At 45.7% G+C, this 140994-nt stretch overlaps 10 protein-coding genes across 13 annotated transcripts; 7 read left to right on the plus strand and 3 right to left on the minus strand.

The window, feature by feature from the left end:
* Positions 1-8334: 8334 nt before the first annotated feature.
* Positions 8335-13616, plus strand: LOC117847015 (nuclear transcription factor Y subunit A-10). 2 transcript variants are annotated; one of them, XM_034728147.2, is made up of 6 exons: positions 8335-8477; positions 9075-9535; positions 11446-11546; positions 11694-11762; positions 12281-12424; positions 12707-13616. In XM_034728147.2, exons 2-6 carry the CDS (start codon positions 9238-9240, stop codon positions 13097-13099), a joined length of 1005 nt encoding a protein of 334 aa, XP_034584038.1. In that variant the 5' UTR covers positions 8335-8477; positions 9075-9237; the 3' UTR covers positions 13100-13616. The 2 variants fall into 2 exon arrangements, with proteins under 2 accessions (XP_034584038.1, XP_034584039.1); XM_034728148.2 differs by lacking the exon at positions 8335-8477 and adding an exon at positions 8508-8688.
* A 2369-nt stretch (positions 13617-15985) lies between these two features.
* LOC117847016 (uncharacterized) lies at positions 15986-22920 on the plus strand. The gene is made up of 7 exons (XM_072292909.1): positions 15986-16720; positions 17010-17955; positions 18040-18130; positions 19675-19727; positions 20834-20931; positions 21684-21830; positions 21945-22920. The coding sequence occupies exons 5-7, from the start codon at positions 20839-20841 to the stop codon at positions 22572-22574; spliced, it is 870 nt and encodes a 289-aa protein (XP_072149010.1). The 5' UTR covers positions 15986-16720; positions 17010-17955; positions 18040-18130; positions 19675-19727; positions 20834-20838; the 3' UTR covers positions 22575-22920.
* A 378-nt stretch (positions 22921-23298) lies between these two features.
* On the plus strand, positions 23299-27173 carry LOC117847014 (GTPase LSG1-2). Its single transcript, XM_034728146.2, has 7 exons — positions 23299-23684; positions 23804-23893; positions 23986-24072; positions 24413-24506; positions 24813-24869; positions 25442-25521; positions 25639-27173. Exons 1-7 carry the CDS (start codon positions 23437-23439, stop codon positions 26771-26773), a joined length of 1791 nt encoding a protein of 596 aa, XP_034584037.1. The 5' UTR covers positions 23299-23436; the 3' UTR covers positions 26774-27173.
* Positions 27174-32065: 4892 nt separating this feature from the next.
* Positions 32066-41340, plus strand: LOC117851034 (serine/threonine-protein phosphatase BSL2 homolog). The gene is made up of 21 exons (XM_034732933.2): positions 32066-32835; positions 33813-33873; positions 34059-34137; positions 34237-34316; positions 34393-34487; positions 34594-34693; positions 35111-35180; positions 35798-35899; positions 36006-36087; positions 36494-36673; positions 37758-38025; positions 38116-38359; positions 38516-38686; positions 38860-39098; positions 39282-39366; positions 39467-39565; positions 39662-39861; positions 39965-40040; positions 40119-40254; positions 40342-40481; positions 40575-41340. The coding sequence occupies exons 1-21, from the start codon at positions 32430-32432 to the stop codon at positions 40659-40661; spliced, it is 3000 nt and encodes a 999-aa protein (XP_034588824.1). The 5' UTR covers positions 32066-32429; the 3' UTR covers positions 40662-41340.
* An 894-nt stretch (positions 41341-42234) lies between these two features.
* On the plus strand, positions 42235-47380 carry LOC117851035 (K(+) efflux antiporter 3, chloroplastic). Its single transcript, XM_034732934.2, has 17 exons — positions 42235-42663; positions 42766-42867; positions 42965-43045; positions 43192-43293; positions 43404-43481; positions 43768-43836; positions 43952-44002; positions 44351-44464; positions 44546-44647; positions 44743-44877; positions 45093-45410; positions 45492-45563; positions 45630-45731; positions 45850-46011; positions 46138-46227; positions 46317-46478; positions 46554-47380. Exons 1-17 carry the CDS (start codon positions 42313-42315, stop codon positions 46827-46829), a joined length of 2367 nt encoding a protein of 788 aa, XP_034588825.1. The 5' UTR covers positions 42235-42312; the 3' UTR covers positions 46830-47380.
* Positions 47381-47621: 241 nt separating this feature from the next.
* LOC117851037 (putative cyclic nucleotide-gated ion channel 7) lies at positions 47622-50009 on the minus strand. The gene has a single exon (XM_034732935.2). The coding sequence runs from the start codon at positions 49894-49896 to the stop codon at positions 47641-47643; it is 2256 nt and encodes a 751-aa protein (XP_034588826.1). The 5' UTR covers positions 49897-50009; the 3' UTR covers positions 47622-47640.
* A 31621-nt stretch (positions 50010-81630) lies between these two features.
* On the minus strand, positions 81631-84152 carry LOC117847658 (9-cis-epoxycarotenoid dioxygenase NCED3, chloroplastic). Its single transcript, XM_034728904.2, has one exon. It carries the CDS (start codon positions 84035-84037, stop codon positions 82229-82231), a length of 1809 nt encoding a protein of 602 aa, XP_034584795.1. The 5' UTR covers positions 84038-84152; the 3' UTR covers positions 81631-82228.
* A 22762-nt stretch (positions 84153-106914) lies between these two features.
* On the plus strand, positions 106915-113103 carry LOC117850245 (translation initiation factor eIF2B subunit delta). Of its 3 annotated transcripts, none has more exons than XM_034732057.2 (8): positions 106915-107374; positions 108085-108225; positions 108481-108842; positions 109128-109872; positions 109964-110060; positions 110144-110198; positions 111125-111220; positions 112359-113103. In XM_034732057.2, exons 1-7 carry the CDS (start codon positions 107026-107028, stop codon positions 111185-111187), a joined length of 1812 nt encoding a protein of 603 aa, XP_034587948.1. In that variant the 5' UTR covers positions 106915-107025; the 3' UTR covers positions 111188-111220; positions 112359-113103. The 3 variants fall into 3 exon arrangements, with proteins under 3 accessions (XP_034587948.1, XP_034587947.1, XP_034587946.1); XM_034732056.2 differs by having other exon boundaries at positions 112403-113103; XM_034732055.2 differs by lacking the exon at positions 112359-113103 and having other exon boundaries at positions 106916-107374; positions 111125-111440.
* Positions 113104-122629: 9526 nt separating this feature from the next.
* LOC117849562 (pyruvate dehydrogenase E1 component subunit beta-3, chloroplastic) lies at positions 122630-126107 on the minus strand. The gene is made up of 4 exons (XM_034731146.2): positions 125845-126107; positions 125612-125703; positions 125478-125524; positions 122630-123744 (listed from the first exon to the last, which is right to left on the minus strand). The coding sequence occupies exons 1-4, from the start codon at positions 125918-125920 to the stop codon at positions 122772-122774; spliced, it is 1188 nt and encodes a 395-aa protein (XP_034587037.1). The 5' UTR covers positions 125921-126107; the 3' UTR covers positions 122630-122771.
* Positions 126108-133146: 7039 nt separating this feature from the next.
* On the plus strand, positions 133147-134996 carry LOC117847394 (uncharacterized). Its single transcript, XM_034728600.2, has one exon. The coding sequence runs from the start codon at positions 133177-133179 to the stop codon at positions 134341-134343; it is 1167 nt and encodes a 388-aa protein (XP_034584491.1). The 5' UTR covers positions 133147-133176; the 3' UTR covers positions 134344-134996.
* The last annotated feature ends 5998 nt before the right edge of the window (positions 134997-140994 follow it).

Below are 140994 nucleotides of genomic sequence, written 5' to 3' on the forward strand. Positions count from 1 at the left end.
TGGGGGAACCAAACTAGGTTCAAGTGCACGAAATGATGCCGGATGGACTAGGACGACCCCCTCCCCGCTACGGATCCCTCCCCGCTACCGATCACGCCCTTGGTATGTACCGCAGACTTTTGAGTTCCAGTATCTGAACACTTCAACTAGTGCAGATGTGCCAGAATTAGGTAGGTATGAGTATGACAGAATCAGTCATGCAAAACCTGCGGCAAAGCTCTTGCCGCCGTTTAAAGAAACATCTGAACCTAAGTATTTTGTGGAAAGATTTATGTGTTGCATGGTGTGAAAAATCGTAAATTGTGGTCTCACCTCATGCTGTTCATGTTTTGCCAGAGGATTTTGAATCAAGTGTTGTCAAATTTGCCAGGGAATCTTTTTTTAAAGGGCTGGTATCTTGACAGGTGTATGGTACAGATATGTTGCAAGACTGGCAGACGATGAACAGTGGTTGGTGCAGTGGATAATACGGTGAACGTTCACACTGCTCTATCCCAGAAGAAGAAAAAGATAAAAAGGTCCGGCTAAAAAAAAGTGAAAAAGGAACTTATTCTTTGCTTCATGTTTTAGTTCACACTTTTATTTTGTTTTGCGAGACTTTGGCTAATGTCGCCGAACAAAAAGAGGACATGACGAACAACACCGAAAGGCCACTCCTTATATATTCTGCAAGAGATAATAATATTTAGTAAGTTGAACCATTATTTATGTATATGCAAATAAAAACAATAGAATGATGCCACTAGAGTGTGCTTTCAAAACAGTCTGGTGGCCTGTCTGCCTCAAACACTTCAATTATACCGGAAATTCGGCACGATTTTGTATTGAAAACCACTCGATGTTGATGTCCGATCGAAACTCAACGAGCGAAGTGAAACATGGGCCACCCACCACCAAACCACTTTGGTCGTTGAATGCAAACTAATTTTTGAGATCTAACGGCCCATATGCGTTGATCTCCATACAACGGGCTCAGAGAGATTGGATATCCGGCCCATTTAAAGCCTACATGAAATCCACTGGGCGCTGGAGAACCCTGCTGAGCTTTAGATGTGTGAGCAAAAAGAATGCTTCCATGAATCTTCCTCGCAAAGAATGCTTCCATGAAATCCATCCAAAATTTTCAGTGCCTGTCAGAGGCAATCCAATGTTAACATAAGGCACTGCAAAGCAGTAGTAGAGAGTTCAAGAAACAGGAAGGAGGTACCTTTTTTTTTGTTTGAATCTTTCATCGTTTGAAATGAAACTTTTATTTTTCAACTGCGCTCTTAAAATGGAATTTCGTCCAAGGTGAGGCATTGCACTGTTCTACCTGGCCATCTCTAAATGGTCACTTCTCTTTCAAAACCAGTCTGATCTGTGCGAATCTTTCTAGCTGCAATTTGTTCACTACTATATGTTGTTGACATGTTAATGACCAAACACTAGGAATAGTCAGGCAAGTTAGATCATAATGTGCAGCTAGCCAGATACAAGAGCGAAGAAGTAGTTGACTTTGTTGGCAAATAAAAATTTGTTCTTTTGCTGTCTCCATTCCAGCAACAACCATGTTGCATTTGGTTGCGTAAACAAATTGGGATATGACCGACGACTTGAATCTTCCCATCTTGGAATTAGAATATACATGAATCTTAGACATTGACTTGCTATTTTCCTTGTGTTGGATCCATGTGCCTGTTGCTTTAGTTGAATCTTCTTGTTACTAGTTTGCACTTTCATCCTGTTGTTCATCATCCTTTTTTACATTCGATCAACCATTAAGAGTAGGATTAGCATTTCTACAGATTTGCAAAATCTCTTAGTTGCGCAAAATGCAGGAGACAGGCTAAGGTGTCGCAGGCTGAACCTGAACCTCAATCTGAAGGATGAAGTTTCAGAGTTTGGAGCTTATCATACATGTTGCTGAAGTTGTACGTGGGAGCAAAAAAATGCTTGTATGAAATGGATCCAACTTTTCAGTGCCCTCTGAAAAGGCAATCCGGTGTTATCAAAAGGCACTGGAAAGAAGCAACTCAACAAAGAGCGTTAAAAGAAACAGGGAGGAGATAAAGGGTTTTTTCAGAAAGAGGGAGAAGATAAGAACAAGTTGGAGGTATAGAAAAAAGAAGTAGAGGAGAAAGAGGGCAGGCACTACACTGCACACTGAAAGCACACTAACTTCACATGCTTCATTCTTCAATGATACAACAGCCCTCATGCTTTTTTTTAAACAAAAATTACAATTGCATTTTGAACTATAAGAACAATATAAAATCCCATGAACAATAGTTGTTTTTTTAAAATAATCAACAGTTACTCATAAGTTGAAGAAAAAAACCATGAAGCATGTGCGCAATGTGGATTAGACGTTTACCTTCCAGACAATAATTATGTTGCTAAAATTAGTTGAGGTATTTCAAAATAATCATGTTGATAATATTCGAATGGCTCTCCTTATTTTCTCTCCTAATGTTTGACGAAAGTTGGTTGGAGCTCTCCAATCAATTAAGGAGGAAAAGAGGTTTTAGACAATGTCGAAGAGAACACAGACGACTCCAAAAGCAAAATGGAAATGAACGAGGCACGGAGATTAACGTAAGAGCTTATGTATGCAGAAGCATAATGTAATGGGCCAAGTGGCCATCCAGCAACTTTTGAAGCAAAGAACTCATAGCCCTCCACTAAGCATAATCTACAGAGAACTCATAGTTTGAGGCTGAAAGTTTAAACAAGTCAAAAGATTGCTTACAAGATGCATTGGGGCAAAAGACCACCCCTACTTGTCAAGACATTACTGGGTCATACTCCTTTGTTCCCTGAAGATGACAATAAGAAATTTGCTATACTCTTCCTAGAAAGGCTAGGCAGAACTGGATTCGATCGGCTGCAAATGTGGTAGATGTGTTCCCGTACCAGTCTGGCTGCTAGTTGCCTCTCCACTAATGAACTGGCTTTTCAGATCACCTTTTTTTGGTGGTGATCTCTCCTGGTATTTTTAAACACTTTGTTTGTTTTTCCTTTTGTATTGAAAAGTAAGTTAGGTTTATGGATAGGGTCCTCTGAAAAACCAATTTAGGCATTCGGTGATCTGATTTTTAGGGCCTGCAAAAGGCATGTAACCTGAAATCATTGAAAAATTAAAGATAGATGACTCAAATCAAAGCTGAAGTTCTTTGTGGTTCATGCGTCCTTAGGGGTTCATTTACAGAGATGATTAACATTATATGCCTTTTCAAAACTAAAATAATTCTCTAAGACCGATCTACATGGATAATGTAAAACCACAGTGAACGCAGATATGCGTATCACTATTAAGATATTCTTAGGGGTGAAAATTGAGTCCATCTCCAATGACATGGTACACAACATTCTCCATGACCATCGTTTAAAAAAACATTCTCCATGACCATGACCGTCTCGAAACTCAAATCAAAGATGAAAGCTCCAATGCTTAACAGTATTTCTCTTTTTCCTTAACAAAATCATTGCTTATTACTGAGATTGACGAATACATATATGTTCTTTTTCGTCAACTCAATTATCAAAGGAGAATTCAAAACATTGCACATACGAGCTGATGTCACCGTACTTGCTCATTATCAGAGGGAAACTTCTCATTACCTTTTTGCAAGGATGTGAAATTCACATGTAGCTAACAAGCCAGCTCAAAGTGATGTGGACTCCAACACAACATCACCACTATAGAACCCTAAATTGCCTCATTAGTCATCTCTAATTCATTTTTTATCCGGTAAACTTTACTTATCTTTCATTCTGATTTCACTAGCTCATTTCATTGTTTAATTATTCTTTCTAATCACATCCTAAAATTCAAAAATTTTAGGGTGTGACAATGCACTAACTCTCGGTGAGCAATCCTACTCCTGAAGCACTAACCTTGATATAATTATGCTAATGACTCATGCCTTTTACGATAACAATGGAGTAACGAATGGCTCGCCTATTTTGTTTGTTACTACGTGCTGACGCAGGTTAGTCCAAACAGTTGGAGATAAGAAACCATTTCACAATGTTAGTCCACTGGAGATATATAAGCAGTGATAAAAATTTTGGCCCAAGTTTCGCGAATTTCACAAAATTTCGGTTTTTCGGTGGTGACCACCACCGAAAGTACTGTTCACCGAAATGTCACATTTTCAACCTGAATTTCGACCAAAATTTTGCTAATTTCATTCGGTGATCTCGATGAGGACCGAAAAAGGTGGAAACAAAATGGAGAACCCTGAATATAAAAAATGTAATCATAGAAATACTTTTATCCAGCTCCACTGTCTTTTTTACTGTATACATTGTTGAAAGAAGAAGAAGAAAAAATGGCCGTACCATTTCGCACTTACTTTTTGCATGGAACTAGCATTTCCTCGATAAACAGGGGTAGCCATTTTATGCCGTTGATGAACAGATAGCCGTTTCGTTTTCAAAAGCTGCCGGGACTAGAAATTCTTTTTTCAACCAGTAATAAAAGCGAGTGTAGTTTCCCATGCAGAGACTTGACGGCGCGCCGTTAATGCACACGCATGCATGCATGGGTAACAATGAATACCGGTACACTACTGGCCAGCAGCTTTAGGGGTGTATTCCTACGGGCATTGCTAAAAACTACTAGTAGTGTACTGTACGAGTGTACGTACACGTACAAGCGTGTGAAAGGAACGTACACGCACGCGATACGTGTATACGACTGCACGTACACGAGGCATAAATGTATGTTACCCAAGAATGGCCGGCCGTACGTGCATGTACGCGTCGATCCGTACGATACGAGACCACAGATCGGTAGCGTATAAAGACTCGGCAGCGGCCAAGGTGGAAAAGTGAGTGGGGACTGGGGAGCCTGCCTGAGGCTGACTGGCTTCGCCTGAGAGGCACGTGCTTGAGCAGTCAAGTCAACCGGTTCCTGTACAAGCACAGACTTGACACATGCATTTGCTACTACTCTACGCTCTACTGGGCAGTAAAAAATTCGATCTACAGGAGATGAGGCTACTCTACTCATGCAGCTAGCATGTATAGCGTTGGAATGCGTCAAAGCTCCGTGGCCATGCAGCGCCACGTGTGCCGGTGAGCTCCGGTCGATCGACGTACTAGAGCCAGCCATGTCCTCCACCTTGGCAACTTGCGGCTGGCCACTCTACTGGACTAGTACTCCTACTACTTGCGCAGAGCTCAGTGATGACGCCCCGTCACTCGCCCACTGTCTGTGCCCTACAAAATCTGCGCCCTTACCCATCTTAGTATACTGTATACTGCACAGCGTACTTTCATGTCATTTGGCACCAAGCACCATGATTAGAGCCGCTTTAATCCCCCACCACTTGCTTCTGCTTCTGCGCCTGCGCACTGGAGGTAATTATACTACTCCATCGCAGCGAAGGCCGACATCTTCCTCGCTGGCCCATCCCAATGGCCAAATTCCTCCTCCCGCTGGTCTCCCGCTGGTCAAACTTAGGTAACCTAACATGCCTTCCCATCTGCCTTGCCAAGCGTGGATCCCACATCAGCCACATCATCTTTCCCTTTCTCATGCACCGCGTCCTCTCGGAAGCCGTCGCTGCACCACCGTCGATCGGTCGAGGCGGAGCAAAGGGAGCTTGGGGAGGAGCCGGCGGGGAGGACGGGGCGGCACAGCAAAGGCCGCATGAGGAGGAGCTAGCTGGCGGCCTCCATCCACCGCAGGGATGCCACACCGTGGTGCTCTAGGTCGAGTGCCTCCTGGATCCGGGCGGCAAGCTCCCCACCGAGCGCTATTGTCCTCCCCACGTCACATTGGCGGCGGCGGCGGCTCTCCCATCAGCGTCGGACCGGCGGGGCCCGCGGGCCACCGCTTCCTGGCGGAGTTCCAACGCCAGCAGCTCCATGACCTAGGTGCAAGAGGGGGATGGGAGAGGGGTGCAAGTGGTGTGACGGCGGAGGCATGAGGAGGATGGGGAGGGGGATGGGAAGAAGAGGAAAAGAAGGAGGGAGGAAAGGGATGACATGCAGGACCAACACATCAGTTGTGGAGGGGGAGAGTTAAAGGTAGCCGCTGGTATTCAGAGAGTGAGGAACGGATAGTCTATTGGAATGAGCAACTTAGGCCCTATTTGGTTTGCCTCTGACTAAAATTTAGTCCCTTTTAGTCCCTAAATTGCCAAACAGGATGACTAAAAAGTTGCTAAACTTTACCTAAAGTTTAGCCCTTTAGGCTCTGTTTGGTTCCTTTAGAGATTAAACTAAACTTTAGTCCCACTTACAGGGACTAAAGTTTAGCCCCTCTATTTGGTTCTAGTGACTAAAGGGCATTAAAGCAGTTGAACAATGACCAATCTGTCCCTAACCACTGCCTGCCCTGCCCTTTTTCTTTCTCTGCCTCCCCATGCAGGCACGCACAACACACGTGAGAGCGGCGGCGCAGGGGTACGGAGGCGACGAAGGGGCAGGGCGACGGCGCAGGTACGGGGGTGGCACGCGACGGTAGCCCGGTCAACGTTTCTAGAAACAACTAGCCACAGCTAGCAAAATGCATCGATCCAAGTCCAGAAGCGTTTCCATGGAGAAAAAGCAGATGAAGGCGGGAGCGGCCGGCGGGCCGGAGCGGCGGGCGAGGGCCGGCGGTGGGGTGAGCAGGGGCTGGCAGTGGGGCGGGTGCCGAGAGGCCGGGGGCTGGCGACGGGATGGGTGGGGTGGGGGGAGGGAGGCACGAGGCATTAATGGGGGGTACAGGGTGTCCAGAGTACCTTTAGTCCCTGTAAGCAACCCCTTAAGGACTAAAGGGCTAAACTTTAGTAGTTTAGCAACTTTTAGTCACCCTGTTTGGCAATTTAGGGACTAAGAGAGACTAAAGTAGTTTAGTAACGGCAAAACAAACAGGGCCTTAGTCCTCAAGGGGTTGCTTATAGTGACTAGAAGGTACCCTGAACACCCTGCGCTCCTCATTATTGCCTGTGCCTCCCTCTCCCCACCCCACCCCACCCGTCCTGCTGCCCCCGACCACCTGCCGCCGGCCCCCGCGCGCCGCTCCTGGCCCGTCGGCTACTCCCGCACGCCCGCTGCCGCTCCCGCCCGCCGGGAGGGGCCTCGCGAGGTTGCGAGCATAGGCTTAGGGACGCGCCGCGGCCGCCGCGGAGGTCCTCGGTGAAGGTGGTGCACGACAGGAGGAGTAAGAGTTGGAGCAGGAGTGTGCTGTGTGACGGGAGGAGGAGGGGGAGCAGCTGCCATGGATTTGGGGCTCGGGCGTGTGCTGTGCGTGCCTGCGTGGGAGGCAGAGAAGGAAAAAAAAAAGGAAGAGGCAACAATGATGAGGGGTAACTTAGGGGGCATTTGGATACCGGGGGCTAAACTTTAGCCCTGTCACATCGGATGTTTGGATACTAATTAGGAGGACTAAACATAAGCTAATTACAAAACTAATTGCAGAACCCCTAGGCTAAATTGCGAGACGAATCTATTAAGCCTAATTAATCCATCATTAGTGAATAGTTACTGTAGCACCATATTGTCAAATCATGAACTAATTATGCTTAATAGATTCGTCTCACGATTTAGCCTAGAGGTTGTGTAATTAGTTTTGTAATTAGTCTAGATTTAATACTCATAATTAGTGTCCAAATATTCGATGTGGCGGGGGCTAACCAAACACCCATTAGGTCCCGTTTTCTTCCACTGACTTATTTTTAGCACCCGTCACATCGAATGTTTAGATACTAATTAGGAGTATTAAACGTAGACTGTTTACAAAACCCATTACATAAGACGAATCTAAACGGCGAGACGAATCTATTAAGCCTAATTAGTCCATGATTTGACAATGTGTTGCTACAGTAAATATTTGCTAATGATGGATTAATTAGGCTTAATTAGGCTTAATAGATTCGTCTCGCCGTTTAGATTCCACTTATGTAATTGGTTTTGTAAATAGTCTACATTTACTACTTCTAATTAGTATCTAAATATTCAATGTGACACGTGCTAAAAATAAGACACGGGAAGAAAACGCCCCCTTAGTCGTTGATCAACTCATATAATGTTTTCTAGTCACTGCAACTAAATAGGGGTAAATCTCAATTTGAGAGTAAAAAATGTAAAGTACTGATGCTTAGAAAACCACCACCACCTCCCTGCCCTCTTCTGCTTTGCTCGCATCGCATCGGGGAGTGAGTGGCGCCCGTGCCAATCCCCTGGCCGACGTGGCGCCCAACTTGCAGCCTGCCTCTGTTGCCTTGGTTTTTCTCGGTGTCAGTGAGAGACGCCCATTTATACGCGCCTCCCCCAACGTCCCGTCTCCTCCTCTTCCCTCCCCCCCCCCCCCCCCCCCCCCCCCCCCCCCCCCCCCCCCCCCCCCCCCCCCCCCCCCCGCGCTCTCTCTCTCTCCCCCTCCCCCCTCCGCCTCGTCTCTCTCTCTCCCACCACTCCATCTCTGCTGCAGTGTTCTTGTCGTCCTCTTCCGGCCCCATCCTCGTCTGGCTGTGCCTCCTCCTCCCTGCCCCTGCTGCTGAAATGTGAGTGGGTCTCCTCTCCTTGCTCATCCCGCGCCTGCGCTGCGCTCTGTTCATCCCGGATCCTTCCGGTTTGGTGCCTTCTTGCGCCCACGGAGATTCTTGCTTCCTCTGCTGCTGCCGCTGCTGTTCATGCATGGCCTCTTCTTCTTCTTCTTGATAGCTTCTTCAGCCCCCCGGTTTTGTGCCTGTGGTGGAATCTGCATTTGGGGCGGTACAATCTTGCGTTTTCCCCCTATTCACGTGATTTTCCCTTTGAGTTCTATGATGATTCTGCTCTCTCTTCTTTTCAGCTTTGTTTTCTGAAAAATATAATCTTTTTTTCTCGATTCTTGATTTGGTTCTTGGAAGAGTTGCTCTCCTCGGTTCTGCTCTGCTTCATCTCCCCTGTTGCTCTGCATTTTCCCCATCCATTTCTCTACGTTTTTGTTGCTGAAGACTCTTCCTCCTCACTTGTTTACCCTTTTACTGACCACCTGCCCTTCAATTTCTTTTTACAGTCAATTTCATTCACCTCTCTTCCCTGCATCTTACCACCACCACCACCACCTGATCTGTTGCTCAAGCGCTCCACTTGTTTTTTGCTGCTCATGATTGCAGTCGGTGGTTCGGTTAGGTGCTTAACTACATCCACCCCGGCGAGCATCGGACGCAGCATCTGAGGTGGTTGCCTTGCCGCCCTTCCAAGCCCAGCCAAGCTCTCGGCTGCTCCGGCCTCTGACTTTCTTGGGAGGAGGAGGAGGAGGTGCGGCGGCGCGGCAGGATGATGAGCTTCAGGAGCCACGAGGGGTTCGGGCAGGTCCCCGCCGGCGCCATCTCCAACGGAGGGGCTTCGCTGCCGTGGTGGGCCCCGGCGCCGCAGCTGCTGCTGTACGGCGAGGCGCTGGGCCAGGGGAAGGTGGCGCCGGAGGCGACGGCGACGGCGGCGTGCCGGGAGCCGCGGTTCCAGGTCGTGCCGGGAGCGCAGGCGCTGCTGGATCCTCCGGTGCCGCCGGCGCCGAAGGCTTCCGCCGCAGAGAGGGGCAGCCTCCCTGAAGTCCTCAAGTTCTCCGTGGCGCAAGGTGAGGATGCTTCTGTGCTTGTGCTTGTTTGTCAGTATAAGATGATGCGAGGGACGTGACTGGGAGTAGTGGCTAGTTTAATCTGCACAAAAGATTTGGGAGGGATGCGGCACATGTGTAGGATTAAGATTGCAATAATCTAGGTTCGATCGCAAATCTGGCAGCATTTGTTTGCATTCCTTATTCACAGTTAGGGATAGTCCATCATAGAACTCAAGTGTTTGTAGAATTGGTTACCCTTCTAATGGATTTTTGAATGCCATGTACCATGGAACTCTTTCTTCACACTGGTACAACAATCAATGAAGCATAATATACAAGGGCAATATAGTGTTAATATTTACTACAGATTATCTGTACTCCACTCCACTGAAAGCAGGCTCTTTTAGGAGTGTGGCAAAATTTCTTCTAGGAGTAGGAGGCTAGGACAAAAGGGAGTCAGTAGCAAATAGAAAGTTTCCATGATTTCATCTATTTATGGTACCTGGTACACATGTACTTCCTGTTTGTTACTAAATTTGACCTGTCCCTATATGGCTATATCCTCGGATAGCATTTGCTGGGATTCGAAAAGTATCCCTATTAGTCATAATATATGTTTAGATTTTCTCCACTAATGTAAGTTTGTTGGTACCTTCTTCATAAACACCTGGAGTGGTTATTTGACAGGCACCTGATATAAGATCCAAGTCTTTAATATGTGCCAGAGAAATATAGCTTTTTTTCCTGATGATAAGTATTTCTCTCTCTCTCTAGAGATGGCAACGGGTAAAATCCGCGCGGATACAAGCTCCAGATATCCATGCCCGTGAGCAAAAAACCGCGCCCGACACGGGCAGAAAACCGTGCCCGTGCCCGCTATCCGTGGATAGCGCATGCCTGCGGGCATGCTCGTGTGCCCGTATAGCAACATCGGTCGGCAAGGGATGGTGGCAAGGGGCAGCGCTGGCGGGTGGTGGCACTCGGTTGGGAGTCGGGACGGGGGGAGATGGGGGCGGATCCGGGCCTCCGAGGGCGGCCGGTGGCGGGAAGGGGCGGCGGGCGGCGGCCTGGCGGGCGGCGGGACGGGGGGAGATAGGGGCGGATTCGGGCCTCCGGGGGTGGCCGGCGGCGGGAAGGGGCGGCGGCTGGCGGGCGGTGGCCTGGGTCGGGAGTCGGGACGGGGCCATAGGGGAGATGGGGGAAGGGGGGAGGCCGGGAGGGAGTGAGGGACCGAGTGACTGTGGCGGCAGGAGCTAGGAGGGAGAAAATGAAACCCTAATATGAGTTTATATACATGGTATTGGGGTTGGGGCAACATGTCAGACATTGGAGCGGGTCTGGCAGGTTTGCGGGTGCGGATATCATTTTTTCACGCCGTGAGCAAATATCCGTTGGGTCTAGGGTCACACCCACTCCCGTGCCAGCGGGCACAGACTTAGACCCATATCCGTGCCCATCGGGTTTCATATCCATGGGCACGCGGATATTTTCTACCCGTTGCCATCTTTATCTCTCTCTCTCTCTCTCATCCAGAGCTACCGTGAACTTGTAGAAACAACCATAACCTGCTGAATTATGCATTTGCTATGTAATCAAACAAGGATTTCCACAAAAAAAAAGATACTGCTAGTTGCTGCATAAACCTGATCCCTTTTATACTTGCATGTCTAGTGTTTCCAGTCAAACACCGTAAATTATAATGTCATGAGTACAGGGACTCATGAATGATGTTCTTCTCATATGCGCTGTCATTTAATTATGCTGTTTTATTTCTTTTCATAGGATCCACAATTTTAGTTATCTGTGAACAGATTCTTGGCTCTAGCAACTTTAGTGTTGGATCGATGACAGCTTTACTTTCATTTTGAGATAGAAGAAGCCAAGGACCATTCTTGAGAGCTTCTGTCTTTTGTGGCATTCGGTTTCAGGTAAAGGGGAGAAAGGTGCAGAGTACTCTGCCACTGTTGCTTTGCCATCACCGTTCGCAATCTACAATGGTCGTTTTGAGCTGGGCCTTGGTCAATCAATGGTATGATTGACTATTTACATTGTGCATGCATATGTATGGAGACAACTTTTTTGTAATTACAATTGTAGTGCATTTTGCCTGACATCACAATTTAAAATGCATCTTCATTCTCTACTGCTGACTGGTGACTATTTTTTGTTGTATTAGGTTTCTGCTAATAATCCTTATGCTGACCAACACTATGGCCTGCTTTCTCCTTATCCAGTGGGAGCAACGGTAGGTTCTATCAGTTTCGGGCCAGACATCTATGGAATTTCTGACTGAATTTGTAGTTGTGGTAACATATTGCAAAACCAATACATATATGAACAATAACTTATTTTAGTGGTAAACTAAATTCCACATTTTCAGCACAGCAATTTATGCATTAGTTCCTTTCAGACTTTTTTTATCTGTGCCTCAACAAGTCAACATGTTAACTGTCAATCCTATTCAATAGATAAAGGCAGATTGGTTAATATAACATTGAAGCATGAAAAAAATAAAAGAAAGACAAAGTAATCCCAGGGGATAAATGTTCTGGCGATGGACGAGCAGGTGTATTAGCTATAGTATGGTGGTATTTTCTTTTATAAATGTTGGGCTGAAGCCAAATCTTTTCTTTGGAATTGGCATTCTAATGAGAATACGGAAAGAAAATATCTTTATTGGATGCTGTTGTTTGTCAAGTAGGAAATCTGTAGAATATTTATGATTTGCTCTTAATTTTCATCCATTTATATCTGTGGATGCAGAATGGAGGATGCACGCGTATACCACTGAATATGCCAACAGAAGCACCAATTTATGTGAATGCTAAGCAATATGAAGGCATCATTCGTCGACGCCGTGCCCGTGCCAAAGCAGAGAGGGAAAATAGGCTGGTGAAAGCCAGAAAGGTATCTCGCACATCTCAAATTATTAATTGAACTCCTTAATTGTTACCTTTGAATGATTCTATATCCCTGCCCCCATGCAACATATCTTCTGCTGTCTTCAACCATTGATGCCAGGGCATTTGATGATGCAGCCATATCTGCATGAATCTCACACTCACATCTTAAACTATTAAGTGAACTCCTTAAGTGCCACCTTTGACTGATTGATGCTATATCACCATGGCATGCAACATATCTTCTGTTGTCTGCTACCATTAATGTCAAGTATCTTTGTTGGTGCAGCCATATCTCCACGAGTCACGCCATCTGCATGCACTGCGTCGTGCAAGGGGCTCTGGTGGACGTTTCCTGAACACAAAGAAAGAGTCCAATGGGAAGGATGCTGGTGGCGACGGCAAGGCAATGATCAGCAAGCCGCTTATGCGCCAGGTGGCATCTCCAAGTTCAGAGATCCAGCAGTCAGACCTGGGCAACCCGAGCAGCGTGTCCAGTCTGTCGGGCTCGGAGGTGTCAAGCATATACGATCATGAAGATGTGGATCACTACCACAGCTTTGATCACCTCCGCACTCCGTTTTTCACCCCGCTCCCGAGCATCATGGACGGTGAGCATGGCGGTAACCCCTTCAAGTGGCCAACAGCTTCTGAGGGCTGTTGTGACCTCCTCAGAGCATGACTAGAGGGGTTACCGGACAGCCGAATGCTAGGAACTGGCGACAACCGGCAGAAGCTGCCGGGCGTTATCAGCTCCGGGTCAGGGATCGTCCCTCCCATCATTTGGCTGTCGGTAGGCAATTCATTCTTGGCTGAAGGCATGGTGATTGTTTCCACTCGTCGCCTAATTCTCCTAGAAACTCAATTTCTGGGATCTTGTGGTGAGTGGAACACCCCTTGCCCCCCGAAAAAAATTGTTGGTGGTACTAGCTACCAACACCAAACTCCTAGCAGGTTTCGATGTAGTTTTCTGAATAAAGCCTGAAACTTCGGACTCGTCTGAAGCTTCAGAGGTACTGGAAGTGGACTAGTGGAGTATGTTTGGAGTCTGATTGAGTGTGAAGACTATGGATTTGTGTGTGATTGTATTGTGGTGCGCTTGAAGCTTTGTGTGGACCTTGTAACATGCGGTGTGTTGAAAGCTTGAACTTGGTAATGTAATAATGTGTTGACTACTGAGACTTTGGGCTTGGTTTGTATTTTGCTGTGTTGCACTGCATGTCTCTTGCAAAGCAGGGGCAAAGAATGGATGCTGCTTGAAGCTATATGCTTGGATATGCCGAATCTGCAAAAAAAAAAAGGCATTGTGTATGTGGAAATCCTATCAGGCTCCTGCATCTAATTTGTGTCTGATGTGAATGTGCAGATTAAATTTTCATTAATCCAGACCGTTGAGCCAAATTGACTGGAAACTCAAACTAAACCTTTCGGGTTTTCAGGCTTGATTTGCAATGGAAATCAAGCCATTTCAGGCTTTATGGGCCAAGAAAATCCAGATAGGACGCTACTTTCTTGGTGCTGAGTGCCGGGCACGAGCAGTTGTAGAGGATCATCATGCCGTCTCGCCGGCGCGGGAGCCAATAAGCGTGCGACCACCACGCAGCGAAGGCGCCACGACGGTACCGGAGAAGATGACGACGATTCGATGCTCGTGCAGAGCTACTCCAGTGGCGCGGCCTGCCGCGCGGGGCGGACAGGGCGGGCGACGGCGGCGGCCATCTCCGTCGGTCCCCACGCAGCGCCGCCGGTAGCGACGGCTTCGGTCCGCGGTTGCGAGCCCGTCCTCGACGACGAGCCGCCGCCGCCGGACGACGACGGGCGGGAGCCAGGGGAGTCGCCCAACGGAGGGACTGATCTGTAAATATTTGGATCGCGATTAATAGTCGCGATCCAAATGAGGGGGTTAAGTGAAAATATTCGGATCGCAATTAATAGTCACGATCCAAATTAGGGGTTTAAGTGAAAATATTCGGATCGTGATCCAAACCAGGGACTTATATATATAAATACGAGGGTACTATTTTGCAAATACTTGGATCGCGATGAATAGTCGCGATCCGATTTAGGGTCCATTTTGCAAAATTACTATTGCCGCCGCCTGCCGCCTCCGGCCTCGCCTTGGTCCCGCCGTTGGCTCGCTCAGCCGCGCCGCCTCGCCGTCTCCACCCACCTCCCCGCGAGACCCGAGGGCTTCACGCTTCGCCTCCGCGCCAATGCTGGCGCCATGGCCTTCCGCACCCGCGCTTGTGGCGGCGGCAGGAGGCGAGGAATGGTGCGCGTGGACGGGCCGCGCGCTGGTCAGGCGGCGGAAGGAGCATGGCATGCCGCCGCTGATCAGAAGCGCGGGGGGGGGGGGGGGGGGGGGGGGGGGGCGTGCGCTGGTCACCTTCCCGCCGCCGCTATTTGGCTCTTGAGGAGACGGCGTCGTAAGCATCCCGCTTCTCTGGTGGACGAGGAGGAGGGAGGGAGGCGGCTGGAGGCCGCGAGTCGACCGGCATCCATGGTAGTGAGCAGTTCACTTGCGATCGTCTGTTTTGCCTGTATGCCATCTTTCATTACATTTGGCAACTGCCTAGGATAGAAAGTTTCCATGATTTCATCTATTCTTGGTACCTGGTACACATGTACTTCATGTTTGCTTCTAAATTTGACCTGTCCCTATATCCTCGGATAGCATTTTCTAGGATTCCAAAGGTCATGATGTGCTCTTCTTCATTGGTCATAGTATAGCACATTTACATTTTCTCCACGGTTTGATTCAATGAAGTAGTATAGCTACTGTAAGATTGTTGGTACCTTCTTCATACACACCTGGAGTAGAGTAGTTGCTTTCTCTTATTTGACAGGCACCTGATATAAGATCCAAGCCTTTAATATGTGCCAGAGAATATTGATTTTTTATGATAAGTATTTTTTCCCCTCTCATTCCGAGCTGGTCTGAACCCCCAGAAACAACCATAACCTTCTGAATTATGCATTTGCTACGCAATCAAACAATGATTTCCAAAAATAAGATACTGTTAGTTGCTTAATAAACTTGATCCTTTTTATACTTGCACCCGTGTAGTGTTTCCAATCAAACACCGTAAATTACAATGTCATGGGTACAGGGACTCATGAATGATGTTCTTCTCATATGCACTACCATTTACTTGTGTTGATTCGTTTCTTTTCTTAGTATCCAATATTTTAGTTATCCGTAAACAGATTCTTGGCTCTAGCAACTTGAATGTTGGATCTATGGCAGTTTTACTTTTATTTTGGGATAGAAAGAGCCAAAGGACCATTCCTGAGAGCTTCTGTGTTTTGTTTCATTTGGTTTCAGGTAAAGGGGAGAAAGGTTCAGAACACTCTGCCACTGTTGCTTTGCAACCACCGTTCGCAGTCTACAATGGTCGTTTTGAGCCGGGCCTTGGTCAATCAATGTTATGACTGTCCATTTACTTTGTGTATGCATATGTATGGAGACAACTTCTTTGCGATTAAAATTTACTTTGCCTGACATAACAATTCAAAATGCTTCTTCATTCCGTGCTGCTGACTGGTGACTGATTTTTGTGGTGTTAGGTTTCTGCTAATAATCCTTATGCTGGGCAACACTATGGCCTGCTTTCTCCGCTTCCCATGGGAGCAACGGTAGGTTGTATTAGTTTCAGACCAGACATCTATGGAATTTCTGACTGAATTTGTAGTTGTGGTAACATATCACAAAACCAATACATATATGTAAAAACGAAAACTTATTTTAGTGATCGACTAAATTCCACATTTTTGGAAATTCATGCATTAGTTATTTTCAGATTTTCCCTGTTTTTCAAACTGTTTTTAACTGTTTATGAACATGAAATTCACCTGTGCCCCATCCTTTAAGTGCTTATATGTTTTCATCAATAAATAAAAGGAGATTGGCCACTATAATATTGAACCATGAAAAAAATAGAACAAAGACAAGGTAATCCAGGAGATAAGTGTACTGGCGATGGATGAGCAGGTGTATTAGCTATAGTATCGTGATATTTTCTTTTATAAATGTGGGGCTGGAAGCCAAATCTTTTCTGTGGAATTGGTATCCTAATGAGAATACAGAAAGGAAATATCTTTATTTGATGCTGCCATTTGTCAAGTAGGAAATCTGTAGAATATTCGTGAGTTGCTCTTGTTTTCCCCATTTATATTTGTGGATGCAACCTGGAGGGTGTATGCGGATACCACTGAACATGCGAAGCAATTTGAAGGCATCTTTCGTTGGCGCCGTGCCCGTGCCAAAACAGAGAGGGTAAATAGGCTGGTGAAAGCCAGAAAGGTATCTCACACGTCTCAACCTATTAATTGAACTCCTTAATTGTTACCTTTGAATGATTCTATATTTCTATATCACCATGCCATGCAACAAATCTTCTGTTGTCTTCTAAAATTGATGCTAGTACATTTAATTATGCAGCCATATCTGCATGACTGAATGAGTCACATCTCAAACTATTAATCGAACTCCTTAACTGCCACCTTTGACTGATTGATCCTATATCACCATGCCATGCAACATATCTTCTGTTGTTTGCTGCCATTCATGTCAAATATCTTTGTTGATGCAGCCATATCTCCAGGAGTCGCGCCATCTGCATGCATTGTGTCGTGCAAGAGGCTCTGGTGGACGTTTTCTGAACACAAAGAGTCCAACGGCAAGGACCCTGGCAATGGCAAAGCAATGGTCAGCTATCCGCTTATGTGCCAGGTGTCATCTCCAAGTTCAGAGATCCAGCAGTCAGATCTGGGCAACCTGAGCAGCGTCTCAAGTCTGTCGGGCTCGGAGGTGTCAAGCATATACGATCATGAAGATGTGGACCACTACCACAGCTTTCATCACCTCTGCATTCCGTTTTTCACCCGCTCTCGAGCATCATGGACGATGACTTGGTGAGCATGGCGGTAACCCCTTCAAGTGGCCAGCAGCCTCTGAGGGCTGCTGTGACCTCCTCAGAGCTTGACTAGAGGGGTTACCGGACAGCCAAATGCTAGGAACTGGCCACAACCGGCAAAAGCTGCCAGGCATTACCAATTCTGGGTCAGGGATCGTCCCTCCCTCCCACCATTTGGCTGTTGGTAGGCAATTCATTTTCATTCTTTGCTGAAGGCACTGTGGTTGTTTTCACTCACCGCCTAATTCTCCTGGAAACATTAGTTCTGGGATCTTGCCGGAAAAATATTGTTGATAGTACTAGCTGGGGCCAGGGCCAAATGCTGGATCTTGCCGGAAAAAAATTGCCTCCGCGCTAATGCTGGGGCCAGAGCCTTCCACACCCCGCGCTGGTGGCAGCGGCGGCGGCCGGAGGCAAGGAATGGTGTGCGCGGATGGGCCGCGCTCTGGTCAGGCGGCGGAAGGAGCATGGCGTGCTGTCGCCGATCCGGAGAGGGCGCTTGCGCTGCTCACCTTCCCGCCGGTGGCGGCATAAGCACCCCGCCTCTTCGGGAATTGGGATCGGATTTGCTGGGCACTGGGAAGGGAGGCGGCATGAGGCCGCCGGTTGACCGGCATCCATGGTAGTGGCAGTTCAGTTGTGATCGTCTGTTTCTGAATGGTTTCACATTGTTGGATGATAGAATTTTCGGGGTTGTTGCTTGCAGGCTGCCTGCTATGGAACACCTGGATGAGCTCAGAGGAGATTGGCACTGCCAAATGGCAATCTTACGTAGATTAACGGAGCATGTTTACGAGGTTAGCAGGGAACTGAGATTTTCATTGCATCATTTCGGCATTTCCATGGTACTGGTTTCTTTGTAACTTTGAGAACTGAAAAAGGACGTGCGATAAGTTGTAGTAACCGGTCGATAGTTTTAGAAATGCAATATGATGGGACCAGAGTAATTTTCCAAGTTGTCAACAAAGAGCAATAATAAGAGACTTGAAAGTGTAGAAGAAGGATTGATAATAGATATTCATGCATTTTGAATTGCAAAAATGGACTTCAATTGCGTCATGATTAAGTGAGAGTAGATAATTCGTTATGAAAGGTTTCTTGCAAGTTTACAAATAAGCGGGAATTGGTCATTTCACTGAACCTCAAACACAAAATGACCAAACAATAATTGTGTCATGTTGCATGGTCATCCAAGGTCAAAGAAACGACTTGCATTTGTAATTAATGATAGTACAATCCAGCTCACAATGTGATGGTATGACATCTTGTTTACACAGCAAGCGTATCTGGAGTTTGTGGACTTTTGCTGAATTAACTAGGCATGGAGCCTACAAATGCTTGTTTACAAATTTACATGAAACACAACAGTAACATTGAGTTCCATTGTAATATTACCTGCAGGGATACAACATACTCACATTCACATAGCACCAAGGACCTAAAGCTAAAGTTAATTATGAACGATGCCATTAGACGATAGCTAAAACTTAATGATAGCGCATCACTATTCAATAGAGCATCTACATTGTAATATCTACTCGTACATATGGCAATCTAAAAGTTTACTTAAGAATATTAGACAAGTCAACTGGAAACGTTATCAGTCAGTATGTCCCATCTTCTGGCTCGTTAAAATAGGAAACTCTTATTTCGGGTTTTTGAAATTAAACCTAGCGTATCCAGTTCGGTTCGGTTTTATATTGTTGGATACAATAAATAGACAATAGCTATCTAGATTGTAGACGCCATTATCATTCTTGTTTTGAATATTTTCCATTTGTCGTATGTGTATCTTCTATCTATAGCATTTAATCAGTCACGCAGAAGGTTCTCTTGCCAGTGTCGTTCTACCCATCGCATATATATACTAACGACATTTTGGTGTTCTAAATAGATATGATATTGTTATTGAGAATTAAGGAGCGGATCTGCAATAGATTGTTGTGGATCTTATTTGAGAAGGCGAACATTACCACTCCTAGGCCATCACTGGCTATATATACGCATCCACCAGCGTCCTCTCTGTCTCGCTTGCCCCAAAATCTGTGTTGCCTCCTTACCAGTAGTGGTACTTGCTTTCTTAACCTTCTTTTGCACGTCTTGGATATCTTCTGTTACGATGTTGGGGTTATCATGCCTAGCTTGGCCGTATTTTACACTATATGTTTCCAAACTCCATCTGATCCTTTTTGTGCGATGACAACTCCCAAATTTCAACATTCTATGCAGTATCCGGAGTTTTTTTAATGCATCTCTTTTTTCATACCGCTTCTCTGTTCATACTTTTTTCATTATTTTACTATATGATTTTTTTTTGCATTCTCGTGGTTATGCAACTCAGATGGTGAGCTTCGCGGACTGGATTTGAAGCTGTTACTCTATCATTGTCTCGAGGTGAGGAGCCTGTAATCTCTATCTTTAATACATATTTGTACTTTTATACGTAGACCATGGATGATGGGTACAGTTAGGTAGTTGGAATTAGGAGCGAAAAAAAGAGAAGAACGATTTATGTCTGACCCAATAGTAGAAATGGGAAAAATCTGCATAGGATGTGTTTTCTAAACAATGATTAGTGTGTTGTATGTCGTGTATTCATCTATGGAATTTTATGGGATTTGGTTCAAGATACGGGTGAGCAATATCTACTCTATTTGTATTCAGTAGCCAATAAATTTAAAAGTTGGATATTTTATAAAAGGTGATTCATCTGTGAAATGTTAATATCCTTTACTATGGATTTTGATCATTGACTCACTGTAATGTGAACTCGTGAAGTATGACACATGCGATTTATTTTTTTTGTGTTAATTATCATCAATCCAGTACATTATAAAATTGTCACTTTCATTCTTTATGCATTCGATTCATTAGTTGATCTATGGCTGCTTCGGATCAGACCTATATCCACTCTGTTCCATGTCTGAACTGACCTGTAGTCACACTCGTGGTAGGAATTAATGTATTTAACTGTTTGTCAAGAATTTCCTGCACTTCAAATAGGCCCTGATCTGATATCATAGATCGTATTCACCATTGAATTTATCTGTTGTACAGTTTTCCCAATGATGATGACTTTTGTAACCAAGAAAATAAAAGGAGATAATCCAGAACCTTCATCCAAGTACTGATGGTCAGCATAGATTTGACTAGCTAGACTATAATGAATCTAGGCGCATGCACAAGCACAAGATAATACTAGTGATGGTCAGCTAGATACTAAAATCATGAATTTCCATTAATTGTCTCAGTATATTTTGTAGGAAACAATCTCTACATAAAGCATCAAATTGATTCATATAATCGGCTTGATCAGAGTTTTTGGAAAGCTTTCTTTTTCATGGTGATTATTGAGATTTTTGTCATGCATGGACGGATTTTTTTTATCTCTATCTACTTAATTATTCTTTGATGTAGTTCACCTCTTTTTCAGTAATGACCCTTGATGGATTTTTTGGATACTGAAATGTAACAGTAGCTGCTCTGGCATTTTGATCCAGGGAACATGGCAAAGGCATCTGAGTGCTCTGCTCCTGCAATACCAAATATGTCTGCGGAGTATAATGGTTCGTCTGAGATGGGTGCTTGTCAGCCAATGGTAAGTTATTCCGTCGACCTTGTTTTCTTGAATAGACAAAGTCAACTACATTTGGACTGCAGGCATAATGCAATTCTTTTCTGAACGTCCGTTTTTTACTGAATTATTGGTTCATGGTTCTAACAACTATCCTAATTCTGATAAGCAATATGGCCTACTTTCTCATTAAATGAGATGATTATTAAGTTCCTTTTAATGAACGTTTATTTTAAGTTAATTAAGATGTAATCACCTTAAATGAGTATGTGACAGGCTTGATTCTCGACTTGTGTGCAATAGTAGCATGTAGAATACATTAAAAGTAAGATCACTGAATTTTCCTTAAATTCAACTTATGCGAGCTTCTTTCAACATTAGATGTATGCAAACACTGTCGTGATAGAAGGATGTATATATGTAAGCTTACTTTAGCACAAACTCAAATTTTAAAATGCAGACATTTCATACTGATTCATCCAAATTATTTCAAACTTAGAAACTTGTTTCAGTGTTGATACATGTCTATGTGTAGTTAGGTTCATTGATAGTTTTATTCTTCCTTTAGGTCACCCTTCTCTTTTAGCAGTGTCATGACTTGCCAATAACATGAGAAGGTAAAGGGATGACCTCCAGTAATATCCTGCCATGAGTACTTTCAAATTTTAATATCATGAGAGTAGAGGAGTATAAGTTGGAGGTGCTATCTGTCAAAGCGATGTTTGGATCGCTAATAATCCTTCGATGTTTGTTGATTTCTCTTTTTTGAAATGTAGGCTGTTGGCCGGAAGCTGCTCCCACCTGTTACAGCAGGTGATGCACCAGCTTTTGTCAGTGAAAGGCAGTATGATGCTATCATTCGGCTGCGTGAACGTCGCCGTCGTATCAAAGAAGCAAGGGAGAGAAGGGGGCTCAAAGTTAAGGTACGTCCCATGTAACTCTGGGCAGCGTCCTGATTTGCCCATAGTGAAGTATCAATATTGCTCCCACCTTTGTTTTCTTTCTATCGTTTCTATAACTACTATCTGTTGATGCAGAAGCACATTCCAAGAGATCCTAAAGGGCGCTTTGTCAAGACCACGGGCAACCAAGAAGGTACCAATGGAGGCATCATGGTTCCATTCAGCGCCCCGCTAAGAGGCTTCATCACAGCCAATGGCTACCAGGATGTGACCACTGTTGGCAGCGAGCTGCAAAGCAGCACTCCTGCAATGGGCTTCTATTGGCCCTCTATTGCAACCAATGAAGGCGGGGAAAACATTGGTAAGGTCATGTTTCGGCCCTTCACCGCAACCAGTGGATACGATGAGGCCACCTCTGGCAGCAAGGTTCCTGTCAGCAACACCGCAGGAGACTTCTATTGGCCCATCGTGGCTACCAACGACGAGGAGGAAAACATGGGCGAGTTCGCCTACAGCAGCATCCTGAACCTGGAATCGCCTGATCCCACCACGCTCCTCAAGATCATGATGGGGAACAGGTACAGCACCGACCCAGTCTCGGAGCAGTTTCAAAACGTGGCGCGCCTCCAGGCTCCTGACTTCTCCACCCTTCTGACCGTCATGAACAACGCTGGCTATGATGAGGCCGCGGACGACGGCCACTATGATGTGAACAAAGTAATGGCGAAGTTACAAGGGTGGGAACCAGCGGCAGGTCCCTCTTAGGCCTGCCCCTGCCATCGTTTTGCAGCCTTATAATGTAGGCTTGCTTATCAGTTCTCTCGTTGATGGCTATCTATCTGTTCTCTTTTGCTTGTGTCCTGACTCCAGTTTCTCAGATTTTCTGAAGTTTCTGAACCTGTTTGGTTAATAAGGCTATGTGCTGAGCCCAGCTCCCAGGTTGGAGTTCACCTGGACTCGGACCTATTTCTTCTTATTTACAATGCTACCTAGTTCCTTGGATTTTGGTGGAATTTTCTTAATAAGGCTGTATGCCGGACCGGAGTATGCCTAAACTGAATGGCTGTATGGACCTGGTTTATGAATGGCATCAAATCTTGGATTTTGTTAATTTGGTTGGCATGCGCGTTTGATATGCGTGAAAAGTTTTGCCTGTACGGAAGTGCCAGTATGCCCAATATTTTTGCCGAATTCGAAGTTTCTGTTGCAGGGACACCGAGCGTTGCAGCCCAGACCTGCATATCATTCTTGTGAGATTGCCCGATCCAGTTGAATTTGAATGGATTCATTTTTAGCTGAATTTGAATGGATTCTGACTGAATTTGAATGAATCATGAGCCCTGCAAAATGTCCATCCAATTCCATCCATTTGTACGGGGAAATGGGAACAGAGAGGCAGGCGGGCCACGTCACCGCGTACGCCATCCAGACAGGTGGGTCCCGCGCGCCAGCGACTGAATCTGTGGAGAAAACGAACTCCTCCGAGTCCCCCGCACCCACTCGTCGCGGCGTCTCCTTTCTCCGCCTCGCCGCCAAAACCCTAGCCACCGCTCCCTCCGCCTCCAGGTTCTCCCTCCGAGGCATCAAGGGCTAGGGGTTTTTGGTGCCGCGCCGCGGGCTCGAGGCGATGGCGGGTGGCGGGAAGAAGGAGAATGGGGAGGGCCTGGGCCGGGCGCTGATCCGGCAGCGGAACAAGGCGGCGGCGGCCGCCAAGGAGCGCGGCGAGGCGCTGGCCTTCGGGCGCCGCCGCGCGATGCCGCTCGAGTCCGTCATCGACGTCAGCGACATCGACGCCGTGCTGCAGCGGGCCGCGGAGGCCGACCAGCTCGCCGAGGCCGCGTCCGTCTCCTCCGACTCCGACCTCGTCATCGACCTGTGAGTGGGCCGCCCGCCGCCTCCCACCTCCGTGGGGGGAAATGAAATCCGGCGCCTCGTTCTGTTGGTGTTGCGAAATTCGCGTGCTCGCCTAATGGGATTGGGTTTGTTGGGCGCAGGGATGCGACGGGGGAGACCGACGAGGAGAGGCGGCGGCTGCGGAAAGAGCAGGAGGCCCTGCACGCTAGCAGCCTCAGTGTCCCGCGGCGGTGAGCAGCTTTTATCATCGATGCTGTTGCTGTTATGTCTGGTTTTAGGATTGTTCCTTTTCTGATTGTGAGACCTGTTTGTGTTATTGCAGTCCGCCATGGCATAATCAGATGACTGTAGAGGAGCTTGATGCAAACGAGAGGCGGGCGTTCCTTGTGTGGCGCAGGAATCTTGCGAGGTTTGTTCCGAGTTGGACTGTTACTTTACTCTGTTGATGATGCTTAGAACTGTTTAGTGGGACGATATTTTCTTGTATGTAAGATTACACATTTGGGGAGTGCACTATGACTACTGAATTATGTATTATCGTCAAGTGCATAAGTAAGCATGTGAGCGTGATGCACCTTTACTTCTGATATTGCTACTATGTTAGTTTTTAGACCATTTCTGCCATACTTAATATCATCTGAAGATGCTAATTGTAAAACTTGACCTGGAGTTTCTTTATGCATCATCAAGCATCAATTTTCAATTAAATGCATTGAGTAGGTAGGTGATGAGAACAATCTTCTCTGCAGATTGGAAGAGAATGACAAACTTGTGCTGACACCCTTTGAGAAGAATATTGACATCTGGAGACAGCTCTGGAGAGTGCTTGAACGCAGTGATTTGGTGAGTTATCCTCAATGGTCAAATGTGGTTGATTGCTTTTACTAATCTTTCTGTCCGAGTCAGTCCTCATACTGAACTATTTGTTAACCTACTCTAGCATCTAGGAAAGTAACATACTCTAACTGACACAGAATTTAGGGGTCCCTTGGTGCTGATTTTGTGTTCTCCTGCACTATTGTATGATTTACTTGAAATATGCTGCTCTGCTGTCCTAGATCATGTTCATGCTATATTGGTCGAAGAGTAATATCCTGTGATGTTGGTTTGCTATGCAAATTACTGACTGTTTTCTTTTCTTCCATGAAGCTGGTTATGGTGGTTGATGCTCGAGATCCCTTGTTCTACCGCTGCCCTGATCTTGAGGTACTGCTTATCGTTTTCTTAGTTTAGCCATTTTAACTCCCATTGGAGTAGCTCGTAAGCCAACCAAAATGGTGGTGGCTAGTCCATTTGTCCCTGCTTAAAGTTTGTTCAATTTTACAGTGTGCACAACTGCATAGTATTAGTAAAATTGCTCTACAAGACCTGTCCATGAGTTTTTTTAAGAGATCCTATATTCATTAGTGTCCGTGCTTTTCCAATTTCTATCCAACTGGAGGGCTATGTTTTACCTGTATTTATGGGAGAAGCAAACCAGTATTTTGGTCATGAGAAAATAAGTCGAGCTAAACCTTCGCGGCAAATGAAAGCCATGTTCCCCGTCAAATTTACTCTTTTAAGCTAGCATGTCTATATCGGGTTTTTTCCCCTTGTTCTACATTAGAACAGACTTGCCATGACTTCTGTTTTCTAGAAATGTAAATTATTTGTATATGGAACATTGTTTTGCTTTCTTGAAAGATTTGTTTTCAGTTCCAAAGTTTCACACCCTGTATGCTTCGTTGGTGATTGTGCTGCATCACTTTTGACTTATAACATGGCTTTCTCTGTTCTAGGCATACGCAAAGGAAATTGATGAACACAAGAGAACAATGCTTCTAGTTAACAAGGCTGATCTGCTGCCGTTAAATGTCAGGTTAGCACCTTCTCCGTACGACTTGATTTTGATTGTATGCTACCTTTTTTTTTTTAGCGAAAGTATGCTACCTTTATTGCCTTAGAACTGACATCATTATGCGTTTGTTGAATGCAGGAAGAGATGGGCTGAGTATTTTAAGGCACATGATATTCTCTATGTTTTCTGGTCAGCTAAAGCCGCTACTGCCACACTTGAAGGCAAAAAGTTAAGTGGATACTCTGAAGAAGAATCTGCTTCACTTGATTTGGATACCAAGGTATATGGCAGGGATGAACTCTTGATGAGGTTGCAAGCTGAAGCAGAATCTATTGTAGCACAAAGGAAGACCTTAACTGCTGAAGTGGATCATGATGTCAGTTCTTCAGATTCTGTTTCGTCAGTGGCTAAGCATGTAGTTGTTGGGTTTGTTGGTTATCCAAATGTTGGAAAGAGTTCCACCATAAATGCTTTGGTTGGTGAGAAGAGGACTGGTGTTACTCACACACCTGGCAAGACTAAACATTTCCAGACACTGATAATCTCTGAAGAGCTCACTCTGTGTGATTGCCCTGGTCTGGTCTTCCCTTCTTTCTCAAGCTCAAGGCATGAGATGGTGGCATGTGGTGTCTTGCCGATTGATAGGATGACAAAGCATCGGGAAGCTATTCAGGTGGTAGCAGATCGTGTCCCAAGAAATATTCTTGAGCAGATTTACAAAATCACCTTGCCAAAGCCGAAGCCGTACGAGTCGCAGTCTCGGCCACCAACTGCAGCGGAGCTGTTGCGGGCCTACTGTTCATCCAGAGGGCATGTCAGCCATGCTGGGCTGCCTGATGAGACCAGGGCTGCTCGACAGATACTGAAGGATTACATTGATGGCAAAATCCCGCACTTTGAACTCCCTCCTGGTGTAACAGACATCGAAACAGAATGTGAAGTAATCGCCATATCAGAAGGTCCAACTACATCAGCAGCAAATGAATCAGATGCTGATGATTTGGATGAAGAGGATGAGGACACAGCTGATCCAGCAGAACCGGACATGAGAGACGTCCTGGATGACCTTGAATCTTTTGACCTGGCAAATGAAGGATCTAAAACCGCCACAAAGAAGAAAGAGACGTCCCACAAGCACCACAAGAAGCCCCAGCGGAAGAAGGATCGGTCCTGGAGGGTCGGCAATGATGGCGGCGATGGAACAGCAGTCGTAAGGGTGTTCCAGAAGCCCGCTGTTAATTTGCCAGCTGTCAATGCAAGCGGCAGGGTCTAGTGCCTCAACTTACTGCTTTGCACAACCACACGACACATGGGCAGGGCATTGAGTCTCTTTACTGCACGCCGACGGCTGAGGCTTCTTCAGTGGAAGGGACAAGAGTAACACTGCGGTGGTTTTGCATGACAGCTTGTAAAACCTTACACAAACCTGATAGTCGTTTCCAGAACTTTGTGTTACGCCTTGCAGCCTTCCATATGCTGTGAGTTGTAGCGCGATAGATACATACGGTGGTGGTGTGTATCGTTTGTTTTTCCATGTCTCTCATAGCAGCAGATATAACTACATATTGTGATTGATGGTTGATGCTTGCAATGGTCGGACTGTGTTCCAAACCCTTTCCTTTGATGTATTGATCTACATTCTTAATACAAATGCCAAAAAAGATAGCATGCAACTGCCAGAAGCTGTGTAAGGAGCAATCTTGTGTAGGAGTGTGCAAGTTTATACCGCTGGTTACCATAGTTACATGTGTATGTGCAACTTTATTGCACTGGCCATCATGTTCACAGAGTGATCCATGAATCAATAGAATCATCAGTAGACTATCTACATTCGCAGCCGAAGCTAACTGGTGGTGCCCCAGACCGGTTGCAGCAACAGGCGACGAGGAAGATCCTCTCTTCCAGGAGTCAATGCTGGCGGCGGTGTGTGGGGCTGAAGCCAGATAGGAGCCATGGCTTTGAGGCCCATCAAGCCCATGCACTGGCTCTCTTCTTCTTCCTCCCGCCGGCGAGCGCGCCGCCGCGCCGCCTATCCACAAACCACCGCCGCGCCGCCCTTCCTAATCCGGCGGGGCTCTTTCTCGCCCCGGCCCCCAACCACTGCCCACCGGATGTCTGATCCCGCCCGGCCGAGCGCCGCCTCGCCTCCGCCGTCGGTCAACCTGCCACCTCCGCCGGGCTTCTGCCGCTGCCGCCGCCCTCCTTCTCTAAGACCGGCGGCCGTTGGAGCCCCCAAAACCCGAATCCCTAACCCTAACCCTAACTACCGCCGGCCTCGTCCACCACCCCGGCCGGCGGCGACCTCGTCCCCCCACCTCCCGCCCGCTCCTCCGGACTCGACCGAGGCAGCGACGGCGTCGGGAGAGAAGAAGAGCAGGGGAAGAGGAGAAGAGGGTTGGACGGTCTCTGGTGCCCGCACGAATCTTAAAGCAGTAGAAGCCAAATAGCTTCCTAGCTTCCGGAAGCCACATAGGAGTACCGGCGGTGTCGTCCTCCTCGTCGTCGGCGGCGGCGGTTCGCTGCCTGCTCTGACAGCCCATGTCATCCCCGCTCGCTGGCCCATAGCACCTGCCAGCCCAAACCAACCGGACTTGGACACAAATTTAAGGGCCAAACCAATGGACCTTTTTTACGTTCAGCCCGCAAAATGCTCATCCACTATTTTGGGCGAACCAAGCTCTCCTCCCGCAAAATGCTCATCCATTATCCAGATCATCAAGCACCTAGCACTGGAATCGCTCACCCCGATCGTACGGACGAACCAAGCTCTCCTCCCACAACGCGGCGGCGAAGAATCTCTGGTCAGACCGCTTCAGCTTGGAACGCAGCGAGTACACCGTCTCCACCGTCCGCCGCACCGGGTCGTAGTACCCCAGCGACCTCCCGGTGTCGAGCAAGATCCGGCCGCCGTCCTTGGGCTCGATGGCCATGGGGATCACCGGCTCTATCCGCCGTCTTGGGCGAGAACTCCGGCCACCGCTGCAGCTGCATCACGTGCTCCTTGGTCCATTCTCCATCCCCGGCCGCGGACGGCGACCATATCGTCACCGTCGCCGTGCTCGGGCACGACTGCACGACGCGGAGCGCCCCTCCGTGCTTCCGTCGTCGACTCCGCCGCCGCTCGAGCCCGGAGGCGGCGCCGGCACGATGTCGAAGGCCTCGGCGAGTATGCCGAACGCCAGGATCGCGCGCGGCGAGCGGCACATCCAGTATATCCTGCCGCCGCCACCGTCGTCGTCTATGTAGACGGGAGGCACGTCGACGTCCGCGAGGACCGGCGGCGCCGGCACCGACCTCGCCGTGGGATCGTCTCTCAGCCTCCACACCTTGCACTCCATACGCAGGCGCGGGGCGGCAGCGCCGTGGACGCGAACGTCTCGTCTCCGGGAGAGAAGGACAAGACGGAGTCCGCTCTGGGGGGCCACTCGTCGTACGCCGTCGCCTTGGCAGCGGCGGCGAGCCAGTACACGTGGCCCTGCGCGAAGACGCCGGCCGTGTCGAGCACGCCGGCGACGACAAAGCAGGGCGGCTTCGCGCCGCCGACGTCGTAGACCTCGCACCCGGCGCCGCCTCCGCCGCCGCCGCCGTGGTAGTAGACGTGCACCGCCTTGTGGCGGCCGGCGCGCGCGTCGTAGCCGAGGCCGAAGCACGCGTAGTCGTGGTCGATCCAGTCGCCCGTCGCCGTCGCCGTGCCGTCGGGGAGCGAGGCGACCTGCCCCGTGGACGGGTTGCAGACTTAGACGACCCCCGCGGAGACGCTTCTCAGGAGGCCGAGGCCGCGGCACGAGAAGCGCGTGAGCGGCTCGGCGTCGGGGTGCTCCCGCGACCACGCCGACAGGGCCGCGGGGAAGGAGAGGCGGTTGTTAGCGGCGGCGGCGAGGTGGCGGCTGAGGGCTGATGAAGCCGCGGGAGGAGAGCACGGCGGCCCAGGATCGGGACAGGCAGCGGCAGCGGGCGGCGGACCTGGCTGGTAACCGTATGAAGATGTCCTCGATCACCTCATCTGGGAGAAGCTGTTGTAACTGCTGGCATGCCGGCGGCGGCGTCTCCTCCCTCGTCTTCTTGCTCGGCGGGGCACGAAGATGTGCTCCTCGGTGTAGTCCGAACTAGAAACGTGACAAAAAGAAAAGAGAGGGAGATCCAAGTCCTGTCAACGTCTGGCAACAATGTTTATGATTACAATGATCTGCTAAACGAGTGAAGCAGACAAAATGAGGCAGACATAATTTGTAATTGTTAAGTGTGAATTAAACTGGTAACAACAGTCACCAAAGTCTGCAATTCCTATCGTATGGACGGAACAAGCTGTCCTCGCACACGGCCGCGATGAAGAACATATGGTCAACACGGTAGTGATCACCGAGCAGCATCTTGGATCGGAGCGAGTACACCGTCTCCAAACTCCCGGTGCACGCGTCGTAGTACCCAAGCGCCTTGCCGGTGTCCAGTAGGACCCGGCGACCATCTCCAGGGTCGACGGCGACAGGGACCACGAGCTCCGCCGACCGCGGCGAGAACTCTGGCCATTGTTCAAGCTGCATCGCATGTTGCGTCATCCATCCTCCGCCATCGTTCCTGATCCATACAGTCACCGTCTCCGTGGATATGTCGAACGCCAAGATACCGGCGGCATCGGCCCCGAACCGTGGCTCTCCGGGCCAGTACATCTTGCCGCCGACGTGCACCGGCGGCACGTCGACCGCCGCGGGGATCGGTAGCCGGGACGCGAGCGTTCTCGGGTGCAGGTCTCGCAGCGGCCACACTTGGCACCAGCGGCGGAGCCAAGAATTTTAGAGAGTCTGGACTTTTGCTCTATACTTAGTCTTTGGGTCTAAAGCAGCGGCGGCGCCCCTCAGCACTGGCCTTTTGCTTTATACTTGGCCTTTGGACCTAAAGCGCAAGTAGCCGGGGAGCTCGGGCAATGGCCCAGGGTGGCCGGGTCTTGGCGCCGCCACTGCTTGGCACTCCATGGCGTACTCGCGGGGGTCTTTGTATAAAAATATATTGTGCATGCATATATTTACGTGGATGAGTGCACACACGTCCGATGTTTTGATAAAAAGAAGATAGACCCTAAGTTTTTTTAAAAGGTGCAGTTTCATGAGCAAAACAAGTAAGAGGTTACCTACATGCAACATATATAATTGTTTCTTACTTATGAACATAGCCGCCATCCTATTTCTTGAGAACATACCAGACAACAAATTACTTATAGTGCATATGCACTTTAGATCTGTCATTTTCTATGGATTTTTTAAATTACTTTGAATACTAATAACTTTAGAGAGAAAATATATGATTTTTGAAGAATCTAAACCATTCTCATACGTGTGAGGAGGCCATCATCGTATCACCTCACCTCTTCTCACAGTGCTCATGTGGGATTGAGTGCAAAGTTCTTTGACACTAGAGGATGCCTATATACTCTAATCCTTTTTTTAAACTTGTCTATCCTATTTGATGGATATAGGTAATACTTTCATTTTTTTTGACAATGTGCTTACTCCATTCTAAGTGAGGTGTTCTAGTTTTGTTCTAAGCCAACGTTTATAAATTTGATCAGGTTTATAGAAAAATATATTAACATCTACGAAAATAAAATGCACTACTAACTTAGTGTAACTATAGGGAGGATCTAACGAAACTAACATGATGTTATAGATGTTGATGCATTTTCCGGTAACCGTGGTCAAAGGTAGAACACAAAACATACTCTCTCTGACTTGAAAAATATAAGATATTTTAGAGATTTCAGGACAGATTAATGGTGAAGATAAAAGGTGCACATACCATTGAGTCATCACGTGGGTGTTGGCTAGTTGTTTAAATGACAATTACATAACAAGGAGCCCACTTCAGCCAAACTAATTCTATCAATTTGCCAAAAAAAATTAAATGAGTAATTTTCCAAATACATCTTGAGTGCTTTATATTTGATGATGAAATTTTGAATATTTGTATCACATATATTTCAGGACGGAGGTTGGTATCGTCTACACCAATGTTACCTAAACGCTAAACAGTCGGTCACCTACCGTTTAGCTCTTTATTCAAACTAAATAACCAATTAAACGGGTTAAACAACTATTAAACGAGCTAAATGATTGATTAAATGGACACAACTAGGCACTGTGTAACATGTAAACGGCGTGTAAACGTGCTAAACGGCTGTGTACGCGCACACTGGTTTACATAGAGAAAGTTATATTATAAAACATTTACACTAGTAATATGTTAATATCAACTGCGTGCTGTTAATACATGTAGAATTTTATATATATGGATTTATCAAGTTTAAGAAGTTGGATTGACCATCACATTGGAAATCAGAAGGATTTTATGTTTTTATTAAAAATAAATATTTTCTTTAAATAATTCAAGGGCCAAAATGAAACATCCGACCAGACAAAAACCCATCCGTAGTACAAAAGTTGTTTCACACTGCACGCCGCCTTCTCCGTCCGTCGTCTCCGCCTCCTCTTCCCCCGCGCTCCTTTTCCACTCGACTCCCCGACCTCCCCCACATTCCCACTCCCATTTCCAGCCTCCCCCACTCCCCAGTCCCCACACCCCAGTCACCTCACCACCACTCGCCCGCGCAATTCTCAAGTCTCCCAGGGGCCTCTCCGCTTACCTCCCCTCCTCGCGATCCCATCGCCCCTCGCCTCGACCCGACCCAAGTCGCGACTCGTCGCGGAGCGCCACCACCACCACCACCACCACCACGCCTCGCCGCCGCCGGCGAGCGGGGAAGCCTAGGGTTAGCTCGGGGTGATGGCGGCCGCGCCGCCCGCCGCCAGCTCGACCGTCTCCTAGTGCAGCGGCTATCCGAGGCTGAGCTCGTGCGCGCGCGTGGGGGATCCCCGTGCTCAGCTCGCGAAACCCTAGGGGGGGCAGCAGGAGGCGAGGCTTGGCGGGGGCTGGCGGCGATGGAAGTGGACGCGCGCATGGCGACGGAGTCGGACTCCGACTCCGACGCGCGGAGCGGCGGCGGGGGCGGCGGCGGCGGCGGGTCGGGGTCCGGGAGCGAGACCCCCTCGGCGCCCCCTTCGGCGCCCGGGACGCCCACGGCCGCGGCCGCGGCCGCGGCCACGTCCCCGGGGCCGGTGGCGGGGCCCAGGCCGGCGCCGGGGTACACGGTGGTGGACGCGGCGATGGACAAGAAGGAAGACGGGCCCGGGTGCCGGTGCGGGCACACGCTCACGGCGGTGCCGGCCGTCGGGGAGGAGGGCTCGCCGGGGTACGTGGGCCCGCGGCTCATACTCTTCGGCGGCGCCACCGCGCTCGAGGGCAACTCCGCCACGCCGCCCTCGTCGGCTGGGAGCGCCGGGATCCGTACGCCCCCCTTCAACCTGAACTTGTATTGTTTCAGATGATTTCATGGATTGTTTAGGGTGCTACTTTGTAGTTTCTTCAGAGCTAGAGTTTGAAGCAGATAGAAAGGGAGCACTAGGGAACGACTTTGATTGTTAATCTTGCTTTGGAGTAGGAGCAGAGGAAACTGATTTCGGGATAAATTGTTTTAGTGCAGATACTAGAGCAGGTTGTGTCTATAGTGTTTCAGTTTCTCATTCTAAGGTGGGATCCAGTGTATTGGCTATTGGGTGGGCTTGCACATTTTGGCGGGATTAGGTTAAAAACAAAAAACTGACTGGGAATTGAACTGCTACCTGATTTGGAGAGTAATCATTAGTGGGATGTCTAGATGCTATATTGTTACGTAACTTACGTGTGCAGGCTGTTACATGGGGGCCACGTATGGTGCTTTTCTATGATTTTAAGTGCCAAACTTAGTTCATGAACAATAACACTCTAGTACTTTCTTGTTGCAGTTTCGTATCAAAATAGAAATTTATTACAGTTGTAGGACATTCTTGTGTTTAGAATAAGTATGACGTTAGTTGTTCCCTTTAATGCCCTATTTTGTTGCCAGTTTTTTTGCTTTAGCATGATGATTGTGTGCTAAAAGCAATATTCAATGCTCCATAGTGGAATGCTTATATGAAATTATGATGTGGTCAGACATTACGGTGGTCTATTAAACACCCTAGGATAGGTTTGAAGCAGTTATTAACTAGATGAACTGTACTGCTTTGAAAGGTTAACCTGAAATGAAATCAGATGTCTTCAAGGTTCTCTGAGGCGTAACGTTAGGGTTACACCTTTTGTTGTACCAAGCACCATTTATTTCACTCAAAAGCCAAATTGGAAATTGTGCAGGACCTTAGCTAGTATCGAAATAGAATTTTAACTCCTTTTGATGCGAAAGTTGAGAAAGTCTTACCAGTTACCATAACCTTCCTTGATCACAGGTCTTGCTGGTGCCACTGCAGACGTCCACTGTTATGACGTGTTATCAAATAAGTGGACCAGGTATAGTGTTTCAGGCTTTCAGCAATTGTCTTAATTCCATGCAATGTGGTGCTTATATGCGATTTTTTTGTCATTTTCTTTTCCCAATTTTGTTAGATCCTATGCCCATTTCTGTTTCTGGATAGCATGATGTTCATCTTAGTAGCACTTATTAGTTCTATTTGACCAAAATGTAATGTTGCCAGGCTTACACCACTTGGTGAACCTCCTTCACCAAGGGCTGCGCATGTAGCCACTGCTGTTGGAACCATGGTGGTCATTCAGGTACCTAGCTTAGCTGTGTCCATTTTGTTGTCAGACGACAGATGAGTGCTGATACAACAATGATGATAATCTACTCCTTGGTGTTTTGTTCTCATTTAGGGTGGAATAGGCCCAGCTGGCTTATCTGCTGAGGACCTTCATGTTCTGGATCTAACACAACAACGACCGCGATGGCATAGGTGGTTGCTATTCTACTGTTTATTTTGGAATTTTAATTTCACTGTCTGCTGAGGAGATTCTATGTCTTGTGTGCAGAGTGGTGGTTCAAGGCCCTGGTCCTGGTCCACGGTATGGACATGTGATGGCCTTGGTTGGGCAGCGATTCTTATTGACAATTGGTGGCAATGACGGTAGGCAATTGCTTATGTGTTTCAGTGTTTGTCATGGCTAGATTATAGCTACCTGCAGATCGTTCCAGATAACCGATGTTGATAGCAAGACTGCCCGATGTTTCAGGAAAGCGCCCCCTGGCAGATGTATGGGCCCTTGATACTGCGGCTAAGCCATATGAATGGAGAAAACTTGAGCCGGAAGGTGAAGGGCCACCACCGTGCATGTAAGTGCCCCAAAAATAATGAGGAAACATTCGTCCTTTTGGATTCTAGTTAAATCAATGAGCTTGAAACACTTTTACATTGACTTAAAAGTTCAAACCTTGCAATGCTTTCTTGGCATGATGCTGCCATGTACACTAATGAGCTGCTTTTTATTCATGCTAACTTGCTTCATAATTTGTAGTAAAGCTCTCAGTGATTTACTTTCCCTTTTTATTCTATCATTCTATGTCACATGCACTAGCCAGTTCTGGCACAATTAGGCCTAGTTTAGTAATTAATACTCCACATCTAGTTGTTTGCTGTATTGAGATAATGTGCTTATCTGCTTGAATTATACCTTTTTTGTAAGTTGCTGAACATAAATATGTCTTTTACCTATGTATTCTCCATTAACTGTATTACGTGGTGATGCTCAGGTATGCAACTGCAAGTGCCCGTTCTGATGGCCTCCTTTTGCTTTGCGGTGGAAGGGATGCCAATAGTGTGGTAAGTGCCAGTTATTTGTTGGAGTAGCATCTCCTAGAGTCTGCAGCAAAATTTATGATTTGGTGATTAGGGATATTTTTTTTGCTTGACCATTTATAATTTTATTCTACTAGGAACATAGAATTAATTTGCCTGCCTTGTTTGGTGTTTAAGGCACCTTAAGTTGCACGAGGGTTCAAGTGGCATTTTTGGTAATTAGATGAATAATGTTAGAAGCATTGTATGTTATTTCTGTACTGCATCTTTTCCATTTAGTCTTGTTACATCCTTGTCTTTGTGACATTGGATGAGTGCTTTTTTCATGATCTTTAAGTTAAGGATTCCATAATGGTATGCTTGAGCCAACTCACTTGCAAAATAGTATCCTATAATGAACTTTGGATCAGTCCAAAAAATCCAGTTCACCTGGCCTGGACACTGAATCTGGATCCACTTGATTATCATGCTACTGGTGAATTGAAATTAAGGTATCTAAGATGGGCCTTTTTGTAATTGCACTGGATTTTGGAGCCACAGTGGCCCCTGTGTCTAATTTCCTTTATAATATCACTCCAAGCATACTTAGTCACAGATATAATATTCTTGACCTTTTCTTTTCTCTTGACTCTGATTATCAGCCTCTATCAAGTGCATATGGGCTTGCAAAACATAGAGATGGGCGCTGGGAGTGGGCAATTGCCCCTGGCGTGTCTCCATCACCGAGATATCAACACGCTGCTGTAAGTTGTCAACACATCTATCCCCTAAGTTTTACTTTATTTATTTAATGTTGAGATTGATCCAGTTATATTGTCCGTGTAACACTATTTCCTTCTGTTTTGTTAGGTTTTTGTCAATGCACGCCTACATGTCTCAGGAGGGGCTCTTGGAGGTGGTCGCATGGTAGAAGATTCCTCAAGTGTTGCAGGTTCCGTCTCTTAAAACTTTCTTTGATCAGCTCATTTTTGTGGTGTTTAATAGAAAATTGTACCACTTCTACGACAAGCAAACATATAGATCTCAGTTGCTTTGAAGGTTTCTAGCAGAAGAGTATTTAGAAATAATTGCAACCTTTTACTAAGCTCAACAAGTCAACGTTGGATTCTTTGTTTTTGGTAAATTGCTCAATTATTGATAAATTGATTTGTAAATAGCTGTGTGTGTCATTACTGCTTACTTGTAATGCACATGTTAAATTATATGGTTTGTAAGACCAGAACATGGTCAGTGCTTTCAGCATTGGTAACTCAATCTTTCATGTTATTATGTAAGAGCATATTTCTATTTCAATCTTTGCCTACTTTCTTAGTTTCTGTTCCATTCTGCTTTTTCAGTATTGGACACTGCTGCTGGAGTTTGGTGCGATACCAAATCAGTAGTTACAACTCCAAGGACAGGAAGATATAGTGCAGATGCAGCGGGTGGTGATGCTTCTGTAGAGCTTACACGGAGGTGCAGGCATGCAGCTGCAGCAGTTGGTGATTTGATATTTGTTTATGGAGGATTACGGGGAGGTAACACACTCCAGTCTCTTAGCTCATCTAATCTCTACTATAAACTATCATACACCTTTCTCCCCCTTTTGCCATGTGGGTCTTGTTTTCTTTTACTGACCTGTCCTATTTTTGTTAAGAAAAAAATAGTTTTCTCATTTGCATTGCATTGATTACTGAATTGATCAATCAAATTAACCTAGAGCAAATATGTTGAAGAAACAATATTTGTTATCGATTCAAAGCAGATAAATAAATTAAGGATAATCATCTGGAACTGCCCTTGCATTATATATTTTTAAATTTCTGCGGAATGGCCATTGTGGTACAGACTACACATATAGACATTTAGTCTATTTGAATGCTATCTGCTTCTTGTTTGATGCGCATATCTTCATTAGTAATTTTGAGCTAACTTAAGTTATTCACTAATGTTATATATGAGATATTGGTCATTTACAGTGCCAGATATTTAGTTACTGAATTGTTTTTGTTACTTACCAAATTTGATACTACTAAGATTTAAGAGAACTGAAGGTTAACTTTGCACTTAATTGTCTGCAATTTTCTTCCAAGTTTGGATTGTTGAGTAACCATTACTCTCATGTATTGATTATTTTGCTGACATGGATCCTCGGCAGTAATAGTAGTAATTATCAACCCATGCTTAACATTGATTCCACCGTTCAATGTTATATGTTTTGTATAGTTTGTTTTCCTCTGTGGCTTGATTTATTTTGATCACGTAAGTGATGTTGTGCATGAAGCTTAAGAAATTGCCATGTTCCTGGGAGGCTTCAAACACATGTACTTCCTTTAAATGTTACTCACTGAGACATCTTTACTTGGTATGCTGGTTGGATGCGCGTTCCTTATAATGTTTTTCTTCTTTGCGTAGAGATTAGGAATTTAGGATAACAAGTGATTAGCACAAACATAATTACAATTTGACTATGCTTGTCACTGTGCAAACTCCTCAGAGTTAGACTGCTGAATTGTGGTTTTGTACTCTTATGGAACTGCCTTTCTGACATTTCTTTAGTCTCAGATACATAGGTTGTTATCTTTGTCTATTGATGCCAAATTTAACATAATTGCTCCACAGGTGTGCTGCTGGATGACCTCCTAGTTGCTGAAGATCTTGCTGCTGCTGAAACAACCAGCGCTGCTAATCATGCAGCTGCTGTTGCTGCATCAGCAAACGTACAAAGAGAACCTGGTAGATATGCCTACAACGATGAACAGTCAGGACAAACAGTTACAGTTTCAAGTCCTGATGGAGCTGTTGTTCTTGGAACTCCAGTTGCTCCCCCGGTCAATGGGGACATGTATACTGATATTAGTCCCGAGAATGCTATTATCCAGGGGCAGAGGTTTGGATCATTTATCTCCTAGACCTGAACTGAGTTCTCTTCATAGCTGCTATGCATTGAGATGTGTGTTTCAAACTTATTTTTGCGCAGGAGATTGAGCAAAGGTGTTGATTATTTGGTTGAAGCTTCAGCTGCAGAAGCTGAGGCAATCAGTGCTACTTTAGCTGCTGTAAAGGCTAGGCAAGTCAATGGTGAGATGGAACATTCACCTGACAGGGAGCAGTCTCCAGATGCTGCATCAAGTGGCAAGCAAACTTCAAGCCTCATAAAACCAGATCCCGCCCTTTTGAACAATTCAACACCACCTCCTGGGGTTCGGTTGCACCATAGAGCAGTGAGTTGCAAATGCAGTTACTTTTGCTGTTTGTTATTTTAATTTAATGATTCTATTCTCGTTAAGACATTCAATTTGATATGTTTATCTTAGAGTCCATATTGCGAAATAGCTCTATTTGTTTTTACAGTAGCTGAACATCTTTTGGTCTTGTAGGTTGTGGTAGCAGCAGAAACTGGAGGTGCCTTAGGTGGCATGGTTAGGCAACTCTCAATTGACCAGTTTGAGAATGAAGGAAGAAGGGTCATTTATGGCACCCCTGAGAATGCAACTGCAGCAAGGAAATTACTAGATCGTCAAATGTCTATTAATAGTGTGCCCAAAAAGGTATTCTGCTATGCATAAGTAAGGCTATCTGTCAAAATCATTACATGCTAGAAATACTTGTACCTGAAAGAGCTGCTGAAAAACAAGCGGTTCACATGATGATGTTTCTTTAAGATGAAAATATTCCTTTGCTGATTACTCACATTATTGTTTTTTGTGGCCCAATCATCCAGGTAATTGCATCTCTGCTGAAACCTCGTGGTTGGAAGCCCCCTGTGCGAAGGCAGTTCTTTCTTGACTGCAATGAGATTGCAGATCTATGCGATAGCGCTGAAAGAATATTTTCAAGTGAACCAAGTGTCCTACAGCTTAAAGCTCCCATTAAGATATTTGGTGATCTGCACGGTCAATTTGGTGATCTCATGCGCTTATTTGATGAGTACGGTGCTCCTTCAACAGCTGGAGACATTGCGTGAGTATCTTTGTGATTTTGGATTGCTCTGATTTGTTTTTTTTTGTTCTTTCCTATTTCATGGATTTCACTGATATTATTTTGGATTCCAATACTCCCTGAACGCGTAATCATTAAAAATATTAATATTTATGTAGCTGGCCTTCCTGACTTTGTATGTACTTTCTTTAAATAAAAATGCAGGTACATTGATTATCTCTTTTTAGGAGATTATGTGGACCGTGGTCAGCATAGTCTGGAGACAATCACTCTTCTTCTTGCACTGAAGGTAGTATTACTAGACTGCGAATATGCATTGAAGCAGCACTTTTTCATCAGGCATTATTTCTTTCTTAAAAAACTGAAACCATTTCCACTGTATAATTCAGGTTGAATATCCTCACAATGTACATTTAATTCGAGGGAATCATGAAGCAGCAGATATCAATGCTCTGTTTGGGTTCCGAATAGAGTGCATAGAGCGAATGGTAATGACTTAGTGGTTCAATCTTGCTTTCCTCCACATGCCTGTGCCTTATCTTTTGCTTACATGTCATATCTGTTATGTTATTTGCAACTAACAGGGTGAGCGGGATGGAATCTGGACCTGGCACCGTGTGAACAGGTTATTTAATTGGCTTCCTCTGGCTGCACTAATAGAAAAGAAAATAATTTGTATGCATGGTGGTATTGGTCGGTCCATCAACCACGTAGAGCAAATTGAGAATCTTCAAAGGCCAATTACAATGGAAGCAGGCTCGGTTGTTCTGATGGATCTTCTATGGTCAGCATTTCAACAGCTAGTGTTGTCAGACTATTGTTGTTAGATCCTTGTTTATCATTTGTTGATGACAGGAATTCATGATTTATCTGTTTGATGCTTCTAGGTCCGATCCAACTGAGAATGATAGTGTAGAAGGACTCAGACCAAATGCACGGGGCCCTGGTCTTGTTACCTTTGGGGTCAGTATTATTTGTTCTTCAGCCCTTTTTTCTTGCTGGTTTCCATGGTTATGAGATTAACTTGCATTGTCACCACAGCCTGATAGAGTTATGGAGTTCTGCAACAACAATGACCTGCAGTTGATCGTGCGAGCACATGAGTGTGTGATGGATGGCTTTGAGCGTTTCGCTCAAGGTCACCTGATCACTCTTTTCTCAGCTACAAATTACTGCGGTATGGATACGCTTTCAGATGTCTGACCCATTTCTGGTCTTCTGGTGCACCTGGATTGTTCAGTTATTTAGCATGGTATGCATACAGGAACGGCAAACAACGCAGGTGCAATCTTAGTTCTCGGAAGGGATCTGGTGGTTGTTCCAAAGCTCATCCATCCTTTGCCGCCAGCCATTACATCACCTGAGACCTCTCCAGAGCATCATATTGAGGACACATGGATGCAGGTAATGTTGGGTTTGGTATTAGATATGGGTGCATTCGTATTAGCTGTTACTGCTTTCTGTCCCCTTCTAACACCATCTTTGATTAAAATTCAGGAGTTGAATGCCAACAGACCGCCAACGCCAACCAGGGGCCGCCCTCAAGCGCCCAATAATGACCGAGGCTCCCTTGCCTGGATATAGCAGCCTGGCCATATTCTGAACAACCCATTTCTAGTCTCCCTAGTGGCTCGAGGCTATATATCCATCCAGTCTGCACACAGGCAGGTGGCCTGTGTTGAAAGCACATGCTAACCCAAAACATCGGCGAAAGGAAAACCGTTCAGGGAGCGAAACCAAGCGCTCAGAAGACGAAGGCCAGAGAAGATTCACCAGTCACCACCAACAGCGCTCTCCAAATCCTTTCCCAAACATGAGAAGTAGAAGAACAGAACCGGGTGTTCATTAACCGGAGGGTCTTGCCTGCGATCGCGCCTGTACATACTCAGATGCCAGCAGATAAGCGGGGTTCCTGTATGTGTTTGTTTTTTGGTCGAGCATCGAAAGGGATAGTGTGTCCATTGTACTAGGTATATTCTTTTTTCGCTGTAGATTATTCTCATGTTGCAGAGTTTGGAGTGGGAAAAGCGGTAAGATTATGTGGCGGTGGTCCGTCGTCTGTCAGGTCTTGTATAATAGTATTCGTCGCCTGTTGATCCTAGCAGTCAGTCAGCACACCTCACACCTCCCTCCTGTTGTAATTTCCGTCACCGGTGCTGATGTGTACAATATATTTCTCATTCTTGTCTTGGTTTTGGGTTGTGAACGGGTTGGTGATTTGATTTATTGGAGCTGGATTATAAGGGTTCGATTTTGAGATTTATATGTTCTCGTTTTTTGCTATTTGGAAACGTGACAGAATGTGCGCCACAAAACTTATTTGTATTCTGTCATGCGTATCAGCGAAAATCAAGATTTGGATATATATTGCTCTTGCCATCTCTTACGATTTACTACTTGATGGTGCACCGTCCATGCTGTATATTGCTACCCCAAGTATGAAAAACAATTCAAATATCACCGGAATACAGGGTTGAGTAACAATTATCACTTCAACGTAGTGCTACCTCTACCTCTTCGGTTCTAAAATGTAAAGTTGCAAAATGTAAGACGTTTTAGTTTTATCAGAAGTTAAAATTTCTATTATCAATTAAGTTTGTAGATTTTATTCAAGTTTCGTAGATGGTGGTGTACTTTTAATGAACTTATCAAAGTTCGAAATTTTTTGACTTGCAACAAAGCCAAAACGTGTTTAATTTTAAAACGAATGGAGTGGAATAATATGGCTGGGAAGCCCTATTGTACTGGGGCAAGGAGCAAGCAAGAGAAGTGGTGGTGAGGGTGAATTGGGGACTTGGGCCGTTTGGCGGTGACGGCGAAGTCGGCGGCAGCGCGGGGGACAGCGAGAGGCGGATGAACGCCCGCCCCGCCTCAACATCTTATCTCCGAGCACCCTGCGTCCCCCAGCCAGATAAAAACCACGAGCGGGGAGCAAGCAAGAGAAGTGGTGGTGAGGGTGAGTTGGGGACTTTGGCCGTTGGCGGTGACGGCGACGTCGGCGGCAGCGCTGGGGACAGCGAGAGGCGGACGAACGCCCGCGCGGCGCCCCGCCCGCCCCGCCTCAACATCTTATCTCCGAGCACGCTGCGTCCCCCAGCCAGATAAAAAAACCACGCGCGGCGCGTCGACGCGACGCGGCCCCGCCCACCTCCTCTCCCGCCGGTCCTCGTACGCGCCCCGACGACCCGCGCTCTCCTCAGGTAGCTTCGGCACGCGCGTCGCCCACCTTGGCGCCATGGCGGCTGCCGCTCCGGCGGCGGCGCTGGCGCGGCACCACGTCCTCCTCCCCCCCGCGCCGCCTTCCTCCTCCTGCGCCCGGAACGGCGCCGCGCCCGCGTCCGTGTCCGTCTGCTGCGTCCTGCTCCCTCGCCGGCGCCGCGCGGCGCCCGCGCGGCTCGTGGCGTCGAAGAGAGGAGGAGGCTGGGCCAGCTCCCGCTCCCGGTTCCGGGCGCCGCGCGCGGGGATGGACATGGACCTCGCCAGCGGCGCCGTGGAGGTGATCAACGACCTGGGCTTCGACACGCTCACCTTCCTCGGCGTCACGGTCATCGTCGTCCCCGCCTTCCGCGTCGTCCGGGCCAGCCCAGTGAAGTATCTCTCCCCCGTCCACCCCTCGCCTCCTCGCCGCATCCCCTCGCTCTCCCCGTGCTCACGCGTCGAATTCCAAATGCTGCTGCTGCTGCTGCAGATTCTCGGCTTCTTCTGCGCCGGCGTCGTGCTCAACCAGTTCGGACTCATCAGGAACCTCACCGACGTCAAGCTCCTGTCCGAGTGGGGGATTCTCTTCCTGGTAAAATTCCATGTTCCCGTTTCACGATCGTAGTTTGGAGGATTTCACTGAACTGAGACACTGAGTGGTTCGATGGCTTCTCTCCCCACCATTGCAGCTGTTTGAGATGGGGCTTGAGCTCTCCCTGTCTCGTCTCAAGGCTCTTGCGAGGTTCGCCTTCGGGATGGGCTTGCCTCAGGTACGCGCTTATGCATCCTTGTGCTACATATATGCATGCCTGTTGGTTTGTGATAACGGATTCTGACGCTTGTGATGCCAAGAACCTAGTTCAATTCATATGGAATTTTGGAAAGGTGATTTACAGCACCTTTCAATGCCATGAAGGTTCTTCTGTCAACCCTCGCTTTCACGGCGTTCGAGCTCCCTCCTAACGGTGCCATAGGAACAAAGATCTTGCAGTTCCTATTTAATTCAAGGCCTGATCTGGTAAGTTGTACTGTGAACTGAAAAATGAAGCATATTGTCTTCTGTAGTACATTCCGATGTTTAATGTTCCATTGTCAGTGTTGATTCAGTTGCTCGAATTTGATCTGTAGGTGAACATCAGAAGTATTGACGAAGCAATAGTAATTGGAGCTGCACTCTCACTATCTTCATCTGCTTTTGTTCTTCAGGTGTGCATTCTGTTTAGGAACTACTGAAAGTTTCAAAGTGTTCTAAAATTTCTATTTCAGCAAACATTCTTTAATGTATCAAGTTTCTCCATGCTTTTCATATTTGTAGCTAGTATATTTTGGGTAATGGCTTAGCTCATGACATGCACACTAACAACTATGCATACAGTGGCATTTCAGTTACACAAATTGATCAAGCAACTTGTCATGCTTTACAATCGTTATCTTTTTTTTTTACTTTTGGCACATGAGACTGATGTGAAGTGCCTGTGAATGTCGCCTGCAGCTTCTTGCTGAGAAAGGTGAACTTCCAACACGATTTGGTTCAGCTACACTGGGAATCCTCCTCCTGCAGGTGTTTGATTGAGGCTCTACATCCTTTCTCTGTCTCTCATATTGCCCTTATTCGTGAATCTTCCAAGGAGTGTAAGGTGTACTAATTCCAGGATATATTCTGCTGATACTCACAGGACATTGCAGTTGTCCCCCTGTTGGTCATACTCCCTGTGCTAGAGAGTCAGGTATGCAAAAGGTTAGAACTTAGATTTATCAAACTACATGAAAGCTCTTCTGCAAGATATGAACCTAATATACCTTTTCATTATGCTACAATACGCCTTTAAGGATTAGCACTACGCCCTAAATGATTTGTAGTTCTAAAATTTAGTGAGGTAAAAGGTCGACACTAATGAGCTAATAATATTTGCAAATTTAGTGTAAAAAGGTTGACACGTAAACATACAAATAATCACTAACATATTACTGCATCCTACTTATTCAGCTATTGCACAGGTTGCTAAGCATTAGCGTGCAGCACTGCCTTCACATTGCATTGACTCATACGGTGACATTTATTTGCTTTATTATAGAATATCGTGGAGCAAAGTGTTTGGCCAATTTTACTAGCTGAAAGCTTAAAGGCACTGGGAGGACTTGGGTTACTTTCCCTTGGTGGGAAATACCTCATGAGACGTGTCTTTGAGGTTTGTTACTTTCTACTTTACATTTGATTTAATAAACTCTTGGTTTAGTATGGAAAAGAAACTGAATTACTCTTCGGGCAGTTTGTTGCAGAGTCAAGGAGTTCAGAGGCATTTGTTGCACTCTGTCTTCTAACAGTTGCAGGGACGTCACTTATCACCCAACAGTTGGGATTTAGTGATACAGTATGTCCTCTTTGAAAATTAATTCAAAATTCAGATTATGCTCTTCCAGTTTTCATGTTTGCTAATTGTTTACTTTCTCATATCATCCTATGTAGTTAGGTGCATTTCTGGCTGGAGCCATTCTTGCAGAAACAAATTTCCGCACACAAATTGAAGCTGACATAAGGCCATTCAGAGGCTTGTTGCTTGGATTGTTCTTTGTGACTACAGGAACTTCCATCGACATGCAGGTACTGACTGTTTGTGTTTTCTAAATGAGGTTGGATGACTGAGTCACACTCTGTAATCGTGAACATTAATCCATATCTTTCCCTTCATTTCCATTTTCCACTCACTGGGCAGTTGCTAAGTAATATTTGAAGTGGTGGTGTTGTGTTTTTTTGTTCGTTAAGAAAACACCATTTAGATCCTTACTGATCCATCATGACCTTTTTCATGATTGTAGCTTCTCATCCGGGAGTGGCCTAATGTTCTATCACTGTTGGGAGGTCTTATTGCAATCAAGACATTGATAATTACCGCAATTGGGCCAAGAGTTGGATTGACTCTTCAAGAAAGTGTAAGGATAGGATTGCTACTTTCTCAAGGAGGCGAATTTGGGTTTGTGGTGTTTTCTTTGGCAAACAGGCTTGGTGTCCTACCACTTGAGTTAAACAAACTGCTCATAATTGTTGTTGTGCTGTCAATGGCATTAACTCCGCTACTCAATGAAGTTGGAAGAAGAGTAGCAGGGATCATTGATGAAAATGCTGAAGAAAAAGAAGTATGTAGCTGCAATAATTTTTACATTCATGTTGAGCATCAGTATAGTTCTTCTCTGAACTCTTAAGATTCTCTTTTGTAGAAACCTGCCGAGATGGTGAATTATGGTGCCACTGAACCTATTGTAATTCTTGGTTTTGGAGAGATGGGACAGGTATCTTGCATGATATTTTTCTTACTTCATTGCGAGTACAGATTATATATTACCATATTTGTGCAGGTCCTTGCAAATTTTTTATCTGCACCACTATCATTTGGGCTTGACCAAGACGCAGAAGGATGGCCATATGTTGCATTTGATTTAAATCCTGCTGTTGTAAAGGTTTGGAATAAGAAAGCATTTTGGTAGTATAACGATTGATGTGTCTTCCCTTCTTTCTGAAAAAGTGGATTGATGTGTCTTATGTGTTTAACTAAGGTTATTTGTTCTTTCCAACCAGTCAGCTAGAAAATCAGGATTTCCTGTGCTATACGGAGATGGTTCACGCCCTGGGGTTCTGCAATCTGCCGGCATAACATTTCCAAAAGCTATCATGGTTATGTACACCGGGAAGGAAAAAACTATTGAGTCTGTAAACAGACTGCGGCAAGCTTTCACTGCGGTGAGAATCTCCAATATGAAACAAACACTGTCCGTTAGAGTTAGGATGGAGACCCCCTGATTTCTGATATAGAAACTGAAAGAGACTTGGAGAGAAGACTGTTGACATTATCTTTTGTTTTTACAGGTTCCGATATATGCTAGGGCTCAAGACCTCTCACATTTGTTAGATCTTAAGAAAGCAGGGGCAACAGATGTTGTCCTAGAAAATGCTGAGGTAATTTTTGAAACAGGTTTTGTGTTTACCGAGCAGCACAGAAGAATTCGTTTGGTCAATTTTTTTTTCCTGCCAATCTTTCCCTGCAGACTAGCTTGCAGTTAGGTTCGTTACTTTTAAGAGGATTGGGCGTCATGTCTGATGATGTATCCTTCTTGAGTAAGCTTGTGAGAAATTCAATGGAGGTACAAGCTCAAGAAGCACTAAAAGACGTTGGGGACAAGGAACTTGATATCATGATGCCTCTTCAGGTTCTTGAAATCTTGGAATCAATATCAAAATCATAGAATCTTCATTTCCCATATGAATTAATTATTTTCTAGCAGGTAAGAGTATCAGACTTAGTGGAGAGCGATGGGAACGGTTCAAGAATGATAGCCCAGGAGCAGTCACTAAGCTTAAGTAGCCGCCCAAATTTAAACATAATAAAACCACCTGTGGGGAGTCGGATACCTGATATGAAGGTGGAAAAGGACCAGCCAGGATATGACTTTGATGGGATAGATTCTGCAGATGGTGTGAGATATTGTCTATTGGAAGCTGATGACGAAACTGATGAAGCCTCCGGTGCAAGCAAGGAAATGATTGATCAATCTGCGTAATGGCAAGGAACATGTCGGAATGAAGATAGGAAGCTAGTCAATTTGAACTGCTAGGATCAAGTTCATAGGTAACTCCTAGGCCGATCAGAAGCAGCACTTTTATCGTGCAGCTCCTGTGGCTTCCATGCATCAGAACCGAAGACTTAAGAGTTTGTGATTTATGGATCTCCATTCATTAACACAGTCGCAGATGGGGATCACTTCTTAAGACCGAAGTATCTGAATTTATGCCGTGACAAATGGATTACCAATCATAAACCCATTACAGATGAAGAAATTTATATCCGACAAATTGACGCTGGGAAGCATGCAACTTGCTAATGCAGCTGAGCGCACGCACTCGGCAAATGTCAGATCGGGTTATTGATGTTTCATAATTCATAATAGCATTTTCCATAGGACAATTTGTGCATGTACATGTATCATACATTATGATTGACAGAAACATTCTTGTACCATATCTGCACCACATTACTTGTGTATAATAGACCTTACATTCCAGTAGCAAAATTTATATACATGAAAAAGAAAAACTATATATTATCTCTGCACATCATTCAGCAGTCTCTGAATCGTGCCAGGTGAGGCTATTTTTACAGTGTAATCTAGGAGTCGTTGAAGTCATGATTGAGTTTTAACATTGTTGATTTCATGATTTTATCTATGAATCTTTGTTTATTATCTCTGCACATCATTCAGCAGTTGCTGAATCGTGCCAGGTCAGGGGATGTCTCTACTCTCTCTCTCTACTGTATAAATGTTTGGTTTCAGTGGAATAAAACTTACAGCAGGTAATTCGACGATGGAGCAGCTAGTAATCCATGGAGGCGAAGTCCGGCTCTGGCGGCTTTGGCAGCATGATGAGGGTGTCCTCCCTGACGGACCTCTGCCGCTGCACTCCCCGCATGGCGTTCTTGGCGAACCTGGACACGAGCATCGTGGTCCTGATCCTGCTGGTGGACGCCCCCGCCGCGTCGGCCTCGTCGGCGGCGGCCTCCTCCTCCCTCCTCCTCTGCTCCGCCGCCCTCCTCTTGAGGTGCCTCCTCCACGCGGCCTGTATGAAGCACGACGCCCACGTCCTCCACTGCTGCGAGTAGAACCTGAACGTCTGCTGCAGCTGCTTGCTGTGCAGCCGCCGGAACTGCCCTGCGACGAACTTGAGCTCCTCCGCCCGCAGCGCGAACGCCTCCACCTCCGAGATCGCCCTCACCGTCCTCGTCGACAGCGGGAAGTTCGCCGCCGCCTTCGGATCCAGCGCCCACGTCAGCAGCTCCTCCCCGCAGAAGTCCCCTTCCTTGAGCAACCCCCGGTTGTAGAACCCCGTCCGGCCGCCGTCGGTGGTGGAGCTCTCGAGCCGTCCCCGGATGATGAAGAGCATCTCGTCGACGGGGTCCCCCTCGCGCACGATGAAGGTGGACTCCGTGCAGAGGCTGGGCTTGAGCCGCTCGCAGATGGCGTCGAGGAGGCGCTCGTCCATGTTGGCGAAGAGCGGGACGCGGCGGACTAGGCGGAGGCAGAGGTGGCGCTTCACGTCGCGGCGGAGGTCCTTGGGGAGGCCCCGGACCAGGGCGTCCTCGTCGACGCCGCGGGTCTCGAGCCACCGGTACTGGTTGTGGCGCCACACCCGGTCCCGGAGGTCGTCGGGCAGCACGCGGTGGCGCATCCACTGCTCCGAGTCCCGGCGCTTGAGCCGCATCTCCTCGAGCCGGAGCGTCATAGACTGGAGGTAGGTCTGCATGTTGCCGATGAGGAGTGCCATGAGGATGAGCCCGACGAGGGCGAGCGTGATGGAGAAGAGCTGCTCCCCCTTGTAGTGCGTCGTCTCAAGCCCCTGCCCCACCGTGCTCAGGTTCTGCAGGCCCCACCACAGGCAGAAGAGGATCTTGGCGGTGAGGTTCTCGGTGGAGTAGACGCCGGACTGGATCGCTGTCGTGTAGATACCGTAGGGGAACCCGGTGCCGGAGTTGTCGACGGGTGCGCACTCCTGCTGGAGGACCTGGCGGATCATGGTGCGCCACTCGAGGAACCCCGACTGGCCCTGGCTGCCGCCGCCGCAGTACATGTAGGTCCGGCACTGGTGGAAGTTGAGCTTGGTGCACTTGTCCCGCCAGCAGTCGTCGAGCCGCTCGATGGCGAGGAGGTACCAGAACGCGCCCACCATGTGGCTGGCGAGCATGTAGAGGAGGAGGTAGAAGGCGGCGCCGCCGAAGGCCGTCTCGGCGAAGACGCCGGTGGTGCGCTTGAGCTCGGAGGTGATGGGGTAAAACCGCACCAGGCGGGGAACGTACTGCGCGAGCACCGTGAAGAGGAGCGCGTTCTTGGTGGGGAGCAGGTCGGCGCCCTTGGGCCGGTTGAGGAAGTTCCAGATGGAGACCTGCGGGAGGGGCAGGACGGCGAGGAGGTCGACGGCGAAGAAGCGGCGGAGGTAGCGGCGTGCGATGGCGGCGGAGTCGATGACGAGCTCGCCGCGCCCGAACACGCGGGAGGACGGCGCGATGTAGGCGGTGCGGAACTGGAGCGCGATGCGGGAGAGGTAGAAGGCGTCGACGGCGGTGCGGACGACGGTGGCGACGGTGGCGAGGTTGCGGTCGAAGCCGATGCAGGTGTTCTTGTCGGTGTACTTGACGGCGAGGAGGTAGAGGAAGAGCGGGTCGATGGCGACGGAGACGATGCACGCGAAGACGAAGGCACGGTTCATGCGCGCCAGGAACGCGTCCTGCGGGTCGAACACCTTCTGGGACATCTTCCGGAAGTCCTCCTGGAAGACGAGCCCGATGCTCTTGAGCCGCTCGGAGCGGTTCATCACGCCGGTGGCCACGCGCACCGACCGCGCGCGGAACTTGGCCGCGGCCGCGGATGGGTTGCCGGAGAAGTAGCTGTCCATGTGGAACCCGCCGCCGTGGCCGTGGCCGTGGCCGCCGTGGTGGTGGTCCATGGCGCCGGATGCCGAGAAGGACACACGCGGGGAGCACACCGCCGACGACGACGACGCCGCGTCGTCGAGCCTCACGAACTTGTCCCTGCGCCCGTTGATGAACTGCGTCCGGTAGCCGCCGCAGCCGAACATCGTCGTGATCCCGGGCTACGGGACATCATCGTCAACCACCATTCGAGGATCCACGCGCCCGCGAGTGCTGTTCCAACACAGATCAATCGCCCGGCCGATCAGCTAGTGCTATCCTCCGGAGATGCCTACGCGTGAAAGGAGGCGAAGGCCGTGAGCGGGGAAGAGGAAGCTAGCTACACGTGGAGCCTGTTTGCCACAATTTCTCTTTCCTACCTAGAAAATGGTTTGTGGCTTATTTTAGGTTATGGGTCTTAATTTTAGTAATTGGACTCAGCTGCAAGACGTGGAACACACAAAAAGTGGCCGGCAATTTTGTTTATGCACATTGATTAATGGAATTTCTATAATAATGTTAGCTCAATATATAAAAGTATTTTTTTTGTTAGATTCCACTATCTAGTTAGGTTCTGATGCAAATATGTGTACGAAATATAGATGAGATAAGAGCATTTTGAAAATGTTGTTCGCTCAGCTATAATTTGCTAAAGTATCATGTCACAGCTATGTGCGTAACACTTGGGTTAATAGCCAACATCGAAAAGGTCGGACCAACATAATAATGAATTAATGATAGTAGGAGAGCACAATTTAATTGGTATAGCTTGTTTTATGTAGTCTTGTAGGTGCATGCATAAAACCTACATGTATAGGATATGTGTGAACTTTTGAATTAAAATTTCAAACATGTGCTTAATATTTCATATTAGAAGGGGAAAACAAATTATTTTTAATTTTATTATCCTTTGAAGAAATTAAGAAGCTAAAATAAAATATGCGAATTATCTTTGAATAAAATAAGGAAAAGTACTGGATTTTTCCAAAAATCTCATCAAAATATTTTTTAAAAAATCAAAATAGGTTTAGTTGCCTAAATTTAAGGTATGAACATTTTTTTATTTAGCTATTATTATTAAAAACATAACAATATGCGAAGGACGATGAAGAAAGAGAATAATGGTAAAAGAGTTAGCAACTCGCTGCAAATGGCTCCTATCTAGCTTGTGGAAATCAGATAGGAGGTATGGTGAAGCCCATCTCACCTCCTCCTCCTCCTTTCCCGACGGACCTCCACCCCTACCCAAGTGAATGAAGAAGATATAATCAAGACATTCATATCATTCAAAAAGCGGCGGGTAAACAAAGAAGACAAATAATATTATAAGTTTCTTTTATGCTATATTTCGAACTATTTATATTGTGATTTGTTATCAAACTATTTATATTGTGATTTGTTATTGTTTCTAGCTTAACCTTTGAATTTATCAAATTGTAAATGGTTTTATCGAATTGCATAAGATTGTTTTTTCTCCTAGATCCGCCACTGATTCAAGGTACATACTCCAATCATTTTACTCTCTCCCTGTGGCGAGTCCAAGGCTAGTTCTGGTGCACTGATCTCCCTCTGTCTGTCAGTACTGATGATAAGCTGAAATTATGTACCAGACTAGCAGACTGAATTGAATTGGTATGTGGTAAAATTCGCGTGCAAGGCTTGCTTTTTTTAGATTCGTGCAAAAATGGAGATAATGTATAAACCCTTTGAATTGAAGTATAAGTTCGTGTGATGAAATTGTTTGCTCGACTACTCGTCATGATTAGCAAAGAATTTTTGTCAGGTCTTTCTTTTTGCTGTTGCTGTTATAGTTGGACAATTTTCTTTGTATCATTTTGTTAGTCTGATACAATTTTCTCAATTTACCATTGAAGGATCAGGTGAACGAAGTGAACTAAATCAGAGATGAGTTTGCCAAGGTTGAGCCGTCAGTCTCTGCATCTGGTGCTACGCGCTGGTCGTGACCTACACGCACTGACCAGCATGGACATCTCGAGGCTGTTCTACCCATCACGGGAAGAAGCCAAGGCAGCAGAGACAAAATCTAAGGAGGATAGCAGCTTGCGAGTAGGGAAAGGGAGCTTACCTGTGCCAAGCATATACTACTCACCACTCAGGTCACCTGTATCTGAGCTTGCTTCTGACAGATTGAAGGACGCATTTGCACTCTTCGGCAAGAGCAAGGTCCTCTGCTCCGATGCCGGCGGCTTCGCTACCATGTACAACGCCGAGTCACACTCCTTCCTGAGCGTGCCTGAACTGAACTCGCCCAAGGGAGCCAGGTACATTGCCATCTCCATCCCCCGTACGCTGCCCACGCCATGGCTGACTTCGAGATCCACCCAGATGTGGACTCTGCCATGTTTGGTGACAAGCTGCGTGGTAACCATACCGACAGCCTCTACATGATGGCCATGGTTCCTGGTGAGTTGTGCAGCTTTGAGATGCTCGCGTACTACCCCAAGAGTCGCTGGCGTTGGCGTCCTCTCCCACCGCCACCATTCCACAGCGACCCCAAGTACAGGACCCCGGACAGCATCCCCTTCGCCTTGGTTGGTGGCACCAGGATCTTGGTATCATCTGACAGAGCAACCTACTCCTTCGACACGGTGGCCATGGAGTGGAGCAAGGCAGGCGATTGGGTGCTTCCCTTCCTCTCCAAACTGGAGTATGACACTGAGCTTAAAATGTGGTTTGGCATCTCAACTCGCAGCCCCTGCGGCGAGCTGTGTGCTGTAGACCTCTCTGCTGTTGCCTTGGGCTCTTGCGACGAACTTCCGGTAGTGCAGCATGTTGGGTTGGATGTTGATCTGCCACAGAAGTACTGGAAGCTGATGGATGCGGCCGTGGTGAACTTGGGTTCAGGCAGGTTTTGCATCGCCAGGTTCTTCGTTGTTGTTGATGACCACGACGAGTATCAATCTCATGCGGTTGTCTTCACCGGTGTGGAGGTGGCGCCATCACATGAAGAGGAAGGGGTACTCAGCATGGTTAATCACAAGTCTGAATGTCTCGTCACAGATGAAATTGAGCAGGTGCTCTGAACTGAAGAGATCATCAATAATTTTCACCTTTGGTCAACCTTGAGGTGGCCGGGTGTTGCTTTATCGTTTTCCCTGTTCTTGTTTAATCTTCTGGAGAAGTATATTCTTAAGAGACAGGATGTTTGGTTAATCCTGCAGACTTGTTTAATCCTCCTGGAGTAATACTAGACTAGTGTCTGTGAGATGTATTGTGAGTTGTGACAGGTGGTTGTGGGCCTTGTGGCCATGGTTTTGAAAGAAATTATTTAGCTCACATCCAGCAGCCATCAAATCTGGATTAATCGCCTACAAATCTGGCAATTTATAACACAAGCATTCTGCGCTGGCCACGTCACCCGTTACCGGTTCGATGGTCGCTCGCCTTCGCCGCCCACTGCACAGTTGACAATCCTATCTCTCCATCACCACGCCTACTCCGCCTTGTTACTATGCCTCCTCGTAGGCAAAGATGGCTATGGAACGCGATCTGATACCCGATGGGTATTTACTCTAATAGGATTTGAATATGGATTAAACACACTACCTACAGGTACATAAATGGACCAAATCCTTCACTAATCGGTACGCAGGTATGGGTATGTTCCAGCAGTCCCATACCCGTTGACCCGTGGGTGAAAAATACCCGACCCAAAAGTAAAGAAACCCACCAGGTACCAGCCCATAAGGTGAAACCCTAAGTATATAATCCTCTCCCCCACCCCTCCCAACCCCACATTCCCATCCCTGCTCGTCGTAAAAAGCCAACATGCTACAAGAACAGCCGAACAGACCCCGCTCCCCTCGCTCCATTCCAAATCCAAGCGACCAGAAATCGTCACATCCGACGCCATGTCGGCGACCGAGCACGATAGCGCCAACGGATGGTAACAATCTTGCTTCCCTTTCATATGCTTTGCAGCTCCTTCACTCCGCACTAACCAGCTCCTTCACTCTGTCAAGGGACATCATGGAGGAGGAGGAGGACGCTGACCACCTACTGAAGTTGCCAAATCCCGAGCTCGTTGACGCCGTGAACACTCTGAAGCTGCAAGATCCGGAGGCCCAAGCTGAAGACGTCGTCGCCGGCGCTCCTGCATTGGATCCGAAGAATGAGTTGTGTGATGGTGTTATGTGACTGGTGGTTGCGGTAGAGATTATTATATGCTATTATTTGTCTAATTTTATGTGTTCTGGGACTAGTGGTTGCTGCTGAAGTGCTGATTTTCATGTGTTTAAATAAACTATTGGCGGGTACGGGTGACCCGTCGGGTATGATTTACCCTACCGGGTATGAGTCTGGGGAAATTCCCCACCCACAGCCGGGTATGGAAATTCTGATGGTCTTATAAAAATGGGGATAGGTTTAGGGTAGCCATGGGAATTTACCCATTGCCATCTTTACTCGTAGGCGTTCAATGAAATGCCCCAACATGCTTGTTTGTTTGCGAGTTTATGCGGTGTCTCATCAATCGCATCTCATGAAGGTAACAGTAACCGCTGCAAATTCTTACGATTGAGGTAGGGCCCCTGCCACAAAATACACCCGAGAAAAATTACTGCGGGAACATAAAACCCAATCAGACAAGTCCATCATTTCCTATGTTCTGCAAACTAGAGCATGGGGGCCCACCATACAACAGGCGTGAAAGCTCCTAATGTTGCAATTACGTCTATTCATTCACTTAGCCGTGGATACACAACACAACTATATAGCTAAACATCCATCTTGCTAGAAGCCTCAAATGACTCGTTGCCAAGAAGAATCACGTAACCACGTTATCACTTGCTCTTTCTCTTCTTTTTCGTTCCATTCACTGATTCAAAACATGAAGGGTGAAAGAAGAAATTTGACTGTTGCCTAAACAGCAATGTACGAAATAGCGGGGCTATAGCGGTTGGGAGACGGTGCCGCTAGGATAAGGCACTTTGCAGAGCTATTACAGCTACTAGAGCGCCTCCGGCTTGCCACTCCATTCCAGTTTTGAGCAAATAGACATACTGAACTTTGATCCTTTGTAGTATTTCATTGCATGACAATTAACTTTGAGTTAAGTTACAAGGACTGAAGTTGATTTCTAAAGCCAGTCTCAATGAGAGTTTCATAGAGAATCTCCCATAGAGAGTTTCATCAGCATTAATTTCTATGCCACATCAACAATTTTGCTGACTTGGCATATGAGGAGAGAGAGGATGGAGTTTCATGAAATGAGAGAGGAGTTTCATCCCCATGAAACTAAGTAGGCACAGTTACCAAGTTTGCAGTCTTGATAACAGTGCAATGAAATTATGCATTGAGACTTGCCTAATCTCTAAACCTGGTGGCACAAATAGCAAGATGGAGTATTAAATAGGGAAACCCAATGTACCTTCAATTTATTTTAGTACAGCAAAATCTTGTGAAAAGAACAAAAAACTCCGTATCAGGTATGTATTTCACAACTAAAGTGGGACTCACAGCAGTTAACATTACCTACTTTAAGTTTCAATCATCTCAAAGCACACGGGCATGAGTATAATTCAAAATCATTGGCAGTTTGATGCAAAACAAAAGAGTAAATTTCCTTATCCACTTGAGTCAAATCGATCTAACGTAAGTACTCCCTCAGTAATACTCCATCTTTGATAAGTTTTGTATCTAGAAAAGCCAAAACGAATAGTAATTTGGGACGAAGGAAGTATAAAATTATTGAGACAAGCAAACAAATGAAACTGTGGATACAATTGACCTACAATTAATGGCAACGAAGTTCAGAATTATGTTACCTAAGCATCACTGTAGTAACAGAGTTACAATTATTTTACCTAAAAAGGAATCAATAATAGATATTGTTGTGGACAACAAAAAAACATGTCTAAATTTCCCAGAATCCGTCTAATCATCTGAATGTATTGCTGTTTCTTTTTGACAAATCAGCAAACAAATGCATGTACATAACATCATTGGTGTAAGAACCAAATTACATTCATTAATCTAAAATATAGTGCCAATTTTATGACAGTGACCAAAGCTTTGTCTCCACTAACAACAGCTGCCAAAGCCACTGGACAGGCAATGCAGTTCTCACCGCAGGATCAATACACCCAAAATGCAGTTCACTCAACCTCTCTCCATACAGCTTAATGAATGTCTTGTACATTACCATCAGCTACACATTTCCAGACAATCTACATGCTCCTCAGTTCAGAACCTTGATCGTGGCCTTCTTATAGAACATTTGGAAGGATATAAATGACATGGTCTTTAATGCCGCCCACAGGTCACCAGCGCAGGTGTTACACTCCATCGACATATGGGCAGATCGCATCCGCAAGCCAGTAGCTAGAACTTTTACTCATTCTTGGAGTGCAAGACTACAGGATGTATGTAGCATAGTGTTGACGACCAAAAGTGGCAGCAAGCCGATCAGGCTGAGACCAGCCAGGGTCTGACATGGCCAACCGGTCTGACCGATGGGCTTGACCGGTCAGATCAAAGTGCTCAAAATGCAAGTTGGACTTCACCATTGCGTAGACCTCATCGAGACGATCGAAATGCATATGTGGAATGCCTAATTTGGAGTGTAGATGAGAGAGTTATGGCTTCGACAAGATTCAGCCCTGGGCTGATCGGTCAGACCGGTTGGGATGGGCGGTTTGACCACTCTACCCAGTCTAATCCGAGTTAGGAGATGTATTTTGATACGGGATTTATGTAACCTTCAACTCCTACTAGGACAAGACCTCCCCACCCTATAAATATAAAGGGCCACGGCCGATTGAGGGCATCCCAATCGAATCAATCTACAATTAACTTTTATCTTTTCAACCCTAGTACTTTTTCAATCTCCCTGCTGTTCATCTACTGTTCTCCACGACCATAAATGGCGTTCTAGGCTTGCTAGTCAACCTAGGGCACGCCGGCGACGTCCACGCCCTGACGGGGTCCCTCCTGGACGAGAGTTTCGACGGCCTTTGCTAGTTTGCTCGTAAACTAGTCGTTCTTCGCCACGTAAGTGCGTCGGTTTTCCCTTTGCTACTTTGCTTGTAAACCTAGCCATCCCCCACCACGTAAGTGTGGTAGTTACCCCCTTGAGTGACCGACTCGAGCCAAATCCTAGGAAACTGGTCTGACTGGGTTGATGGACCGGTCTGATCGGCTTGTGCAGCATCTGTGCTATTCGATCTGATCGTGACCCGCGCGATCTAGCGCACTCGTGTGTTGGCCAGAAAAGGCGCCAACACATTTTGGCGACTCCGCTTGGGAAGAAAGATCTAGTTGCTCAAACCGTTCTATCAAACCCTAGCCAAATATCTAATTGATCCACTATTTCAATTCGCCGCTGTAGTTGCATCTGGTATTTTTGGACTGATTGCATTTATACTTGTGACTTTGTATCAGGCTGCTCAAGTCGATTGCATTGTGTTTTGCTTGCTGCTACAAATTGAAGATCAAAAGAGAAGCAAAGTATTGGTCATTGGTGGCTTGGATTACCAACAATATCTGGATTTATTTACCACAAGATCAGAAGCATCAAGACCTATTATGGTGGGCTATCCTTATGTTCCACAACAATACTACTACAATGAGCCCAAGGTACAAATTGCAAATACATTACATAATAATAATAGTAATTATGCAAGTACCATGATGATTCCTCATGTTGATGTTGCTAGATATGATACTAGTAGTCATATTGCATCGGCTAGCATTTGTTCAGATAGAGTTACTTATGCAAATTATAATTTTGAATGTTATATGCAAAAGCCATTGCTCAATAATATGCATGCTTTAAATTTTAAACCCCCACACATCGGCTGTACAACAAGTTCAAAAGCCGGTGGGAAATTATCAAGGCCAAACTAACATGGTAAGTTCAGCCGCCAACCTCTATGAGACATCCTATGCTAGTAATTTCAATAATATTCAGTAAGGTGTTTCAACTGGTTATTCATCGGTTGCAAATTCACAATATGTGATCACACCACAAAACACGTCGGTGAATAAGAAGATTGGCCATGCTGATTCTAGCTATTTGGCCAGTTATTCTCAAGCATTATGTACGATCTCTATAACATTTAGCAAGGTGAAGATGAATCGGTCTCTAATTATATAAGATGATTCGAAGAAACTAAGGACCGTTGCTCTAACTTGTCGATTTCTGATAAGGATCTTGCTAATATTGCTTTCAAGGGCTTAAGATCATCTATTAGAGATGGAATGGATGGTTGTAATTTTCCTTCGGTTGCTCTAGTGGAAATAGGAGCTTTATTACAACAGTCCAGAATGAGAATAGAGGAGTTGAAATCAGTTTTGAGCAATAGTTCAGTTATTACAACAACCGAACCAAATAATGCATATTCTAAATCCGTTATGCCAAAAGTGTCAAGTCTAGCTGTACAAGAGTGTGTTAAGCAAAAGAAAACAGCCATGCTTGATTTTTCTAAAGCCGAAGGTGTCGTGCATTTTGATAGTGATTATCGCATCATTAAACGACAAGTTATGGCTGAGAACAGTTTGGAACATCAGACTATTGAGGAACGTAACAATGGAGGCATTAAGAAAATAGTGGCATCTTAACGCTCGGTGATTTCCAGCAATCCTAGAAGCACCGGTCTAACCAGTTCCATGGCAGTGGGCTGCCATCAAGAGGAGAAGCATGATATCATCCACATCAAGGTTTCTCACCTCTCCAACATATTTGATAAGGTATACTTCGCAAGTAATTCCCAATCAGATCCTATATCTTTATTAATTCATCCATTAGTGATTTTGTCACATAATTCCAAGAGATCAATTGAGGATGGTAATTTACTTGCTAGTAGTAGTATGCCTTCAGATAGTATCAGCCAATGCATTGTAAAAATTAGAAAGGCTGATCATAGTAATACTTTGGCATTTAAAATCTCTTCATCATCATTGCCAAAGTTTTTATCTACATGGCTTACTCATGGTTGTTCTGGAGTTAAAAGCAAAAGATCAAGATCAAGAGCCATTGTGAAATCCGATGCTAATATAGCTGTAAGCTCTAAAGTATCGAATATGAGAAGCACAAGGAAAGGTATAGCTGAATGGGTCGGTGAGAAATCTGAACCATTTGCTTGCTTGGCCTTGAAGCCTTCTCCACAAAAGCATCGGTTGGAAAAAATAAAGTATACCTTTGATTTAACTTTGTGTGATGATCTATTTGATATGTTGCTGGAGAATGATTTTATTAGATTATTTGATCACAAAGTTATTCCATCACCTCTTGAATTAGGAAACCAAAAGTATTGCAAGTGGCATAATTCATTGATCATAATACTAGTGATTGCAATATATTTCGTCAACTTAGACAATCAACCATTAATACCGGATGATTGAGATTTTCTCAAACAAAAGAGGATGACCAGTTGGTTGCAATTGGTTGTGATGGCAAAGGATCATTAAATCGGTTAGAGTCAGTTGATTCATTTAAAGGTCTAAGATTAATTGCCAAAGAGGAAGATTCGAAGCTCCCAAGTGATGAGAATGACATCGTCCATGAATTGCAAGATCATGCAACAATTGAGGATGATGAGCCTATCAAAATCCCAGAAGTTACTGGGGGCAAACGGACTTTTCTCCATCAAATCAAGAACCTGTTACTCCTGTTGTGCTGGGCGAACAAGTCAGACTGGTTGGGCGGACAGGTCTGACTGATTTGGACCAATAGGTCAGACCGGTCTCCCAAACCGGTCAGATCGGTTCAGGTCTAAAAATTTCAGAAGTGTTGAGGCCTGAGCATCCTGTAGTGAATGGAGGTAAAGATCGTGTTAAGCACAATGGTAAAAAGCCAAAGCTCACTTTCGATGAACTTCTGACTAAATATCAAAGGGATAATGAGGCAAAGCGTGCTAATCGGTCAAAAGATGTTGAATTATCAAGATTGCCTCCTAAGCATAATTCTGGGAATTGGAATTGGCAAGGAGAAAAGTTTCATTCAGCAGCATCCTGTCCTCCTTTTGGGCCATCAATGCCAGTCCCATATGCTCCACATCCCAGTAGTTTTCATCCTTACTCATCATGGGGGTGGAATGATCCATGGGCACATACTCCTTCACATTTTAGACCATATCATGTAGAGTATGCAGCACCTAGAGAACCATCATGTGCAAGGCAACCATATGTTGAAAATGATCATTTTAAGCAAAAGGATCGGTCTAATGTTCAAAAGAAGAAAAAGGTTGTCAAGCAAGTTTATCGAGTGAAAAGAGATGGTCGCAAAGATAAGAGTTCAGATCTAAATCCAATTAGTGAAAAGCCGATTAACATATTAAGGCCCCGTTTGGTAGAGCTTCGGCTTCTCATAAAATGGCTTTGGCTTCGGCTTCTTCGGTGGAGTGGCTTTTTTAGTGAAGCTGAAGCCGTTTTGCAAAACGTTTGGTAAAACGGCTTCTCAATGGCAATATATGTAATTTTATGATCACTTAATGCTTGGAGAAAGAGGAGAAGCCGGTGAAGCTACTTTTTTCGGCTTCTTCTCTCTAGTGTAAGCCGTTTTGTGGCTTCTCCCCAGCTTTGGTGGTGAAGCCGTTTTGAAATTGACCCTTTGGTAGGGCTTCACCAAAAGCCGGTGGAGAAGCACTTTGAGAAGCCCTACCAAACAGGGCCTAAGTACTTCGGCTAGTAATGGCAAAGATGAGGAAAAATCAGCCATTGATCCTCCAAGTGCCAAATCTGAACAAAAGAAGTTGAAGAAGGCAGAAAACAAGAAAAGAGCACTGTTGTCTAAAACTGAAGCAAAGCCAAGCTATCCACTTGGTTTATCAAATTGGCAGAAGAAGAAGTTGCAAAGGCTTAGTGCTCAAGAACTGAAAAAGAAGGGCATGGCATGGGTTCCTAAAAGAAACATTCAATCTCAAAGCAAGGATGATGACCAAGCAAAGGGTGCAACACAAATGAAGGAGAAGACGAAGTTTTAGAGACGATCTCCAAAACTGAGGTTTGCACCGAATCATCAAAATTATTGGTCATTACCTCATCCATTTGCTTTACCAGTGCCATATGTGCCTATATCTTGGAATTCATCCTTGGATATGTTTGGTTATCCCTCACACTCTTATTTTGATCCTTGGGTTCCACATGGATATTTATATCATGGAGGGTTATCACCAAGTTGCTATGCACGTTGATTAGATTGCAATAGGTGTTGCTATTGATTTTTCAGAAGTCAAAATATTTAGTTCTTAGAGATGGTGTTAATTACTAAATTTATATATCTCTGTATACTTTTATTTCGGCTGTGCATATTCATATGGATGGATTCATCATGGATGATATTGAATTATCGTCCTTGGCAATATATATGGCCAATGAATCTCTTTGATCATCGTCCTAAAGTAATAGCTTCCCGATGAGAGATCATTTATGACCTTATTGGTGCCTTAAGTACTCGGGGGGCAAGATTTTAGCAAAATGAGTAATTTACCACCATGGAGTTTGTATTTACTAAATCGGCTTGCAAAGTGTTTTCAGAATATTGGTGTTGTCTTTATTTCACCAAATGGTGTTGTTTTGTGACCTTTAGTCAGTTGGAGTATTTAACATCAGTAATCAAGCTGAATATGAAATTTCTCTTTTTAGATTAGAGATTTTGGAATCCATGGTTGGAAAGCATGCTGAAGTATCTAATGACTTGTTGCTGAAGGTGTGGCAAATATTTATGCTTAAATGAGTCATTAGATGTTTTTCTTAGTAGATATCTAGAGGATCATTTTAATTATATTATGTGTCATGTCTCTAGGCATTAGAAATTCGGGATCGTTACTCTGGAACAATAAACATCAGGTCGCAGAGTCCAAAAGGACATTCTCATGAGAGAAGACCGATCTTTAGCAATATCAGAGAGTACATCCTAGGCAACCAGTCTGACCGTCATCTGAGGCCGTTCTGACCAGTATGGCTGATTTACCTCATGAAGATTATGATCGATCGGCTTTCAAAGGGTTTCTTCACACATTAGTGATATCTTTATTTCATCACATGATGTTATTTTGATCTTTAGTCGGTTAAAAGCTTTAATATTAGGAATTAAGCCGAATCTGAATTTTTCGGTTCGAGCTAGAAAGTTTGCAATCCATGAGCGTAAATCATGCAGAGGTTTGGTGATTCATTGCTAGTAGTGCAGAAGATATCCATGTGTAAATGGATCGTTGAATGTCTATTTTAGTAAAAGCCTAGAGATCATATTTGATAAGTACAATCCTGTACCTGGGCGTAAGAATCAGAAGTTAACACTCTGGCGTAACAAACATCAGACTATAACATCCATGGGGACCCTTTTATATTTAAAGGTCGATGTTAGGCAATGTTAGAGAGCACATCCTAGGCAGACCGGTTTGACCGCCATTGAGACCGGTCTAACCGGTATGTCTACCACTTTGGCTAATAAAGTTTCGAAACTTGCTGGAGCCAAAGTTAGTAGTTGGGGAAAGTTTGTTGTCGTTTATTTGCATAATATAAGATGCATTGAAAGATGAGGCAAGAGTGAACAAAAGGGGTTCAAGAGTAATTTGGCCATCATCAATTCCAAGGTAATTGTGTCATATTCACCTTTTGGGTTGATTACTCACCTTACTTTGTTTATGGTCGAAATGACTTGTGGGTGCAATGTTGAATCATTTTATCTTTCTTCATTCTCAATTTGAGAAGTATTGTAAAGACCAATTGACATTATAGCAATTTGGTCGCTTTATGTATCCACGATAACTTGCGAGTGTGAGAATGACTTTGAATTAGTATTTCAAGAATCCATAGCCGAGGCAGTATGTACTCAGGCTTATCTCACTCGCACAAGATGTATAAACATCAACAACAAGATGATTTCTTCATATTGGGCAGAATCAAGTAATATGGCCGATAGACACTATCGTCCTTAAAACTGAAACATGGTTAATGCACTTGTACTCTACATTGTTTCTGTGCAGATCAGGTTCTGATAAATATTTCTTGGTACACAACTTTACCCGATCAGGCTGAGACCAGCCGGGGTTTGACACGGCCCGGTCAGACCGGTTAGATCAAAGTACTCAAAATGCAAGTTGTACTTCACAATTACGTAGATCTCGTCGAGACAATCGAAATGCATATGTGGAAGGCCTAATTTGGAGTCCGGATGAGAGAGTTATAGCTTCGACAAGATTCAGTCCTAAGCTAACCGGTCAGATCGGTTGGGATGGGCGGTCTAACTGGTCTACCCAACCTAATCTGAGTTAGGAGTTGTATTTTGATACGGGATTTATGTAACCTTCAATTCCTACCGGGGCAAGACCTCCCCACCCTATAAATATAAAGGGCCACGGCTGATTGAGGGCATCCCAATCGAATCAATCTACAACTTACTTTTATCTTTTCAACCCTAGTACTTTTCCAACCTCCCTGTTGTTCATCTACTGTTCTCCACGGCCATAGGTGACGTTCTAGGCTTGCTAGTCAACCTAGGGCACGCCGGCGACGTCCACGCCCTGATGGGATCCCTCCCAGGCGAGAGCTTCGACAACCTTTGCTAGTTTGCTCGTAAACTAGTCGTTCTTCGCCACGTAAGTGCGTCAGTTATTCCTTTGCTGGTTTGCTCGTAAACCTAGCCATCCCCACCACGTAAGTGTGGTAGTTACCCCCTCGAGCGACCGACTCGAGCCAAATTCAGGAAACCAGTCTGACCGGGTTGTTGGACCGGTCTGACCGACCTGTGCAGCATATTTGCTATTTGGTCTGTTCGCGACCCGCGCAATTTAGCGCACTCGTGTTAGCGAGAAAAGGCGCCAACACATAACACATAGCATAGCTAGCTGTGTATACTCTCCTCTCCACCCTAACCTCACAATGCACTGAACGCTTTACCTGCGTTCTACATCCGTTCAATGAAAGTTGAGGCGAGCAATTGCTTGTCGTAGTTCCGTATAAAAACAGAATGTTCAGCTGTAGCTCACTTGAACCAACAGCCATTTAAGTGAATGAGTTCAAAGCCTCAGAAAGGCCAACGCACAACAAATTATCTATTCGTTGTTCCTTTTCTGTATCAACGAAAGCAATACCATCAGTGAACAATGAAGCATAGCACACATAAAAACAAAGTTTCAGAAACTCAATTCGGTGTGCACACATAAAAGCAATACAAATGATCTATTCGGTGTTCCTTTTTGAAACACTAGTATCAATGAGATAATCTTCAGTTTAGAGCACGCAAACGATGGAATCTGAAGCGAGACATTCAGACTTGTGCTTGGTAATGCCGAATGCCCCTTCACCTTTATGGTCATCAGGGTCTAGCTCCACACCAGTCAAGACTACCACCTGAGGGTTGTCATGGTCATGGATACGATCGAAGAACTTGGCAATGCAAAACCTGCCTGAGCCCATGTTCACCAGAGCAGCATTTTTCAGTGAGCAGTCCCCTGGCAGGTCAACATCTTGCCCAACATACTGTGCCGGTGGCTGTGTGTCACAAGAGCCTATGGTGACACCAGAGAGATTCACGGAACAGAGGTTGTAGGGTTTGTGAGCAGACAAGCCAAGCCACAGGCCAAACTCAGGGATATACTCAGCTTTGGCACGAAAGGGCAGCACACAATCACCTGCTTTGCTCCATTCAAAGGCCACCGTGTCAAAGTAGCAGGTGGCAGTTTCAGATGATATACAGATTTTAGTGCCATCAACCACCGCAGGGCACATTGTCACAAGCCCTGTAGTTAGCGTCGCCAAAGGATGCTGGTGGTGGGAGCTGGCGCCAACGCAAGCGTCTGATAGGGTAGTACATGAGCGCCTCGAAGCTGCATTGGCTGTAAGGGTCCATGTCCATGATGTAGAGGTTGTACATGTGGTTGCTGTCGCGTCTATTAGTGAAGATATCCAAATCCAGATTGGGGTGACCTCGTAGTCGGACCTGACGTGGGCTTCAGTGCGTGGGATGCAGATAGTGATATGTTTGGGTCCCTTTGGTAAGTCCAACCTCGGCAAGCCCAGAAAGCATTGTGGCTCTGGCTCAGTGTTGTAGATGCTGCTATGGCCAACTGAGTCGGAGCAGAAGAAGTTGCTCTTGCCGAAGAGTGCGAAGACACCACTCGATCTGTCAGGATAAGATATAGCTGCAGTGAATGGTTCATAGTGGATAGTAGGCTCCGGCAACCTCCCAGCGCTCCCAATCCCTCCTAGCATATTGCTGCCATTCTTCTTGTCTTCTGCATGTGCTGCTTTGGCTTCTTCCTTCGATGGGTAGAACAACCTCGAAACGTCCACGTGGCTGAGAGCATACAAGCCACGCCCGGCACTTAACACCATATGCAGATACTGACGGCTGAACTTCTGGCAACTCATCTTCACTTCTTCAGTCAGCTCTCGCTTCCTTCACCCGATTCTTCCATGAAGGAAAGAAAGTTGTTTGCCAAACTCGAAATAATGCAAGAAATGAGCGGCTTAAATTAATTTGCTCATACTTGGTACTCTGACTGAATTAAAAAATGGAAGAGACAGTAAAAAAAATAAAGTAGACAACAATTTCATGACACAAACTTATCCTTCAATTGAAAGGGTCTATACAATGTCTCCATTTTCGCACAAATCTAAAATTCAGTATCAACAATCAAGTATCAACTTATTCAGTCAACTAGTATGTCACAGAAATTTCAGCGTATCATTAGATCAACAGAGGGAAATCAATGCAGCTAGCCTTGGACTTGCAACAGGGAGTACCGTGAATGCAGGGGCTGATCGACGAAGTGAACGGGGGCGGGGAGCTAGCCGGAGTTGAGCCGGGCGGCGGCGGCGCGACGTCGCTCTGGACGGTGGTGGCGACGAGTAAGGCAAAGAGGGAGGGCGCCGACACGTCGTTCCGGGTGCTAAAGTGAGAGCGGCGAGGCGGCGGCGGCGGCGGCTACGTACGGCAAGGAAGGTTGTGGAGATGAGAATTCAGCAGCTAAAAATCAGCCCACGTAACTATTTTGACTAAATAATTAGAGCCGAAAATACTTGGGCCGACCGCACCCGCCACATGCCCACATGGGCCTCCCAAGTCCGATGTTCATGGGTCAACATCAAGCTCAAATTAACATTCAGCCCACAACGTCTAACTTCACTGTTGCTGTTTTCTGCGCCTCTTGTGCATGTCTGCATAGCATGGACTTAGGAGGTGTTCGGATCCTAGAGCTTCCGTATCGTATCGAATATTCGGAGACTAATTAGGAGAACTATGAATTAATTATAAAACTAATTACACAAATGAAGACTAAACGGTTAGACAAATCTATTAAGTTTAATTAATCTATCATTAGCAAATGGTTATTGGAGCAGCACATTGTCAAATCATGAACTAATTAGGCTTAATAGATTCGTCTCGCCATTTAGCCTCCATCTATGCAATAAGTTTTGTAAATAATCTATATTTATTACCTAACCATTCAATGTCGCGGGAGCTAAAGTTTAACCCTGCAACCACACGGCCCCTTATCCACGCTCTATGATGAGACAATGACCAATTTTGATCAGTCGGTTACAGCACTGTCAGAAGTCATACTGATTGCCACTTCACGTACGTTCAACAATCAGAAAACACGATAACCTAGATTATTAGGAATGAAGCAGGTCTACCATGCTAGACTACAGTAAAAAAATTCTGACCTAGTAGGGCCTATATCTCCATCACATCAGACGCCAGCAGCCATGCATTTAGCTGAAGGAAAAAAAAGTGCAACTTCTCAGCTCCCCTAGAACATTCTGGCCACAAAGCTCGATCTGGTGAATCGCAAAATTTCCCAATCCGACGCTTTTGCACTCGCTCAACTTTTGCGTAATCTTGTGGCATCACAACAGTCATTCAGCTGATGGGAATCAAGTGCACTTTTCGTCTCAGCTATCACAGAACACATGCAGCTGCCGAATTGGCCAGGGAGAGACGACCTTTCCTGGGCCACACAATGCAAGCTCCATATATAGGGTGAATGGTAATATCAGCAAGATCGACGAAGCTTTTGCATGATCGATCGATCGCATGTTCATTCATGGCCACAAGATCGATCGAGGAGCATCACGGGTGGTTGCATCCGATCCAACTGACGCGACGAGGCGAGCTCAAAGCTCATCGATCAGTTTATTAGTGGCTCTTGTGACCTCTGCAATCTATGCTAGGTCCATGAGAAAGGGATCCTGCCGCAAGGTAGCAATCCACGTGCTGCTCACACACACCACTAGCTCAGCTCTGAACTGACCTAACGCCCATGGAAATGTCAAATGCGAGAGCAGATCGATAACAAATGAAACACAACAAAAGCAATGCATTATTCTCTTGGCTGGTATTGATTCCGAGGATACTGCTGCCTGTAGGATAGAACTAGAGATGTATGGAACGATGGAGACGGATAGGAGGGTTTCTGTTGCATTCATTCATCAGAGCAAAGCAGTTTCAGCTTCAAACTGGTGGCTGCCAACACTGAAGAAGACAGGGCATGTAGCAAAAGAGCATGAGTTGCATAAAAAACGTGTGTTGCTCTCACATCACATGCAGGAAGGCCGGCCGGTCACATTTTCGCTGCTAGCTGTTGGGACTTTTCCTGCAGAACTATAGGTCTATAGCCATGCGATCATCCATGTTTAGTCAAGAAGTACTTCTCAGCCACACACAGAGTGTTTTTGCATGTGTGTATAATCAATTCGGGCATGGGGTTTTGCTTGGACAGAAGCTGCACACGGGCAGCAGAATCACCAAAGGATCCATGATAAGAGTTAACAAGAGACACGATGGAACGAGAGGCTGGGCAAGCCTAGTAGCAGTAGCCGTATGCCCGTATGCAGCTAGCTCTTGCTGTTGCTCTTTTTTTTGAAAAAAAAAAGAAAAAGGTGCTGCTGCTCTTGACTACACTGCTAACTGCATGCCATGGACAGATACAGAATTCGTGGCCATTCGCGACAAGAACAGAGTTACTCGATTCCTACGCAAAAGGGCAGCCCTGTTGGGAGACTCGCATCTATCTCCTGCATGCATCTCACCTGCATGCTACACCTGTCGCTTAGCCGCCTGTGACGCGTGTGTGGTTGGGACTGGATGCTAGCCCCTCTTGCATTGCGTTTTCGCGCTGTTCTTGTAAAAAGGCAACGAGTTCAGAGTGGTGGATGGATGGATGGATGGCCTTATTGTTTTATCAGACTGCTTAGTGCTCCTGGTACATGCTGATTCTGGTATGTGATGGTTTATTTGCTTTATATAAACAAAGTTAACAATCGATATGATGGTATTAAGTTATTCTCCTCTCTGCGTGATGGCATCACTGCATACGCATACACACATCCTGAGCAGAGAGCATGCAGCTGAGCAGTTGCTACTTTTTGTTGCTCTTGTTACCCTTTTTTTTCCTTTTCATTTTTGCTTTTTAAGCAATGTTAGTTGCTAGCTCTTGATGAACATAGCTGGTTACGGATACAGAGTTCTTTTCATTCTAGCATATCGTCTCTTTCTTTTTCGTTAGTGTCACATGCTTAGAAAAGTTCAATTATTTATGTTCTCACATAGCGTAGATTAGCCTTTTTAATGCAGCTAGTTAGTGATCTAGGTACCAAGACACATGCATGCAGTGGCAGCTCTTCATTTGTAGCCAGGCCCTTTAGATTTTGGTCATTGCTTAGTGGGGGTGCAGTGGAGAAGGACAAGTGTAGATGTCCTATTGTTTCGTTAAAAATGCCTTGATGCTTTATTTGATCCGTCAACTCTTTTTCGTTCACCTTAACAAGTTGACATGCGCATGGTCAATGTCACCCACTAAGATTACAGGTCAGTCTTGGGATTAAGGTGGCCTGTTAAGGTTGAACAAAAGATTGTTAATCTTATCCCAGGGGTTATAGTGGGACACTAATCTTTCTACTTTCTAGCTAGTGATGTGCGTATATGACAATGTATATATAAGTATGTAGCTGCATGAGTGGTGTGCATGCATTTTTGTATGTAACTAACTGTATATCACCGATGGAAGTGCAGTGGACTCAACAAGATTGGCCATTTGGTTGCTAGTGATCCTTTTTGAAGATTCCCTTGACAGAAGCAGAAAAGATTAGACACGGTGATATAGAAAAGGCTAACATGCTATTGTTTTGCCTGAGTAGCTTAATAAACAATAGTCGACATTTCGGCCAGAGCTTTTCCATTCTATCCATCCTTCTCATTTAAGTTAACATTTTGATTAGCACTTTAGGTAGGTAATAATGTAAAGCAAAGTTGAGTAATTAAGAAAAATGGTGGCAAATTGTATATGGTTCCCATATGTTCAAATCTAATTTGTTCATTAGGAGGTACAAGGATTCGGATATTTTTTTAGAGTGAATTTTACAAATTACACTACATTTGAAAAAAAAACTACTGCAGAATTACACATTTTAGAACCTTTTCTGAAAACTAACTTCAAGTGTCACTTCATCAAGAACTACAAATCTATTACCGTACCAAGGCTTTAAATCGTTTTATTTTGTGATCAAAACAACAGCGTATATTTTTACAATATGCTACAACACTAGAAGTGCTGCTTAATTTGGGCTACTAATTTTTAAAACCGCAATCTGAAGTTACCCCAAAAAAAAATCAGTTGTGGGACTTGAATTATCCATGGTGACAATAACATACTATACATACCGATGCCATACCGTGTGCACTGACCATCAGTTGACCCATGCATGCGCGCGCACAATTATTGGCTTGTGTACAGTGAATTCTGTTTAGATCGTTGGGTATCCGGTAGCTGCTAGTTGGCCAAGTTTCTGGAGACTACGTGTACGTACATCAGAAGGCCTCCAGCTAGGGAGCCATAGCTAGCTAGGCATGTGCATCTTGGGATGGAGGTCTCTTGCGTGTGTATGGATTGACCAGCCAAACCCACATTATTCCACTTCCACATATTTGGTTGCTATCACCATTTTTAATTTTACTGCTGGCGTTCTTTTTACCTGCAGTACGTATATAGTTTAATTTCTTTTTTTTCCCCTAGTGATCAGCATTATACCATTGTTTGTTTCACCGATAATTAGCTGTAAACATGTTGCTCGCATGGACAGTGCATGTATGATCTAACTAACTAGAGCTAGAGTTGAAGCATGCATTTTGGTACTACATATATCTTCAAAAAATAGCTGGTGGTGGCTTCTGTATAGTAGTTCTGTAGGACTCTTTTCTGACCCATGCATCCACAGTTAGCGTCAACGTCACCCCTACTCCGCCGCCTCTGGCATGAGTGTACACTGGCCCCGTGTATACTGACAAACTGAAGAATCTTCTGTCCTATCCCCTGCTGCTAGCTCTAATAATCGGTCGTCATCAACGTCTACATATCTTACCTAGGCAGACAGTGGCACAGACTACGTTCTATAAACAAACAAGCTTCAACTGTATACGCAGAGACCTCCAGACAGCAATGATCGACGACACTTGCAGCTAGCTGCTGGGATTGCATTGCATTCCTTGCTCAGATAGCTAGTGACCATACGGTCCAAGGTCCATGCATGCATGGCGATTGGCGACTCGCCATGCATAAACTATGCCCTAGCGACATGTTACATCTATGAGCTCATGACGCCATTGGTCCATGTCAAGCGTGGGTCCCGCACAGGGCCACGTGGCTGCATGCCCCATGCAAGAACGTGCAGGCGGAATCATGAGCTTCGAAATGACGCATTCGGTGATGCCACGGGCGTGTGCGCGCGCGCGAAAACGGCAGCTGTCTCGAGTGCCGCTGGGGCGCGGACACGTGGTACGTGCATGTGCGTGCATGGAGCGCGGGAAACATTTCATTACGACGTGGATCCTGTGGGCCGTGCATGCATGTACACATATACTCTGTATATTGCGGTAGCTTGTTTGATGAACACGTAAGTGCAGGCCGTATTGGTTAATCAATTAGGATTTGTTTGGTACTCGCTAAATGCAGGATGTATTGATTTAGATTTTGCTATATATCTAAATATAATCATATGTTTATAAGGTGTGCATAGCAAGATCTACGTACCTAGAAACTAAAACGAACTACATTTTGAATGGAGGAAGTAGAAAGGAATTGGACGGAACGAAGGGATTGAGTCTAAAATAAATTAATTTTTCCTCCAATCCCTCCTATTTTATTTTAATCCACTGCTATTCGAACAAGATTTTAATGAGCATATGATGACCAGGCCCCGTTTGGCACGGCTTTGGCTCGTGAAAAAACAGCTCTGGCTCATATGGGAAAGCAACTTTTTCTGACTCTGGCTTATTTTGTACGAAAACGTTTGGCAAAACGGCTTCTCCTAATTTTTTAGAATGTATAGAAGATGTCAATTGTCCATTGTACCCTTATCTTTCTTTTTTCATCTTTCATTTTTTTTCTTTTTTCATCATCTTTTCTTTTTTTCTCCTATTTTTCTTTTCTTCTTCTTTCCTTTCTTATTTCTATTTCCTTCTCCCCTTCTTTTCTTTTTTTTCCCTCCTTTCTTTCTCTCTCTCCGGTTTCTTTCATCGGCAGTGCTGTAGTGCTGGAGAGGACTACGTCCTTTGTTTTCTCTCTCCGATTTCTCCCTAGCATTGTGTCTAGGACTATGTCCTTCGTTTTTTCTCTCCGATTTCTCCCTAGCGTTGTGTCTAACCCGGCCCATGGGCACATGCGTCTTTACGCGAAGTAAGGCAAGCTAGGATGAGCCGCAAGAAGCTACGAAAACTGGCTCACCCCTATAGTACAAGCCGGTGTCCATATTTTGCGGGGCTTATGCCTGGAAGCCGAGTTGAGCGACACCCTTTGGCACGGCTTGCTCATAAGCTGCTCCTGAAGCTGGTACATAAGTCGTGCCAAAGGGCACCTAAAACAGCCAACTGCCGCTCTCTCGTTGCTTTGGGCAGGTTCACAGCATGCATGTGAATCACGATACCCATGCGTGGTCGGATTCGCGTCGAGGACTATAGGCGCCGTCAAGCCGGCTTGCCCCTCCGACCATTTGAGGAGTTGTGCTGCAGAGACTACTGACCCATGCATGCTTGCTCACAAACAACTTGTAGTCTTGACCGCTTGTACATGGCATACAGCTCGATCAATTCATAGATAACTAGTGGATCTATTCTGCCTGTTTTGTCTTAGGTCGTATGAACCTAGAATCTATTTGACGCCGCAGGATCGATATACTATATGTATAATAAACTCTGTCCTCAGATGTTTAGATTATTGTCGAAGAACTGTGTGTGATGCATGATTGCATGTTGTGTAAAAATCTTGAGCGTAAGAATTCCTTGAGTGACTTGTTTTTTTTGGATGGAGGGAGTAGCTGCAAAGATTGCATATTTAGCAATATAATTTCATGCAAACCTTGATTCGGTGTAGTTACTCGTTGAAAACAACTTAGGATAAGTGCTAGTAGTACCATCAGTTTCTTAGATTAGCATAAAAGGAAAAAAAATGCAAGGCTAGCTCCAAAATATTGGGAGAACAGAACATGCAGTGACATGCGGCAAGTTATTTAAATCGAACACCACCGGACCTCATACGAGAGCCAAAGTCTCTTCCTAAAATCCCAAGGGATATGGATACGTACGCATGCATCCACCAAATTCAATTCCAATTCTTGCTTGGATTCTTCTGTCACCAACAAATTCATCTCGAGTGTTTTCTTAATCCGGGGAAAAGCTTCCTCGAACGAGGCAAAGATTCGACACGTTGCCCCCCTACAGCTTGCGACGGATGGAGATGTCTCCAGAGAGAAGCTGACGATAAAATAATGCGTTAAGGGTGACACATAATCGGTAGCCTAGTCTAGCTCTTGTTAGTTGCTACGTGTGCTTTACTTAAAACCAGGGCATGCAGCTAGCAGCTAGCACGGCATCTCCTTAGCTTGTACGTGGCCAGAGGTTATCGTCCTTGCAAGTGTTAGATTAGTCATTTTATGACAGTTTTTACATTGGTCTCAAGCAGATCATGAAGATTGTTTATGTTGGGTTTGTACTACTGCTACTATTGCTTTTTGCAATGTTATATGCATTCGTACCACCAGCACTATTGCTTTTTTCCCTCGAAAGTAGAAAACCATTGCAAGATATTTCTAGGTAACTAGCTAGGTATTCTTAGATGCATGGTAGCATATTCTATGTCTCAACAAGAAGGTAAACTTTACTCACTCATCAAGGGGACACACCACATTACCTTATCATCGGACGTGGCAGCAAGGACACGACAGTTTACCTTTTTTTCAGATTTAAATTTGACACACGATGCAACAACAAACTGGTCTCTCTAGCTAGTACACATACAAAACTCTGACGGGATCAAGCTAAGTGTACGTACGCCCATGCATCTGGTTTCTTTATCTATCGGTACCAATTTTTTAAAAGGAGCAATTCAATATAAACTTGTGTGCAGATCATCATCTTGTTCATCTAATTTTAATCGATCGATCGATCGTATAGCCAACAATTCCATGGCGCCACCTTGCTACTGATGATTTGATTTTTTTTTCCCGCTGCTTCATGGCATCACTGCATGCGTCATTTCACGATTTGTATATACATATAAATATATGATGATGTCTCGCGTTATACGTAGGTACAGAAAACAAGTCGCCATGCCTGCCACGCTTCGCCGGACTAAACTAAGAAAACCTCTCCATGTTTGTGGGGGGTTTCTCGATCGATCCCCACTGAAAAACTCGCAAGCAACCACAGTGTACTTGTTTATCTTGATCAGATCGTTTGGTGGCCTGATCATATTGGCTAACTGGTTTATCTTATAGTAATCTGCAGAGATGGAGAATCTAGTGTGTGTTCATGTGGTCCTGCTAATCATTCCACAATGGGTGACGTCCACGTCGGGTCAACTCTCTCTCTCTCTCTCTCAGTATTGTTCCTCCTGGTACAAAAGAAAAAAAAAAGTGACACTAATATATGAATACACGCGTGTAATCTCTCTCTCTCTCCAGATTAATGAAGTTTACCATCGATGCCTCGGTGTCGACGAGTATGTCATCTATCACTGAAAAAATAACGTCGGTTAAACTTTAAAATAAATTTAGAAAAATACGAGCACCTATGCCGCTGTAATTCCAGTAGTGTGTGCCGAGTTGAGAACACGAACTCGACGGTGATAGATTAACCTTATCAGCGTAATTTGAAATCAAAATTTTGACTGCATGCGACCCAAAGCACCACTCGCTCGCGACCAGAAAGAGCACTAGTTAACAAATTCGTTATCATTAATTAGACACGCGCGCGGCACATAACAGCTAATCATTTTACCTGTTCCTGTCGCTGTCGAGCGGCCGGGGAGAAAGCGACGCGTCGTCGCCACTGCTCCAGCAGTAGCAGCCGATCGATGGCTGGCTGGATGGTTCGATGCTCTGCATGGAGCTATATATAGCAGCAACCTGTCGCCGTCGCCGTCGCCGGCGCTCACTGTCAGTGTCAGCTGCTTGCTCGCAACTTGCCGCCGGCGAGCGTGTACGTGGCACGCGGCCACAGCTGATTCCGGTAGCTTCTCAGTTCTCACTGGCTGGCTCTACTGGGGACAGAGGACTGTGTGCACGACGTTGCGGTGTACTATAGTGCCGTGGGCGCCAGGTCATAGACCGTATGCCACGCGTTCCAGAGATCGAGATACATGGCACGACCACCTACACACATACTACGCTGTGACGTGTACGTGTGTGTACGTACGTGTACGTGGTCGAGCAAATTGTTGATGGCTATATATGGCTATGTTGTTCTGCACACGTATTGCCGATGTGCATGCTGACGTATACGTACACTCGATCACTGATCGAGTGCTCATGCATCTCTAGTGCCAACAAGGCAGCGACCTAGCTAGCTACGGAAATCTTTGAACATGGTTAAAGTTTATTTACTGACTACCTTAGCATCAAAAATTTGAGTGAGGGTTTTTGCTCTCGCTCGCGTCTACGTAGGTCCGCCCTAGCAACCAGCACATATACTACTCCTTCCGTTTCAAATTGTAGGTCGCTTTGACTTTTCAAGGCTAGACATACACTATATCTAGCCGCGTAGCAAAAACTATGCATCTAGAAAAGCTAAAATGACCTATAATTTGGGACGGAAGGAGTAGCTAGGAGGATTACGCTGCTTGTTTTTTTAACTTTTTTGTTCTTTTGGAGGTCTGTGTGGATGTTACGTTATGTTAGCGCACATTTGACATATTGTGCTTTTTTTGAATCCTCAAGTTGCATGGGAAAAGTTTGTGCCCCTTTATTTGTTTGCACTCATCAGCTAGCCGGCGCGTGATCGGCACCGAATTTATTTGCTACCACGCATTATCCTTTCCTGCATTGGCCACAGGGTCGTCATCGCTAGCTGCAACCTTCGCTTGGAAAAGATGGGCGATGTCTCAAGTGTAGTTTATGCGTCTAGTGTGTGTCTCGCTGCGTACGTGGACTCCACCTTAATGCATCTGCTGTGTGTATTGTATGTTATCAACTTTGTGCATGCTTATCGAGCTCGGTGATTTGATTAGATTAGTTAGCGATATGATATACATTTCTGCACAACCTCTGCAAATGCACGATTCTTTGAAACCTATATTGGCAATTATAAGTTCAAATACGAGCAAAGATGAGAATTTAACTGAGCTTCTTGAAGATCGGAGTTGAGTGAATCTTATCTTAATTAACCAATGACTCGCAGATCTCCTACGTGTTCTCGAAAAAGAGAAGAAAAAAAAGCATGGAAGCCTGGTCTTCCTTGACCAGGAGATAAGGCATGCAATTCTATATGTCCGTGGGCACTGTGCGTCGGCAAAAAAGTTCTGTGCTTTGTTAGTTGTTAGTGGCGCTCATTAGAAGTGCTATCAGATCCCAAATTTGTTTAGTCGTCAACCAGTCTGCCAGGAGTTGGCTGCTGCAGCTTTTGGCAGCAAATGTGTAATGTCAAAGGTCTCTGCTGTGCATTTGGATAGTGGAAACGGGCGTGGCCTAGCTGGTAGTGTTCATGCACGGTGGGTTGACATTTTCCCGGCGGTCACTGTCGTTATCCACTGACACGAGTGTGCTTTATATTAGGAGCTAGCCGGCGGGGTCAACACACGATCAGCTCTCAGTGTAATGCTAGTCCACCTCAGCTCACTCGTGTTCCGGTCAATGCAATGTGCAGCATCTGCTTGGTTTCTTTTCTGGCCGGTCACACCTCCTGCATGCGATATTGGTTTTGTTTGTTCGAGCTCAGTGGAGTTGTTGCATTGCTTCCTTTTTCATCTTATTCTTTGGATTTCCGGCGCCCTGATTTTTAATTTGGAGAATATGATGTGCTTTGAGATACTTGATCCGTCCAATACCTTGGTTTGGTGAAATTACTCCAGCAAGCTAGGGTTAGAGAGTTAGGGGTCGTTTGGGAGGGCTTCTCCGAAATGGCTTTACCGGTGAAGCAAAAAAAAAATAGCTTCAACCAGCTTTCAACTCATTTTTTCTCGATTTGTAAAATGGTTTTTCATGCTACGGTGTCTCAATTTGCAAAAAAGCAAGTGAAGCTAGAGTCGACAAAAGCCCTCCCAAATGGAGCCTCGGGGCTTTGAACCAAGATTCCTTAGGGCCTTAGGCTTGATAGAGTAGCGAGGTAGCATCAGGGCTTTCACTGGCTAGTCCTGAGATATAGAGAAACAATAGTGTCAATATTTTATATCCGGGACAACTAACCAAACTATAGTAATCGACCTATAACCCTGCCCCCGGATAGTGCCCAGGGTTTAAGGAGGGGATTGGAACTAATTAACCGATGAGCCACTAAAAATAGGTTATTCGAGCAAGTCTAGTCACAAGAGCCAATAGAGACAAGGAAAGGGGCGATATTGATAAGAAATTAGACAGAGTTGAGGAAGGCGATAGAGGGACATGGCGAGGTCTCATATGCGATGACGACAAGGAAGGAGATTGTAGAAAGTTGGTATAAAAATCATGATGGCGGGTGATGGGGCTAGGATGTGTGGGGTGATAGTAGGAGTGACAAAGGCAAAAAAAAAGTATTGTCAGAAGAAATTCAGGCTTGGGGATCCCACATCACTCAAGTGATATATGTAGATTGACCCATACTTAATTTATCTTCTAATATGAAGAGAGTAGGAGCAATACATACCTAGATATATCAATCCTACCTTTTATTTATTAGTTCAATAACTTTAGTTAGCACCATGTCATATTGGTGCACGGGAGCACAACCCGCGCCCATGGGTCAACCCAGCGCACAAGCATAGGCTATATCAACTCTTGTTTTTTGAGAGGATCAACTCTTGTTTTGACGTGAGCTGAGATAGGAACAACATAATACATATTAGAAGAAGTAATAAGCCTAGAGTACGATGCACGACATCACAAAATTCTTGCCATCTAATTTACATTAACGTTCGCTACTCCCGTATCTAATTATTTCTATTTTTAATTCCATATGTACAATTTTTATCCTTAGGGGTGAGTTACAAAACACAACACATTGCATATGTTTTGAATTTAATACTATGTAATGAAAAGTGTGTGCAATGGTGCTTGAAACTTATGTGTAAACTTGCTAACATTTTTTTACATAGGTTGTTAACAGGCATGCAACATAATAAGATGCTACAAAATCTTTATGTGAATTGTTTTCTTACATACAACATCATAAGATGGGGGCATTTATTGCCTTATCTTCTCTTTCCTCTCTCCTGCCTATTTACTTATAATATCCTGAAGGTTGAAGAGGTTGAGCATGGTGGCAAAGGATCCTTGGCAGATGTTGTGGTTTTTGGCTAAGCATGATGGCAAGGAGCCTAGACATCCTACACATGCTAAGTCACTACCTATCAATGCACAAGTCGTTCAAACGTACAAAAAAAAGTTGATATTTTTCTCCGCACAAGTTGCTACTTAGACATACAACATAAGTTACTATGCACTCAATACATAAAACTTGCTACTATATATACAATATAAGTTGCACCTTACATACCAAACATATGCAATGTAGGTCTTATTTTGTAAATCATATTTTAAAGATCGCAACAATGTAAATGGATTAAAAAATAAAAATTTGATGATAGAGCTATGATCATTCAACAAAACATCATGATCACATCATCCTGATAACGACATTTCGCTGGACCCCTTCTTATTTGGATGCATGCATGAATTTTTTTTTCTGGTCTGCATGTCTTTTTTATTAATGAATGATCTAATGTTGCATGCATGCACATTTTTATCTCACCTGATTGTCCTTTTATGATTAAGTGAGGAGCAAGGATCACGCAACGGGTCACGGCTTATCCCGGTCCTTATCAGTTGCAAGCGATAGGGATTGGTCATACATGTGTGATCGACTGAATTACTCAGCTGACGGAATTGATGCAGTGAACGGGATGGTGCGATGGACGTGATTCTGGCGGTGGAATCTGATAGTGACCATCCGATGGATTGTCACTTTGCATCCAGTCGAGAACATAGGCATCCAATTCTCGGCATGCAACGTGCTAGCTGGCATGTTTACGTCCTGTTGGGTTGATCCGGAGCTCGGGTTCCCTAGCCGGCAAGGTGGATGTCAACCTCTCGGCGTCGCAACTTGAGCAACGTTACAGCATGTGAGTGAGCCCTTTATTTCAATTGAGTGTCTCAGAGTGTCTGAGAAACAATCGTTTTGGATATGTCTCCATGTGGTTGTGGGTCCTGCTCCTTCGTCTCCATGGCCAAACAAGTATTAATGTGTGAACTAAGTTTGAAGATGTATCCATGTTCGAAAAAGACACTCTTTTTGTGGTCGGAACGAGATATATTATTTCTAAATAAATTATTATAAAATTGTCACTGTCTAAACAAAGCAAATATATACATAGGCAGTCAGAGACTCAGATGCCTAGCTGTTTAACCTTTCTGTAAGAAGTCACTGGTAATGAGTAAATGCCAAGATTATTCCACAGAAGCATGTATGATAAACTAGTACTGATATGAATTTATTGCTTGTAAACAGAGCCAGTACATATACACAGGAGCCTTTTGGCTATAGGAAAGTTGTAATGGCAAGATCACTGCATAGAAAAGGACGGGAATAAGCCCAAAAATGGAATTGTCAGGGTGGCCCCGCCCATTACCAATGGTCGACGATCGGATGACCAAGCTATGTACGTGACAGTTATCTGTGGGGGCAACAGGACAAGGAGGTAGCCAGCAGGACCTGTACAGGTGGCATCGCCCCACGCCCTGACCTCGTGCGCGACACGGTGAGCTCAACGGAACGGGCTCGTGCTGCGCTGTGGGCTCGACATGGTGTCCGCACGGGGAAGAAGAATAAAAGCATTTGTTTACTGATGACGCATACTTGAGGCCAAAAACAAATCGGCCGTGACGTGACATGCATGGTCTTCTTTGCTTGGGATAAAGGAATGAACCTCACCAAGTCACCATTTCAGAGTTCAATCCTTCACCATGATATGAGACGCACAAAAACCAGTGAAGCATGTGCTCCCTTCAGTCGCATATACATACACACTATTTTATTTTAAAAAGAAATAAAAATAATACTATTCTTTAAAGCGCGTAATGTTATGGGTATAAATGTTTTCTGAAATGTTTAGTAGGCCTGTCATTGTTGGTGAACAGGATGGTTCTTCCAATCCTAAACTGTTAGCTCCAGTGCCAGTGACAGTGACGCAGCGCGCTGTGCTACTGCATGCACACGCATGTGTCCCAATTTTTTATACATTATTGACCGCAGTTTCCATCTGGATATAGTACAAGCTAAGCTAGTGCGCATTCTCCTTTTTCGTCCATTTTTTGGTGGAAAAAAAACTTTTTTTTGCACATGACAAATGTGCACCCATGTTTTTTGTCGGTAGAAGAAGATATTTTTGCGCACAGACACAGCCTTCGTCCTCCTCCGTTCCAGATCAAAAGGGGAAAGAAAAAGCACGCAGATACTACCCTAGATTTTCTTCTTTTTTCCTGTCGCTGTTTGGATTCATCCATTCCATTCCACTCCACGACGACCCACGAAAGAAGAAGGTCAGCAGCAACGACAAATCCAGGTGAAGCAAATTCCGTCACATTGTTCACACGTCCGACGATCTCCATGATCTCTGATCTCCATGTCTCAAACACACAGCTCCATCATGCATGCGGCATCCAAAAGAGAAACACATAAAAAGGCAGGCGCCAACGCCACTGGGAGGGAGAGGCTGCTAGCTGCCACCACTTGTCGAGAAGCATCCATGAACTTGGTCACCGATTGACTTTGCAGCAAACCATGCACTGAGAGAAGCTGCAGCGTATAGTATACGGTGGCGCGTATAGCACACGTACACAACATGTCAGCCTCGTGAGCCTCTCATTCATGGCTTCCAATTGGGTCGTCGTCTTCTTCCTCTTCCATGGCTTCCGATTTGCTGGAGAAGATTCTGGATGGAGCTGAGACGAAGGAAGTTGACGTGGGAGAAAAAGCTGTGCCCTGGATCTACCTCTGCCGCCAACCATGTCTCCCTCCCCGTTCATCTGAAGTTGAAGTGTGCAAGATCGTTTGTCCTATACCCTGACAAACCACGGTTACAATGTAAGCCACTGACACTCTGACAGAGAATGAGCCTGGAATTAAGAAATCAGCTTCTTTGGCAGCTTGCTTGACGGCGTCCGGGACCTTCCGGCCTCCACACATTCTCTGCCCATGCCCTAGCTCGCATTGAACAGGTCTCTGAACCTTCTTCCACGACGGCCACATTATCAATTCTGACTTCATTCACGGCTGTTGTGTTGTGTTCCGTCAGAGCCAATGTCTTTCTCTGTCCTTTCTCGTGCTCTTGGTCTAGTGTTATCTTGGAACAATCCTTTCGAGAGCAAATACGTAGTGAGTAGGAGTAATTACTAACAGAAGAGGAACTCAAGTTCTCATGTTCTTGTTTGCTTGCTTGGGCACCAAGCAGGAAGGAGCTGAACAAGGAAGGTGCATGGTTTGTGTAGTACCCCAGAGGCTGCTTCTTTCTTTCTGTTGCTTCTTCCCAGATGTTTCCAGTTTCCACAAGGACACAATAACCTGTGTGAAAGCGTTGCATTTTGGAGGGGAAAAAAAAATTAACGTCCAATACAATGCAGCAGCGTCACCGATGGAGCCGGCCATGACTGGAATTCGTCGAGGATGCTGCAGAGATCGATGGCCTGTGACGGCAGCGAGATTATCAGAGGGGTATTATATTGTCGCTTTAGGCTTGCAGAATTAGGCAGGGACGCCAGCTAGAGAAAAGGCAGTGACGGCTGCTCATCATCAGTGCTCTTCCCACCAGCCACCGTTCGTTCCTTGATTGGATGCCATCAGTTCAAGTTCATGATGAAACTAGTTAAATTTTTTTTTACTGAAGGTCATTTTAAATTTGGTCTGTTACTACTAGTAGTTACATAGTAGTAGCATGAAAATAGGTGTCTTGTTGTATAAAGTAAAAAAAAAATAATGTAGAGATTTAGTACTACATTTCCATCCATCAAATTCAGCTCATTTCACACTGATTTCTCCACCTGAAAATAAACTTACCCCTAAAGAATGGAGCTACCTATAGCTGCAGGGCTCCTCAGATCAGTTCACCTGAAATTAGAGCCAAATGACTCACAAGCACAAGCACATCTGAATGAACTGAAGAACCGGTAGAAGAGCATCCCCCACCGATGGGGGCAATGATCGGATTGGGGAAAGCCAAAGCCTTTCTTTTCTATAAACTAATGTGGCACCAACATCTCCTCCACAGAATAATGCAGCAGGAACAGCAGTCCAACACAAGTCCCACAAGAGGACACTCACATTCAGGCATGTAGCATGTACAAACAAAAAGAACCAGGCAGCCTTCATTATTGTTACCACCACACTATAGCATCTGAAGACCAGATGATGATAACACCACACTCATGGAGAAGAAGAAGAAAGGGTAAGCATACTATACACAGTGAGAGATTCAGTTAAATACATGAGAGAACAATAGCACCTCAGTTGCAGCAACTGGGTGGGTCCAATTCATCTGCTTGCTAGCAATAAGCAAGCAGTGTAATCTGTAACACACAAACAAACTGAACAGCGTAGCTGCTAAGACCTATACCACTAATATCTACCAGACTAGTTACTAGTTACTAATTACTAATTACTACCACCTCCAGCACAGAAGTCACTGGGAGGAGGTGAAAACAGAGACCAGCAGCTGAGCTCAGCTGACCAGCAAGCTGCAGCCTGTGGCCCTCTTCTCTCTCTAATGACTGTCATCACTAGCGTGATTAAGACTAAACCATGTAAAAAAAACATGGCAAAAAGAAAAACAAGAAGTAACTGTGTGCAGTGGAAGAAGGGGGGACATGACTCCGGGGACCTCCTATGTACGGCTCAGGCTCCCTCTGGTAAAGCCATTTCCCTCCAGTTCCTCCCCTGCTTCTCCCCTGCTTCTTCTTCCAGCTCCAAGAAGCCGGGAAAAGAGAGCAGAGGAGGAGCAGCCATGGATCGGCGCCGCCGGCCGGTGTGATAAAGAACCAAGGAATCGATCAAGGAACCATGGTCATCGTTCTCGTCTTCAGTCAGGCTTGGGCTTCCAGCTCCTTGGCGCCGATGAAGGTGCCATGGAAGCCGTAGGGGACGCGGGAGGGGAGCTGGACGGTGGCCTCGAGCCGCATGTCTGCGGCGTTCACCACCAGGAGCTCCGACGTCCCTGCGCGCTCGTCGCGGACCAGGGAGAGGATGTAGCCGTCGTCCTCGCCGCGCGCCGGCGCGCCCTCGGTCGGCACGAAGCAGGGCTCGCCGCCGAACCGCCCCTCGCCGTACTCGAACCTGGTGAGCTCGCCGGTGGCGAGGTCGACCTTGGCGAACCCGGACACCTTGGGCCACGGCTCCGCCACGGCGAGGTACGCGTACCGCGTCTTCCTCCCCAGCATGTTCCGGTTCACCATGCCCACCTCCAGGTTCACCTGGCTCGCCGGCGGCAGCACGGCGCGGCGCGTGGAGGCGCCGGTGCGGGTGTTGAGGCGGATCTCAGTGAGCACGCTCTCGAGGCGGTCGTCGCCGGAGTCGTTGAAGATGGAGTCGGCGGGGGTCATGCAGGAGCCGATGACGACGACCTCGTCGGACTCCGGCTCCTCCCACGCGTTCCAGAGGTGGAAGCAGAAGCAGTCCGGCACGTCCACCCACACCATCTCCGACGCGTCGCCGGCGTACTTGGGCAGCACGCCGAAGCGGGAGGTCTTCTCGCCGTCGAGGACCACGGGTGAACCGCCGCGGAACATCTCGCCGAGCTTGAACACCACCTGGTGGTCGGGGACCACGACGAAGTTCTCGGTGATGGCGAAGTCGTGGATCATGGTCGGCTGGTCGAGCGGGATCTCGACGTCGTCGGACTTGGTGCCGTCGGGGCGGAAGTAGAAGTACTTGAGGTAGGGGCGCTTGATCACGTCGTAGCTGAGCGCAAAGAGCTCGCCGGAGGCCGGGTCGAGCTTGGGGTGCGCGATCATGGCGCACCCGAGCTGGCCGTCGAAGTCGTACCGCCCGACCGTCTCGAGGTCGCCGTCGCCGGTGACGCGGACCTGGTACGGGAGGTCGTCCTCGGACATGGCGAGGAGGCGGCCGTTGAAGTAGACGAGGCCGGCGTTGGCGACGCCGGTGCCGTGGGAGGGGTCGACGAGGCCGCAGAGGCCGCGCGCGTAGAAGAGGGCGAGGCGGGCGATCCCGGAGTGGCCGTGGAGCTCGCCGATGGCCTTGGGGAACACCGCCCGCCCCAGCGCGCGCTCCTGCCGGAGCCTCGCCGTCTCCGTGAACCGGCAAGCGTACGACTCCGCGGCGCCGTTCCGGATGCGGACGGCGTGCACCATGCCGTCGCCGTCGAAGAGGTGGTGCCCGGCGGTGGGTTCGAAGCACGGGTTGGCGCCGTTGCGCGCGTACACGCCGTTGATGAAGGGCGGGATGCGTCCGGAGACCGGGAGCGCACGCACGGGCGGCTGCTCCCCGACCGGCGCGAAGTTGCCGGCGATCTGCACGGCGGGGTCCGCCGCCCGCGGCAGCGCGCGCGGCCTCTCGAGGAGGTTGGTGATGACGCCGGCCTCGAACGCGTCCAGCGCCGCCGCCGCCGCGCGCTGCAGGAAGTTGAAGCCTTTCTCGTCGCCCGCCCTGTGGTGGTTCGCGTCGCCGCGGCGCGCCGGCGCGGGGGCGGCGGCATTGGGTACGGGCTTCGGAGGCGGAACGTAGCGCACGGCGGGCGGCGCGCTGAGGACCGAGTTCGTGGCCGCGGCCGCCGCGGCCCGGGGCGCGAACCGCGCCGAGCTGCGCGGAGTCCTCGACCCGCCGCCGCGGTGTATGGAGGAGGTAGAAGCAGGGGAGCTTGCTGTGAGAGTCTGCATCGCTACTGGTCGGTCGCTGATTGGGATCAGGTGATGGCAATCCGACGGTTCAGGTGGCGAATTGCGGCGAGGTGGGAGGTGGCGGTGGCCGTTGGGGGGGGAGTGGGAGAGGGGAGGGAGGAGGGGAGGGGATGATGGTGAGGAGGGGGAGAGGAAGGGTATATATAGAGTTTGGGAGGGGAGACCAGCAGAAGCAGGGGAGGAGAGAGAGTGGGAGGGAGGGAGGGAGAAACAACATAGTGAGGAGGAGAGAGAAAGGGGAGACCACGTGGTGGATTCCGGTAGGGGAGAGAGAGGCCAGGTGACAGAGCACTGCAGATTGGACTGTGACCGGTTCTTCTTCATTTCCCCCCTTTTGCTTCCCAACCAAATCTTCCTTCTTTTTTTTCTCTTCCCGTTTTGTGCCCATTTTGCTCGAGCTTCCAGACATCAGGTGAAAGTCCGAAAGTTAAACAAACAGCAAACTTCACATATAATTTTCGAAAAGTTAAAAGTTCAGAAAAATTAAGTTTATATAAAAAACTGAAAAGTTAGATTTTACTTCCTTTATCCTAATTTGTAGATCGTTTTAACTTTTTTTAGATGTATATGTAAATGCTATGAATCTAGAAGAGTCAAAATGACCTATAATTTAAAACGGGGGGAGTAAAAGGTATTGTTATCTTTTTAGCACCAAAAGCCAACAGCTTTTCAGAAAAAACTCCAAAAACCGTGGCTCAAACAAACAAACAAACAAGATCTAAGTATGCAAACGGATCACAGTAATGTGCTGATTCAGTGGTACCAATTGCGGATGTTTTTTCCTTGATACATTTCCGGAAACTTTTGAAATAAAATTTCCTGTCAGCTTTGAATTGAAGGTCATAAGTTACCATGCATAGTGCTCGAGAAACAACAGCGAGTTCATCAAGACCGAAAACTCTTGCATGGCAATAGAGCGTGATTAGTTTGCTTCCCATTTTTGCCCAACCAAAATGAATGGTATGCTAAAATCAGGGCTTGTCAAAATTAAGGCATGCCAAAATTAGGATAAGAAATTTAGGAACTCACTCTGTTTAGTGTCAAGATATGACAACCTATACTTTTTCCTTTAAAAAGTTTATAATATCTTGCTATGGATTTGGCTAAAAATATTGGCATTGTCAAATTCTTGGTAATGAACCAATTGAGGCTAGACTCAGTGCACAATTTCATTGCACTGTTACCAAGATTGGGTACTTGGTAACCGAGCCAGATAGGTTTCATGGGAATGAAACTTCCCTCTCATCTGATGAAACTTCCCTATAGAATTTAATGCTCATGAAACTCCCCACTAAGACTAGCTAGTTGGACAAATATTGGAATCAGAAAATCAGGCTCGTAGTCACAAGTCCCAGCGAGTACTTCATGTGAACCACCGCTGTGAACTCTTGTTGGTAGTGTAGACTGTAGAACGGACCAGGTATCGGCGGCGGCGGCGTAGGCCGCTGGTCCAGCTCCAGCAGCGCGCCGGCCGGGACGGCCCACTGGCGCGGAGGCAGCGCGAGATGGCGGGTGGGCTCTCAGTCTCAGCTCCGATCCGCGCGCGGCTGCTGGTCGCTCGGGTCGGCGCGGCCGCGGCTGTTGGTCGGTTGGGTCGTGATCGGGGGCTCGGGGCCCCGTGATGCCGTCCCGTCAGCAGCGAGCGCGTGCCCGCCCCGCGCCGCGTTCTCGGCTCCGACCTCCGGGTGGCCGCCGGGCCGCCGGGAAGGGAGCATTGCAAAAACCGGCGGCGCACTCCCGCTCCTGCCGGTGCGCCGCCGTCGTCGCCCGAAACCCGGTCCTCCGCTTTCACAACCTGCTGTGTTGCGTTGCGAATTGAACGTGCCATGCCACCGCCTTACTCAACCAAACGCTTAGCCATTTGACTTGAAAGTGACGCATGTGTACAAAATCGCGCCCACATGCTGCCTTTCTGCGCTCGTCGCGCGGGTGTGGCGCGGTGGCGGCACGCGTACGCCGCTGCCGGCCGTCGAGCCGCGCGCGCGTCGCCGTCGGCCGGGACGGGACGAGACGAGCCTCATGAGCGCCTCGGACGGCAGAGATTCGGAGACGGGTCACATCGCCGGAGCCCGTGGTTCGTTGCAACGGAGTCTCGCGTTGATTGCTACTCCAGCGTACAAAACGTTGCATGGAGGAGCTCCAGGAGCGAGCAAACCCATACACTGCACGCACTGCAGCGGCATCGTGTTGAGCTGATGACGCCAACTGTGGGCATGCCATTGCCAACCGCAGCAGCTATACCTCGCTCATGGACAGGTCCCATCAGGTGGTTTATCCTCGCCTTCACCTGGATCCTTTTTAAAGAGTTGCCGTTCATTCAACTTGCACCCAACAAAAAAGCACGGAGAGGCTGTACATTTGGAGTGCAGTTCGACACTTTTCATACATATTAATTCCAACCCTTTTCATATATACATCTCTCATGTTTTAAACAAGCCATTTAACAATATGATGGCCCGTTAATTATCTTACTATTACTAATTGGAGGCTCCTTTTTTAAGTCTCCAGGTGAAGCTACCTAGAATTCCTAGGTGGATATTCTAGAAAAAGAGAGAAATTCTAGAAATTCTCACAAAAAAAGTAAAACATTCGATCATCAATCGATAGATTCAAATCATCATAGCCATTGGATCTATTATGTTTTCTAAAAGTTTACTTACCTATGCCATTATGAAAATAGCCTAAAGTAACCCCTAAATCTACATATAAATTACTCACCTCTGTCATTATATAAAATAAACTAAAGTAACCCCCTAATCTTCATCCAAATTACCCACTTATGCTATTATAAACAATATTTAAAATAACCCCCTAATTTGCAATTGAATTACCTACCACTATTACTTAAAAAACTTAAACTTAAAATAACTCCTTAAATTTGCATTTATATTGCCCACACATGCCATTATTAAAAATAACATGAGGTAACCCTACGTTTGAATCAAATAACCTTAATTAAAAATATACAGCAATATATGATTCTAAATCATCTATATCTTTCACTATTGGTATACGATATAATAATTAAGGTCTATACGCATGATGTGTGTCACTATTTATAAGGATATAAAGTGATGAGAATATAGATTTCTATGCTAAAATTGTATCTCAAACTAGGGTTCATTAAACAAATTCAAGCACATACATGCGATGCAAAGTGAAAAGTTAAAGATTATAAATGTGGATGAAAATATTATAGAGTAATTATTAACTAAAATCTAACACAATTGGATGAAGATATTAAGTATATATCTACATAAGTATTGTGTTCAACAAACGAGAGGTAGCTTATGGTAATAGTTTTGTAGTAATGTAGTCTCTTTTTTTCCTTTGGAGACTCCGCATTAGTTCCCACGAGACAAGCTAGAAAAAAGAGACAAATTCTCATAAAAATTAAAAACATCAAACACCAATCCTGTAAACTCTAAGAATCATAGCCATTGATCTATTATATTTTCTAAAAAGTTATCCTCCATTGTCATTGTGAAAATATTCAAAAATGAACTCTAAACCTATATCTAAATTACTGAGCTCAGCTATTATAAAAAAATAATCTAAGTACCCCCATAATCTTCATCCAATTTACTAATACACATCATTATAAAGCATAACTTAAAATATCGTTCTAAAATTTTTATCTATTTACCCATGTGTGTCGTTATTAAAAATAACCTAAAGTAAACACCTAAATATTAATCTAATTATCTTCGTGTGCATCATACAGAAATGTTAAAAAGTAAGCTAATATATGATTCTAAATTACCTATTTATGTCATTGTTAATATAAAAATACTAAGTTAAAGTATATACACATGCATTTAGACCATTTATACATGTATGTGAGGAATCGATGAAAAATATTGATTTGTATGCTAAACATAATGTATGGAGGATTGGAGGTGTGATACAAAATGGAAAAAGTACGAATATGGATGAAAACGTGCATAGAGTAATTATTAATTAAAAATCAATCACAACTGGATAAAGATAGGTACATATCTATATAAGTAATATGTTGAAGTATTGAAAAATAAGAGAGTAGTAGGTTAACAATTTTAATTATTAGATAGGAGTTTAATTTCTAAATAATTTTTAAATACAATAGCTTCTAAAAATATTAGCTCGTGTACCCGTGTTCGTTGAAGCTAGCTAGGCGCAGTATCAGAACATCAGATCGACCAGCACATTATATTACTGCATTGGTGCCAAGAATGGATCGGTGCCCTATTCTGCAAGAACACTCCTGATGATAAGCACCAACTAACCAATGAGCGAGCAAGCTCGCTACGTACGTACGTAGTAACCGCCTCTCTGTACGTCTCTCGTCGTCGATCGATCGTGTCAGTGAGGAGATCGACCGGTCGGTCGTCAATGAGCTTGTCGTACGTGTTGTTCTGAAGCATTTTAGCTAATGGCGCTGCTGAACATTCGTTGCCTGGCGATCGATAAAGTCCCCTCTAAACAAAGAAAATAATCCGTTTCTGCAAGGAACAAAGACGGCTCTCCAAAACCTTTTCGATCATGTGGTGGTCGGCCTCAAGAATTTCTTCCTTTTTTAAAATGAAAACTTTTCATGTGCTCGCGACTAACCAAACACTTTTATGTATTGCAATACAAAGGCGGGCCGAATAAACGTTTAGTTTTACAAGCAGCCATAATTGCCATGAAATTCCATGTGTTCCGAACACAAAACGCCTCAAAATAGAAGGAAAAAAAAATAGTGATCCTGACTGACTCCCATGCGCAATGTCTCTGCAACATTTCCTGGAGAAGATGCATTATTGCCGAGTGACGATTGTTGCTAACTTTTTTCCCTAGCAATGCCTTGTCATCGCACCGCCTAATTCCACCCTGAAATGCATGCCTCGGGATCGAGTGACAGCAGCTAGATGTAGTCGGTCAGACGTGCAAGTAAGGAATTAACCATCAGTCAAGCTAGCACAAATCTTTGTCAAAGCCATATCTCTCAAGCTATAAAACTAATAACCAAATAATACACGTCCGGACTTCTCACTTCCTCAGAAAAATCCGAGCCATCGAAATATTTTTTTTCCCTTGTTCCTAATTTTGGTAAAGGGTAGTTATCAGTGCCCAAAAATTTAATGACCCGAGCTTAGATCTTTGCATTGCCTTGATCTTGTGGATGCAGGCATGCATATAACAAGGCGACTAAACTATGTCTCCCCCCTGAAAAAAAGGTGATTAAACTATGAAGCGTGGAAAATGACGTGGACTGCCACCTAAGTTACTTTGCCTGGGGGAGCAAGGGGGCACGTGTCCGGCGCCTATTCGGGGACTGTTTCTTTTATGCTCCAAGTGGCCGGTTCTGCCGGGACACGCGTCCGATGGCCAGTGTCCTTGCTTTCCCACTAGATTGATGTGGAAGTTCAAAACTTAAAAAAATGGTCAGTGACAGACACAGGTGAATCTAACCAGCCTAACACATAGCTGATGACGCATTTTTTTTAGAGACCATTATTCCTAATCATATCAGAGATGGCTGGAGATCATGCATTAACCCAAAAAAAAATTTACCTGATGAGCTAGCTTGTGCTAACCATGCAGCCTGCTCAAATCTTCTAGAACTACCATATGGAAACCATATGTTTGAACAACTTTGGACACATAGGAGGACAAGGGGGATTCACTTAGTCCCAGGTGTCAGTAACTAGAAGGTAACCGGAGATTACAGTCCTAATTGCGTACGTATTAGCTAGTGCTAACACGTCTCACGCCACCTTTTGGTCCTCGTTGCAGACTTAATTAGTTAATTGCTTGCCTTTAAACGAGCAAGAGAGAGAGGGAGAGAGACTTTTGGTCGGCGTCACTTTTTTCCATCCTTTTTGCATGCCCGGACGTCTCTATGGAGTGATCATTTTTCCACGAATGCACTGTCACGGGCAGCAACAGATCCGCTTAGCATATGAGCGTATCTTCCATGGAGAGGGTTGTAAAAAGTAGGGAAAACGTGTGATGATACGTATGACAAGACGTCTGCATGCGTCGTGCTTTTGGAAAGGAGTTCCTTGCATAATTCCATCTGCAAACATATATAAGATAACGTATTTGAAAACCCGTTGCGAACAGTCACTGACGAGTAGGCCCTCCTAACATCATGCGATCGATATCGGATGGTAACACTTATCGGTCGATATAGCTAGCATTTTTATATATATATACACACGCACACCATGATAGGGTCGAATAAATAAAAGCTACTTTACCCCGCACGCAGGGATTAGTTAATAATCGGAGAGTGAAGTTTTCTGTTTCCTGATTAAGCAGCTAATATATGGGTTACCTGCGTGTAGCTACCTCTACCTGCTGTCCGTGATATGCTGCCACGGCACCATTTCCGGTACAACATCCATGCAGGTTGCAGCAAGAAGTTTTCCACAGGAAAGTCAAGGAACGGAGTCTGAGCTCAGTCGATGGAGAGGCATGTAAAACTGCCAAAATTTGAGAGCTCAGGTTTTACGTATTTTTTTACGCTCACACTTGAAACCATTTTTATCGCATCAGTGAGTGGGAAAACTTAATTACCGCGCGCGCGGTGGTGCGTGGTATGCTTCATTTTCACCTCCACACAAGATTAACAGATGAGATTAGGAACAAAGCTAGTAGCTTTGGGTAACGAAACGCAGTGAGGCCCCGCGTATATTGGTTGGCTGGGTCGTATCCTCTGGAGTTTGGAACCCCTTCTGCCCCATGCATCTTTTGGTCACACAGCTAGGTTCGCTGCTCATCCTGCCTGCACTTTATTTTGGTCATCATAATAATCCAGGTGCTGAATATATACTTCTAGTTTTTGATAATTTCTGTGGGCCACTGTGAGCAATCCTTTCGGCCTAGAATGGGCCCCAGGACTGTGGGTAGGTGCCAAATCATTGTGAATGGCCCAGCATCACCTGGAGTGAGTTGCAACCTATAATTATAGTTAGCAACTTAGCATATCAGATATTCCATGTTGATTCGATCAAAAGCAAGCACGTATATTTTCTATGATGTCGGTTGTTCAGAACGCTTTAATTTCTACCGTAATCTTGTAAAAACAATTGGTAACTTTCTTTAATTTTTTCCCTTTTTCTTTTTTTTTTTGTGTATACTACCACCATGCTCAGCTCTCATGCGTACTGCTTTCTTTTTCAAGCGAAACCGGAGAGGAGGCCCCTAGCTATCTGATTTTTTTATTATTATTAAAAAGAAAATGTATATATACACTAGCAAAACAATTGAAAGAATGTGATTTAGCAGGCAGCTTGTCAATAATTATTACCTAGAGGGGAACAGGCATGATAACATCTCGCGAAAAGAAACATGATAATGTATACGAGCTAGGAAGAGAAAGTGGAAGCAGTTGACGAGCAAGGCAAATAAAATTGTGAAGAGTACTCCTCCATTATTGTGACCTATCCATGGTTGAATTAATCCTGGCGCGAACCGATTGGATCGCCATGGCGTGCAGCACATCCAACAAACGTGCGCCCAACATTTGTTCCACAAGAGAAACAAAAAGCAAACGCTTTGTCCGTTGACATGTTGTCGCAAAGTGTGAAAAGAGACGCTTGGAATGAAAAAAGTCACTCATTCTTGCCACTTTTTGGAGCTGACCGATCCAAGGTTACATTGCAAAAGCAAGGGGAATTCAGCAGTGGTTAGAGCACTTTACGTAACGAGTATGATGAGCATCACTTATCAACAAAAGTGTGCTAGAGCTCGGCTAGCTTGAGCACCAGCCATCTTGCCACGTAGTACAAGGTCAGTTGATGAGCCGCAACTAGCTCTTTCTTTCTGAAATTTTCTCGCTTTTCTTCACGGCAAAACAAGCACAGGTGTGGTGTCCTGCCAATGTATGCAAAATATGTGTGTGGTAGTACTCGTTTCACTTTCATGTACTGCATGCATTATCATCTCCACCACTCGTGCACCACTGAAAAAATGATGGCGAAAATGATAATCCCATGGAGGCCTCGACACGTGCAAACCACCTCTCGATTGCCGGTAACAGACGAGTTAGCTCTCAGTGATTGTTGGATAAACGGCAATATCATTGGCAGGAGGATGATCCAGCACAATATTAATGCCTATGTATAGACCCTGTCGGCAAGTGTCGATCGATAAGAACTTAGTAAATTCAAGGCAAATGTTGATGAGAACTTAAATTCAACTCAAATGCCTAAAAGCTGATAGGAAAGACGAGCAGTTGACTCATATATACTTCAAATTACTACTGGAATTTGCATCCAACTGGCCAATTCTTATTTTAGCAATGTCACATTAATTGTTCGAGCAAGTGTATACACTCTCTTGACAAGACAATAATGTACTCCTCTCTAGCAAGTATTAGTACTCCTTCCGTTTCAAATTGCAGATCGTTTTAATTTTTTATTTTATAGATATTACTATGCATCTAGATATATAATAATATATATGAATTAAAAAAATCAAAACGATCTACAATATGGAACGCAATCGCTAACTGCCCGTCTTGTGAGGGCCTTGTTAGCGGATACTCAATCGTTATTAGGGTTTGGTCAGTGATTGATTAGTGAGCAGGAGTACATTAATCAAACAAACGCATAACCTAATTTTTGCATGGTCGGACTCCTTTTGGTCGGAATGAACCACTAACGGTCAGTTTGGCCGCCGCCCGGAGCAGATCGATCGGTCGATCAGTTTGGCTGCAGTCTGCCGGCGCTACCGGACGTCGTACGTGACTGGATTCGGTCAGTTTTATATCTACTACCACTGGTGTATATTCTCTGTTACACTATAATTGCTCGCTAATTTGAGGCCTCCAAAGCCCAAGATTATGGTGTGGAACCGACACCTTGTCCTGTACTATATATGAAATATGTGTGTGTCCAGGCATGTCGTTTTTATTTGGTCGATCTTTATTTGTTCGTCCATTTGACAAGCAGTATTTTTCTTCAATCGCACAGTATGGACGCAGATGCTCACATACACGCACGCACACTCACCCCTACAAACACACGCACGCAACTAACCTTACTCCTAGCACCTCCGAAAGACTGAGCCGGCAAATCCTCGAGATTGACGAAGTCATCATTGGCGCTCGCTGTGACGGGCACGTCACCTACCACTGAAAAAATAGCGCCGGTTAAATTATGGAATAAATTCAGAAAAATGCAAGCACATGTGCTGAGTTGAGGACTCGAATCCTGGGATCATGTTCCACCAGAAGGAGCCTTATCAGCTGAGCTAGCTCAGTTCGCAACAATCAATATATTTGTCATTGCAAACAGAGCTACGGGCAGTTGGTTAAGTTTCTTGCAGTGGATTCAAGTCTTTCGTGCATTGAACATAATATTTCGTGCACCTGTTCATCTATGCGCGGCGAACCCAGTAATTAAGCTAGGCAGTGTAGCCGGCGGGAGCGACCTCTAATAATCCTCTATATTCTCGTGCTTTCCGATCCGTGGACTATTCAGGCTGGTCCCTAGGAGAAGATCACACTCACGCAGGTGTATCTGTCGTGGCGCCGTACGTGCATGCAGTCTGGGCATTTGTTATTGTCTACGCCGGCCGGGGGACCGTGGGCCGCTGCGGCGGCCGGCCGGCCAACCGACGGCACGCACATGGCTGCACATGCATCACCACCCTGCAATCGCAAACTCCTCTCCGTGCACGCAAGATTTTGCTAACCTCCTGCAGATCGATCGATCTCATTATTCTACGACGACTCACTGGCCGGAAGATCGGTCACTCCCTGGCAGTCTTCAGTGCTCGATCTCGATCAGTACCACTGCATGCATGCATGCATGGCAGTGGCTGCAATTTCTGTGCTGCAGAAGATTTTGATCTTATTCCCCTGACCATCTATCTAATGATCATCATGCATAGGCTGGTCGGATCATGATGCATGCATGGCACCACCGCACCAGATTCCTCGGCATGTCGTCGTCGCGTCCGCCGTCTGATCGCCCCCACTTGAACTCAAGCTACTTTCTCCTTTTCTGAGGAATCCACATGGATCATCAATTATTCTAGTCCAAAAGCCAATGCTAAAGCAGGTTGATAAGCTAGATGCCTGTGTGTGTATTGTTTATTGATCACCTCTTTAAGTATGTTTCCATGTATTAGTATAGCAAACTAACTAGTTAAGCTGATCATCATGCATGTGGCCGTTGCAGCTGACATGGGCATTTGGTTCTTCTTCTTCTCTCTCTCCTCTTTCTCTCTCTGCACATTGGCATATATCTGGCCCTACGGAGATCGAGGTTTTTGGAATCTTGCGATCTCATCCTTTCCAATCATCATCTGATCGACTCCTCTGATCATCCGCTTCCCGGCCGGGCCCACGCGCGCATGCATGCACGAAGATCATCGCCATCGCCACCAGAAAAACCTGCCAACTGCCGGCCGGTCGCCGGTACCTACCGGTCCGATCCATCCATCTCTTCTCTCAACTGCTTTCTTTAATACTAGTATATTATACTAGGATCATCACTTGACCAACAATGGCACAGCACACGAACCCTGCATTATGAATGGAAACTGTTGCATCTGAATATCTGATCGATGTTCACATTTTTTAATTAAGAAACATATGCGGTCTTGAACATTCACATGTGAATATGTGAATGTCTATGACTATAAAGTAACTAATTTTGCCACGTAACCAGAAGATACACGAGTAATTAGATTTGAAGCCTCAATCCGAGGAGGACAGAAAATAAGAAAGAAATAAACTAAGAAAGGAAGCTAGAAAGACTGAGCTTCAAACTTCTTTTATGTCTTTGCTTTGATCGTTGTGCAACAACAAACACCTCACTTCGATGTTTACATGTGACGAGAAGATCGATCCATCGATTTCCATTGACAGGTACAGAGAGAATAATCAGAGATCGATCATCATCCCAGTGCATGGAAGCCGTTGAATTTTATTTATTCATTTGGTCATAGACTCATAGTTAATTGAGCAAAAGTGCTTGCAGTATGTGTAGCTATATTGACAATTATTGGCATCTGTTCATGTTGTCAATCCTGGCGACTCTATCTAGCTTAATTTGCCGTTGAGAAAGAGCTATAGAGTAGTAGTCCACGCCGGCCTGCAGCAGGAAGGTAGGCAGCTACGGTGACAAAAGTTGACTGGCCTACTAGCTGATGGCCAATGACCAGTAGTAGTACTGGCCACCGATGATTGGTCAGCAGGGAAGAAATATGAGAGAGGAACATGCAATGTATGGACGACAGAGATGACTGAGCAAGCTAGGAGATCACAAATGCAAGTTGCGTAGGGCAGTGCAATGCAAGTTGCATACATGCACATTTCTGTTTACTTAACTTGTCAATGAAGAAATAACATGTTCTCTCTTAGGTCTTAGCTTGTGCAGGTCAGATGAAACATGTCAACCGAGGAAATTGGCTTTCGTGTGGTTTTGTGGTAACATTCCCATCGTCCCACGCATCCAACAACCTAACCCACTACCACACAGACACACTTGTAGCTCGCTAAAAATCGAGCATGCAATGGCCTGCTCCTTGAATTTTATTTATTCATTTATTTGGTCATAGTTAATCAATTACTAGTAATAAAGTACAGTAGCTATGGTTACATTAGCAAGTGGTGTTCATGTTGTCAATCATGGTGACTCTTTGCCGTTGAAGAAGAGCTATATAGCAGCCATGCCTGCAAGAAGGTAGATATGCTGCAGCCTGCAGGTGGCTGCTAGTAGGTTTAGTGACAAAAGTTGACTGGCTTGCTGATGGCCAATGACCAGTATAGTAGTACTGACCACCGATGATTGGTCAGCAGGGAGAAATGAGAGAGGAACATGGACACACATGCATGTCTGCATACATGGACAGAGATGACTGATAATGCAAGTTGCATACATGATACATGCACATTTCTGTTTATTTAACTTGTCAATCAAAGCAACATATGTTCTCTCTTAGGTCTTAGCTTGTGCAGGTCAGATGAAACATGTCGACGAGAAAATTGGCTTTCGTGTGGTTTAGTGGTAACAATGACATGCCCGTCGTCCCAGCATTCAACAACCTAACCCACTACCACACAGTATTACCTTGCTAATATAAATCGAGCATGCAATGGCCCTGCCCGGTAGCTGACATGGTGGGCCAGAGCCTGCGTGGGCCCACGTGTCATATGTACCAATGGAGGGCACACGATATCGATCGACGTCCATGCATGAACAGATCACATGGCGATGCGCCGCGATGCCCAAATGCATTTGCATGTGTACATGTGGTTGAGCTTGTGCATTGCCTGCGATTGACTGGTTTATTTCAGTTACACATGCATATGCCCGAATGATGCATGATTAGAGATAGTAATCAGCAAGTGTGTGCACGCAGGACTAATCATGGATTCGTTAATTGTGGGTGCAACTTGCACTTGGATCATCACAATATAATGTGTGGGGATATTTTTAAATGGTGCAATAAAGAGAAAAAAAAATATGCATGCTTTGCATCCGAGATGACAATCCGCGTGGATAGACACACGTGTTGTGTCAAGGGAGGGATGGGAGCGGGATTTTGATGCCGCTCTTGACTGACCATAGCTTCTGTGGTGGCGTGAGGATGTTCAATCGATCCCTACATGTTTCTATAGTTGTCAACAAAGAAAGCACTAATTAAATACTCCATCCATCCATTCCAAAATGTAGGTCGTTTTGGTTTTTCTAGATACATACATTTTGCTATGTATCTAGACATAACCTTATATTTAGGTGCATAGCAAAATCTATGTATCTGGAAAACCCAAAACGACCTACATTATTTTGGAACGGAGGGAGTAGATGATAAAAGAAGAGTTGCCAAATTAGCAATAATCCACTTGTTTTGTAACCATATCCCTAGTAGATGATTGGCATTGTCCGGTTAGTCGTTTGGTTAGAACGATGGGTCATGCATTCCTCTTCATCTTAATTACAAGACTATGCATGTAAGTTGTCCTAAGTCAAATATATTTTTTCCGAGTATCTAAGATTCTAGTACAAAGATTGACAAGATATTGCTAGTTAAAGTTTTTAAAAAATTAACTTAGGACAAACCTAATTGTACTTATAATTGTGATTAAGAGCAAGTACTATCTCACTGGGTGTGAGCCTCTTTCTTGTGATTCTTTTCTAGAGAAACAAAAGGTTGTTAGTTTGTGATTCATTAGCGGTTTAGTTAGTTTGTGGCTTCTTATTGTTGTCCCAAAGGGCAAGTACTGATCATGATTATAATGTGAACACGGATGTGGGCCCTGAGGCAACCTTTGTTAGCTCAATCGATCGATTGATCGATCGGCCATTTTATTTTCTTGACTAACTTTGTGCCGTTATATCATTGCTAACGATGATCGATAATGATTGGATTAGTTGCTAAACAAAGGATAACAATGCCGAACTGAAATACTTGTAGAGAAACTAAAGATTGGAATATTGTACCTACCAGCTTATATCTTTTGAAAAGAATATGCAAGACTGCCAAATCCTGTTAACTATAGAAATTGCCATCGCTTGCTTAATCGACCGACCCATCGATTGATCAGATTAAATGAGAATATTTTTGTTGAGATCAATAATTTATACAAGCTAGATACGTACTTACGCGTGTTTATCCATGCATGCATGCCGAATTTACGTAGCGTGGTTGCCATGGTGAGATTCTCCTGCAGGCCAATAACTCATGCTTTGCCGACATGCTTCTTACACCAAACCCAGCCGGCCGGTGATCTTGATCGTTCTTAATTACATGCATGATCGACGCTGATAGCTGACGCAAGACGTCAGTCACACAAAGCTCCTCGAGGCGTCGTACGTAGTAGGCTTAACTTGCCCATGTCTGTGTAGTGGTTGCCTTTTTGACTCTTACCCAAATCTGTCTGTCCTAACACTGTCCAGGCACAGTCCTCAAAAAAGGGGGGAAAAAACACACACACGCTGTCCATGCACACATGTAACTCATGCGTGCTCTTGCGGCAACGACAAGGTGCATAGCAATAACCGATCGACATCATTGCCTTGAGCTTTTGACCTGCTGGTCGCCATGCATGCAAATGATGAAAATCTGCTGGCCCTCGATCTCGATCGGTGAATCTGTATTGCGTTGACTGTGAGCGACGGCGAAAAGATTCGATCGATAGACCCGAGACCTTGTTCTTCGTTCCAATTATTCGATCGTGTTCGGTATGAGCTCGTCGATCGTAAGCGTGTGCGTCACGACTCACGAGCATTGGACGCATGCATGTGTAATGTGTTGCTTAGGGCCGTGTTGATGCCAAATCTGGACCTCAAGCTTCTGTGTTGAACACACGGAGGATCTGAGAGATTTGCTTAACTTCAGTGCAAGCTCCAAATCAGCTCGCGAGTGGTGCAAGGCGTGTCAGTCAATTTGACTTGAAAATTGACAATGTAAACATTAAATTCTTGAGCCGATCGGCGGCGAAGCCTCTCAAACTCATGGGTAGACATTATTGTAATAAACATAACAACAGATAGATATTTAATGTAAGCATGCGATGTAAATAAATGAAACATTAATGGCATGTGCCATAAGGCTATATCAGCCGACGGGCTAAGATAAAGCATTGTATCACAACATCCATAAAATGGAGTGCTCATTGACCACACACTTATCACATAAGCTAACAGATCTAGCCAATGTCTTGATAAGTGTATTGAACTCAGACAAGAAAATACGAATGAGAGGGCTTTGGCATGAATCTACCAACTTAAAAGATAAGAACATAGCAACAAGGACCAGCCGATGCTGACTGTACATAAGCCACATACATTAACAGATCATAATTAATGTCTTGATAAATGTATTGAAATTAGACAAGATAACACGAATGAGAGGGCATTAACCTTAATCTGACAATATAAAAGACTAGAGCACAATCACCAAAGACCTCTTGCTTACCGCTTGCAAGCTCATTAAGGTAACAAAGTCTAATCAATGTCATGACCATGTAATTGAACTTAGACAAGGTAACTCACTGAGAAGGCATTAACTTCGACCCGTTAATCTTTACAGACAAGCTCGCAGAGGCAAGGCCTCGCATGTGCCCCTATCGGCTCAATGATGTCATCATGCTTCCATGAGATACGAATAAGACCCGACCAAACCATCGGCTCTCAATGATAGCACGCTGACGTCAGAGGCCTGACGGTTAGCAATACGAGGTGCGGGGGTAAAGATTTATCGGACCTAGCATATATAAAGTAGTAAAAGCATGCAGAGTCTACCAGCCGATACGATCTGATAATTGTGAACGTTTAAACAAGGCAAGGGAGCCGATGAAGACAACCTAATCAGATCTAAACTATTCGATAACTTGAGCAACATCGAAAACAAGTAGAATGTTGGACAAAGCCTAGAAAGTTCTATTTGCAATCTAAGATAACTCGATAACTAGCCACACGACAATATCAGAATATAAGACTTAACTTAGAAAGTTCTGATAGAGGTCATAATGACCACGTGACGGTACTTACAAGCTCGCCCGAGATCAAAGCTGATGCAGCCTTACGTGCTAGAAAAAAATCATCAAATCTACTCTACTCCTACTCCTAGGGTTTTGGGGGTGACCCCGAAAGGTTGTATTGATTGATTGATGATTAATCATTACAAGGCTCATGGGTTTATATTTATACCCTGAAGCAAGCTAAAATCCTAGTCGATTATGACATGAACTATTATAGGTAGTTCTAAAAATTATTAAAGATAAATCTCCACGCTTTTCCTTATTTGGTGGAGTTGATTTCGCTTCGGACTGGGCCCGCCTGGTCTTTAATCGGCTTCTGAAACCCTGATCAATTGCGACTAACCTTGGTCAACGCAACACAAACTTCAGGCTCTTTTATCTCTCTTTCATCGGCTGTCAGAATTTTAACAGACAAGCTCGCAGCAGCAAGGCCTCGCATGTGCCCCTATCGGCTCAATGACGTCATCATGCTTTCATGAGACATGGATAAGACCCGACCGAAGCATCGGCTCTCAATGGTAGCACGCTGACGTAAGAGGCCTGACGGTTAGCAATACGAGGGGTGGGGGTAAAGATTTATCGGACCTAGCATATATAAAGCAGTAAAAGCATGCAGAGTCTACCAACCCAATACGATCTGATAATTGTGAACGTTTAAATAAGGCAAGGGAGCCGATGAAGACAACCTAACTAGATATAAGCCGTTGAGCAACATTGAAAACAAGCAGAATATTGGATAAAGCCTAGAAAGTTCTACTTGCAATCTAAGATAATTCGATAACTAGCCACACGACAATATCAGAAATAAGACTTAACTTAGAAAGTTCTGATAGAAGTTGTAATGATTGGGTGACAGTAAGCTCGCTCAAGATCGAAGCTGATACAACATTGCGCACTAGAAGAAAATCGTCGAATCTACTCTATTCCTACTCCTAGGATTTTGGGGGTGACGCCAAAAGGTTGTATTGATTGATTGATGATTAATCATTACAAGGCTCACGGATTTATATTTATACCCTAAAGCAAGCTAAAATCCTAATCGATTACGACATGAACTATTACAGGTACTTCTAAAAACTATTAAAAATAAATCTCCACGCTTTTCCTTTTTTGGTGGTGTCGATTTCGCACTGGGCCCGCCTGGTCTTCAATCGGCTTCTAGAACCCTAGTCAACTGCGGCTAGTCTTGGTCAACACGGTACAAACTTCAGGCTCTTTTCTCCCTCTTTCATCGGTTGTCAGAACCTTATCCACAGTGGTTGACTCTGATAAAAACTGGTGTCAACGGGCCGGAGCTGGAAGATTGTTGCATTGCACTGGTCGGCGGCGGCGGCGTGCATGGTCGGAGTCGGAGCACATTCTTCAGGCGACCAACTTAACCAACGTGTGATCGCCGATGCATCGCCGTCGCGGATGGCTACCTGGTGGTGCAAGTGCATGCATGGGGGGCGGCTCTGTCGTTTCTTGCTTGGAGAGCTAGCGAGCGAGCCAGCAACTCAGGATCTATCGAAAATATGGATGATGCTGGCCTGTTGACGACCGTTCCTGACCGGAGCGTAGACCACGTCGATCGACTCGATCTCTCGCGGTCCGCTACGTTATTGGACGCAGCAGATAGCCCTGCAGGTAGAGTAGACAAGTCAAACCCTAGTAAAAAAAAACTAAACGGGTCAACATGATGGACGCATCACTTACTGGGAAGGACAAGCCAAACCCTAGGCTGACTAAACGGGTCAACGCGACGCAGGAAGGTAAAACGTATACGAGCAAACAAGGGGAACATACGAGCACGCACGTAATGCATGCGCTCAGCAATCCCGACCTGCCCACTCGTTGGAAACGTGCCATGATGCTATTTTCTGCCGCTCCGGATATCTTCTTCAGGTATATTATATTATTATTATTATTCGTGCACCGTGCACGCATGACGCATCATGGTGATCCGGACGTGTCGTCATGTATTTTTTCTTTTCCGTTCATGCATGCACCTGCGGCGTCTGCATGCATGTTTAACTCGCGTGGGGTGGGCCCAGATGCCTCCCATTCGACGGAACGGGAAGTTCACTCGGCCCGGCCGGCCCACGACCTCCCGCTTTCGATCCCTTCTTCTGCTAGCTAGATAGGCCCACACGACGGCAGCGACGCCTGCAACCGACGACGCCGCTGGCCCCCGGCCCCACGCGGCGCCGCACGCACGTACGGCCGGCATGGTCGGTGATGCCCGGGGCGGCGTCTCAGCAGACTCCTGCGGCCGGCCGCGCCGCCACCAAATAACTCGATATACACGGACGAACGAACCAACGGAACGCGCCGAGCGCCGACCTTGAAATTTTTGGCACCAAGTACGAACGAGTACAAGAACACTACATATGTTAGTATCATCAGTCGATTTAATTGGATGCGAACTTTTGACGAATTGAATATATGGGATATATTTGTGCATGTACGGACGGGTGCACTTGTTTCATGTGGGAATATATACATGGCGCACATTATTATCACGTTGTCAATATGCTTTTTGAGTGAGCTGTTGGTGGAGTGTCCATCTCGCTCTTGGAGAGAGAGAGAGAGAGATTGGCAAAGCTAGCGGGCCTGCTGGGCCAACGCTATAGCTTCTGTTTGGATGTCGATATTGGAGGGCATGGAATTGAATTGGATTCAATACCAAATCAGCCATGGTATTGAAATGTAATGCAATTCAAATTCTGTTGTTTGGATGTCATCGAATTGGCTGTTGGAATCTTAAGAAGCATCGCAATTCAATTCATGTTTGGATGTACAACGACCACTACTCCAAGTGCAAACTGTGCAAGTACGGCGACCCCTCGCTATTGCCGCCGTGCATGGGGTTCTCCTCCTGCCCACCGCTCACCTCGTCGCCCAGCTGGTGGAGCCTATTGAGGAACAACTCGTGAAGCAGCATGGAGGGGAGCTGAGCTCCACGGCTTTGACACCTAGATTCGCCGGCCATGGAGCTAGAGGCTTCCATGGCCACCACCACCAAGAACCGTCGCCCATGGATACGAGGAGAGCGGTGCTGCCCCTGCCAAATCCGCGTGAGAGAGAAGATAAGGGGGGCCGCTGCCAGCGAGGGAGATGAGATCAGAAGGGGGTCGCCGCCAGTAAGGGGGAAGAGAAAGGAGGCGCCAACGAGGAAGAAGAGAACGGGGTCGCCGTCGGCGGTGGCGAGGAAGAAGATAAGGGGCGCCGCTGCCGGCGAGGGAGAAGAGAAGGGGGCCACTGCCGCTGGTGAGAGAAGAGAACGAGGCGCCGTCGCCGGCGAGGGTGTCGGTGTTTTATACCCGGCAACCTACCGAGGGGTATCCCGAGGTAGTAGATTGGTTGGTGGGGGATTGCCAAACCTGGAACTTGAAGGTAAAAGCGAGGACACAAGACGCGGATTTATACAGGTTTGGACCACCAGAGTAGCGTAATACCCTACGTCCTGTTTGGGATGTTGTATATTGCGCCCTGCGATTGGGTGTTGTTTGGTGTTGAGGATTTGGTCCTCTGTTGTGGTTCTACCGATCTAGGTACCCCTACTCTCCTCTATATACTTCAGGGGGCGAGATTACTAGTCAGTTACAAGGAGGAGTCCTAGTAGGATTACATGGTATGAGTTATAGTAGGATTACATGGTATAAGTCCAAGTAAGAGGAATCCTAGTAGCTTAGCTTGATTCATGGACAATTGTCGATGAAGCCGTGACGGTTGTTGATGAAGCCGCGACGGTTGTTGTTGAAGCCGACTAGTCGGAGTCGATATCGACTAGTTGTCGACGGTGTGAAGTCTGCCTCGACTAGTTTTCTAGTTGAGACGAGTAGTCGAGGTTGTTGCTGGCGTGTCGGCTTGCCGATTGTAGGGGTTGTCGTGCGAGATGTTTCATCTTCTTTGGTACGATATTTGGTGTACATGGCAGCTTCCCTAGTATATCTTCCTTGTCCGCGTAGTAATTTTGCTTGAATTGAATTTCTAGCCGCAACAACAGTTCGATGCTTTGTCCCATCTTGATACGTGTGCTGTTACTTGATGCTTGCAGTTCGGCTCTGATTCGGACTCCGTCTTGACCTGGGACACGGAGCACATTGAGACTCCATTTTGGATTCTGTCTCGGCGTGACGTACCCCGTGTTTGCATGACACCGCAAAAAGATTGACGCAGCGCCCGCCCGCCTTGTCAGATTCAACTTGGATAGGGACTGGCGGCTTATGTGGATGGAATTGCCCACGATCCAATTATTTTCCCAAGCTTCTCGACTCTGCTTCGAATTGGAACTCGGCGACTTGCTTCTCGTGGAGTAGATTGATTTTGAAGATGAGGTCCTTCAAGCTCGCCCGATGATCACGACGATCACCCTTGCCTAGCACGCCAGCTGTCGGTGTTTTATTCCCCGCAACCTACCGAGGGGTATCTCGAGGTAGTAGATTGGTTGGTGGGGGATCGACGAACTTGGAACTCAAAGGTAAAAGTGAGGACACAAGACGCGGATTTATACAGATTCGGGCTGCCAGAGTAGCATAATTCCCTACATCCTGTTTAGGGTGTTGTATATTGTGCCCTGCGTTTGGGTGTTGTTTGGTGTTGAGGATTTGGTCCTCTGTTGTGGTTCTGCCGATCTAGGTATCCCTGTACTCCTTTATATACTCCAGGGGACGGGATTACTAGTCGGTTATAAGGAGTAATCCTAGTAGAATTACATGGTATGAGTCCTAGTAGGATTACAGAAGAATCCTAGTAGGAGTCGTCTTCTTCCTTCCTTGCGGGTACTAAGGATCTATCCTCGACAGAGGGAGAAGAGAAGGAGGCGCTGTTGCCGGCGAAGGAGAAGAGAAGGGGGTCGCTGCCGCCGGCAAGGGAGAAGAGAAGGGGTGTCGCTAGCGAGGGAGAAGAGAAGGAGCTGCTGCCGGTGAGGAAGAAGAGAAGTGGCGATGGCGGTGGACGTTGGGGTAACGGATCAGAGGAGGTACGACTGTTTCTTTTCGACGAGGAGGCAAATTCAGCGTAAAATGGAGGGGCGGGGCTCGGTATTGAGGGTGACGAGCTGCCGGTGCGGTGAATACCGGTTGGCATTGGACTTTCATTTCCAATTTCGAATTCCAAACCATCCAAACGGTAGGTATTGGAGTTAGCCGATACCAATTCCTAATTCCAAAGCTGAATATCGACTAGCGTGTGTGAGCTAACCCACAGTGCGTAACGGCAATATCCACGCTTATAAACAAGCAGTTAATTAACAACAGTAGTTGGTACGTACGTCTAACTTGCACTTTGTCTGCGCCCATTATTGGTAACCCTGCAGCAGGTGCTGCAGCTAGCTAGCGACGAACGGAGGGAGCAGTTGCTTTTAGTCGCGCGTGGCGGTGCGAGAGAGAATGGAGTACAAGTGTGCTGGGCCCCGTCCCGTCACCCGTGCATGGTGTTTAACCCGATCATCGATAATCAAGTGCCACGTGGCAGCGCACGGTCGCAGAACCCACATGCAGCGCACGAATAAAGCTGAGAAGTTAAAAGATGTGGCGAGCTGTAGCATCAGGCACGGGCCGCGTGGACGTACGTTACGCGCAGTGCGCGCGTGCGTTGCATGGGCCATGCAGGCACGACGTCGGACGTCCTTCCAAATGTGTGTCGCCTACTCGCCTGTTGGCTGTTGTGGATAAGGCGGTGTCGGCCTGACCTGAAACTCTGAAACCATCAACCATCACACATGTACTGTACGTACTCCAGCAGGCAGGCGCGCGCAGTGCCTGCGGAGCGGAGGTTGCCACGTACGCACGTGTCGGCCGGGGGCATGCGTCATGTAGCTGTGTGCATCTATACCATGCCACGTACTGTTGTGGATAAGGCGGTGTCCTGCCGGGGCGGCATGTGCTAGCTTGGCCGATGAATGCACGCACCTTCATCCTCTTTGGAGTCGTGTCGAGAAAATATCCATTTGGACCCGCCCGGCCAGCTGGTCGATCGTCGATCGTGCTCTGCTCGCCCAGGCTTTCGGCCATGGCATCATATGTCTCCGGTCTCGGTCCACCATGCATGCATGCACGTACGATCCATCGAGTGCGAGCCCTCATCGGCCGGCGCACACATGTGTAGAGATAAGAAGTGGATAAGCCTCGGCCGGCAGTTGCTGCACTGTGCAAGTACGTGCGTACATGCATGCATGCATCCCATTGGCTCGTACGTGCTACGCTGCCAGCCATAGAGCCTTTCGGCACACCATAGTCAGCGTGAAAAGGTGACAATAGGTACGCATGGCAGCGTAGATACCGAGGAGGAGTGTTAAAGGCTGATGGATACTGTTGGATAGGTCAGTCGATCTCTGTTTAGTTTATGCCAAGAGTGCCCAGACGACTTTGCAGGACGTACGGCGGCCCTGCCCGGTGATAGCTTGCTCTGCTATGCATAGGTCACTGGAGCTCCTGAGGCCTGAGCTCATGTCGCGCGCGCCAATGATACGGAGCACCGCACCGTCGTCTCCAGCCACCACTAGTGTCTCTTTGTGACACCAATTATGCGCGCAGCTGGGACTGTTGGTCAGTCAGCATTGACCGACCTCCAAGCTGGTCCATTATTTTTGTTCATGCCATGCATTGCAGACCCTTGGCTGAGATCGCAAACCGACGCTGCCAAGTTGCTCTCAGGTGCGATTCGATAGAGTTCCCAAAGCTGATTCTCTGCTGGAATCAGCATCTCTGCCAAATATTTTTTTAAAGAGAAGTTATTCTTTGCTGATTCTGGAAAATGATTCTCTAAAATGAACTAAGAGGCTGGGAGCTGAAAAAAAGTAGCTTCTCCTAATTTTGTGAGGTGATTCTCCATCCTGATTTTAAAAATTTATACTAGAGAATCAAAGAGAATCACTATTAGTACAGTACAGAATCACTTCTCTCAGAGAATTAGCTTCCATTCCATAGATAATAAGAATCGACCAAGCTCTGCCGAACGAACCATAATGGGTGTGGAACTACTTATACAGATCACTGTGCTATACTACAATCATGTGCAAGTGGGCTGCAATGTGTGGAAATGGATCGCTGCTGCGTATTATGATAGGGTGGGCTCTAAGATTGGGCCTGCCTTTTACTGCTTACTCTCCTTCAGCGGCAGGCAACTCACTGGGCTACAATGATGTAAGGCCTGCTCCCCCATCCCATCCGTCGTCCGTCATCGTACTCGCACGCTACTGGGCCGTCGAATCGCTCTCCTCGCGCGCCCACACGGCCCAGCACGCCCGCGGCGCGGACCACGGCGAGGCACAGCGCGCGCGGCACGAGACACGACGACGATCCCGCCGTCCACTCCCGCCCGCAGAGGATCCCGACGCCGCACGATCTCGCCTCGTTTCCCCACCCAGTTCCCCCGCCGCCGGTTTTCTCCTCGCACGCAACGCAAGTCGTCGCCTCCGCCCCGCCCCGCAGCCGTGCCATCGCGCGCAAACCCCGGCGACCAAACCCTCGCCGCCGTCACCTCATCTCCCCCACTCCCACCAGGCGCGCCGGCGGCGATGGACATCCGCCGCCCGCCGCCGCGCTCCTCGTCGGGCGGGGTGGAGCCGCGGTTCCGCCAGGTGGGCTTCGTCACCTCCGCCGAGCCTGGGCCCGCCGCCGCCCCGGTCCCCGCGGCGCCCGCGGCGGCGTCGCCGACGGCCTCCGACGGGCTCTCCCCCGTCATGATCCCGCCCCCGCTCATCCCCGACCACCTACCCGTCCCCGTCCCCGCGTCCGAGTCCCTCATGCCGTCCTCCCCGCCCCCGCCCTCGTCGTCCCGCATCGACGCCGTCTCCGACCTTGACGACGACGAAGACGACGACGTCGACGTGTCCTGGGCGCGCCCGCCCCCGCCCGCCCTGCCTGGTACAGTACACCTATGTGATTCCGCAACTTTGCTGTCTACCCAACGCGCGATTCCTATGCTTTTGAGACGGTTGTGTATCATTGTATCATTTTTGGAGGTATTTGCAACATTTTGCAGTTACATACATAGTTGTACTGCGAAACACTAGTAATTGCAAGGTTCCTGTGTGGGGAAAAAGGTTACTGACGCAGGGCAGCATGATTGTAGGAGTATATTGTGTTGGTCAATGGTGAAACCTAGTTGCTTCAGCCTGACTGACAGTTGCTGTTTGCTGTTGTTAAAGCCAGTAGCATGTTTGGCAAATTAGTATCATGTTACCTATGAAGATTAAAGTCAGAGATATGGTCGTCATAGAGATAGTAGTGAAAGTCAGACCAAATTTCCATGCATGTTAAGCAATCATTCGGGTTTTTAATGAATCATGATGGGGATATATTACCAAATAGTCGCTGCTGATAGCTATCAAGACAGACTATGAATCATTTGTTCTGTTTTAAATATGCAATATTGCCTGTGTGCATGTGCAGTGTGTATTGTGGAAAATGGTTTGTGTTGTATGATCAGCCACCTTTTGTTTAGTATGTAGTATTTGTTAACAATTCACATGCTTGCTACAGATTTTAAAGTGCATAACATTTTTATCCGCATTTGATTTCAAGAATTACTTGTGCGCATGAATTGAATAATTTTCTTCTGTTATTTGTTTCAGAACCAAACAAGAGAGACCTCATTGAAACAAAGAATGAAGGCGATCCTACTTCAGTTCCACAGAAACCAAAGCTCTCTAAAGCAGAGAGACGTGCTATCCAGGAAGCTCAGCGTGCCGCCAAAGCTGCTGCAAAGGAGGCAGGTAGTTAACTTGTTTTCATTATTTATGTTATCTGATTGTCACAGTGAATATATAGAACCCACATAAGACACTTAACCTGGACCAGCTTATCATGGAAATTTGAAATAAAACTAAGGAAGTATTTTACTTGAAGAAAAGAATGAGGAGTTTGTTTTGGATGGAAGGGCTGCGTGCTATGGTTCTAATTCGGATTCAGAGTGACTCACCTGGCCTGTTTGCAGAAATGAACTTTATGTCTCTCTGTGAAAATTGCAGGTTTAAAATCAACAGCCAAGGAGTCAGATGTGAACACCAAAATATCAAAGCAACCTAAGGCAGGAAAGGCATCTCTAAAGAAAGACGTGACCCAAGTTAACCCTCCAGTTGCTTCTGATAAAAAGACGGATGAACGCCCACCTGACAAAGATAGAAAAAAAGATCTTCCTCAACCCCGTATGCAATTTGATGATGTACACCGGGTGGTAAAAGCAAAAAAGCGTTCAGTTGTGAACCAATCAGAAGCTCAAAACAGAGTTGAACTGTTCAGACATCTGCCTCAATATGCACATGGCACTCAGCTTCCTGACCTTGAGTCCAAATTTTTTCAACCTGATCTAATGCATCCTTCTGTGTATAAGGTAATTATTAACTCTAACTACAATTCTACCAATACACTGTAAATAGTTCTCTTCAAATAAATTAAAAATAAAGAATATAGTGAGAAACCTTGAAATGGTGATTAATTCCATCCTACGTTGCTGATTCTGTGGACAATAGAACTGACATGAAACAGATAGGTGTAAGCAGAATTTTCTTTTTCTTTTCGTATGTATTTGAGTAGAGTACTTATCTGATAGGACTGTTTAATTGTTTGTTGTTATGGTGAACACCAAGTAGCTTATGCCCCCTGGGATATGTTTCAGGTTGGTCTTCAATATTTGTCTGGTGACATATCTGGTGGCAACGCTCGTTGCATAGCAATGCTTCTTGCATTCAGAGAGGCAATAAATGATTACTCCACGCCTGCAGAAAAAATTCTCAGTAGAGATCTTACTGCTAAAATCAGTAGCTACGTGTCATTTCTCATTGAGTGCAGGCCTCTTTCAATCAGCATGGGTAATGCTATTAGATTTTTGAAGAACAGGATTACCAAGCTACCACTTGCATTGTCAGAGTCAGAAGCTAAAGCTAGTCTTCAATCTGACATCGATCGCTTTATAAGTGAGAAGATAATAGTTGCAGGCAAGGTCATTGTTAGTCATGCTGTCACAAAAATCAGAGATGATGATGTGCTATTGACATATGGGTCACCCTCTGTCGTCGAAATGATTTTTGACCATGCTCATGAACTTGGAAAGAAATTTCGTGTTGTGGTGGTAGATTCTCGTCCAAACCTTGAGGGACAAGGATTATTGCGCAGATTAGTTGCCAAGGGTATTAGCTGCACATACACACACATAAATGCTGTATCATACATCATGCATGAGGCTACAAGAGTGTTTTTGGGCGCCTCTTCAGTATTATCAAATGGTACTGTCTACTCCAGAGTCGGGACAGCTTCTGTAGCTATGGTTGCACATGCTTTTGGAGTTCCTGTTCTAATGTGTTGTGAGGCATACAAGTTTCATGAGAGGGTTCAACTTGATTCTATATGCTTCAATGAACTTGGTATGCAATTGTTGCTGTTTTTACTAAAGGTTATTATTTGATTAGTCTACTGGTAAGGAACTGCATGAGACATGATATGCTATCTACTCAGGTGACCCAGATGCTATTTCAAGAGTTCCCAGGGGTGAAAGTTTGAGTCATCTCAAAAACTGGGCTGAGAACGAAAATCTTCATATTCTGAATCTTAAGTATGTCTGTTTTTTCGTGCAGTGCTGTAGTTCATAATCCTTTCTTAATATGCGTATAATCAAATTAATTCATGAACCTGCAGGTATGACATCACCCCTTCTGATTATGTTTCAATGCTCATAACAGATTATGGAATGGTAAGATGTGCTTCAGCTTCTCATTTAACTCTTTGTGTTTACAAGCAAATTGTATTACATTCATTCTAATTGCAGCCAGCTTAATGCTTCTAAGTTCTAACAGTTCAGTGTGATGTTCCTTTTACCGTATTCTGAACAAGCTGTCAACTGGAAAGGGGATTTTTTTTTTGAAACACTTTGATTTTACAGATTTGAGCTGCAAATTTGTCTCTCCTTTTGAACACAACCTCATAATGTTAGCCATAATAATAACAGTCCCTTTTCCATTAATTTCTTCAACTGATTATTTTTACTTGCTAATCACATTTAGTTAGTTGATTGCATTTCTTGTGCTGTACACAATGTGCATCATATGGATGAAGTATAAGCCCCACATTAAAATTTGCCATTATGAAATGTATAATCATATGTCGAGTTCCAGTTAATCAGGTGCATGCGAAGATGCTAATTAGTTACGATGTGGTACCCTTCCTACAAACACACATATTCTGGTTGTTGCAACCCTGCTGTAGCATCGGTAGTTTACTACTATTATTTACTGAGCGATGTTTTTTTTCCCTTACATTTTGAAAATATAGATGCACTATTATGTTTTATGATGCATGCTTCGTACTGCATGAGTGGTGATCAAGACTGATGTGGAGAACATATTCGAATCTATTTACTTAGATTAGTTGTCATTCCTCCATTATGAAAGCATTACTAGTCTATTTAGTAGACTAGCATGCCCGGTTTTACTCTATTTTCTTAGGATGCCTTTTTGCCCATAAGGCCATAACTATTCGGACACATTTATTATGTTAAAATTTCTATTGCAAGCAGGTAACCTAGTGATAAAATATCTTCATATTGTTTTCTTTGCAATATTTAAGTTGAACTGTGTGCCATTTGATCCATCGAATTGATAACATATTTTTCTGTCACAGCTCCCACCTACTAGTGTACCAGTCATTGTACGAGAGTACCGCAGGGAGCACGTATGGATATAGAAGCCACAGTTTTCTTTTCTTCTTTAATTCAAGGTATGATAATTTAAGCAGGTTTTGCTGCCTTAGTGGGAATAGTAGGGTGGTGGTGTGAGCATATGTTTATATTTCATAGCAAACATCAAGTGGTTTGTTCTCTCCTGTAAATCCTTTATATGTTGAGTTAAAGTAATCCATTTTTTGCATTCGCCATTGGTAATGGGAACATAAACTATTACTCTGTCCAACATAATCGAAGTTTGATACTATTCTCTTATTAGTTGTAATTTTGTATCATACGAGCATGCTTCACTATTCTCTACCATTTTCTCTAATTTTCTCACCGTCACACACAACATTTTATCCAATGATAAGCACCTTCAGAGGAATTGTTTCGGGCAGCGATTTACCTCATGTCACCTGGTGATGTTTTTATTTCCTTTTATTTGAAATTCTGTAGTGTTCATCACCTGCACTGCACAGTTGGTCGGTTGCACTGACTTGGAGTACTTAAATCATTTAGGCTTGTTTCAATTTCAACTTCCTGCCAGCAAGGATTGCTGTTTTGACTGTACGTAGAACGGGCCACGGAGCAGAAGCCTTACATGTGCACAGATGCTAAAAACCAAGCAGCATTGTGTTTACAGGTTTTGCTCAGCCTAAGAAAATCAGTGTTCTTGGTGTCCAAAGATGGTTGATTGGTACCCATATAATTGTTATCCTCGACTGAAGTGACCAAACATGAATTAGCACGAATAATCGGTTTCAGTTCATAAGTCCGACCCTAGTTCTGCGCATTTTGCCCCCCACACCTCCACCTGACCCTATTTACATTTTCTGGAAACGTCGTCATTATGTCATCATTTGCAATCTCTGGTCACCTTTCGGTGCTATGCGCGAACACAGGCCTCCTGGCTCCTGCCACCAGCAAGAGATGCCCAGCAGTGCAGCCATTGCCCACCTCAATGTTGATCCACAGCAACGGATCCTACACTTGATAATATCATGTCTACGAGCTAGATCTATCTCCCTTAGTTGTCTTAGAGCTCATCCAATCATCTAACTCGAGCTCGACTTGACTTCCTTTTGGCTGCTGGTGCTGTGGATCACTGCAATTGTGCAGTTGCTGTTGGATGGAAAGCGATTTATACATGGTCCTTGTTTAATGACAAACACTAATGGGCATCTTTGGTAGGGCTCATTGCCAGGGCGCTCGGCTTTAACGCTGCCTATTTTCAGCTTGCCCGGAGCCAGAGGAGAGCCCCAGCATTGTTGTCGCCTTGCTACGCCGATCGGGACCGTCGTCTCCGGCAGGCAGCCGTCGGTCCCCGGGACAGGCGCCTGTCAGTGAACTGTCTGGAAACGTGATGCACGACTGAATCTCTGAAAGCCTGATATTGTTGCTGCCACTGTTGGGCGTCCATGTCCTGGAGCGTGCCTTGCCTGGGCCTCTGCTCAGACAGGATCTTCAGCTGGATCAGCACGAGTAGACGACGACATGATTGTTCTCGGGGAAGCTCTCCAACGACAGTTTGCCCATAAGCTATTGGATTTCTTTATCTTCTCCTTTTCCATCTCGTGTCAACTTGGCAATGGCAACCATATTTGTCAATTTGGGGTCTTGTTGGCGTCCATCTCTGCCCAAGCTGTTGGGAGCAAAGGTCTGCCATGGCAGCTCCCCTTGTTAATATAATCTGACCGGAGGAAAGAACTAGACGAGACCCTGACAAGTGGTCGACTATTGTCTTGCAGATTGCAGATGTAGCAACATGTACGCTGCATTTTCACATGTTCTTTGTCCATGAACCTCCATGGAACTCGAATTTGTTTTTTTTTCCTCCGAGGATCCAAAATTCGCTTGTAATTGTTTTTAACTGGTTGTAAATTTGAAAGTGGTTTCAGAACCAAGGTCCTGGGGATCTCCCAGAAGTTGAAAAGCTTCTCTCGTTTCTCTGTTCAAGGAAAGCCATCCCTACCTTTTTTCTGTTGCTTTCCCAGCCACCTGCTTCATCCAACTCTGAAGAGTTCCTACCTAGGCATCTACACTGTGGAGTTCATGGCCGCTGTTGCTGTGCCACCCAGCAGCAGCTGACTTGTGAACAAGACTGGTACGGCGTGGTGTTTGGTGATTGAATGAATAATGGTTTTGCCGAACAAAGATGCTCACAGGCGCAAGGAGACGTGGATGATGAGGGATCATGCTCATGCATTACATTATCCATTCATCCTCTGCCTCTCGTTGGCTTTGCCTTCCATGTTTTCCTCTGGGTCGAGCCTCGAATTCGTACTGTTGGAGAGGCTTGGGCTTATTAGATGGAGGTGCTGCATCGGCCAAAACAGGTATGGTGTGACCGCTTGTCTAATCCCCATCAATTGATTACTATGTGGTACCTGCATGATGCGTCGGGGGTAGATGTTACCAAACCAGCTGGGATCCCTATTGTTCTGTCTATCCTCGATCGATCTCCTTGGACATCCTCAAACTGTTTTTTTGGTACGTTATTAGAGATACAAGTGTTCACCTATATTCATCTATATGGACACACATATATGCACATCCAATCTTTGCATGGTCGTCTCATTATCGAAACGCAAGTCTACTACTCTCGAAAGAAGAATTAGTGATAGAATTGTGAAAATCTTTTTTTTTTCAAAACGAACCGGGTAGTAGAGCTGCTGATTATATTAAAAAGAAGAGGGAGAATTGTGAAAATCTTGATAGTCCAAAAAAGTTGATGGTTGTTTGACTTTATTATGTTACTTATACATGTGGAGGGTACTGTGATAATCTAGATTGGTAAATTGTAGGGGTTGAGAAAAAGAATCTGCCTGTTCCTTCACAAGTCAGCTTATAAAAGCTGCCTTTTCACAATCTGAATTTGAAACAAAAAAAAGGACCTAACCTACCTGCAAACTCCATAGCACGCCTACCAAGGCTCAAACCCGGCCGTATGCTTGCATTGCATACTGGTGGACAATACTCAAAAGCCTTTTACCATCTTTCAAAGGATAAAAATCATCGAATCTTAGAAAAACATTGTAAAAGTACCCCAACCATTTTCTCTCCAAAGTATCACCATGTACACCTACCTGATCAAAGTTCATAGATGCTGATGTGAGGAGAGAACATGGCCTTGGACCCCTCTCATCATCAAAGGCAAAGCCCAGCAGTAGTTTTCACAGGTTTTGTTGGTTCCTTTACCCTTTGAGATCGAAACCGCTCCTGTTGGGGTTCCCTATTATGTGCCGACACCACGCGGCACGCTCGCACGTGCTCCTTGGTAGCTGCCCCTGACCAATCACACACTTCACAAGCCTGCTCTCCTTGGCCGGACATGCTCACATGAACATTCGGGTTTGGGGCTCCGGACGTGACGCGAGAAAGGAGAAGAGGTCTGAAAGGTTGCGAAAGACCAGTGCACATATGCTCTGTGTTCTTCCTTTTCCGCTAACGACGACCACCTCTCAACTTTGCCGTACGTGTCATGGCCAGTAACGTTCCTCTGTTGATGATTTTTACTACTGTGTCACGTAATAGAAAAAAAGGATTATACATTGTTCACATCACAAAGCATGCATGCATGGGATCCACACACTAGCTAAGAATTGCTTCTTTAATCACTGATAACTACTGTCCCAACTCCCAACTAGTGTGATATGCTCCATGCTCTACAATGATGTGTACTGTGCTCGGAAAGCTGATCGACAATGAGAGCACGAGCTCGACATTTTCGAGTAAACTTGCATTGGAAAATTAGAGATTGGCGATGGTAACGTCATGTTTTACACGAAGCAAGAACGACTGAGCCATCTATTAACTTACCCCAACCCATAATTATTTTTCACATGTTACCATATCACATGTCGTTACCTATGTATATTTTGTCCATGGCAAGTTTGGAACATCACATGTGGAGGACCTGCAACTACACAGTACATGAGTGTGATATTGATTACCACCAACTATGATCTCTGTGGCAATGATCTCGAGCTCCTTTTGGGTGAGAGTAAGGGGGTGTTTGGTTCTTAGTCCGGACTAAAATTCTTGTCACATCGAATATTCGGACGTTAATTAGAAGAACTAAACATGAGCTAACTATAAAACTAATTACATATATTGAGGCTAATTCACGAGACGAATCTATTAAGCCTAATTAATCCATCATTAGCACATGTTTACTGTAGCTCCATATTGTCAAATCATGAACTAATTAGGCTTAATAGATTCGTCTCGCAAATTAATCTCCATCTGTGCAATTAGTTTTATAATTAGTCTATATTTAATACTCCTAATTAGTATCAAACATTCGATGTGACATAAATTTTAGAAGGTCTAAAGAACCAAACACACTAAGCACCAAACTTGCTTGTCGTCTTTCCCATGGCTGTTTGGCGTGGGCCCCACCGTGGTTGGGCGCAGTGTTCACCCTTGCAATAATGCGACTTCAGAATTAGGACATGGTGGGCTTGCCATTTCTGCCACAATCCTTGGCTATCCTTCCCTATTATATACCTCCTCCGATCCGATCCTTCACAAAAATCATAGCACACTCATTCGCCATCCAGACCCAACAAGAGCTCAAGCTCAGGTCGCTCATGGAAGCAGCAGCTCGCACCACCCTTCTCCATTGATCCTAGAGCGCAGCCTCTCTCAAAGAAGCTTCATTTCAGACAGAGCTCGCCGTGCTCTCCAATGGAGGCGCCTCCTTCATCTCTAGCCACGGCCACCTATGACGACGACGACTACATCGTCAACCTGTCGCTGACGCTGGGCCCGACCTCGCCGCAACCCTCCTCCCCTGACCATGCCGCCGCGATCGCGGCTACTGGTGATGGTGGTGTTGATGGAGGAGGAGGTGGTGGCAGCGGCAGAGGTGGTGTCAGGCTCTTCCCTTGCCTCTTCTGCAACAAGAAGTTCCTCAAGTCGCAGGCGCTAGGGGGACACCAGAATGCACACAAGAAAGAGAGGAGCGTCGGATGGAACGCTCACCTCTACCTCTCGCCGGAGACGTCCACCGTCCCCAGCATAGTTACGCCGATCAGCCAAACATCTCCTATGGTGCCCATCCAAGTCTCGCACTCGTGCCGTTCCCAACGCACAGTACACCGCGATGATGCGGCAACATTTGGAGGGCCTCGTTACGCCACGGATGGTGATGGTAGTGGTTTATCAGGGTGGTGGTATGCGGAGGGCGGCCGATCGTGTACGCTTGGCGGGGACGAGAAGCAGAGGCATGTTGATCTCAATCTCAAGCTCTAGCTACCTACTAGTACTGAGTTGCTCATGTTGAATGCGTGAGGTATTATTTTGTACTTTTGATTTCTCTTTGTTTATTTTTGTTGCCTTTTTTTTAAAACTAGTGTGTAAAGTACGTACTTGTGCCGATTGCACAACGGTTTATTGAAAATGTTTGTTCTCAAGCTGTTGTCCAGTTGCATGATGCTGCCTCTGCCCTGCCTGCTTGGGGTACAGTTTGTTGGGGACTGGGGCCAGGGAATTGTGCACACTTTGGAACACATGTGTAATGTTTTAAGCCAATGCTTCTATGGTGTTTGGTTATTTTACAGCTGCAAAGCTTTCAGTTTCTGATTGCGGAGGCTGGAACATTTTCCTTAATCTAAAAAATGGTGTTTGGTTAATTTAGTATGTGAAATCTACTGCCAATGCTTTATTGATCTCTCCATTGAGCTGTCGATCAAGAGCTTCTCAGTCTTCCAAGTTTCCAAGAAGTACCCAATTATCGTGGACTGAAGAATGTTTTTGACAGTTGTCACAAAAGTTTTGCCTGACCAGGTAATATTTGGTAACATGAAAAAAAAATGATGGTGAATAGGGCGCACTGTTCTTGTGGCCTTTTCTTGCTGGGATTCCGATGCGTTAGTTGATGCTTAAAACTTGGGAAATACACTTTCATTTCACTAGTTATTGGATTCTCAGTGAGTTTTTGTAACAGTTATGAAAAGGAATTACACGGACTAAAAAAATGCAATTCAACTTAACAGTAGCAGTGCTTTTCAGAAGGTCAACACTGTGGGTCGGACAATTATGGAACATCGTACGTTGCCATTTCCTTCCCAAAGATCTACTCGATACGTGGGCCCAATTTTGCTGGAGCACCATTCATGTGTCGAGATTTCATCTGTGCAACCTAATATTTAGACATGACACAAATTAATCGCTTCACTTTCACATTGTTAAGTCATTTGCTATCATGCATGCATGGACACCATGCACGAATAGTGCACAAACCATTACATTTTTTTTTCTCTTTTTTCCTTGGAAAACAAAACACGCTTCTTCAATAAAACTTAAGTAGTGAAACTGATCAACAACGACTCACATATGGCGACGCAAGTGCATTACTACGAAAAGCGCCACAAGGGTGACAATGCAAGATATCACAATTGGTTAATCAAAAGAATGGAATGTGATAACATTATCGTCCACAGTCTCACCAAGAACCATAACTCGTACCAGGTGGAAAGACTAGAGATTTCATGAACAGTTTTAGAAACAAACCGTTTGTAGTAAGTAGCCAGGAATCCCCTTTTTTTTTCATTGTCAGGGGGGGCAGCAGTGCTAAGTTTGCTCAAGATTTGATCAAATTCAAAATTTATAGTGAAAAAAATCCAAACCATAGGGGGGGCTGGCCCCTGGGCGCCCCCCTCCCTCCGCCACTGGTAATATCCCATAGGCCTCTTTCTACAAGTAATTTGATTTTGTTGGTTGAAATCATAGATGGACATGAAACCAGGTGCCAGCTAATTGATAGGTACTAGCTAATTTCAGCTAATTAAGGTGGATCAAGTTAAATCTTTTCTAAACTAGCTAGCTAATGGATTAGTTGAGTGGATCCAAACTTGCTTGTCATGTTCTGTTAATGTGGACCTCAATTGCTGCTAATTCAGATGGTGGAGATGATGGAGGCCGCATCAACAACTTGTGCCAATATTGGTGTGGCAATAGCCAAACACCACCAATGGTGCCGATTCCAGTCTCGGACTACTCATGCAAGTCATATGGACACCCTCTCATCGATCAAGCCCACATCAACGACACAACAGCATGCATTTGGACTTTGGAGCATCCCATTACACCATTGGCAATAACACCGCTATGATGATGATAAGAGTTCAACGCAAAGGCGGATTGTACTGTACAGATGTTAATGTTAATTAGCTTTACAAAGAAGAGCAAATAAATTATATGTTTATAAACAGATGGAGTTGTGACGCCGGTGCTCCAATGCATGCTAGCGTGCCGTATCATCAATTATCAGTAACACTACTCTCTGCTGACTGACTGCTAGTACAGGGCTCACTACTCAGTACTCACTCCACATGAGTCTGGCCCACATCACAGTGACCGCCCTTAGCTTTCCTGCAGACTCTGCTGTTGCTCCCCAGCTGTTGGTTTCTGCGTCCTGAGCTGAATGATCTCCCCATGACCACTGCAATCTGCTTCAATTTGTCGCCACGTGACCTGTTCAGTTCTCCTCCTGCGGATACGGGATACGCCCGTATTCTTGGATGCCGTAGCATCTCATCGAATCACTGAGAATGCATGTGGTAACCAATTCTCCGTTGTAATCAAGGATCGGAGATGAAGAGAGCAGGGGTTTGCATGATGGATGCATTCATTTTTCCCCCAACAAACAAAAAAGCAGACGTCTCGTCGTGTCCGGAGATCTGCCGATCCAATGACATGCGGATCTCTCACCTCTGCCACTGCCGATGCTTTTCAGTGCCACTGCTCTTCGTTCCCAGCCAATTCAATCAATGAACCTGAAGGCCAGCCATGGCACAATTGGCAGTAACAGCCGCATGCTCAAGGTTCCAGCCATGGCGATCGATCTCTTCTCTGCCTTCGTCCACGATGACTCCACTTTTGCTATCTGTCCATGCCTGATGCCTTCACTCCGTCCTCTCTTCATGAGTCACGGGCGGACCCATAGGGTATGCCGGGTGGGCCACGGCATACCCTGGGTCCAGCTATAAGTGAAATATAATATATATTTTATTTGTAAAAAAATAACGATCAATTTACCTGGTATACACCCAACGCTTGACGATTCGGCTACGCGGTGTAACTTGCCTATGCCTCGAGGAGTCGACGATATCCCACCGGGCCTACCCACGTGCACGGCTTCAATCAATTTTAGGCATCGTTGATGAGTCCAGTTCTCAATGTGATTATATGGAAAATCAGCAAGGTATGGTCATGCCCGAAACCAAACAAATGATGACCATTTTAGAAGAGAAGTATATATTGGTGTCATTGATCAAATTAGTCAAGAGCTTGATAATCGGTTTGATGGGATCAATATGGAGCAACTTTCTTGTATGCCAACCTTCAGTCCTTCCAATTCATTTGCTTCGTTTGATGCACAAAAGGTACGTAGATTGGCTGAATTTTATCCTAAGGATTTCTCCAACAATGATTTGCTAAAACTTGAATTGCAACTTGATAATTATATTGATGACATGCGACGAGATGATAGCCTCAAGGGTCTAGACAACATCGTTGATCTCTCGATTAAGCTTGTTCAAACACGAAGGCACAAAGTGTATGATATGATTTACTTGCTTATCAAATTGATATTGCTTTTACCAGTGGCAACAGCGAGTGTTGAAAGGGTATTTTTTGCATTGGTTATAGTGAAAAAAAAGTCAAGGAATAAGCTAGGTGATAGTGTTTTGGACGATTGTCTAGTCATATTCATTGAGCGGGATATTTTTTTCCAAGTGAATGAAGATGATATAATCAAGCCATTCATGTCATTCAAAAAGCGGCGGGTAAACAAAGTAGACAAGTAATATTGTAAGCTTCTTTTGCGCTATATTTCGAACTATCCGTATTTCATTTGAACTATTTATATTATGATTTGTTATTGTTTCTACTTAATCTTCGAATTTAAGACTTATCATGTTATTTAGTGCATGTAGTTTACCGAATTAGAATATGATTTTACCAAATTTTAAATGATTTTATCAAATTGTATGAGATTTTTTTTAGCATACCCTACGGTACTTACGTCCGCCGCTGACATGAGTTCATGTCATGGCGCACTGCTGACTGGCCGGAGTGATGGCAGTAGGTCATGGCACTAGCTGTCGAGCTGCAGTAGAGGGCACTGCTGAGTCTACAGATTCCGCCGGCCGTACGGCCCCGCGCAAGCCGCCAAGAGGAGACAAGGCTCTGACACCAAAGCTTACGGACGTGGCACTCGCCACCTCGCCAGCTCGGACACCAGCCTCCGGTTGCCGTACGGTCCGCTAGCTCTCCGGCGCAGCTCATCGTGCGCCGGTGTACAACGACGCATTCACTATGGTCTTCATACTTTGCTAATGTGAGGTAACGAAAGTCACATTTCCAACCGCAGTTCACCCTAACTTTATGCTTCCCTCATAAACTGTCTTTTCTATAGCATCTTGATGAATGACGACGACTCGATCGTGCGTACACAGATTAGTTGTCAGAGAGGCGATTATCATTTAAAAGTAGAGCAGTCTGCTTAAAGCAACTTACATTTTAGATTATGGGTGCCCACCATATGATCGTTCGCAGATGCTCATCAAAATGATTAAGTGAATATCAAAACATAGCAATAGCCCATAGGTACACTTTCTGAAAATGCACAAGCTCGTAGATGCAACGTTCAAGTTCCGCCACTTTGATAAGGGCTAGCCTATCGCATAGCGACGGTCAGACCCATGCAGGGATGGAGTTCGGATTGGGAGATGGGGGCAGCAAACGCCAGAATATTAGTTCTTTTTTCCTAGGCCTGTCTGCATGGGCTATTACTCAAGTTTAGCACTTCTACTCATTAGCACTCCCACTTAAAGATATGGCTAATGGATGGAGCTAAAATTCATAAAATGTCACTTTTGCCCTTATCTCCTCACCTCCCCTTTTTGTAAAAAGCACCTACCTCCTATTTTACACTTTTGGGGTGGACTAAAGTCTAGCACTCCCATTAGTACTCATGTTTGGATAAGCTAATGCGGGATGCTGTAAAACTTTAGCACTTTCACCCATTAGCACTTGGATCCAAATAGACCCTTAATCTAATGACCTATAGTAAAAATAATAAAGCATTAGGGGGGCATGCCCCCCTCCTATGGCTCTGTCACTTGATACACAGTGACACACCCACAAGTAGTATATAGGTAGGTGCAGGCAAGTGTCAGACCGCACCCATGGATTTTAATAGATAGGGGTCACCCGCGGATGCTTAGCTGGTCCCGAAATAAATGGTATTACCTAGTTAATTTAGTCATTTGGAGTTTGGAACTTTGGATTTATCTTTTGTGTCATCGTGACAAATTTGATTTCGAATACTCTATGTGTAGTTTAGTTGTGCTTGTTGCTTACATATGTTAATTTGTGTGCTAAATCCTTACGGTACGCATTGATGCATTCATTGTGATATGTTACTAGTTATGCCATTAGCACATCTGATGGATGGTGTCGCTGGTCACGGGTGCGGGTGCAACATTTCATAAACAGGGTACGTGTTCTGATCCAAGCCGTTGCCATCCCTTCGGCTCTCCAGTTGAGAGCATCTCTAGGTCCTGAAATGAATGATTCTGCACGGCCACTGAGGCCGGATTTGTGGTGTCCTCCTACGACTATGCCCACATATGGCTATGGATCCCGCGGGCAGCCGTTACCATTAACGGCAAGCCTTGCCAGCACTCGTGGTAACTTTTGCTCCTCAGTCCTCACATGCTAGCAGTAAGATTTTTTCCTTTTCCAGTTTTTACTGCTACTAGTCTACTACTCTAGTAGTGCTTTTTACTGAAGATAATTTGGCCGTGTTCGTTCAGCTGCAGGCTGCTGCGTCAATCCGCGTCAAGTTGATGTGAAATCTTTCTCTGGCGTCGACCTGTGTGCCCTTCTTGCAATGCATGCACATCCCCTCTGTAAGAGTAAACTGTTGCTTCGTTTGAGTTAAAAAAAATGTTTTTGGATAAAAACTAAAGAACACATGGACCGACCAATCCCGTGCATGCATCACGATCTGCTGCTTCTGCTCACCATGGCAGCTCGCATTGTCACTGACCACCTACCTATTCTTCCTGTAAGCTTGTGAAATGCACCATTGCCAGAACAAGATGCACGTTGAACTTCGTGAAATGAAACATTGCCAGCACAAGATACACGTTGAACAATGCAAAGTTCATAGAACTAAAAGAATCGCCGAAATCAGGCAAAACATGCCAAAAAAAAGAGAGAGGTAGTAGAAGCTCCCAGTACCGTGTCAGTATTCACTAGCCACAGCGCGTCAGTGCAGAGATGCAATCAGCAGATGCAGGAGTGTAAACTTCAGCGGATGGAATCAACTCTCATACGTATTAAAGGCTGTCACTATACCCCCAGAATGTTTATGGGAACTGATCACTGGCAAAGTGGCAAACAAATGCTCAAACCTAACATTGGAGAACAAGGACCAGCACAGGGCATTGAATTTTGCAAAATATGCACCACTGGGAAATAGAACATATGTCTACGCCACAATCAAGTGTCGCTACATAGCAAAACAAATAGAACACGGTGTTTACGAATCCACAAACGATGTAACTTAGCAATGTCGTGATACTGCGATCATTGGCAGATCTGCTCGACAGCCGCCACGATCTGTGCAGGCTGCACCACGGTGGCGTCCTCCAGAGTTGCGGCGTACGGGGTCGGCACGTCCTGTGATGACAGGCACATGATGGGTGCATCCAGGTAGTCCCAGAAGTTGTCAATGATGGCGGACCTCAGGCTGGCGCCGATGCCACCCGTCCGCATGCACTCCTCCACGATCAGCACGCGGTGGGTCTTCTTGATGGAGTTACCGATCGTGTGCAGATCAAACGGCTTCAGCGACCTGATGTCGATGACCTCAGGGTCGTACCCTTTGTTCACCAGGGTCTTGGCAGCCTGCATCACGTGGTACCTCATGCGGGAGTACGTGAGGATGGTCACGTGCTCACCTGGGCGCACCATCTCAGCCTCCTCCAGGCAGCAGATGTATTCCTCATCTGGGATTTTCTCCTTCAGGTTGTACAGGAGGACGTGCTCGAACAGCACCACAGGGTTCTCGCTCCTTATAGCTGCCTTCATCAGGCCCTTCGCATTGTAAGGAGTAGAGCAAGCAACCATTTGAAGGCCAGGAATTGACTGGAAGTATGACTCAAGACGCTGTGAGTGCTCAGCACCGAGCTGACGACCAACACCACCAGGGCCTCGGATCACAACCGGGATCTTGAACTGACCGCCTGAAGTGTAGTGAAGCATTCCACAGTTGTTCGAGATCTGATTGTAGGCAAGGAGAAGGAAACCCATGTTCATGCCTTCAACAACTGGCCTGAGCCCCTTCATTGCTGCTCCAACTCCCATGCCAGTGAAAGAGTTCTCAGCAATAGGTGTATCAAGAACCCGAAGATCTCCAAACATCTCAGCCAAGCCCTTGGTCACCTTATATGAACCTCCATAGTGACCAACATCTTCACCCATGACACACACTGTTGGATCCAAATTCATCTCTTCAATCAAGGCTTCACGAAGGGCCTCAAACATCAGCAACTCATGGCTAAACATAAGAAAAAGTCAACATAATCAGGTATATGTAGATCATCACAAGAAACAGAAATCAAACACAAACTGAATTTCAACATCCTGTATCCATAGAGGCAACAATAGCCATCATATGACACAAATTGCAGTTCAGAGAACAAGATTCTATGTTCATTTATGTCTTTAACCAGTAGGCCAGTAGCATATTTTTTATTACTGCAGCAGAGCTTAACAAGGTAAACAGGTTTCTGATTGCAATACTGCTGGCAACTGTAGTACAGTGATTGGTTCAAAAACTAGTGTATGCTGTTCTTTTGCCAGTGTTCCAATGTTCATGGTTGAGTATCAAGTTTAGTGAGTCTAGCAAGGTTCAAGATTGTCCCCTGCTAGTAGGCTTTGAAGCAGTTCAATTTTTTTCTCGAATATGCTGGAGAGCTGCACATCATTTCATTTAAGAAGGAAAAAGTACAAATTGAAAAAGGACACCACACTGTCAGCCTGACACCTACACACACCAACACACCAAACACAAGTTTTGCAGAACAGGAGTCTTAATGAATTAGGGACATAATCATGAGGACAGGTTTGTTTGGTACTGCTAGATACAAGCACCAGGTAATAAGACCCAAATCGAACACGAGTCTAAAACTTGTCATCACATTTCGCTTAAAGAAATAGGCACTTTTATGTTTCTAACCAATCACTTAACTACATTTGGGGTATTCTGAAGGCGAGTTCATTTCTAACGCCAAAAAATAAAATAAATAAAAGGGTCTACGCACCATGCAGGAATTGACAGTGTTTAAACTCTTTTGGATTAAACCTCATCAAATGTAGCGCAAATAATGGTCACTTGGTCAGATGTCAAATCTCCTGATACCATATTTGCATTAAACTCAAAGGAAAGAAGTTTACGCAAGTTTCAAAGAAACCAAGAACCATATACCAGCATAGAATTTAAGCTCTACTGCCAATAAGAATGCTCTAGTTGATCATTATATAACATATGGCATAGAACAAATTGTTATAATTCTAATATTCTACTGGTTAACCAGTAGGATCCAATCCACCAGTTTTACATTCCAACTTAGCTAGATAGAAATCACCAAACATTTGCTTCTTGCTTGCAGGTAAAAGGCAGTGTTCATTGAGGATATATCATAAAGCTGCTATTATTGTTCTGATTACCGAGAACCACATCAAATTTGTATCTACTCAAACTGGGATTTCTCAAACATGGATTGATTATTTGATTAGAAGATGGTCATGATAACCACAGTTACTGAGCAAATCGAACTGGTGGAGTTCAGTCTATCCAATTTGTACCCAATTCCAAGTTTATAAGTTGCAAAAGCATTAAATTAAGAAATAGAGCCCAGCCTTACTTTTCTCTGCTCACCTCTCCCAGATCCCAGTTAATGGGATTGAACATCTAAATCACACAATTCCAATATTACTCCCACCGAAGCTAAAGTATATGTGGGAAGCAGCATCTAAGGAGTAAAATTTGAGACTAACAGCATGCCAGCATCCATTTCAGCTGAAAAACACAGGGCTAATACGAGTCTATCATTGATTATAAATCAAAAGTCATTGACAATAGACAGCAACCAGGAAAGCTATGCCTGCTCACACGGTGGATCCGAGGCTAAATTTCATAGTGACGTCTAAACCAACCCGAATTTTTTGCACAAACCCAATTATGATAGATTTGAATTCAGGTTGGCAGCACACATCTCAGAATCTTACCCGCCAGACTTGGATCCCGCTTCGGCGGCCGCCTCATCCGCCTTCGCCTGCACATACCACAGAGCAAATAAATCAGCGCAACGCTGCAAGCGCGAGCACATCACAGATAAGCGAGGATGAAGCCAGCACGTAACTGCAACGGCGTTGCGAGCCACCAGCCTGCCTCGCGCCGAGCCCGCTCCTCCCTTCGCCGCCGCGGCCACGCGCACGCTCCTCCTCGCCGCCGCTGCAGAAACGATGCGAAGCGAGAATCGGGTCGGTCAGTCAGTCTCTGGCCGCTTCGTCAGCCCGGTTCGCGCGGGGGGCGAGAAGCCCCACGAACCGCTGGAGGGGACAGTCGGGGGAGGTCTCGCGGAGGCGTGCGTACCTGGGGCGGCGGATCTGGGCTTGGCGGAGGCTACGGCGCCGACGCCGTGCAGCGTGGAGGACGCAGCGGCCGCCATTGGTCCCGTCTCGTCTCGCGCTAGCAGAGGGGTCGGGCGGCGGCGACGGCGTTGGAGGTGGAGGTGGCGGTGGCGGTGCGGACGCGCGCGGTGGGGGCGGCGCTTTATACGCTCACGCTGTGGCCTCGGCGAAGGGGGCGCGGAGGAGGAAGCGAGGTGGGGGAGGCGGAGAGCACGAGGCGACGCGACGAGCAGCTTCTTCTCGGCGGCGAGGGGGGGGGAGGGCGGATAGAGGGAGCTCTTCCGTGCACGGGGTCTATGCACCGAGAGGTCGGGGTCCCACTTGGACGGCGGAGATGCGCGGAGGGCGACGGCTAGCTCACGACGGCCCACGGGGAGGCGTATGTGGACCGGGTGCAGATGGGTGGGTGCGAGCCTCGGTTCCATCGCCCGGCCTCCGCCCTCCTGTTTTTGGATGGACCTGATCCATCTGCGCGGGCTTTGATTGCACTTTACGGCCCAGTAGAGAGGGGAGTATAGGCCGCCGGTACGGGGGGATTCAGTCCAAAGAAGAAAAGGAATTTGGAAATTATTTGTCGTTTCCATATTACAGAGGAAATCCAACTAAACTCCACAGGTGGAATTCAAGTAAGACACAAAAATGCCAGATAATTCCAGCAACAATTCAAAATGTTTAGAAATAAACTAAGATGCTACTATAATAGTTAGAAATACTTGTCACTGACTTGCGATAAATGGTTTAGAAATAAAACAAACTTTCTTAAGGTTTTGAAGAATCGGAAATTTACTTAAAATATGTACGACTAAAAATAAAAAATATAATACACGGGCCTAGTAGTTTGCTTTACAAGAAGCATTTTCGCATACATGTATAGTAATAATATCCTTGGAAGGTTTGCAAAACTTAGTAACCGTGTATAGCTACTGTTAGAAGTTTGGGGCGGTGATCCTCATTGTCTAGTAAAAGTAATGAAGATGCTGGGTCATCATGCATATCTTTTTGTTTATATTGAATACCGTTTAACAATACCCTCATGGTTTACACCGGAACCTATATAACAAACTGGCTACTGCAAGCCATATAGAATTGCGTGACAGACCAGCGCTAAACAGTCCAACGCTCTAATAGCCAGCAGCCCAGCCCAGGATCTCTGCAGCGCAGCCCAACCCTCCAATGCAAGGGCACCCTCTGCCCCTCTCGCCTGTCGCAGCACTCAGCGGCGGCGCGGCCTGGATCTCGCATCCACTGCACGCTGACGCCGCCGCCGAGAGAGCGTGTTGCTCTGGTGCGGTTGCCGTGCCGATTTCTGCCAGTCCCGACCACCAACTGCCAGTTCATGGGGGAGCTGGGACTGGGAGCAAGACGAGGTGCAACATCATCCGCTGCTAATCCATCGGCCTGCAGCGAATCGGCCGCTCCCTGCTTGTCTGCATCTGCTCCTGCTGCATCCATGCTTTAGACAAACCGTGTGTGTTTATAAAAAAAAATCCAAATGCTTTATTTAGTTCTTTAGACTAGATTCTACTTGATTCATCGACATCCATTGGTCTTTTTTTTGTTTGAATTAAGGTTTAAATTGTAGTGGTTTTGCATGATCCAGAAGCTTGTTTTGGTTGCAAAATATCTTCTGCCTTCTGATTTATGCTCTTGCTTATTGCCCTGGCTCACGAGCTTAATGAGCCAGGCCGAGCTCGCGACGAGACGAGCCGAGCTGGACTTTTAGCGGATAATGAGTCGATGCGATTTGGAGGATGGAACGTAGCATGGGATTGTCATCCTAAACCGGCCTTGTCCACGTAAGCATACTCGTCGTTCGTACTCAGATGAGACCCGTACGGAAAAAGATGCACACATGCACATACACACACACACAAGATGGATACATCATCCATGCAATTAATGCAATGCATTGCACATAGACGACAAGCGAAAAAGCTATTAGCAGCGGATAAGAAGATGACACGGAGCATCTGCTGGGCCAACAAAGGCTTTGGGACCTAAGCTCAAGTAAAGATTGATCTTTAGAGCTAGGCAAGAGAAATATATTTGTTTGATATAATCCACATTGAGAAACTGGCAACAAAAAATGTGGTTCTTTCTACTTCACTATAGCTTGGAATGAGAAAAGGAAAAACTTTGCATAATAAACCTCAGTATGTGGAAGTTTTTTTAGAGTTACAGGGAAATCCGTCAGCTAGAATTGTATATAAAACCATTATGAAATCAGGTGCCAAGCACGCAGAGATTGGTGACTCGCAGGTCACAACCCACATAGTTCACACATGATCCGGAGAGAAACAAGAGTAGCAATATGTTGAAAGTTACCTTAGCCGCAACATCCTCAGGCTAGGGTGTTGCCCGCACCACCCGCAGCTTCTGCTTCTTGCGGTTATGTATTCTTTGCAGCGCCTCCAGCATGGCCTTGCGCTTATTCATCCTCTCAGAGAAGGCGGGGCGTGCACGAGGGAGCTACGAGTCGAGTAAAGGCGACGGTATATGTGGCGAGCTAGGCGGTCGGCGGCGCCGGAGACAAGCGAGAGTGAATAGCGAGACTGCAAGAGTGAGTGAGCGAGTCTGAATTTGAAAGAGGTGGCTGGGGCTAGGGTTTGTGCATGGGCCCTCTAGGGGGATGCGTGGCGTGGCAGCGTGGGCCGTGGGCCGAATGTGAGGTATAGAGGCAACACTTGCATATTTCATTGATTGCGCGCTCATATATGTCTTCTGGAATGTAGATAAGAAATTCATCTTTAAACCTCATATTAAACCCATGTACAATAATTTTTTAACATCCATCAATGTTTGTTGACATTCTTTGATATTTTTTAAACGGTATCTAACTTTATTGTTACCAACATTTGTTGACATTGACCAATATTTTTCTTTAAAATTTTTACATTCGCCAACATTATTGCTCAACAATTTTTTTACATACACCAACTCTTTTTACACTTGCCAACATTTTTTCTCAATTTTTTTTTGACATTCACTAACTTTTTTATGTAAAAAATGTTGAGATAGTTCATCTAAAATGTTGAGATAGTTCGTTGGGTCCTTATAAGCTAATTATTGAACTATTGCTGGGTTATAGATACTAGCTATCTACTCCCTCCGTTCTAAATTGTAAGTCGTTTTAATTTTTTTAGTTCATAGATATATCTATAAATCTAAAAAATCAAAACGACCTACAGTTTGAAAGGAGGAGTATCTACAAGAAGATGGATAGGAAATTCGGAGACAAGCCACCTCGACAAATCACGCGCACGTAGAGGCAAACCAGCACACTGAACCAGTGACGTGGATCATAATTAATATAATAAGCTTAAGGGGTGTTATACACCCCACTAAAGTTTAGCATCTATCACATTGGATGTTTGATGCTAATTAGAAGTATTAAACATAGGCTAATTAAAAAATTAATTGCACAGATGGAGTTTAATTCGCGTGATGAATCTATTAAGCCTAATTAGTCCATGATCTGATAGTGTGTGGTGCTACAGTAACCATTTGCTAATGACGGATTAATTAAGCTTAATAGATTCATCTCATGAATTAACACAGTGTTCTGCAATTAGTTTTATAATTAGCTCATGTTAACATTCGATGTGACGCTGCTAAAGTTTAGCACATAGTAGCAAACGCGATCCGACGACTTTGGAAGCTCAATCATCCTCGACACAACAATCTGACGGCCAATCACAGAGGGGGCACCGTCACGTCGACACTACAACCTAGAAGGAGTAGCCACACACACGTTGATTAGTACGCGCGGCCTGCGGCTCGCCGCGTGCTAACCACGAACGATGCGTGGCCCGCTCTGGCCCAAATATCCGCACCAAAACTTGGCCGGACGCCACCTGTGCTCCACGCTGATTACCAAGAACCAATCACTTGTTGTCACGCGTCCTCTGTGTCAGTGTGTGTCCACATGGGCTCACCGGCACGTACTGTACACGTAGTGGCGTGCGTGCCTGAGGTTACGGTAATGCAGATACATTGCTGCAGCTAGCTAGCTGCTACTACTTCACTACTGCTGGTTAGTTTAGTTTGTTGGTTTTCCTCCTAATCGCATGTACGGACAAGGAGTACTAGCACTATATGTATCATTAAAATAGGTTAGTTTAGTGCAGTTGGGCAAGGCTTCAAGTGGAGAAGCCAGCCACTCAACCAGCCAAGGCTCGGTTTTCCTTATTTTTCGGTGGCAGAAGGAAGACAAAGAAATTAAAGAAGAAGATTATACTCAATTTCACCTACAGGAATGTTGGCTGCCATTCTTTGGGCATCTCTTCTGTTTGTTGAGTGTTTGCTTGTGCGGTCATCCATATGAATCTTCATATAAGCTTGAAATTGAGATTTGGAGCTATATGTTTTTTACCCTAAAGATGAAGAGCAGTTTATGGATACACTGGTAATCTTTGTTTTTCAGAGTGCTGGTAACATGAGGGTGTACTCATCTACAATTTAATATAATTCTTCTTTCGCAAAAAAATACTCAGGTTAAATACTCAAACCTAGCTTAAAAAAGCCTCCAAAGAAGGCTGGGTCAAGGGACCCTTTAAAAAAATAAAAAAATGTATCGTTAAAATGGTGTCGAGATTCGTTGAGCACGACGCCATCATGCATGATGATGGAAATACTCAAACAACTATCATGCAAATATTATGATTTCTTTTCCTAAACACAAGTTATGCACGTGTTTCGTCGAGAAGGAATAGAAGCAATTAAAAATATTACACGGCAGTTGGATGAGAGTAGCGAATGACATAAATAATATTTATATTCTCAAGATTATAAATATCCAAATAAATGGATCCTGGATTTCCAAATTGACACCAACGTCCAGGATGCGAGCTCCGGCACAGTAGGCTATCATATTATTAATCCCTAGATAGAGCGACACTTGTCTCCATGGAGCACACAAGTTTTTCTTTTTTAATATCAGATACTCAGTTTCCGGCCCAATTATTGTACGTCGATCCATCCATCATGAGAAAAAACAAAGGAAGGAGCCCATTCTATAGGTGATGTCAACTGCATTGCCTTGGTCTCTAGAACTTAATCATTCTCTCCTCCTAACCTTTCTGTTGCTACTCATAATTTGTCTGATTGGCTCTGTCCTTAACCCTTGCTGCTCACAATCATTCTCACCAGAAGCAGTGCCCTTGGGCTTTTGATCACGAGAATCCAGCGCCTGCTGGGTCTTTTCGACCGACCCCGGCCTCGCTCTGTGATGAGTGACTGACTATGTGATGTGTGCACACAAACGGGTTTCATCAACCTAGAGCTAGGTTAGTTTATTTTGTTTCTGCCACGAACTTGCAAAACTTGTACTGTGTGGCAAATCGGCTGAGGCATCCCACTCTGATCGGATGTGTGTGAGTCTGCTCGGTGTCCACAGCTGCCCCCATGAATTTCAGCAAAGTTGGCGAGAGACTTTATTCATAGTACATCTATTTTTGCTAGCAGCTAACCACATGGGTGAAATAGTAGCCGTCGGTGCAAAAGGCGTCTCATGTCGTGGTAATAGATGTCATGAGCCTTGTCTTCGAGTGGTTTTAGAGTCGTCAAGTACGCTTTCAGATCGGTTGCTGATTGTTGTTCATTGAGAAGTTTCCGCAAATCGACATCGTTCTAATTAACACGGGAAGGTTTACTTCATGTTTCAGGCTTTGCAAACTCAGGACTCATGTGACATTCTTTTTTAGATAATGGAGAGTCATGTGACATTCTATCTCACATATTGAATTTGATCTTATCATTTTAATTAATATCCCAAAATAGAGCAAACTAAACCATCGGAATAAAAAAAGAGAGGGAGGAAACAAAAAGCAAAAGCAATCTCCTTTCAAAAAGTTAATCACAATTCAACCAATAACCTATCTCCACACCTAGGGATGGCAGTCGGGCAGGTTTGGATCCGAAACCCGCGGGTTTTATACCTGATGGGGGTGGGGGCAGGTCTGTTTTCCCCTCGTGGGTTTGCGGGTTCAGGGACCCGAAACTGGGCGGGGTGGGGGCGGGTTTCTAATCCCCCGCGGGTAACCCATGGGCCTTGAATTACATTCCAGCCTAAAATTTAGATGTAGCCCAACCCAACAAGCAATTGGAAACTCTAGATATATAACTCTCCCAACCCTATCCTCTTCCACCCACTCCACCGTCTGGCCCTCGCCCGCGCCCCTCACCCGAGCGCTGCTGGCCGCCCGCTCCTCGCCTGTGAACTGTTGTCTTGCTCGGATTTCGGGCACCCGCAAGTTTCGGGGGCGGGTGCACATTGTCACCCGAAATGAGGTTCGGGTTTGGAGCGAGTTTTATTCTCGGGTTTCGGGGGCAGGTCCGCGGAAGCTTCACCCGACCCCGACCCGCCCCGTTGCCATCCCTATCCACACCAGCTCCGTATGGTTTGAGGAACGAGGACCAAAGTTGATCCATGCTACCTGGATCATTAGCCTTGTTAGGTTGTGTGGATAGACACACACAAGTGTGTTCCTAACTCCCTTTTTGAAGCCACAGCCATGATTTTTCTTTTCTCCCATTGCACTTCCATGGGGGCCATAACCCTCCAAGTGACCATGACCAGTAGCTGTCCTGGCCTGCCGGCCAACATGTACTTCTTCAAACAGACCCATCGATCTGCTGGTCTCATCAAACCAAAACAGTGGGTGCTCCTGCCTATGCAAATTGCATGACCACATCGTTTTAAAAAAAAATGTACTCCATGCCCAAATTCAGCAGCTGCCCTCCCTATTCAGGCAATGCAACAATGCAATGCACACTTCCAGCCACAGGATTACAAGGGCTGGTAGCCCACTGCCGGTGATGGCACTCTTGCCCCCAATATCTGTGCTTGCACTCTCTAGACACCAATCATCCTCACACAAAGACAACCACAAACCTGCAACTACACAGCAATTAGCATTTACTACTAGCATAGAAGAATCTGTTTTTGCAACTGGGATGAGCAACCGACTATAATGCTTATATCGTTGAATTGGCTTTGGAATTTGTGCGAGCGCCGATCAGATGTGGTACAGATGTGGTAGTAGAGAGGGTTTCACGTGAACCTCAAATCTAAGATAACTACCTTGCTCTAAACGTCATGTATTTAAAGATGCTCTAAACGTCATGTATTTAAAGACGCTCTAAACGTCATGTATTTAAAGACGGAGGGAGTATTTGACATTTGTCTTGCTTCATTCGTTATCCCTAGTACCGCTAAATTAACTTTAAGATTCGTGTGACCATCGTCAGATGAAGCGAGCGAGAAGGTTTGGACCACAACACAAATCTCAAAGCCATGCATTTCAGTCACCGTTGGCTGCTTGACAAGTGGTTCCATATCTCTGATTTCTCTAGGCCAAATTTTTTTCTTCCTCCTCTTGCCCTGTGCCCTGCTATAAAAGCAGCTCCCATGCCACACGCCCTCCCTCGCACTGAACATTCTACAAGCCTCCTCTCTCTCTCACACACACACACACCCCACACACACAAGCACAAGCTCCAGCACCTCAAATCCCCACAGGCCACAGCAAGCAAGTTCATGCTCCCTCTCCTGAACATGGAAGCTCCTCCTCCTCCTCCACAGAGCGGCAAGCCGCCGCACCAGCTGATGAGGACGGTGTCCATCTCCGTGCTGGTGATGTCGCTGCCGGTGCTCTACGTCTCCTTCCTCCACGTCCCGCCGGCCGCCCTCTTCAGGGACACCACCTTCTGGTTCCTCATGTCCAACTCCATCATCATCGTCATTGCCGCAGACTCCGGCATGCTCTTCTTCGGCTCCTCCTCATCTGCCGACGACGGCGGCATCCCCTTCGCCGTCGTCTCCAGCGGCGAGCCGTCGGCGGGCGTCAAGAGCGGCCACGCGTCGATGGGCGGCGTATCTGTCGTTTCCGACGAGGTGGTCGTCCAGGACCAAGCTTTGGTTGTGACGATGGAGCACGGCGGAGACCACCTGCCGGTGATCGCCGAGAACGACGACCTCGCGTACGCATTGGTCGTGAGGGAAGACCAAGCAGAACGAGTGGTGGCGAGCACACCGGCGAGCAGGGAGATCATCATAAGCCCGTCGTCCGCCGCCGCTGAGGTCGTGGCCACCAAGAACGTCGACGTCGGCGCGGTCTTGCCAGGAACGAGGCCAAGAAGCAGGCTGACGGCGAGCCGGAGCCTTGCCGCGCGGGAGGAGAGGCCGGCGGCGACGAGGCGGCGGCACGGCCACGGCCACAGGCCGTCGCACTCGCACGCGCTCGTCCCCGTGCAGGACAAGAGCGTGGTGGTGAGCGAGGAGAAGCGCCTCCGCCGGGCGGCGACAGACAGGCGGCCGTCGCCGGAGGAGGAGAACGAAAAGGAGAGCGAGTACTCGAGGCTGTCGGACGAGGAGCTGAACCGGCGCGTGGAGGAGTTCATCACCAGGTTCAACCGGGAGATCAGGCTGCAGGTCGAGATGGAGCAAGCAGCAGCTGCCTGATGAGTGATGACGCCCTGACGCCATGAAAATCAAAGCTCTCAAGCTCAAGCTCCATGCCATGTCCATGTGTAGATGCTGCTAGCTGCTAGGACCTTGGATATTTTTGTTCGTGTGTGTTCTGCTCTTGTACTGGTAGCTAGTAGCTGGAGTAGCTTCTTCTCCGATGGCTCCTCTTGGTAGTCTGCTATTGCAGGGCAGAACAGTGAGGTGAGAGAGAGGCAGAGAGGGACATGGAGATCTGTACATCAAAAATGGAGACGACGATGAGCACTCCAAGATCGATCGAGATCGTACGTGTAGCAGCCATGAGTGAGGATTTTGGTTGGATCTTGCACGCACGCGTGCGTGGGGAATAAAGTAAAGAAGATGCAGAGCAAAAATTGTCGAGAGTTGTATAATCAAAAGCTTTGGTGTGGCTGGGCTTTGTTATCTGCAAGTGTCCTCTGCGTACGTCCTGCTCCAAGATCGCCTCGTCCTGTAGCTGTTGGAGGAGGAGGGTCACTTGATCAAGGAGAGATGGGACCCACTGCAAAAACTCTAGCCCTGTTTGAAACGTCAAATTTGAACTTGTTCTGGCAAATTCTGTACGGACTGAATTTTTCAAGTGAAAAACCTGCAGAATTCAGAATTGATATGTTGAAAACTTTACCTTACTATCTCCGTAAAGGAGAAAAGATGAACGAGCAAAGAAAAAGTAACGGTTGAATAATTTAAATGTTGAGTAGAACAGAATCCAAAATTGCACTTCACTACTTAAATCATTTTTTTCTCTCTCTCCCGGCAAAAATATAAAACCACACGTCAAGACTCAAGACTTGCAGTTCGCAGCAGAGATGGAGGATCTACTTCAGCAATCAACTGAAGATCACATCAAACAGTACCACTACAGTACTATTTCTGAACCTCTGAGCTCGTGATCTCTTATAATCTTGAGCGAGTACGGAAATTTTTTAATGGCTCCGATCCGGGGGATAGAATCTAAATCCCTTATTTTGTATTCTCTTGTTAATTTTGGCAAGGCATGGGGATCCTGATGCAGCAGACTGGATTTGTTCTGAAGGAACAGTGATAACCACACACTGGTTACCAGTTACCTCTAGCTGTTACTTTATAATTTTTTGGCTCATGATTGATTGCAACTTTGCTGGAGAGTTGTAGTAGTTATCCCAACATGTATGATCACCCAACTCTAATAATCTAGAAGAGAAGCGTTGACATACTGCTACTACCCCCCTAGCTGTCACGTTAGGTGTATATACTCGTGTCACATGAAACTATAGTTCTAAGTAAGCTTGTTTGATTTCAACTATAGGCAGTAATCATTCACTCTCCAGCTTGAGTTGAGTTGTTTCAAATCATTCACCTCAAGTTGGAAGTGTCCAGCACCAAGTTTCCATTGGTACGTGTTTTGATGCTATTGGTCCTAATAAACAGATTAAGGCGTCGTCGTTTGGAGCGATTTGATAGGAACACGTGGCACCTTGGTTGCCATACTAATAGTTAGAAGATCGTTTAGGTTATTAATGCGAATTCTTCGATTCGTTTCAACCAACAAGATGCAAGTTGTGAGCTAACCAATTTGTGCATATATCTTGCTAAAAAGGATGGTTCAGGGCCTATTTGGTTTGAGTTGCTTATTATAAGCAACTTAAAGTTGCTTATTTGAAGTTGCTTATTTTTAGTCTAAGCTGTTTGAGCATTGAATGAGATGGACATTGTCATATTTGCCCCTTGTGTTGCTACCCCTCCAATTTGCCTCCCCACCCTTCTTCTTCCTGCACATGCCCGACCCCGGCGTTCCAGGTCCCCGTGCGCGGCGACCCAGGGGTTGGCGGCGCCGGAGAGCGCCCAGCGGAGCGCGGGGTGGCAGGCGGCGGGTGGCACGGAGGCGGGCAGCGGGTGGGCGGCGCGGAGACGGGCGGCGGGCGGCGCAGCGGCGGCGGCAGGCGGGAGCGGCAGCGGGTGGCGCGGAGGCCGGCGGTGGCGGGTGGCGCGGAGGAAGGGGAGTGGTGAGTGCCTGAGTGGTGACGGGAGAGGGGGGAGAGAGGGGGGATAGGGTGCATTGAATGAGGGTAGGAGGTGTAAAGTGCACCTTTTAGTCCCCATAAGCAACCATAAGCAACCCAAGAGTTGCTTATTTGCTTATAATAAGCAACCCCATAAGCAAGAGTGATTGGTTTCATAAGCAACTTATTTGCTTATTTTAAGTTGCTTATGCATAAGCAAGTGAAACCAAACAGACCCTCAGTATTCTTACAAGAAATTTCTTAAGAATTATGTAGATGGTTAGGATGTTGAAAAATTTTAGAGCGCTTGAAAAAAATGAGAGCCGTCCATATGACAAAATCGAACGGTGGAAACAAACGAAGTACCATGAAGTAACTAAAGAGAAATAATAAGAAATACCAATTTGGTGGGACCAAGTACCAAAAATAGTGAAAAATTACTATGATACTCTTTTAATTATGTGTAAATCTATTTAATTTTTTTGGTAAGACCTGTAAGTACCACTGGTACTTAACCTCGGGGAAAAAACTTATTATTTTCAATAAACCTTTGTTTCAGCGTCGTATATCATGTTGAGATCTCACGCTACGCTTAAGCATGTGACAAAATTGGATTCAGATCATTCATATAACATAGCTAGCAAGCCAGACCATATCATGTTGAGATCAAAAGGCTGATTTGATGGATCTGTAAAAGCTCAAGTTGAATAATGCTTGCCTCATCCCATGCGTACACATCCATGGCTGCCTAGGAGATAAGGTACAAGACCCATGCTCCTGCAATCTCCATCTGTTGAAATTGTTTAACTGGACACAAGCATACAAGCAACGAGACAGCATGCTTTTGCGTCCATATCTTATAGCTTGACTACCTTCCACAAGAGAGGTATCTTTACATTTGACCCCATTGCACACACTCGATTGTGATGATACACACATGATTGGAGCAAGGTAAAAAGGACAGGGTAGTTTAACCTAACAATAACCTAATTTGCTTACCAGGTGGTGATACTTTTGCATTGTTTACTCGGAGAAAGTGTCAAAGTGCACAATTATTTAGTTTATCTTCAGAAAGGTAAATCGCACTTCTGTTTTCAGAAATTGATGCATGGTTCATTGTTTCTGATCCTTGCTTCAAATGCTTTCTAGCTTGGGTTTGAAACAATCTAGAGATGGACACGTTGTGAAACTTGGCGCCCATATGTTAGACTCTTGATGCCAATTAAGAGCACACCTGGCTTAAAAGCGACTTGCCTTGACAACTAATTGCGTGTGGCTATAACTGGAGCTGTCAGTGTTGTGAGACAACCAAATCTTATTTCCTGCGTACAATGGCAACAGTAGCCTATTGGCTACATGTAGCTTGAAACTAGGAACGAAAGCTGATCACATCGTAATCAAGCACAGAAATTAGGGCCATCAACATGTTGTAATGAGTTGAAATTTCTTAATTGTTTGTCAAATACCTCTAAACGAGCTGTTCTCGTCTCGGCGTCCGTCCGCGCTCACTTCTTAAGTAGTCGATTATTGATTTAACCATCCTTTTAATGATTTTAACTTTTGAGAATATCTTGAAGGTGGTACAAGGAATAGATCAGCTTAAAATTCTGAAGTCTATGCATGGTGCATGTATTGCATAGGCTTGCTTCACCACTTGTTCCTTTTTCGCCCGAAAGAGGGGCTTGTAGAATTTACAAGCATAGCATGTTCACCCACATGGCCACATGCTGAAGTGCCGAAATTCAGCCACGAAATGATCGCTAGAGATTGAAAAGTTCCTCTATTGCCAAATGAAGCAATTCACTAGAGGATGTAGCATACCCAAGATTGGTCAATGATAGACATGAGCATCCAACCAAATTTACCCATTTGTAAAAAGAAGGGGGGGGGGGGGGGGGGGGGGGGGTGAACAGACTTGAATCGAGATTTCCCTGGACGGATGGGGTGGCGACACGTGCCGCGCAGCCGGCCGCCCTCTTGTGACTTGACCTGGACGCTCGCGAGGCACGAGGCGATAGGGCCCCTGGCCAAGTTGGTGCAGTGCCTGCCATGCTGGGCACGGCCGCTAGCTGGCCTCGCTTTTCCTAGCAAGATCATCCTCAATCACAGAGCCTGGCCATGCCTCCATTGACGGAGACAAACGTACACCACTACGCCTGCATAATTTTATTGCAGCCAAACCTTGGATCATCTTGTTGGAAGAACCTACGCGCACACTTAGCTTCCTCCATACCTTATTCCCAAGGTTACTAGATATTTGTGATGTGATACCTGATTTTTAAAACAAATTCAAGTGCTACCTATATGTATGTCAGGATCTAGTTTCATACATATAGTGACATCATTAGTGAATATATGTATGTTAGGATCTAGTTTCATACATATAGTGACATCATTAGTGAATAACAGCAACAATATCACGTAAAGGATTATAAATAAAGACTTACGAGTCTATCAAAGATATACAGTTTTATCCTGGAAACGGAGGCTCCAAACTTCACAGGCAATCGACTGGGGGGCTGCGTACACCTAGAACTCAGCATCATCTTCAGAAAACTTCATACACACCTTCCTCTTCCGAGCAGCAATAAGCAAAGGTGAGTACACTTATGGTTGGTACTCGACAAGACCACAAAAATAACCAGAACAACTATTTAAGTCCATCTTCAAGTTTAATTAATCATGTAAGGGTCCAGGCCGCTCTTGACCGTGAGCACGGTTGATCGATCAGTTTTACACTCTATAGAGGTTGCACATCTTTACCCACAAGTCACGTAAAAGTTCAAAAGTACTTTCGACCCAACCATGTTGTGCGGGCCAGGCACAATACCACACTTCCGAGGTATGATTGCATAGGGACGCTACGAGGCCTTTACAAAGATTCCCTAGTAAGTGGTAACCCGCTAAGATTTCGGTGTCTAGCGCGCATAAACCTCCCTAGTGGGCATAGGGTCTTAGCAAAGCTCCTTTCCCAAGAGGACCGGGTTATACAACGACTCAATCCCCCCTCTTACCCTTTCGGTAAGATTACCCCATACTAAAATCTCTAATTAATTAGCTAAGACCAGAGCCATTTAGTTCTTGTGGTTGTACTATTTTCCCGGGTGGTTCTCCATATTCCAATTAAGCATTATCATGGTATTATTAATAAGCATAGATAGTAGGTGGTTAGGGACACCTGCCTTTCTCTATCGAAAAATTACTCTAACTGCTCTTCGGCTCTTACTCTCCTGAAACTCTTAATCTTCAAATCTTTCGAACAGCGATCCTTCTACTCGAAGCAATCATCGGCATAAACATACAAGCAAACAAACAGGTACAACTAAGAACAATACACCAAAATAAAATAAAAGCTTTAAAAGAGTGTACTAAAAGATAGGGCTCGATTTTAGGATCACGTGAACGTAAGAAACACTTAAAACGGAACTATGGTCGAAAAGATAAAGCTATAGAGAGATTTGAATTATAAAAAGAATAGACAAGAGCTACATGCTTCATTTATTTTAGTTGAGAAAATAATGTAAAGATATTTCAGAGAAATATACTTAGTTATAATTAATCAAGTCATATTTACATATGAAAAGACTATGTAAAGCTTAGTCAAATTTTATATATAAACATTCAAGTACAATTTATAAAAATAAACATTTAATTCGGAAATAAAGTATATGTAAACATGTAAGCGTATAGCTTTATGACTCGGGTTGGACTAACCAAATTATAATTCAAAAACACATTCATGTTTATGTTAGCCAAATTAACATTTAATTATGAAAACTCAAGATATATCCTATGTAACTTTTATTTAGAAAGCAAATTGAATAAACATTAATCAATTTAAGTTTGACTATGAAAATCAAGGTATAACTCTATATTAATTTGATTTAGAAAACTCATTTAAATAGTATTAATCAAGTTAATATTAATTGTGAAAAACTGATGTAAACCCTACTTAAATTCTCATTGAGAAAAGAAATTCAACTAGGCATTAATTTTATGAAAAACTGATATATAACCTGATTGGCTTTTATTTAGAAAAGGATATGAAGTAAGCATTAATCAAATTGATGTTTATTATGAAAAGCGGTGTATACTCTAAATAACTTTTATTTAGAGAAGACACATGCTTATCAGGCATTAATCAAATTAATATCAAATTTATTTTCAAAAACATGCACGAAGGAAAACATCACCAGTAACGTGTATTTTATGTTTTCATGAATTTAACGCAACTTGAACGGATTAAAACGGAGCTAAAACATAGATTTTTTGAGCTAAACAAGATTGGAAGGATCTAGATGTGATTAACTATAGACTTCAGGGGCTAGCAGAGAAGAACTCTAGACTCAGTGAATAGTCACTATGAATAGACGAATCCTCAGGGTTAGATCCAGAAAAGCTCATGACTTGGGCCGGATCTACAGATCTATAAGGTTCTAAGGGGTTTTGTGCAAAAGGATCTAGACTCATGGAAACCCATAGAAATTATAGGATTCCTCGGGGTCTAAAACGTAAACTCGCCTTACCTTCTTCAACCTCCAGACCACAGGGAAGTCTTGCCGCCGTGCAACCGGCAGGGTCGGGTGGCGGTGCGAGGCGGCGCCTAGCGGCGGAGGCGCGTGGCGCAAGCAGGAGGCGCGATGCT

This window comes from Setaria viridis, chromosome 3 (assembly GCF_005286985.2).
Source record: "Setaria viridis chromosome 3, Setaria_viridis_v4.0, whole genome shotgun sequence".
Taxonomy (NCBI): Eukaryota; Viridiplantae; Streptophyta; class Magnoliopsida; order Poales; family Poaceae; genus Setaria; species Setaria viridis.

Coding starts and splice junctions, on each gene's coding strand:
- LOC117850245 (XM_034732057.2), top strand. CDS start 107,026: ATGGACATCCGCCGCCCGCCGCCGCGCTCCTCGTCGGGCGGGGTGGAG. Junction 108,226..108,480: donor AGCTGCTGCAAAGGAGGCAG/GTAGTTAACTTG, acceptor TGAAAATTGCAG/GTTTAAAATCAACAGCCAAG. Junction 110,199..111,124: donor TCATAACAGATTATGGAATG/GTAAGATGTGCT, acceptor TTTCTGTCACAG/CTCCCACCTACTAGTGTACC.
- LOC117851034 (XM_034732933.2), top strand. CDS start 32,430: ATGGAAGTGGACGCGCGCATGGCGACGGAGTCGGACTCCGACTCCGAC. Junction 38,360..38,515: donor TTCGGTTGCACCATAGAGCA/GTGAGTTGCAAA, acceptor TTGGTCTTGTAG/GTTGTGGTAGCAGCAGAAAC. Junction 39,099..39,281: donor TCAACAGCTGGAGACATTGC/GTGAGTATCTTT, acceptor ATAAAAATGCAG/GTACATTGATTATCTCTTTT.
- LOC117851035 (XM_034732934.2), top strand. CDS start 42,313: ATGGCGGCTGCCGCTCCGGCGGCGGCGCTGGCGCGGCACCACGTCCTC. Junction 45,411..45,491: donor AAAATGCTGAAGAAAAAGAA/GTATGTAGCTGC, acceptor TCTCTTTTGTAG/AAACCTGCCGAGATGGTGAA. Junction 45,564..45,629: donor GTTTTGGAGAGATGGGACAG/GTATCTTGCATG, acceptor ATATTTGTGCAG/GTCCTTGCAAATTTTTTATC.
- LOC117849562 (XM_034731146.2), bottom strand. CDS start 125,920: ATGGCGGCCGCTGCGTCCTCCACGCTGCACGGCGTCGGCGCCGTAGCC. Junction 125,704..125,844: donor GCCCAGATCCGCCGCCCCAG/GTACGCACGCCT, acceptor TCGTTTCTGCAG/CGGCGGCGAGGAGGAGCGTG. Junction 123,745..125,477: donor GCGGGATCCAAGTCTGGCGG/GTAAGATTCTGA, acceptor TCTTATGTTTAG/CCATGAGTTGCTGATGTTTG.
- LOC117851037 (XM_034732935.2), bottom strand. CDS start 49,896: ATGTTCGGCTGCGGCGGCTACCGGACGCAGTTCATCAACGGGCGCAGG.
- LOC117847016 (XM_072292909.1), top strand. CDS start 20,839: ATGGCAAAGGCATCTGAGTGCTCTGCTCCTGCAATACCAAATATGTCT. Junction 20,932..21,683: donor TGGGTGCTTGTCAGCCAATG/GTAAGTTATTCC, acceptor TTTGAAATGTAG/GCTGTTGGCCGGAAGCTGCT. Junction 21,831..21,944: donor GAAGGGGGCTCAAAGTTAAG/GTACGTCCCATG, acceptor CTGTTGATGCAG/AAGCACATTCCAAGAGATCC.
- LOC117847658 (XM_034728904.2), bottom strand. CDS start 84,037: ATGCAGACTCTCACAGCAAGCTCCCCTGCTTCTACCTCCTCCATACAC.
- LOC117847394 (XM_034728600.2), top strand. CDS start 133,177: ATGCATTTCAGTCACCGTTGGCTGCTTGACAAGTGGTTCCATATCTCT.
- LOC117847014 (XM_034728146.2), top strand. CDS start 23,437: ATGGCGGGTGGCGGGAAGAAGGAGAATGGGGAGGGCCTGGGCCGGGCG. Junction 23,685..23,803: donor TCCGACCTCGTCATCGACCT/GTGAGTGGGCCG, acceptor TGTTGGGCGCAG/GGATGCGACGGGGGAGACCG. Junction 23,894..23,985: donor AGCCTCAGTGTCCCGCGGCG/GTGAGCAGCTTT, acceptor GTGTTATTGCAG/TCCGCCATGGCATAATCAGA.
- LOC117847015 (XM_034728147.2), top strand. CDS start 9,238: ATGATGAGCTTCAGGAGCCACGAGGGGTTCGGGCAGGTCCCCGCCGGC. Junction 11,763..12,280: donor CTTATCCAGTGGGAGCAACG/GTAGGTTCTATC, acceptor CTGTGGATGCAG/AATGGAGGATGCACGCGTAT. Junction 12,425..12,706: donor GGCTGGTGAAAGCCAGAAAG/GTATCTCGCACA, acceptor TTGTTGGTGCAG/CCATATCTCCACGAGTCACG.